We start from the raw sequence: 142,451 nt of genomic DNA on the forward strand, positions 1-142,451 counted from the left end.
TGGCAGACATCCGTGCAACTTCTAGAACACGATGGGAGATGTTTTCTGTGCTGGCACAGTTTTTCCTAGCCAGACATAGTGGAAAAGCGTTTTGCTAAGATGTAGACTACAAAAGACGCGAAAGACGAAGGTAGGATGCTCTCCGGAGGTAAGAGCCGCTGCCGGGCGTCTTTCGGCAGAAGCCGCGCTAAGGAGAGCACTGTGAGCGGCACAATCGTCTTTGCGCGAAGAAGCCGCTTCTTGGGCTCCGGCAGCCGGCGAGAGCGGCAGCTTCGGGAAGGTGAAGAAGCAAGCTGTACAACACTGGGATTGTGTGCGCACCTTGCCAACTGATAGAAAACAGTACCTTTGCACTCTCCTGACTTTTCCAATCACAGGAACATTCGATTGGAAGCTGTTTTGGACAACTTTTCTTTTCTTCCTGCCAAACACTTGGCAGACATCCGTGCAACTTCTAGAACACGATGGGAGATGTTTTCTGTGCTGGCACAGTTTTTCCTAGCCAGACATAGTGGAAAAGCGTTTTGCTAAGATGTAGACTACAAAAGACGCGAAAGACGAAGGTAGGATGCTCTCCGGAGGTAAGAGCCGCTGCCGGGCGTCTTTCGGCAGAAGCCGCGCTAAGGAGAGCACTGTGAGCGGCACAATCGTCTTTGCGCGAAGAAGCCGCTTCTTCGGTTCCGGGAGCCGGCGAGAGCGGCAGCTTCGGGAAGGTGAAGAAGCAAGCTGTACAACACTGGGATTGTGTGCGCACCTTGCCAACTGATAGAAAACAGTACCTTTGCACTCTCCTGACTTTTCCAATCACAGGAACATTCGATTGGAAGCTGTTTTGGACAACTTTTCTTTTCTTCCTGCCAAACACTTGGCAGACATCCGTGCAACTTCTAGAACACGATGGGAGATGTTTTCTGTGCTGGCACAGTTTTTCCTAGCCAGACATAGTGGAAAAGCGTTTTGCTAAGATGTAGACTACAAAAGACGCGAAAGACGAAGGTAGGATGCTCTCCGGAGGTAAGAGCCGCTGCCGGGCGTCTTTCGGCAGAAGCCGCGCTAAGGAGAGCCCTGTGAGCGGCACAATCGTCTTTGCGCGAAGAAGCCGCTTCTTGGGCTCCGGCAGCCGGCGAGAGCGGCAGCTTCGGGAAGGTGAAGAAGCAAGCTGTACAACACTGGGATTGTGTGCGCACCTTGCCAACTGATAGAAAACAGTACCTTTGCACTCTCCTGACTTTTCCAATCACAGGAACATTCGATTGGAAGCTGTTTTGGACAACTTTTCTTTTCTTCCTGCCAAACACTTGGCAGACATCCGTGCAACTTCTAGAACACGATGGGAGATGTTTTCTGTGCTGGCACAGTTTTTCCTAGCCAGACATAGTGGAAAAGCGTTTTGCCGAGGTGTAGATGAGAAGAGGAGCTAAAGAGTGGATGTTAGCAAATGACACCCATCTTCAAAAAAGGCAATTAAGAGGACTCGCCATAGTACAAACCAGCCAGCCTCTTTTTTATCCCCAGGAAGTTGATGAAGCAGCTCTTCCTGGAAATCCTTGCCAGGCACATGACAGATGACCAAATAATGTAGTTAGCATGATTTTTCAGGGGAATTTCATGCTGAACATCACTTTAAACTCCTCTGATGAATCAACTTGACTGGTAGATGAAGGGAATATTATCTGCCTGGGCTTCAGGGAGGTTTTTGACATACCTCTACATGGCATCACACATACATATGGAAGCAATAGTGCAAAGGGGAGGGAATCAGTGTCTTTTCAGTGATGCTGAGGGAAAAGACAAGAGGCAGTGGGCACACACTGAAATACAGGAGATTGCCTTTGAACATCAGTAAATGTTTCTTTACTGTCAGGGTGACTGAACCACGGCACAGACTGCCCAGAAAGATTGTGGAGCCTGGATCTTCGAAGACATTAAAAGTACACCCAGATAGAATCCTGGGCAAGAGGCTCTAGGTATCCTGGTTTAGGCAGGGGGGTTGGGCCTGGTTAGCCCCACCAACCCCTTCCACTCTCTTTCATTCTGTGCTAGTGAATTCTCTTCAAGATGCATTTCAAAGCGCTGGCATGACAAAGTTCTGTGCAGACAGAGATCCAAATGGACATGGCATCTAAGTTCCTTAAGCAGTGTTCAAGAAGAATGTAAAACTCTGGCACAAGTGTCTCTTCCCTAACTGAATCCCTTTCATGGGAAAATTCCCAGCTCTAGAAAGATCTTCTGATACGCATGCTTAAGACTGACACTGGCTGAGCAAATTTCTCCCTATGTATATCTAAGACCAGTTAGGATCTTCACCCAAAGTGCAGTCAACATAGTCACAGAATGCCTATTGTTAAGAAGTGACAGCTTCCATCAGAATGGCAGCTATTGGTCCACAAAATGGATTAATGGATGGGAATTATCTACGTGGGTTAAAAACAAAAATAAAGAGTTGGTCTTTATTTATCAATTTCATGGCAATATTGATAAGGGAAGAAAAAGATCTAAGTCCTTGACTTTCTGGACTCGAGGAAAGATTTTAAAAATTCCTTGTAAAAATGTATGATCACAATCAGACTATTGAAACCATTTTAGTTGGGAACAAAGTTCCAAAATTGTCTAGATAGTGGCAAAGAAGCCAAGAAAATAGGAAAGAAACAAAAAGAGAGCAAAAGAGTCAGCTTCAGTGTACAAGCTCGTTCTAGAAGTAGTCTGCTGGGAAAAGGAACCCCCAGCTAAATTTCCAATGTATTCCTGCGCTTGATTCAGTAACTGGTCAATGTAAAAACCAATCCTTTTGTACAACTTCTTCCAGCAACAAAAACTCCAACAGGTTGACACTACCATCATGCCTGTTCCAGACATATTTAAAAGAGAAATGATGATTTTCTTGAAAACCTACTTACATAAAAGTTGCAAGATGGTGGAGGGATTCCCACATCCTCCTTCCTCCATCTGGCTTGAAAGTATATTTGATAAAATATGCAACAAAGCACATGATTTATAAGGGAGAGTCAAATGGATGATTTGGGAATCGATCTCTTGTTGATAGTAAACTTCATATCCACTCGGTGTGACCTTTTTAAAACAAAATGTGGAGCTGAGGCATGAATCTGCCACAACAATTGTAAAGCAAACATACACACTCCCCTTCATATGCCCCCCCCTCCACACACACCTAGGCACACACAGAGATCAGCATAGCAGATCATGAACACCTTGGAAAAGACTGAAATGCTAAATGCCTCTCTTGATGGGCAAAAGAGCTGGTGCAGTAATTCAAATGCCTGGTACAAAAATTCTGTTTAATATTTAGCTCCTATTTAAAACACAGCTTTTCATTTCATTCTATTTACAGAATATTTTCATTTCATTTGTTTCTTTAAAATTACTTAGTTCTCACCTGTTGTATGTCTAGGAATATTTTCTTCCAAAAATAGAAAAAAATAGATGATATCTTTTCAGCAGAAAACATTGGTTGATACAATTTTAAACCATCATGATATGGAAGAATTCTTCTGTCCCTCTCGAAGGTGGAAGAAGCATTTGGATCACAGATCATCTACAATGAAATACTTGACATGTTTAAGATGCTTTCAATCAATTTTGATCGTCAATTGCTTATTTGTTGTAAACAGTAATTTTTCAGTGAAGGGAAAGTGTGTGTGGTATATCTACATGATATGTTCAAAGGCAGTTCCTACTAATGGCCAGGCTGAATTCCAGTAAATAATGTCCCGAATGATATTTTGCCGCCTTCTTTGGCACTTCATGAAATCTTACCCCGATGAAGTGCTGAAACAAAGAGATTTTCTCTTAGAGAGTGTCTCATGTTGTAACCTATCCCATGGATTTTATGCTGTAATTCTTATCTCTTTTAAAATTTACTATCTTCTGTACAGTTTTCATGAAACTTTCTGTTACAGTAGTGAATAGCACAGATAAATGTCATTTTGTACAACTTTGAATTTACCCCAAGAGCTGAGAGAAAACTTGATCCTATACTTCAATCCGAGTTTCTTCTATAGTCCAACTTTGTTTCTCTACCATCAAGCTTCTCCTTTGTTGCTGCTCCAAGCCCCGTCCAAGGTGACCTTGAATACTTTCAGGGATGGGACACCCACAACTTCTCTGGGCAACCTGTTCCAGTGTTCCAGCACTCCCACAGTAAAAAAGGCCTTCCTTTCATCTAATATGTGTAGGAAATCATAAATCTAGGCATAGAAGCTTGGAGTGCAAATTTGAAATTCTTTGGATTTGAAGCACATTTTATATGAATACTGACTTACAGATGACTAAAAGATGTTGATGGGCATTTGAGCTGACAAGTTTTGAAAAAGTGCACGGAAATTAAAATTGAAACCACTAAAATTAAAAACTCCTTGCCATTTTCTTTTTCCTCTCCTATTCAAAATTGCATATGTCAGATATCAGTGCTTCATGCAAACCTCTCAGATGCTCTCAGAGAAAAAGCTTTTCTTTCAGACTAAGTTGCAGTTGACGTAGAACACTAGCAGGAGTGAAAGATTTTCTGGGCATTGGGGCAGCACGTTCTCCTTGGATTTGTGTGCAGAATGCATTTTATCCAAACTGGAAAATAGATCCCAGCTCTGTTCTATTCATCATTCTTACTTCATCAGGCCAGAAGATTCTGTGAAAAGTAGCCTGTGGACCTTGAAGACAGCGCATGTGAACCAGATGAGAGGTGATAGAGAAGTTGAGGGAGAGAAGAAAGAGCATATGGCTGAAACCAGAAAGTATTTCTCCACGTGATCATGGAAGATTGCAGGAGCCACTTGGTACTATCAAACCAGCCCGACTTGGCACTGGTGCCACTATGGGTCTGGGAGCCATGTTGCATATCGTGCATTTTAAGGAGCCAGCTGGCCACACACAGCCATATGCCCCCAAACACAAACCAAGCCCTTTTCTCTGGCAAACAAAACTCAGCTGCCCTGCTTCTGGATGGCAGATTGCAGGAGCCACTTGGTACTATCAAACCAGCCCAACTTGGCACTGGTGCCACCTTGGCTCTGGGAACCATCCTGCCTATTGTAGCTTTTCAGGAGCCAGCCGGTCACTCCCAGCCATAGGCCCCCAAACAGAAACCTCGGCCCGTTTCCCTGGCAAACAAAAGTAAGCTGCCCCGCTTCTGGATGGCAGATTGCAGGAGCTACTTAGTACTATCAAATCAGCCCGACTTGGCACAGGTGCCACCTTGGATCTGGGAACCATCCTGTGTATCGTGGATTTTCAGGGGCCAGCCGGCCACTCTCAGCCATATGCCCCCAAACACAAACCACGGACCTTTTCTCTGGCAAACAAAAATCAGCTGCCCCACTTCTGGATGGCAGATTGCAGGAGCCACTTGGGACTATCACACCAGCACAACATGGCACTGCTGCCACCTTGGATCTGGGAACAATCCTGCGTATCGTACATATTCAGGAACCAGCCGAACACTCCCAGCCACAGGACCCCAAACACAAACAACGGCCCATTTCCCTGGCAAACAAAACTCAGCTGCCCCGCTTCTGGTGTGGCAGTTTGCAGGAGCCACTTGGGACTATCAAAGCAGCCCGACTTGGTAATGGTACCATCTTGGATCTGGGAACCATCCGGCGTATCGTGGATTTTCAGGGGCCAGCCGGTCATTCCCAGCCATATGCTCCCAAACACAAACCTCGGCCCTTTTCTCTGGCAAACAAAACTCAACTGCCCCTCTTCTGGATGGCAAATTGCAGGACGCACTTGGTACTACAAAAAGAGCCCGACTTGGCAGTGGTGCCACCTTGGCTCTGGGAACCATCCTGCGTATCGAGCATTTTAAGGAGCCAGCCGGCAATTCCCAGCCGTATGCCCCAAAAAGAAACCACGGACCTTTTCTCTGGCAAAAAAATCTCAGCTGTCCCGCTTCTGGATGGCAGATTGCAGGAGTCACTTTGAACCATACAACCAGCCTTACTTGGCACTGGTGCCACCTTGTATCTGGGAACCATCCTGCCTATCGTTGATTTTCAGGGGCCAGCCTACCACTCTCGGCCATAGGCCCCCAAACACAAACCACAGCCCTTTTCTCTAGCAAACAAAATTTAGCTGCCCCGCTTCTGGATGGCAAATTGCAGGAGCCACTGGGTACTACAAAAACAGCCCGACTTGGCACAGGTGCCACCTTGCGTCTGGTTACCATGCGGCGTATCGTGCATTTTAAGGAGCCAGGTGGCCACTCCCAGCCATATGCCCCCAAACACAACCCACGGCCCTTTTCTCTGGCAAACAAAACTCAGCTGCCCCGCTTCTGGATGGCAGAGTGCAGGAGACACTTGGTACTATCAAACCAGCCCGACTTGGCACTGGTGCCACCTTTGGTCTGGGAACCATCCTGCGTATTGTGGATTGTCAGGAGACAGCCGACCACTCTCGGCCACAGACCCCAATCAAAAACAAAGGTCCGTTTCCCTGGCAAAAAAAACTCAGCTGCCCCGCTTCTGGATGGGAGATTGCAGGAGGCACTTGACACTGTCAAAAGAGCCCCACTTTGTACTGGTGCCACCTTGGGTCTGGGAACCATGCTGCGTATCGTGGATTTTCAGGAGCCAGCCGGCCACTGCCAGCCACAGGCCCCCAAACAAAAACCACAGCCTTTTTCTCTGGCAAACAAAACTCAGCTGCCCTGCTTCTGGATGGCAGATTGCAGGAGCCACTTGGTACTATCAAACCAGCCCGACTTGGCACTGGTGCCACCTTGGGTCTGGGAACCATCCTGCCTATCGTGGATTTTAAGGAGCCAGCCGGCTACTCCCAGCCACAGGCCCCCAACAAAAACCACGGCCCTTTTTTCTCGCAAACAAAACTTAGCTGCCTCACTTCTGGATGGCAGATTGCAGGAGTCACTTGGTGTAATCAAACCAGCCCGACTTGGCACTGGTGCCACCTTGGGTCTGGGAACCATCCTGCGTATCGTGGATTCTAAGGAGCCAGCCGGCCACTCCCAGCCACAGGCCCCCAAACAAAATCAACGGCGCTGTTCCCTGGAAAACAAAACACGCCTGCCAACTTTTTGATGGAGTTTGCAGGAGCCACTTGGTACTATCAAACCAGCCCAACTTGGCACTGGTGCCACCATGGGTCTGGTAAACATCCTGCGTATCGTGGATTCTTAGGAGCCAGCAGGCCACTCCTAGCCACAGGCCCCCAAACAAAAACCTAGGCCTATTTCTCTGGCAAACAATAGTAAGCTGCCCCGCTTCTGGATGGCAGATTGCAGGAGACACTTGGGACTATCAAACCAGCCCAACTTGGCACTGGTGCCACCTTGGATCTGGGAACCATGCTGTGTATCGTGGATTTTCAGGGGCCAGCCGGCCACTCTCAGCCATATGCCCCCAAACAGAAACCTCGGCCCGTTTCTCTGGCAAACAAAACTCAACTGCCCCTCTTCTGGATGGCAAATTGCAAGATGAACTTGATACTAAAACCGCAGGCCGACTTGGTAGTGGTGACACCTTGGGCCTGGGAACCATCATGCGTATCGAGCATTTTAAGGAGCCAGCCGGCCACTCCCAGCAATATGCCCCCAAAAACAATCCACGGAATTTTTCTCTGGCAAACAAAAGTAAGCTGCCCCGCTTCTGGATGGCAGATTGCAGGAACCACTTGGTAGTATCAAACCAGCCCGACTTGGCACTGGTGCCACCTTGGGTCTGGGAACCATCCTGCGTATCGTGGATTCTAAGGAGCCAGCCGGCCACTCCCAGCCACAGGCCCCCAAATACAAACAACGGCGCTTTTCCCTGGAAAACAAAACTCGCCTGCCAACTTTTTGATGGCAGATTGCAGGAGCAACTTGGTACTATCAAACCAGCCCAACTTGGCACTGGTGCCACCATGGGTCTGGTAAGCATCCTGCCTATTGTAGCTTTCCAGGAGCCAGCCGGTCACTCCCAGCCATAGGCCCCCAAACACAAACCTCGGCCCGTTTCCCTGGCAAACAAAAGTAAGCTGCCCCGCTTCTGGATGGCAGATTGCAGGAGCCACTTGGTACTATCAAACCAGCCCGACTTGACACTGGTGCCACCTTGGGTCTGGGAACCATGCTGCGTATCGCAGATTCTAAGGCGCCAGTCGGCCACTCCCAGCCACAGGCCCCAAAACACAAACAACGGCGCTTTTCTCTGGCAAACAAAACTCAACTGCCCCTCTTCTGGATGGCAAATTGCAGGACGCACTTGGTACTATCAAACCAGCACGACTTGGCACGGCTGCCACCTTGGGTCTGGGAATCATCCTGCGTATTGTGGATTGTCAGGAGGCAGCTGGACACTCTCGGCCACAGACCCCAATCAAAAACAACGGCCCGTTTCACAGGCAAACAAAACTCAGCTGCCCCGCTTCTGGATGGGAGATTGCAGGAGGCACTTGACACTGTGAAACCAGCCCCACTTGGCACTGGTGCCACCTTGGGTCTGGGAACCATGCTGCGTATCATGGATTTTCAGGAGCCAGCCGGCCACTCCCAGCCATAGGCCCCCAAACAAAAACCACAGCCTTTTTCTCTGGCAAACAAAATTCAGCTGCCCCGCTTCTGGATGGCAGATTGCAGGAGCCACTTGGGACTATCACACCAGCACAACATGGCACTGGTGCCACCTTGGATCTGGGAATCATCCTTCCTATCGTGGATTTTCAGGGGCCAGCCGGTCACTCTCAGCCATAGGCCCCAAACACAAACCACGGCCCTTTTCTCTGGAAAACAAAACTCAACTGCCCCTCTTCTGGATGGCAGATTGCAGGAGCCACTGGGTACTATGAAACCAGCCCTACTTGGCACTGGTGCCACCTTGGGTCTGGGAACCATGCTGCGTATCATGGATTTTCAGGAGCCAGCCGTCCACTGCCAGCCACAGGCCCCGAAACACAAACAACAGCTTTTTTCTCTGGCAAACAAAATTCAGCTGCCCCGCTTCTGGATGGCAGATTGCAGGAACAACTTGGTACTAACAAACCAGCCCGACTTGGCACTGGTGCCACCTTGGGTCTGGGAACCATCCTGTGTATCGTGGATTCTAAGGAGCCAGCTGGCCACTCCCAGCCACAGGCCCCAAAATACACACAACGGCGCTTTTCCCTGGAAAACAAAACTCGCCTGCCAACTTTTTGATGGCAGATTGCAGGAGCCACTTGGTACTATCAAACCAGCCCAACTTGGCACTGGTGCCACCATGGGTCTGGTCACCATCCTGCCTATCGTAGCTTTTCAGGAGCCAGCCGGTCACTCCCAGCCATAGGCCCCCAGAAAAAAACCTCGGTCCGTTTCCCTGGAAAACAAAAGTAAGCTGCCCCGCTTCTGGATGGCAGATTGCAGGAGCCACTTGGTGCTATCAAACCAGCCTGACTTGGCACTGGTGCCACCTTGGGTCTGGGAACCATCCTGCGTATCGTGGATTCTAAGGAGCCAGCTGGCCACTCCCAGCCACAGGCCCCAAAACATACACAACGGCGCTTTTCCCTGGAAAACAACCTCGCCTGCCAACTTTTTGATGGCAGATTGCAGGAGCCACTTGGTACTATCAAACCAGCCCAACTTGCCACTGGTGCCACCATGGGTCTGGTCACCATCCTGCCTATCGTAGCTTTTCAGGAGCCAGCCGGTCACTCCCAGCCATAGGCCCCCAGACACAAACCGCGGCCCGTTTCCCTGGCAAACAAAAGTAAGCTGCCCCGCTTCTGGATGGCAGATTGCAGGAGCCACTTGGTACTATCAAACCAGCCCGACTTGGCACTGGTGCCACCTTGGGTCTGGGAACCATCCAGCCTATCGTGGATTTTAAGGAGCCAGCCGGCTACTCCCAGCCACAGGCCCCCAACAAAAACCACGGCCCTTTTTTCTGGCAAACAAAACTTAGCTGCCTCACTTCTGGGTGGCAGATTGCAGGAGCCACTTGGTGTAATCAAACCAGCCCGACTTGGCACTGGTGCCACCTTGGGTCTGGGAACCATCCTGCGTATCGTGGATTCTAAGGAGCCAGCCGGCCACTCCCAGCCACAGGCCCCCAAACAAAATCAACGGCGCTGTTCCCTGGAAAACAAAACACGCCTGCCAACTTTTTGATGGAGTTTGCAGGAGCCACTTGGTACTATCAAACCAGCCCAACTTGGCACTGGTGCCACCATGGGTCTGGTAAACATCCTGCGTATCGTGGATTCTTAGGAGCCAGCAGGCCACTCCTAGCCACAGGCCCCCAAACAAAAACCTAGGCCTATTTCTCTGGCAAACAAAAGTAAGCTGCCCCGCTTCTGGATGGCAGATTGCAGGAGACACTTGGGACTATCAAACCAGCCCAACTTGGCACTGGTGCCACCTTGGATCTGGGAACCATGTTGTGTATCGTGGATTTTCAGGGGCCAGCCGGCCACTCTCAGCCATATGTCCCCAAACAGAAACCTCGGCCCGTTTCTCTGGCAAACAAAACTCAACTGCCCCTCTTCTGGATGGCAAATTGCAGGATGAACTTGATACTAAAACCGCAGGCCGACTTGGTAGTGGTGACACCTTGGGCCTGGGAACCATCATGCGTATCGAGCATTTTAAGGAGCCAGCCGGCCACTCCCAGCAATATGCCCCCAAAAACAATCCACGGAATTTTTCTCTGGCAAACAAAAATCAGCTGCCCCGCTTCTGGATGGCAGATTGCAGGAGCCACTTTGCACCATCAAACCAGCCCGACTTGGCACTGGTGCCACCTTGCATCTGGGAACCATGCTGCCTAGCGTGGATTTTCAGGGGCCAGCGGACCACTCTCAGCTATATGCCCCCAAACAAAACCCACGGCCCGTTTCCCTGGCAAACAAAAGTAAGCTGCCCTGCTTCTGGATGGCAGATTGCAGGAACCACTTGGTAGTATCAAACCAGCAAAATTTGGCACTGGTGCCACCTTGGGTCTGGGAACCATCCTGCGTATCGTGGATTCTAAGGAGCCAGCCGGCCACTCCCAGCCACAGGCCCCCAAACACAAACAACGGCGCTTTTCCCTGGAAAACAAAACTCGCCTGCCAACTTTTTGATGGCAGATTGCAGGAGCAACTTGGTACTATCAAACCAGCCCAACTTGGCACTGGTGCCACCATGGGTCTGGTCACCATCCTGCCTATTGTAGCTTTCCAGGAGCCAGCCGGTCACTCCCAGCCATAGGCCCCCAAACACAAACCTCGGCCCGTTTCCCTGGCAAACAAAAGTAAGCTGCCCCGCTTCTGGATGGCAGATTGCAGGAGCCACTTGGTACTATCAAACCAGCCCAACTTGGCACTGGTGCCACCTTGGGTCTGGGAACCATGCTGCGTATCGCAGATTCTAAGGCGCCAGTCGGCCACTCCCAGCCACAAGCCCCCAAACACAAACAACGGCGCTTTTCTCTGGCAAACAAAACTCAACTGCCCCTCTTCTGGATGGCAAATTGCAGGACGCACTTGGTATTATAAAAACAGCCCGACTTGGCACTGGTGCCACCTTGGGTCTGGGAACCATCCTGCGTATCGATCTTTTTAATGAGACAGCCGGCCACTCCCAGCCATATGCCCCCAAACACAACCCACTGCCCTTTCCTCTGGCAAACAAATCTCAGCTGCACCGCTTCTGGATGGCAGATTGCAGGAGCCACTTGGTACTATCAAACCAGCAAGACTTGGCACTGGTGCCACCTTGGGTCTGGGAACCATCCTGCGTATTGTGGATTGTCAGGAGCCAGCTGAACATTCTCGGCCACAGACCCCAATCAAAAACAACGGCCCGTTTCACAGGCAAACAAAACTCAGCTGCCCCGCTTCTGGATGGGAGATTGCAGGAGGCACTTGACACTGTGAAACCAGCCCCACTTGGCACTGGTGCCACCTTGGGTCTGGGAACCATGCTGCGTATCATGGATTTTCAGGAGCCAGCCGGCCACTCCCAGCCATAGGCCCCCAAACAAAAACCACAGCCTTTTTCTCTGGCAAACAAAATTCAGCTGCCCCACTTCTGGATGGCAGATTGCAGGAGCCACTTGGGACTATCACACCAGCACAACATGGCACTGCTGCCACCTTGGATCTGGGAACCATCCTTCCTTTCGTGGATTTTCAGGGGCCAGCCGGTCACTCTCAGCCATAGGCCCCAAACACAAACCACGGCCCTTTTCTCTGGAAAACAAAACTCAACTGCCCCTCTTCTGGATGGCAGATTGCAGGAGCCACTGGGTACTATGAAACTAGCCCTACTTGGCACTGGTGCCACCTTGGGTCTGGGAACCATGCTGCGTATCATGGATTTTCAGGAGCCAGCTGGCCACTCCCAGCCACAGGCCCCAAAATACACACAACGGCGCTTTTCCCTGGAAAACAAAACTCGCCTGACAACTTTTAGATGGCAGATTGCAGGAGCCAGTTGGTACCATCAAACCAGCCCAACTTGGCACTGGTGCCACCTTGGGTCTGGGAACCATCCTGCCTATTGTTGCTTTTCAGGAGCCAGCCGGTCACTTCTAGCCCTAGGCCCCCAGTCATAAACCTCGGCCCGTTTCCCTGGCACACAAATGTAAGCTACCCCGCTTCAGGATGGCAGATTGCAGGAGCCACTTTTCACCATCAAACCAGCCCGACTTGGCACTGGTGCCACCTTGGGTCTGGGAACCATCCTGCGTATCGTGTGTTCTAAGGAGCCAGCCGGCCACTCCCAGCCACAGTCCCCCAAACACAAACAACGGCGCTTTTCCCTGGAAAACAAAACTGGCCTGCCAACTTTTTGATGGCAGATTGCAGGAGCCACTTGGTACTATCAAACCAGCCCAACTTGGCACTGGTGCCACCATGGGTCTGGTCACCATCCTGCCTATCGTAGCTTTTCAGGAGCCAGGCGGTCACTCCCAGCCATAGGCCCCCAGACACAAACCTCGGCCCGTTTCCCTGGCAAACAAAAGTAAGCTGCCCCGCTTCTGCATGGCAGATTGCAGGTGCTATTTAGTACTATCAAACCAGCCCGACTTGGCACTGGTGCCACCTCTGGTCTGGGAACCATCCTGCCTATCGTGGATTTTCAAAGGGCCAGACGGCCACTATCAGCCATATGCCCCCAAAAACAAACCACGGGCTTTTCTCTGGTAAACAAAACTCAACTGCCCCTCTTCTGGATGGCAAATTTTAGGACGCACTTTGTACTACGAAAACCGCCCGACTTGGCACTGGTGCCACCTTGGGTCAGGGAACCATCCTGCCTATCGTAGCTTTTCAGGAGCCAGCCGGTCACTCCCAGCCATAGGTCCCCAGACAAATACCTCGGCCCGTTTCCCTGGCAAACAAAAGTAAGCTGCCCCGCTTCTGGATGGCAGATTGCAGGAGCCACTTGGTACTATCAAACCAGCCCAACTTGACACTGGTGCCACCTTGGCTCTGGGAACCATGCTGCGTAACCCGGATTCTAAGACGACAGGCAGCCACTGCCAGCCACAGGCCTCCAAACAAAATCAACGGCGCTTTTCCTGGAAAACAAAACTCGCCTGACAACTTTTAGATGGCAGATTGCAGGAGCCAGTTGGTACCATCAAACCAGCCCAACTTGGCACTGGTGCCACCTTGGGTCTGGGAACCATCCTGCCTATTGTTGCTTTTCAGGAGCCAGCCGGTCACTTCTAGCCCTAGGCCCCCAGTCATAAACCTCGGCCCGTTTCCCTGGCACACAAATGTAAGCTACCCCGCTTCAGGATGGCAGATTGCAGGAGCCACTTTTCACCATCAAACCAGCCCGACTTGGCACTGGTGCCACCTTGGGTCTGGGAACCATCCTGCGTATCGTGTGTTCTAAGGAGCCAGCCGGCCACTCCCAGCCACAGTCCTCCAAACACAAACAACGGCGCTTTTCCCTGGAAAACAAAACTGGCCTGCCAACTTTTTGATGGCAGATTGCAGGAGCCACTTGGTACTATCAAACCAGCCCAACTTGGCACTGGTGCCACCATGGGTCTGGTCACCATCCTGCCTATCGTAGCTTTTCAGGAGCCAGGCGGTCACTCCCAGCCATAGGCCCCCAGACACAAACCTCGGCCCGTTTCCCTGGCAAACAAAAGTAAGCTGCCCCGCTTCTGCATGGCAGATTGCAGGTGCTATTTAGTACTATCAAACCAGCCCGACTTGGCACTGGTGCCACCTCTGGTCTGGGAACCATCCTGCCTATCGTGGATTTTCAGGGGCCAGACGGCCACTATCAGCCATATGCCCCCAAAAACAAACCACGGGCTTTTCTCTGGTAAACAAAACTCAACTGCCCCTCTTCTGGATGGCAAATTTTAGGACGCACTTTGTACTACGAAAACCGCCCGACTTGGCACTGGTGCCACCTTGGGTCAGGGAACCATCCTGCCTATCGTAGCTTTTCAGGAGCCAGCCGGTCACTCCCAGCCATAGGTCCCCAGACAAATACCTCGGCCCGTTTCCCTGGCAAACAAAAGTAAGCTGCCCCGCTTCTGGATGGCAGATTGCAGGAGCCACTTGGTACTATCAAACCAGCCCAACTTGACACTGGTGCCACCTTGGCTCTGGGAACCATGCTGCGTAACCCGGATTCTAAGACGACAGGCAGCCACTGCCAGCCACAGGCCTCCAAACAAAATCAACGGCGCTTTTCCCTGGAAAACAAAACTCGCCTGACAACTTTTAGATGGCAGATTGCAGGAGCCAGTTGGTACCATCAAACCAGCCCAACTTGGCACTGGTGCCACCTTGGGTCTGGGAACCATCCTGCCTATTGTTGCTTTTCAGGAGCCAGCCGGTCACTTCTAGCCCTAGGCCCCCAGTCATAAACCTCGGCCCGTTTCCCTGGCACACAAATGTAAGCTACCCCGCTTCAGGATGGCAGATTGCAGGAGCCACTTTTCACCATCAAACCAGCCCGACGTGGCACTGGTGCCACCTTGGGTCTGGGAACCATCCTGCGTATCGTGTGTTCTAAGGAGCCAGCCGGCCACTCCCAGCCACAGTCCCCCAAACACAAACAACGGCGCTTTTCCCTGGAAAACAAAACTGGCCTGCCAACTTTTTGATGGCAGATTGCAGGAGCCACTTGGTACTATCAAACCAGCCCAACTTGGCACTGGTGCCACCATGGGTCTGGTAACCATCCTGCCTATCGTAGCTTTTCAGGAGCCAGCCGGTCACTCCCAGCCATAGGCCCCCAGACACAAACCTCGGCCCGTTTCCCTGGCAAACAAAAGTAAGCTGCCCCGCTTCTGCATGGCAGATTGCAGGTGCTATTTAGTACTATCAAACCAGACCGACTTGGCACTGGTGCCACCTCTGGTCTGGGAACCATCCTGCCTATCGTGGATTTTCAGGGGCCAGACGGCCACTATCAGCCATATGCCCCCAAAAAGAAACCACGGCCCTTTTCTCTGGTAAACAAAACTCAACTGCCCCTCTTCTGGATGGCAAATTTTAGGACGCACTTTGTACTACGAATACCGCCCGACTTGGCACTGGTGCCACCTTGGGTCAGGGAACCATCCTGCCTATCGTAGCTTTATAAGGAGCCAGCAGGCCACGCCCAGCCATATAGCCCCAAAAACAAACCACGGACCATTTCTCTTGGAAACAAAAATCCGCTGCCCCGCGTCAGGATGGCAGATTGCAGGAGCCACTTTGCACCATCAAACCACCCCGACTTGGCACTGGTGCCATCTTGGATCTGGGAACCATCCTGCCTATCGTAGCTTTTCAGGAGCCAGCCGGTTACTCCCAACCATAGCCCCCAGATAGAAAGCTCTGCCCGTTTCCCTGGCAAACAAAAGTAAGCTACCCCGCTTCTGGATGGCAGATTGCAGGAGCCACTTGGTACTATCAAACCAGCCCAACTTGGCACTGGTGCCACCATGGGTCTGGTCACCATCCTGCCTATCGTAGCTTTTCAGGAGCCAGGCGGTCACTCCCAGCCATAGGCCCCCAGACAAATACCTCGGCCCGTTTCCCTGGCAAACAAATGTAAGCTGCCCCGCTTCTGGATGGCAGATTGCAGGAGCCACATGGTACTATCAAACCAGGCCAACATGGCACTGGTGCCACCTTGGCTCTGGGAACCATCCTGCCTATCGTGGATTTTCAGGCGCCAGCCGGCCACTCTCAGCCATATGCCCCCAAACACAAACCACGGCCCTTTTCTCTGGTAAACAAAACTCAACTGCCCCTCTTCTGGATGGCAAATTGCAGGACGCACTTGGTACTACGAAAACAGCCCGACTTGGCAGTGATGCCACCTTGGGTCAGGGAACCATCCTGCGTATCGATGTTTTTAAGGAGTCAGCCGGCAACGTCCAGCCATATACCCCCAAAAAAAACCCACGGAACTTTTCTCCAGCAAGCAAAAATCCGCTGCCCCGCGTCTGGATGGCAGATTGCAGGAGCTATTTAGTATTATCAAACCAGCCCGACTTGGCACTGGTGCCACCATGGGTCTGGTCACCATCCTGCCTATCGTAGCTTTTCAGGAGCCAGCCGGTCACTCTCAGCCATAGGCCCCAAACACAAACCACGGCCCTTTTCTCTGGAAAACAAAACTCAACTGCCCCTCTTCTGGATGGCAGATTGCAGGAGCCACTGGGTACTATGAAACCAGCCCTACTTGGCACTGGTGCCACCTTGGGTCTGGGAACCATGCTGCGTATCATGGATTTTCAGGAGCCAGCCGTCCACTGCCAGCCACAGGCCCCGAAACACAAACAACAGCCTTTTTCTCTGGCAAACAAAATTCAGCTGCCCCGCTTCTGGATGGCAGATTGCAGGAACCACTTGGTACTAACAAACCAGCCCGACTTGGCACTGGTGCCACCTTGGGTCTGGGAACCATCCTGCGTATCGTGGATTCTAAGGAGCCAGCTGGCCACTCCCAGCCACAGGCCCCAAAACACACACAACGGCGCTTTTCCCTGGAAAACAAAACTCGCCTGCCAACTTTTTGATGGCAGATTGCAGGAGCCACTTGGTACTATCAAACCAGCCCAACTTGGCACTGGTGCCACCATGGGTCTGGTCACCATCCTGCCTATCGTAGCTTTTCAGGAGCCAGCCGGTCACTCCCAGCCATAGGCCCCCAGACACAAAGCTCGGCCTGTTTCCCTGGCACACAAAAATAAGCTACCGCACTTCTGGATGGCAGATTGCAGGAGCCACTTTGCACCATCAAATCAGCCCAACTTGGCACTGGTGCCACCTTGGCTCTGGGAACCATGCTGCGTAACCCGGATTCTAAGACGACAGGCAGCCACTGCCAGCCACAGGCCTCCAAACAAAATCAACGGCGCTTTTCCCTGGAAAACAAAACTCGCCTGACAACTTTTAGATGGCAGATTGCAGGAGCCAGTTGGTACCATCAAACCAGCCCAAATTGGCACTGGTGCCACCTTGGGTCTGGGAACCATCCTGCCTATTGTTGCTTTTCAGGAGCCAGCCGGTCACTCCTAGCCCTAGGCCCCCAGTCATAAACCTCGGCCCGTTTCCCTGGCACACAAAAGTAAGCTACCCCGCTTCAGGATGGCAGATTGCAGGAGCCACTTTTCACCATCAAACCAGCCCGACGTGGCACTGGTGCCACCTTGGGTCTGGGAACCATCCTGCATATCGTGTGTTCTAAGGAGCCAGCCGGCCACTCCCACCAACAGTCCCCCAAACACAAACAACGGCGCTTTTCCCTGGAAAACAAAACTCGCCTGACAACTTTTTGATGGCAGATTGCAGGAGCCACTTGGTACTATCAAACCAGCCCAACTTGGCACTGGTGCCACCATGGGTCTGGTAACCATCCTGCCTATCGTAGCTTTTCAGGAGCCAGGCGGTCACTCCCAGCCATAGGCCCCCAGACACAAACCTCGGCCCGTTTCCCTGGCAAACAAAAGTAAGCTGCCCCGCTTCTGCATGGCAGATTGCAGGTGCTATTTAGTACTATCAAACCAGCCCGACTTGGCACTGGTGCCACCTCTGGTCTGGTCACCATCCTGCCTATCGTGGATTTTCAGGGGCCAGACGGCCACTATCAGCCATATGCCCCCAAAAACAAACCACGGCCCTTTTCTCTGGTAAACAAAACTCAACTGCCCCTCTTCTGGATGGCAAATTTTAGGACGCACTTTGTACTACGAAAACCGCCCGACTTGGCACTGGTGCCACCTTGGGTCAGGGAACCATCCTACCTATCGTAGCTTTTTAAGGAGCCAGCAGGCCACGCCCAGCCATATAGCCCCAAAAACAAACCACGGACCATTTCTCTTGGAAACAAAAATCCGCTGCCCCTCGTCAGGATGGCAGATTGCAGGAGCCACGTTGCACCATCAAACCACCCCGACTTGGCACTGGTGCCATCTTGGATCTGGGAACCATCCTGCCTATCGTAGCTTTTCAGGAGCCAGCCGGTTACTCCCAACCATAGGCCCCCAGACAGAAAGCTTTGCCCGTTTCCCTGGCAAACAAAAGTAAGCTACCCCGCTTCTGGATGGCAGATTGCAGGAGCCACTTGGTACTATCAAACCAGCCCAACTTGACACTGGTGCCACTTTGGGTCTGGGAACCATGCTGCGTAACGTAGATTCTAAGGCGCCAGGCGGCCACTCCCAGCCACAGGCCCCCAAATACAAACAACGGCGCTTTTCCCTGGAAAACAAAACTCGCCTGCCAGCTTTTTGATGGCAGATTGCAGGAGCCACTTGGTACTATCAAATCATCCCAACTTGGCACTGGTGCCACTATGGGTCTGGGAACCATCCTGCCAATTGTACCATTTCAGGAGCCAGCCGGTCACTCCCAGCCATAGGCCCCCATCACAAACCTCGGCCCGTTTCCCTGGCAAACAAAATTAAGCTGCCCCGATTCTGGATGGCAGATTGCAGGAGCCACTTGGTAGTGTCAAAACAGCCCGACTTGGCACTGGTGCCACCTTGGGTCTGGGAACCATCCTGCGTATCGTGGATTCTAAGCAGCCACCCGGCCACTCCGTGCCACAGGCGCCCAAACACAAACAACGGCGCTTTTCCCTGGAAAACAAAACTCGCCTGCCAACATTTTGATGGCAGATTGCAGGAGCCACTTGGTACTATCAAACCAGCCCAACTTGGCACTGGTGCCACCATGGGTCTGGTCACCATCCTGCCTATCGTAGCTTTTCAGGAGCCAGGCGGTCACTCCCAGCCATAAACCCCCAGACACAAACCTCGGCCCGTTTCCCTGGAAAACAAAAGTAAGCACCCCCGATTCTGGATGGCAGATTGCAGGAGCCACTTGGTAGTATCAAATTAGCCCAACTTGGCACTGGTGCCATCATGGGTCTGGTAAACATCCTGCCTATCTTAGCTTTTCAGGAGCCGGCCGGTCACTCCCTGCCATAGGCCCCCAGAGAAATACCTCGGCCCGTTTCCCTGGCAAACAAAAGTAAGCTGCCCCTCTTCTGGATGGCAGATTGCAGGAACCACTTGCTACTATCAAACCAGCCCAACTTGGCACTGGTGCCACCTTGGCTCTGGGAACCATGCTGCGTAACGTAGATTCTAAGAGGACAGGCGGACACTCCCAGCCACAGGCCTCTAAACAAAAACAACGGCGCGTTACCCTGGAAAACAAAACTCGCCTGCCAACTTTTTGATGGCAGATTGCAGGAGCCACTTGGTACTATCAAACCAGCCCAACTTGGCACTGGTGCCACCATGGGTCTGGTCACCATCCTGCCTATCGTAGCTTTTCAGGAGCCAGCCGGTCACTCCCAGCCATAGGCCCCCAGACAAATACCTCGGCCCGTTTCCCTGGCAAACAAAAGTAAGCTGCCCCGCTTCTGGATGGCAGATTGCAGGAGCCACATGGTACTATCAAACCAGGCCAACATGGCACTGGTGCCACCTTGGCTCTGGGAACCATCCTGCCTATCGTGGATTTTCAGGCGCCAGCCGGCCACTCTCAGCCATATGCCCCAAAACACAAACCACGGCCCTTTTCTCTGGTAAACAAAACTCAACTGCCCCTCTTCTGGATGGCAAATTGCAGGAGCCACTTGGTACTACGAAAACAGCCCGACTTGGCAGTGATGCCACCTTGGGTCAGGGAACCATCCTGCGTATCGATGTTTTTAAGGAGTCAGCCGGCAACGTCCAGCCATATACCCCCAAAAAAAACCCACGGAACTTTTCTCCAGCAAGCAAAAATCCGCTGCCCCGCGTCTGGATGGCAGATTGCAGGAGCTATTTAGTATTATCAAACCAGCCCGACTTGGCACTGGTGCCACCATCGGTCTGGTCACCATCCTGCCTATCGTAGCGTTTCAGGAGCCAGCCGGTCACTCTCAGCCATAGGCCCCAAACACAAACCACGGCCCTTTTCTCTGGAAAACAAAATTCAACTGCCCCTCTTCTGGATGGCAGATTGCAGGAGCCACTGGGTACTATGAAACCAGCCCGACTTGGCACTGGTGCCACCTTGGGTCTGGGAACCATGCTGCGTATCATGGATTTTCAGGAGCCAGCCATCCACTGCCAGCCACAGGCCCCGAAACACAAACAACAGCCTTTTTCTCTGGCAAACAAAATTCAGCTGCCCCGCTTCTGGATGGCAGATTGCAGGAACCACTTGGTACTAACAAACCAGCCCGACTTGGCACTGGTGCCACCTTGGGTCTGGGAACCATCCTGCGTATCGTGGATTCTAAGGAGCCAGCTGGCCACTCCCAGCCACAGGCCCCAAAACACACACAACGGCGCTTTTCCCTGGAAAACAAAACTCGCCTGCCAACTTTTTGATGGCAGATTGCAGGAGCCACTTGGTACTATCAAACCAGCCCAACTTGGCACTGGTGCCACCATGGGTCTGGTCACCATCCTGCCTATCGTAGCTTTTCAGGAGCCAGCCGGTCACTCCCAGCCATAGGCCCCCAGACACAAAGCTCGGCCCGTTTCCCTGGCAAACAAAAGTAAGCTGCCCCGCTTCTGGATGGCAGATTGCAGGATCCACTTTTTATTATCAAACCAGCCCGACTTGGTACTGGTGCCACCTTGGGTCTGGGAACCATCCTGCGTATCGTGTGTTCTAAGGAGCCAGCCGGCCACTCCCAGCCACAGGCCCCCAAACAAATCAACGGCGATTTTCCCTGAAAACAAAACACGCCTGACAACTTTTTGATGGCAGATTGCAGGAACCACTTGGTACTATCAAACCAGCCCAACTTGGCACTGGTGCCACCTTGGGTCTGGGAACCATGCTGCGTATTGTGGATTCTAAGGAGCCAGCCGGCCACTCCAGCCACAGGCCCCCAAATACAAACAACGGCGCTTTTCCCTGGAAAACAAAACTCGCCTGCCAACATTTTGATGGCAGATTGCAGGAGCCACTTGGTACTATGAAATCAGCCGAACATGGCACTGGTGCCACCATGGGTCTGGTCACCATCCTGCCTATCGTAGCTTTTCAGGAGCCAGCCGGTCACTCCCAGCCATAGGCCCCCAGACACAAAGCTCGGCCCGTTTCCCTGGCAAACAAAAGTAAGCTGCCCCGCTTCTGGATGGTAGATTGCAGGAACCATTTGCTACAATCAAACCAGCCCAACTTGGCACTGGTGCCACCTCAGGTCTGGGAACCATCCTGCGTATTTTGGATTCTAAGGAGCCAGCCGGCCACTCCCAGCCACAGGCCCCCAAACACAAACAACGGCGCTTTTCCATAGAAAACAAAACTCGCCTGCCAACATTTTGATGGCAGATTGCAGGAGCCACTTGGTACTATCAAACCAGCCCAACTTGGCACTGGTGCCACCATGGGTCTGGTCACCATCCTGCCTATCGTAGTTTTTCAGGAGCCAGCCGGTCACTCCCTGCCATAGGCCCCCAGACAAAACCTCGGCCTGTTTCCCTGGCAAACAAAAGTAAGCTGCCCCGCTTCTGGATGGCAGATTGCAAGACGCACTTGGTAGTATCAAACCAGCCCAACTTGGCACTGGTGCCACCTCAGGTCTGGGAACCATGCTGCGTATCGTGGATTCTAATTAGCCATCCGTCCACTCCCAGCCACAGGCCCCCAAACAAAAACAACGGCGCTTTTCCCTGGATAACAAACTCGCCTGCCAACTTTTTGATGGCAGATTGCAGGAGCCACTTGGTACTATGAAAACAGCCCAACTTGGCACTGGTGCCACCATGGGTCTGGTCACCATCCTGCCTATCGTAGCTTTTCAGGAGACAGCCGGTCACTCCCAGCCATAGGCCCCCAGACAAAAACCTCGGCCCTTTTCCCTGGCAAACAAAAGTAAGTTAACCCGCTTCTGGATGGCAGATTGCAGGAGCCACTTTTCACCATCAAACTAGCCCGACTTGGCACTGGTGTCACCTCTGGTCTGGGAACCATCCTGCCTGTCGTGGATTCTAATTAGCCAGCCGGCCACTCCCAGCCACAGGCCCCCAAACACAAACAACGGCGCTTTTCCCTGGGAAACAAAACTTGCCTGCCAAGTTTTTGATGGCAGATTGCAGGAGCCACTTGGTACTATCAAACCAGCCCAACTTGGCACTGGTGCCACCATGGGTCTGGTCACCATCCTGCCTATCGTAGCCTTTCAGGAGCCAGCCGGTCACTCCCAGCCATAGGCCCCCAGACACAAACCTCGGCCCGTTTCCCTGGCAAACAAAAGTAAGCTGCCCCGCTTCTGGATGGCAGATTGCAGGAACCACTTGGTACTATCAAACCAGCCCAACTTGGGACTGGTGCCACCTTGGGTCTGGGAACCATCCTGCGTATCGTGGATTCTAAGGAGCCAGCCGGCCACTCCCAGCCACAGGCCCCCAAACACAAACAACGACGCTTTTCCCTGGAAAACAAAACTCGCCTGCCGACTTTTTGATGGCAGATTGCAGGAGCCACTTGGTACTATGAAATCAGCCGAACATGGCACTGGTGCCACCATGGGTCTGGTCACCATCCTGCTTATCGTAGCTTTTCAGGAGCCAGCCGGTCACTCCCAGCCATAGGCCCCCTGACACAAAGCTCGGCCCGTTTCCCAGGCAAACAAAAGTAAGCTGCCCCGCTTCTGGATGGCAGATTGCAGGACGCACTTGGTACTATAAAACCAGCCCGACTTGGCACTGGTGCCACCTTGGGTCTGGGAACCATCCTGCGTATCGTGGATTCTAAGGAGCCAGCTGGCCACTCCCAGCCACAGGCCCCCAAACACAAACAACGGCGCTTTTCCCTGGAAAACAAAACTCGCCTGCCAACTTTTTGATGGCAGATTGCAGGAGCCACTTGGTACTATCAAACCAGCCCAACTTGGCACTGGTGCCACCATGGGTCTGGTCACCATCCTGCCTATCGTAGCTTTTCAGGAGCCAGCCGGTCACTCCCAGCCATAGGCCCCGAGACACAAAGCTCGGACCGTTTCCCTGGCAAACAAAAGTAAGCTGCCCCGCTTCTGGATGGCAGATTGCAGGAGCCACTTTGCACCATCATACTAGCCCGACTTGGCACTGGTGCCACCTTGGGTCTGGGAACCATCCTGCGTATCGTGGATTCTAAGCAGCCAGCCGGCCACTCCCAGCCACAGGCCCCCAAACACAAACAACGGCGCTTTTCCCTGGAAAATAAAATCTCGCCTGCCAAATTTTGACGGCAGATTGCAGGAGCCACTTGGTACTATCAAATCAGCCCAACTTGGGACTGGTGCCACCATGGGTCTGGTCACCATCCTGCCTATCGTAGCTTTTCAGGAGCCAGCCGGTCACTCCCAGCCATAGGCCCCCAGACAAAAACCTCGGCCCGTTTCCCTGGCAAACAAAAGTAAGCTGCCCTGCTTCTGGATGGCAGATTGCAGGAACCACTTGGTACTATCAAACCAGCAAAACTTGGCACTGGTGCCACCTTGGGTCTGGATACCATGCTGCGTATCGTGGATTCTAAGGAGCCAGCCGGCCACTCCCAGCCACAGGACCCCAAACACAAACAACGGCGCTTTTCCCTGGAAAACAAAACTCTCCTGCCAACTTTTTGATGGCAGATTGCAGGAGCCACTTGGTTTTATCAAATCAGCCCAACTTGGCACTGGTGCCACCATGGGTCTGGTCACCATCCTGCCTATCTTATCTTTTCAGGAGCCAGCCGGTCACTCCCCGCCATAGGCCCCCAGAGAAAAACCTCGGCCCGTTTCCCTGGCAAACAAAAGTAAGCTACCCCGCTTCTGGATGGCAGATTGCAGGAGCCACTTTGCACCATCAAACTAGCCCGTCTTGGCACTGGTGCCACCTCTGGTCTGGGAACCATCCTGCGTATCGTGGATTCTAATTAGCCAGCCGGCCACTCCCTACCACAGGCCCCCAAACACAAACAACGGCGCTTTTCCCTGGAAAACAAAACTCGCCTACCAACTATTTGATGGCAGATTACAGGAGCCACTTGGTACTATCAAACCAGCCCAACTTGGCACTGGTGCCACCATGGGTCTGGTCACAATCCTGCCTATCGTAACTTTTCAGGAGCCAGCCGGTCACTCCCAGCCATAGGTCCCCAGTCACAAACCTCGGCCCGTTTCCCTGGCAAACAAAAGTAAGCTGCCCCGCTTCTGGATGGCAGATTGCAGGAGCCACTTGGTATTATCAAACCAGCCCGACTTGGCACTGGTGCCACCTCTGGTCTGGGACCCATCCTGCGTATCATGGATTCTAAGGAGCCAGTCGGCCACTCCCAGCCACAGGCCCCCAAACACAAACAACGGCCCGTTTCCGTGGCAAACAAAAGTAAGCTGCCCCTCTTCTGGATGGCAGATTGCAGGAACCACTTGGTAGTATCAAACCAGCACAACTTGGCACTGGTGGCACCTCTTGTCTGGTAACCATGCTGCGTATCGTGGTTTCTAAGGAGCCAGCCGGGCACTCCCAACCACAGGTCCCCAAACACAAACAATGGCGCTTTTCCCTGGAAAACAAAACTCGCCTGCCAACTTTTTGATGGCAGATTGCAGGAGCCACTTGGTACTATCAAACCAGCCCAACTTGGCACTGGTGCCACCATGGGTCTGGTCACCATCCTGCCTATCGTAGCTTTTCAGGAGCCAGCCGGTCACTCCCTGCCATAGGCCCCGAGACAGAAAGCCCGGCCCGTTTCCCTGGCAAACAAAAGTAAGCTTCCCCGCTTCTGGATGGCAGATTGCAGGAGCCACTTTGTACTATCAAACCAGCCCGACTTGGCACTGGTGCCACCTCTGGTCTGGGAACCATGCTGCGTATCGTGGATTTTAAGGAGCCAGTCGGCCACTCCCAGCCATACGCCTCCAAACACAAACAACGGTCCATTTCCCTGGCAAACAAAAGTAAGCTGCCCCGCTTCTGGATGTCAGATTGCAGGAACCACTTGTTGCCAAGTTGGGGTGGTTTCATAGTACCAAGTGGCTCCTGCAATCTGCCATCAAAAAGTTGGCAAGCGAGTTTTGTTTTCCAGGGAAAAGCGCCGTTGTTTGTGTTTGGGGGCCTGTGGCTGGGAGTGGCCAGCTGTCTCCTTAGAATCCACGATACGCAGGATGGTTCCCAGACCAGAGGTGGCACCAGTGCCAAGTCGGGCTGGTTTGATGGTGCAAAGTGACTCCTGCAATCTGCCATCCAGAAGCGGGGTAGCTTACTTTTGTTTGCCAGGGAAACGGGTAGAGCTTTGTGTCTGGGGGACTATGGCTGGGAGTGACCGGCTGGCTCCTGAAAAGCTACGATAGGCAGGATGGTGACCAGACCCATGGTGGCACCAGTGCCAAGTTGGGCTGGTTTGATAGTACCAAGTGGCTCCTGCAATCTGCCATCAAAAAGTTGGCAGGTGAGTTTTGTTTTCCAGGGAAAAGCACCGTTGTTTGTGTTTGGGGGCCTGTGGCTGGGAGTGGCCAGCTGGCTCCTTAGAATCCACGATACGCAGGATGGTTCCCAGACCAGAGGTGGCACCAGTGCCATGTTGGCCTGGTTTGATAGTACCATGTGGCTCCTGCAATCTGCCATCCAGAAGCGGGGCTGCTCACTTTTGTTTGCCAGGGAAACGGGCCGAGATATTTGTCTGGGGGCCTATGGCTGGGAGTGAGCGGCTGGCTCCTGAAAAGCTACGATAGGCAGGATGGTGACCAGACCCATGGTGGCACCAGTGCCAAGTTGGGCTGGTTTGATAGTACCAAGTGGCTCCTGCAATCTGCCATCAAAAAGTTGTCAGGCGACTTTTGTTTTCCAGGGAAAAGCGCCGTTGTTCTTGTTTAGAGGCCTGTGGCTGGGAGTGGCCGGCTGCCTCCTTTGAACCCAGGATACGCAGGATGGTTCCCAGAGCCAAGGTGGCACCAGTGCCAAGTTGGGCTGGTTTGATAGTACCAAGTGGCTCCTGCAATCTGCCATCCAGAAGCGGGTCAGCTTACTTTTGTTTCCCAGGGAAACGGGCCGAGGTTTGTGTCTGGGGGCCTATGGCTGGGAGTGACCGGCTGGCTACTGAAAAGCTACGATAGGCAGGATGGTTACCAGACTCATGGTGGCACCAGTGCCAAGTCGGGCTGGTTTGATAATACTAAATAGCTCCTGAAATCTGCCATTCAGACGCGGGGCAGCGGATTTTTGTTTGCTGGAGAAAAGTTCCGTGGTTTGTTTTTGGGGGTATATGGCTGGACGTGGCCGGCTGGCTCCTTAAAAAGATCGATACGCAGGATTGTTCCCTGACCCAAGGTGGCATCACTGCCAAGTCGGGCTGTTTTCGTAGTACCAAGTGCGTCCTGCAATTTGCCATCCAGAAGAGGGGCAGTTGAGTTTTGTTTGCCAGAGCAAAGGGCCGTGGTATGTGTTTGGGGGCATATGGCTGAGATTGGCCGGCTGGCCCCTGAAAATCCACGATAGGCAGGATGGTTCCCAGAGCCAAGGTGGCACCAGTGCCATGTTGGCCTGGTTTGATAGTACCATGTGGCTGCTGTAATCTGCCATCCAGAAGCGGGGCAGCTTACTTTTGTTTGCCAGGGAAACGGGCCGAGATATTTGTCTGGGGGCCTATGGGTGGGAGTGACCGGCTGGCTCCTGAAAAGCTACGATAGGCAGGATGGTTACCAGACCCATGGTGGCACCAGTACCAAGTTGGGCTGGTTTGATAGTACCAAGTGGCTCCTGCAATCTGCCATCAAAAATTTGGCAGGCGAGTTTTGTTTTCCAGGGAAAAGCGCCGTTGTTTTTGTTTAGAGGCCTGTGGCTGGGAATGGCCGCCTGTCCTCGTAGAATCTACGTTACGCAGCATGGTTCCCAGAGCCAAGGTTGCACGAGGGCCAAGTCGGGCAGGTTTGATAGTACCAAATGCATCCTGCAATCTGCCATCCAAAAGCGGGGCAGTTTACTTTTGTTTGCCAGGGAAACGGGCCGAGGTTTGTGTCTGGGGGCCTATGGCAGGGAGTGACCGGCTGGCTCCTGAAAAGCTGCGATAGGCAGGATGTTTACCAGACCCATGGTGGCACCAGTGCCAAGTTGGGCTGATTTGATAGTACCAAGTGGCTCCTGCAATCTGCCATCCAGAATCGGGGCAGACTACTTTTGTTTTCCAGGGAAACGGGCCGAGGTTTGTGTCTGGGGGTCTATGGCTGGGAGTGACCGGCTGGCTCCTGAAAAGCTACGATAGGCAGGATGGTGACCAGACCCATGGTGGCACAAGTGCCAAGTTGGGCTGGTTTGATAGCACCAAGTGGCTCCTGCAATCTGCCATCAAAATGTTGGCAAGCGAGTTTTGTTTTCCAGGGAAAAGCGCCGTTGTTTGTGTTTGGGCGCCTGTGGCTCAGAGTGGCCGGGTGGCTGCTTAGAATCCACGATACGCAGGATGGTTCCCAGACCCAAGGTGGCACCAGTGCCAAGTCGGGCTGGTTTGACACTACCATGTGGCTCCTGCAATCTGCCATCCAGAATCGGGGCAGCCAAATTTTGTTTGCCAGGGAAACGGTCCGAGGTTTGTGTCTGGGGGACTATGGCTGGGAGTGACCGGCTGGCTCCTGAAATGCTACACTAGGCAGGATGGTTCCCAGACCCATAGTGGCACCAGTGCCAAGTTGGGATGATTTGATAGTACCAAGTGGCTCCTGCAATCTGCCATCAAAAAGCTGGCAGGCGAGTTTTGTTTTCCAGGGAAAAGCGCCGTTGTTTGTGTTTGGGGGCCTGTGGCTGGGAGTGGCCGGCTGGCTCCTTAGAATCCACGATATGCAGGATTGTTCCCAGACCCAAGGTGGCACCAGTGCCAAGTCGGGCTGGTTTGATGGTGCAAAGTGGCTCCTGCAATCTGCCATCCAGACGCGGGGCAGCGGATTTTTGTTTCCATGAGAAATGGTCCGTGGTTTGTTTTTGGGGGTATATGGCTGGGCGTGGCCGGCTGGCCCCTTAAAAAGCTCGATATGCAGGATGGTTCCCTGACACAAGGTGGCACCAGTGCCACGTCGGGCGGTTTTCGTAGTACAAAGTGCGTCCTAAAATTTGCCATCCAGAAGAGGGGCAGTTGAGTTTTGTTTGCCAGAGAAAAGGTCCGTGGTTTGTTTTTGGGGGCATATGGCTGAGAGTGGCTGGGTGGCCCCTGAAAATCCACGATACGCAGGATGGTTCCCAGATCCAAGGTGGCACCTGTGCCAAGTCGGGCTGATTTGATAGTACTAAGTAGCTCCTGCAATCTGCCATCCAGAAGCGGGGCAGCTTACTTTTGTTTGCCAGGGAAACGGGCCGAGGTTTGTGTCTGGGGGCCTATGGCTGGGAGTGACCGACTGGCTCCTGAAAAGCTACGATAGGCAGGATGGTGACCAGACCCATGGTGGCACCAGTGCCAAGTTGGGCTGGTTTGATAGTACCAAGTGGCTCCGGCAATCTGCCATCAAAAAGTTGGCAGGCGAGTTTTGTTTTCCAGGGAAAAGCGCCGTTGTTTGTGTTTGGGGGCCTGTGGCTGGGAGTGGCCAGCTGGCTCCTTAGAACCCACGATACGCAGGATGGTTCCCAGACCAGAGGTGGCACCAGTGCCAAGTTGGGCTGGTTTGATGGTGCAAAGTGGCTCCTGCAATCTGCCATCCAGAAGCGGGGTAGCTTACTTTTGTTTGCCAGGGAAACGGGCCGAAATTTTTGTCTAGGGGCCTCTGGCTGGGGGTGGCTGGCTGGCACCTGAAAAGCTACGATAGGCAGGATGGTGACCAGACCCATGGTGGCACCAGTGCCAAGTTGGGCTGGTTTGATAGTACCAAGTGGCTCCTGCAATCTGCCATCAAATGTTTGGCAGGCGAGTTTTGTTTTCCAGGGAAAAGCACCGTTGTTTGTGTTTGGGGGCCTGTGGCTGGGAGTGGCCAGCTGGCTCCTTAGAATCAACGATACGCAGGATGGTTCCCAGACCCAAGGTGGCACCAGTGCCAAGTCGGGCTGGTTTGTTAGTACCAAGTGGTTCCTGCAATCTGCCATCCAGAAGCGGGGCAGCTGAATTTTGTTTGCCAGAGAAAAAGGCTGTTGTTTGTGTTTCGGGGCCTGTGGCTGGCAGTGGACGGCTGGCTCCTGAAAATCCATGATACGCAGCATGGTTCCCAGACCCAAGGTGGCACCAGTGCCAAGTCGGGCTGGTTTGATACTACCAAGTGCGTCCTGCAATCTGCCATCCAGAAGCGGGGCAGCTTAATTTTGTTTGCCAGGGAAACGGGCCGTGGGTTTTGTATGGGGGCCTATGGCTGAGAGTGGCCGGCTGGCTCCTGAAAATCCACGCTAGGCAGGATGGTTCCCAGATGCAAGGTGGCACCAGTGCCAAGTCGGGCTGGTTTGATGGTGCAAAGTGGCTCCTGCAATCTGCCATCCAGAAGCGGGGCAGCTGATTTGTGTTTGCCAGAGAAAAATTCCGTGGATTGTTTTTGGGGGCATATTGCTGGGAGTGGCCGGCTGGCTCCTTAAAATGCTCGATACGCATGATGGTTCCCAGGCCCAAGGTGTCACCACTACCAAGTCGGCCTGCGGTTTTAGTATCAAGTTCATCCTGCAATTTGTCATCCAGAAGAGGGGCAGTTGAGTTTTGTTTGCCAGAGAAACGGGCCGAGGTTTCTGTTTGGGGACATATGGCTGAGAGTGGCCGGCTGGCCCCTGAATATCCACGATACACAGCATGGTTCCCAGATCCAAGGTGGCACCAGTGCCAAGTTGGGCTGGTTTGATAGTCCCAAGTGGCTCCTGCAATCTGCCATCCAGAAGCGGGGCAGCTTACTTTTGTTTGCCAGAGAAATAGGCCTAGGTTTTTGTCTGGGGGCCTGTGGCTAGGAGTGGCCGGCTGGCTCCTTAGAATCCACGATACGCAGGATGTTTCCCAGACCCAAGGTGGCACCAGTGCCAAGTCGGGCTGGTTTGATAGTACCAAGTGGCTCCTGCAAACTCCATCAAAATGTTGGCAGACGTGTTTTGTTTTCCAGGGAACAGCGCCGTTGATTTTGTTTGGGGACCTGTGGCTGGGAGTGGCCGGCTGGCTCCTTAGAATCCACGATACGCAGGATGGTTCCCAGACCCAAGGTGGCACCAGTGCCAAGTCGGGCTGGTTTGATTACACCAAGTGGCTCCTGCAATCTGCCATCCAGAAGTGAGGCAGCTAAGTTTTGTTTGCCAGAAAAAAGGGCCGTGGTTTTTGTTGGGGGCCTGTGGCTGGGAGTAGCCGGCTGGCTCCTTAAAATCCACGATAGGCTGGATGGTTCCCAGACCCAAGGTGGCACCAGTGCCAAGTCGGGCTGGTTTGATAGTACCAAGTGGCTCCTGCAATCTGCCATCCAGAAGCGGTGCAGTTGAGTTTTGTTTGCCAGAGAAAAGGGCCGTGGGTTGTGTTTGGGGGCATATGGCTGGGAGTGGCCGGCTGTCTCATTAAAAAGATCGATACGCAGGATGGTTCCCAGACCCAAGGTGGCACCAGTGCCAAGTCGGGCTGTTTTTATAGTACCAAGTGCGTCCTGCAATTTGCCATCCAGAAGAGGGGCAGTGGAGTTTTGTTTGCCAGAGAATAGCGCCGTTGTTTGTGTTTGGGGGCTTGTGGCTGGGAGTGGCCGACTGGCGCCTTAGAATCTGTGTTACGCAGCATGGTTCCCAGACCAGAGGTGGCACCAGTGCCAAGTTGGGCTGGTTTGATAGTACCAAGTGGCTCCTGCAATCTGCCATCCAGAAGTGGGGCAGCTTACTTTTGTTTGCCAGGGAAACGGGCCGAGGTTTGTGACTGGGGACCTATGGCTGGGAGTGACCGGCTGGCTCCTGAAAAGCTACGATAGGCAGGATGGTGACCAGACCCATGGTGGCACCAGTGCCAAGTTGGGCTGGTTTGATAGTACCAAGTGGCTCCTGCAATCTGCCATCAAAAAGTTGTCAGGCGAGTTTTGTTTTCCAGGGAAAAGCGCCGTTGTTTGTATTTGGGGGCCTGTGGCTGGGAGTGGCCGGCTGGCTCCTTTGAACCCACAATACGCAGGATGGTTCCCAGACCCAAGGTGGCACCAGTGCCAAGTTGGACTGGTTTGATACTACCAAGTGCGTCCTGCAATCTGCCATCCAGAAGCGGGGCAGCTTAATTTTGTTTGCCAGGGAAACGGGCCGTGGGTTTTGTTTGGGGGCCTATGGCTGAGAGTGGCCGGCTGGCTCCTGAAAATCCACGCTAGGCAGCATGGTTCCCAGATGCAAGGTGGCACCAGTGCCAAGTCGGGCTGGTTTGATGGTGCAAAGTGGCTCCTGCAATCTGCCATCCAGAAGCGGGGCAGCTGATTTTTGTTTGCCAGAGAAAAATTCCGTGGATTGTTTTTGGGGGCATATTGCTGGGAGTGGCCGGCTGGCTCCTTAAAATGCTCGATACGCATGATGGTTCCCAGGTCCAAGGTGTCACCACTACCAAGTCGGCCTGCGGTTTTAGTATCAAGTTCATCCTGCAATTTGCCATCCAGAAGAGGGGCAGTTGAGTTTTGTTTGCCAGAGAAACGGGCCGAGGTTTCTGTTTGGGGACATATGGCTGAGAGTGGCCGGCTGGCCCCTGAATATCCACGATACACAGCATGGTTCCCAGATCCAAGGTGGCACCAGTGCCAAGTTGGGCTGGTTTGATAGTACCAAGTGTCTCCTGCAATCTGCCATCCAGAAGCGGGGCAGCTTACTTTTGTTTGCCAGAGAAATAGGCCTAGGTTTTTGTCTGGGGGCCTGTGGCTAGGAGTGGCCGGCTGGCTCCTAAGAATCCACGATACGCAGGATGTTTCCCAGACCCAAGGTGGCACCAGTGCCAAGTCGGGCTGGTTTGATAGTACCAAGTGGCTCCTGCAAACTCCATCAAAAAGTTGGCAGGCGTGTTTCGTTTTCCAGGGAACAGCGCCGTTGATTTTGTTTGGGGGCCTGTGGCTGGGAGTGGCCGGCTGGCTCCTTAGAATCCACGATACGCAGGATGGTTCCCAGACCCAAGGTGGCACCAGTGCCAAGTCGGGCTGGTTTGATTACACCAAGTGGCTCCTGCAATCTGCCATCCAGAAGTGAGGCAGCTAAGTTTTGTTTGCCAGAAAAAAGGGCCGTGGTTTTTGTTGGGGGCCTGTGGCTGGGAGTGGCCGGCTGGCTCCTTAGAATCCACCATACGCAGGATGGTTCCCAGACCCAAGGTGGCACCAGTGCCAAGTCGGGCTGGTTTGATAGTACCAAGTGGCTCCTGCAATCTGCCATCCAGAAGCGGTGCAGTTGAGTTTTGTTTGCCAGAGAAAAGGGCCGTGGGTTGTGTTTGGGGGCATATGGCTGGGAGTGGCCGGCTGTCTCATTAAAAAGATCGATACGCAGGATGGTTCCCAGACCCAAGGTGGCACCAGTGCCAAGTCGGGCTGTTTTTATAGTACCAAGTGCGTCCTGCAATTTGCCATCCAGAAGAGGGGCAGTGGAGTTTTGTTTGCCAGAGAATAGCGCCGTTGTTTGTGTTTGGGAGCTTGTGGCTGGGAGTGGCCGACTGGCGCCGTAGAATCTGTGTTACGCAGCATGGTTCCCAGACCAGAGGTGGCACCAGTGCCAAGTTGGGCTGGTTTGATAGTACCAAGTGGCTCCTGCAATCTGCCATCCAGAAGCGGGGCAGCTTACTTTTGTTTGCCAGGGAAATGGGCCGAGGTTTGTGACTGGGGACCTATGGCTGGGAGTGACCGGCTGGCTCCTGAAAATCTACGATAGGCAGGATGGTGACCAGACCCATGGTGGCACCAGTGCCAAATTGGGCTGGTTTGATAGTACCAAGTGGCTCCTGCAATCTGCCATCAAAAAGTTGTCAGGCGAGTTTTGTTTTCCAGGGAAAAGCGCCGTTGTTTGTATTTGGGGGCCTGTGGCTGGGAGTGGCCGGCTGGCTCCTTTGAACCCACAATACGCAGGATGGTTCCCAGACCCAAGGTGGCACCAGTGCCAAGTCGGGCTGGTTTGATACTACCAAGTGCGTCCTGCAATCTGCCATCCAGAAGCGGGGCAGCTTAATTTTGTTTGCCAGGGAAACGGGCCGTGGGTTTTGTTTGGGGGCCTATGGCTGAGAGTGGCCGGCTGGCTCCTGAAAATCCACGCTAGGCAGCATGGTTCCCAGATGCAAGGTGGCACCAGTGCCAAGTCGGGCTGGTTTGATGGTGCAAAGTGGCTCCTGCAATCTGCCATCCAGAAGCGGGGCAGCTGATTTTTGTTTGCCAGAGAAAAATTCCGTGGATTGTTTTTGGGGGCATATTGCTGGGAGTGGCCGGCTGGCTCCTTAAAATGCTCGATACGCATGATGGTTCCCAGGTCCAAGGTGTCACCACTACCAAGTCGGCCTGCGGTTTTAGTATCAAGTTCATCCTGCAATTTGCCATCCAGAAGAGGGGCAGTTGAGTTTTGTTTGCCAGAGAAACGGGCCGAGGTTTCTGTTTGGGGACATATGGCTGAGAGTGGCCGGCTGGCCCCTGAATATCCACGATACACAGCATGGTTCCCAGATCCAAGGTGGCACCAGTGCCAAGTTGGGCTGGTTTGATAGTACCAAGTGTCTCCTGCAATCTGCCATCCAGAAGCGGGGCAGCTTACTTTTGTTTGCCAGAGAAATAGGCCTAGGTTTTTGTCTGGGGGCCTGTGGCTAGGAGTGGCCGGCTGGCTCCTAAGAATCCACGATACGCAGGATGTTTCCCAGACCCAAGGTGGCACCAGTGCCAAGTCGGGCTGGTTTGATAGTACCAAGTGGCTCCTGCAAACTCCATCAAAAAGTTGGCAGGCGTGTTTTGTTTTCCAGGGAACAGCGCCGTTGATTTTGTTTGGGGGCCTGTGGCTGGGAGTGGCCGGCTGGCTCCTTAGAATCCACGATACGCAGGATGGTTCCCAGACCCAAGGTGGCACCAGTGCCAAGTCGGGCTGGTTTGATTACACCAAGTGGCTCCTGCAATCTGCCATCCAGAAGTGAGGCAGCTAAGTTTTGTTTGCCAGAAAAAAGGGCCGTGGTTTTTGTTGGGGGCCTGTGGCTGGGAGTGGCCGGCTGGCTCCTTAGAATCCACCATACGCAGGATGGTTCCCAGACCCAAGGTGGCACCAGTGCCAAGTCGGGCTGGTTTGATAGTCCCAAGTGGCTCCTGCAAACTGCCATCCAGAAGCGGGGCAGCTGAGTTTTGTTTGCCAGGGAAATGGGCCGTTGTTTGTGTTTGGGTGCCTGTGGCTGGGAGTGTTCGGCTGGTTCCTGAATATGTACGATACGCAGGATTGTTCCCAGACCCAAGGTGGCACCAGTGCCAAGTCGGGCTGGTTTGATGGTGCAAAGTGGCTCCTGCAATCTGCCATCCAGACGCGGGGCAGCGGATTTTTGTTTCCATGAGAAATGGTCCGTGGTTTGTTTTTGGGGGTATATGGCTGGGCCTGGCCGGCTGGCTCCTTAAAATGCTCGATATGCAGGATGGTTCCCTGACACAAGGTGGCACCAGTGCCACGTCGGGCGGTTTTCGTAGTACAAAGTGCGTCCTAAAATTTGCCATCCAGAAGAGGGGCAGTTGAGTTTTGTTTGCCAGAGAAAAGGTCCGTGGTTTGTTTTTGGGGGCATATGGCTGAGAGTGGCTGGGTGGCCCCTGAAAATCCACGATACACCGGATGGTTCCCAGATCCAAGGTGGCACCTGTGCCAAGTCGGGCTGATTTGATAGTACTAAGTAGCTCCTGCAATCTGCCATCCAGAAGCGGGGCAGCTTACTTTTGTTTGCCAGGGAAACGGGCCGAGGTTTGTGTTTGGGGGCCTATGGCTGAGAGTGACCGGCTGGCTCCTGAAAAGCTACAATAGGCAGGATGGTGACCAGACCCATGGTGGCACCAGTGCCAAGTTGGGCTGGTTTGATAGTACCAAGTGGTTCCTGCAATCTGCCATCCAGAAGCAGGGCAGCTGAGTTTTGTTTGCCAGAGAAAAGGGCCTTGGTTTGTGTTTGGGGGCATATGGCTGGGTGTGGCCAGCTGGCTCCTTAAAATGCACGATATGCAACATGGCTCCCAGACCCAAGGTGGCACCAGTGCCAAGTTGGGCTGGTTTGATAGTACCAAGTGGCTCCTGCAATCTTCCATGATCACGTGGAGAAATACTTTCTGGTTTCAGCCTCATGCTCTTTCTTCTCTCCCTCAACTTCTCTATCACCTCTCATCTGGTTCACATGCGCTGTCTTCAAGGTCCACAGGCTACTTTTCACAGAATCTTCTGGCCTGATGAAGTAAGAATGATGAATAGAACAGAGCTGGGATCTATTTTCCAGTTTGGATAAAATGCATTCTGCACACAAATCCAAGGAGAACGGGCTGCCCCGATGCCCAGAAAATCTTTCACTCCTGCTAGTGTTCTACGTCAACCGCAACTTAGTCTGAAAGAAAAGCTTTTTCTCTGAGAGCATCTGAGAGGTTTGCATGAAGCACTGATATCTGACATATGCAATTTTGAATAGGAGAGGAAAAAGAAAATGGCAAGGAGTTTTTAATTTTAGTGGTTTCAATTTTAATTTCCGTGCACTTTTTCAAAACTTGTCAGCTCAAATGCCCATCAACATCTTTTAGTCATCTGTAAGTCAGTATTCATATAAAATGTGCTTCAAATCCAAAGAATTTCAAATTTGCACTCCAAGCTTCTATGCCTAGATTTATGATTTCCTACACATATTAGATGAAAGGAAGGCCTTTTTTACTGTGGGAGTGCTGGAACACTGGAACAGGTTGCCCAGAGAAGTTGTGGGTGTCCCATCCCTGAAAGTATTCAAGGTCACCTTGGACGGGGCTTGGAGCAGCAACAAAGGAGAAGCTTGATGGTAGAGAAACAAAGTCGGACTATAGAAGAAACTCGGATTGAAGTATAGGATCAAGTTTTCTCTCAGCTCTTGGGGTAAATTCAAAGTTGTACAAAATGACATTTATCTGTGCTATTCACTACTGTAACAGAAAGTTTCATGAAAACTGTACAGAAGATAGTAAATTTTAAAAGAGATAAGAATTACAGCATAAAATCCATGGGATAGGTTACAACATGAGACACTCTCTAAGAGAAAATCTCTTTGTTTCAGCACTTCATCGGGGTAAGATTTCATGAAGTGCCAAAGAAGGCGGCAAAATATCATTCGGGACATTATTTACTGGAATTCAGCCTGGCCATTAGTAGGAACTGCCTTTGAACATATCATGTAGATATACCACACACACTTTCCCTTCACTGAAAAATTACTGTTTACAACAAATAAGCAATTGACGATCAAAATTGATTGAAAGCATCTTAAACATGTCAAGTATTTCATTGTAGATGATCTGTGATCCAAATGCTTCTTCCACCTTCGAGAGGGACAGAAGAATTCTTCCATATCATGATGGTTTAAAATTGTATCAACCAATGTTTTCTGCTGAAAAGATATCATCTATTTTTTTCTATTTTTGGAAGAAAATATTCCTAGACATACAACAGGTGAGAACTAAGTAATTTTAAAGAAACAAATGAAATGAAAATATTCTGTAAATAGAATGAAATGAAAAGCTGTGTTTTAAATAGGAGCTAAATATTAAACAGAATTTTTGTACCAGGCATTTGAATTACTGCACCAGCTCTTTTGCCCATCAAGAGAGGCATTTAGCATTTCAGTCTTTTCCAAGGTGTTCATGATCTGCTATGCTGATCTCTGTGTGTGCCTAGGTGTGTGTGGAGGGGGGGGCATATGAAGGGGAGTGTGTATGTTTGCTTTACAATTGTTGTGGCAGATTCATGCCTCAGCTCCACATTTTGTTTTAAAAAGGTCACACCGAGTGGATATGAAGTTTACTATCAACAAGAGATCGATTCCCAAATCATCCATTTGACTCTCCCTTATAAATCATGTGCTTTGTTGCATATTTTATCAAATATACTTTCAAGCCAGATGGAGGAAGGAGGATGTGGGAATCCCTCCACCATCTTGCAACTTTTATGTAAGTAGGTTTTCAAGAAAATCATCATTTCTCTTTTAAATATGTCTGGAACAGGCATGATGGTAGTGTCAACCTGTTGGAGTTTTTGTTGCTGGAAGAAGTTGTACAAAAGGATTGGTTTTTACATTGACCAGTTACTGAATCAAGCGCAGGAATACATTGGAAATTTAGCTGGGGGTTCCTTTTCCCAGCAGACTACTTCTAGAACGAGCTTGTACACTGAAGCTGACTCTTTTGCTCTCTTTTTGTTTCTTTCCTATTTTCTTGGCTTCTTTGCCACTATCTAGACAATTTTGGAACTTTGTTCCCAACTAAAATGGTTTCAATAGTCTGATTGTGATCATACATTTTTACAAGGAATTTTTAAAATCTTTCCTCGAGTCCAGAAAGTCAAGGACTTAGATCTTTTTCTTCCCTTATCAATATTGCCATGAAATTGATAAATAAAGACCAACTCTTTATTTTTGTTTTTAACCCACGTAGATAATTCCCATCCATTAATCCATTTTGTGGACCAATAGCTGCCATTCTGATGGAAGCTGTCACTTCTTAACAATAGGCATTCTGTGACTATGTTGACTGCACTTTGGGTGAAGATCCTAACTGGTCTTAGATATACATAGGGAGAAATTTGCTCAGCCAGTGTCAGTCTTAAGCATGCGTATCAGAAGATCTTTCTAGAGCTGGGAATTTTCCCATGAAAGGGATTCAGTTAGGGAAGAGACACTTGTGCCAGAGTTTTACATTCTTCTTGAACACTGCTTAAGGAACTTAGATGCCATGTCCATTTGGATCTCTGTCTGCACAGAACTTTGTCATGCCAGCGCTTTGAAATGCATCTTGAAGAGAATTCACTAGCACAGAATGAAAGAGAGTGGAAGGGGTTGGTGGGGCTAACCAGGCCCAACCCCCCTGCCTAAACCAGGATACCTAGAGCCTCTTGCCCAGGATTCTATCTGGGTGTACTTTTAATGTCTTCAAAGATCCAGGCTCCACAATCTTTCTGGGCAGTCTGTGCCGTGGTTCAGTCACCCTGACAGTAAAGAAACATTTACTGATGTTCAAAGGCAATCTCCTGTATTTCAGTGTGTGCCCACTGCCTCTTGTCTTTTCCCTCAGCATCACTGAAAAGACACTGATTCCCTCCCCTTTGCACTATTGCTTCCATATGTATGTGTGATGCCATGTAGAGGTATGTCAAAAACCTCCCTGAAGCCCAGGCAGAAAATATTCCCTTCATCTACCAGTCAAGTTGATTCATCAGAGGAGTTTAAAGTGATGTTCAGCATGAAATTCCCCTGAAAAATCATGCTAACTACATTATTTGGTCATCTGTCATGTGCCTGGCAAGGATTTCCAGGAAGAGCTGCTTCATCAACTTCCTGGGGATAAAAAAGAGGCTGGCTGGTTTGTACTATGGCGAGTCCTCTTAATTGCCTTTTTTGAAGATGGGTGTCATTTGCTAACATCCACTCTTTAGCTCCTCTTCTCATCTACACCTCGGCAAAAAGCTTTTCCACTATGTCTGGCTAGGAAAAACTGTGCCAGCACAGAAAACATCTCCCATCGTGTTCTAGAAGTTGCACGGATGTCTGCCAAGTGTTTGGCAGGAAGAAAAGAAAAGTTGTCCAAAACAGCTTCCAATCGAATGTTCCTGTGATTGGAAAAGTCAGGAGAGTGCAAAGGTACTGTTTTCTATCAGTTGGCAAGGTGCGCACACAATCCCAGTGTTGTACAGCTTGCTTCTTCACCTTCCCGAAGCTGCCGCTCTCGCCGGCTGCCGGAGCCCAAGAAGCGGCTTCTTCGCGCAAAGACGATTGTGCCGCTCACAGTGCTCTCCTTAGCGCGGCTTCTGCCGAAAGACGCCCGGCAGCGGCTCTTACCTCCGGAGAGCATCCTACCTTCGTCTTTAGCTCCTCTTCTCATCTACACCTCGGCAAAACGCTTTTCCACTATGTCTGGCTAGGAAAAACTGTGCCAGCACAGAAAACATCTCCCATCGTGTTTTAGAAGTTGCACGGATGTCTGCCAAGTGTTTGGCAGGAAGAAAAGAAAAGTTGTCCAAAACAGCTTCCAATCGAATGTTCATGTGATTGGAAAAGTCAGGAGAGTGCAAAGGTACTGTTTTCTATCAGTTGGCAAAGTGCGCACACAATCCCAGTGTTGTACAGCTTGCTTCTTCACCTTCCCGAAGCTGCCGCTCTCGCCGGCTGCCGGAGCCCAAGAAGCGGCTTCTTCGCGCAAAGACGATTGTGCCGCTCACAGGGCTCTCCTTAGCGCGGCTTCTGCCGAAAGACGCCCGGCAGCGGCTCTTACCTCCGGAGAGCATCCTACCTTCGTCTTTCGCGTCTTTTGTAGTCTACATCTTAGCAAAACGCTTTTCCACTATGTCTGGCTAGGAAAAACTGTGCCAGCACAGAAAACATCTCCCATCGTGTTCTAGAAGTTGCACGGATGTCTGCCAAGTGTTTGGCAGGAAGAAAAGAAAAGTTGTCCAAAACAGCTTCCAATCGAATGTTCCTGTGATTGGAAAAGTCAGGAGAGTGCAAAGGTACTGTTTTCTATCAGTTGGCAAGGTGCGCACACAATCCCAGTGTTGTACAGCTTGCTTCTTCACCTTCCCGAAGCTGCCGCTCTCGCCGGCTCCCGGAACCGAAGAAGCGGCTTCTTCGCGCAAAGACGATTGTGCCGCTCACAGTGCTCTCCTTAGCGCGGCTTCTGCCGAAAGACGCCCGGCAGCGGCTCTTACCTCCGGAGAGCATCCTACCTTCGTCTTTCGCGTCTTATGTAGTCTACACCTCGGCAAAAAGCTTTTCCACTATGTCTGGCTAGGAAAAACTGTGCCAGCACAGAAAACATCTCCCATCGTGTTCTAGAAGTTGCACGGATGTCTGCCAAGTGTTTGGCAGGAAGAAAAGAAAAGTTGTCCAAAACAGCTTCCAATCGAATGTTCCTGTGATTGGAAAAGTCAGGAGAGTGCAAAGGTACTGTTTTCTATCAGTTGGCAAGGTGCGCACACAATCCCAGTGTTGTACAGCTTGCTTCTTCACCTTCCCGAAGCTGCCGCTCTCGCCGGCTGCCGGAGCCCAAGAAGCGGCTTCTTCGCGCAAAGACGATTGTGCCGCTCACAGTGCTCTCCTTAGCGCGGCTTCTGCCGAAAGACGCCCGGCAGCGGCTCTTACCTCCGGAGAGCATCCTACCTTCGTCTTTCGCGTCTTTTGTAGTCTACATCTTAGCAAAACGCTTTTCCACTATGTCTGGCTAGGAAAAACTGTGCCAGCACAGAAAACATCTCCCATCGTGTTCTAGAAGTTGCACGGATGTCTGCCAAGTGTTTGGCAGGAAGAAAAGAAAAGTTGTCCAAAACAGCTTCCAATCGAATGTTCCTGTGATTGGAAAAGTCAGGAGAGTGCAAAGGTACTGTTTTCTATCAGTTGGCAAGGTGCGCACACAATCCCAGTGTTGTACAGCTTGCTTCTTCACCTTCCCGAAGCTGCCGCTCTCGCCGGCTGCCGGAGCCCAAGAAGCGGCTTCTTCGCGCAAAGACGATTGTGCCGCTCACAGGGCTCTCCTTAGCGCGGCTTCTGCCGAAAGACGCCCGGCAGCGGCTCTTACCTCCGGAGAGCATCCTACCTTCGTCTTTCGCGTCTTATGTAGTCTACACCTCGGCAAAAAGCTTTTCCACTATGTCTGGCTAGGAAAAACTGTGCCAGCACAGAAAACATCTCCCATCGTGTTCTAGAAGTTGCACGGATGTCTGCCAAGTGTTTGGCAGGAAGAAAAGAAAAGTTGTCCAAAACAGCTTCCAATCGAATGTTCCTGTGATTGGAAAAGTCAGGAGAGTGCAAAGGTACTGTTTTCTATCAGTTGGCAAGGTGCGCACACAATCCCAGTGTTGTACAGCTTGCTTCTTCACCTTCCCAAAGCTGCCGCTCTCGCCGGCTGCCGGAGCCCAAGAAGCGGCTTCTTCGCGCAAAGACGATTGTGCCGCTCACAGTGCTCTCCTTAGCGCGGCTTCTGCCGAAAGACGCCCGGCAGCGGCTCTTACCTCCGGAGAGCATCCTACCTTCGTCTTTCGCGTCTTTTGTAGTCTACATCTTAGCAAAACGCTTCTCCACTATGTCTGGCTAGGAAAAACTGTGCCAGCACAGAAAACATCTCCCATCGTGTTCTAGAAGTTGCACGGATGTCTGCCAAGTGTTTGGCAGGAAGAAAAGAAAAGTTGTCCAAAACAGCTTCCAATCGAATGTTCCTGTGATTGGAAAAGTCAGGAGAGTGCAAAGGTACTGTTTTCTATCAGTTGGCAAGGTGCGCACACAATCCCAGTGTTGTACAGCTTGCTTCTTCACCTTCCCGAAGCTGCCGCTCTCGCCGGCTGCCGGAGCCCAAGAAGCGGCTTCTTCGCGCAAAGACGATTGTGCCGCTCACAGTGCTCTCCTTAGCGCGGCTTCTGCCGAAAGACGCCCGGCAGCGGCTCTTACCTCCGGAGAGCATCCTACCTTCGTCTTTCGCGTCTTTTGTAGTCTACATCTTAGCAAAACGCTTTTCCACTATGTCTGGCTAGGAAAAACTGTGCCAGCACAGAAAACATCTCCCATCGTGTTCTAGAAGTTGCACGGATGTCTGCCAAGTGTTTGGCAGGAAGAAAAGAAAAGTTGTCCAAAACAGCTTCCAATCGAATGTTCCTGTGATTGGAAAAGTCAGGAGAGTGCAAAGGTACTGTTTTCTATCAGTTGGCAAGGTGCGCACACAATCCCAGTGTTGTACAGCTTGCTTCTTCACCTTCCCGAATCTGCCACTCTCAGGAGGTAAGAGCCGCTGCCGGGCGTCTTTCGGCAGAAGCCGCGCTAAGGGGAGCACTGTGAGCGGCACAATCGTCTTTGCGCGAAGAAGCCGCTTCTTGGGCTCCGGCAGCCGGCGAGAGCGGCAGCTTCGGGAAGGTGAAGAAGCAAGCTGTACAACACTGGGATTGTGTGCGCACCTTGCCAACTGATAGAAAACAGTACCTTTGCACTCTCCTGACTTTTCCAATCACAGGAACATTCGATTGGAAGCTGTTTTGGACAACTTTTCTTTTCTTCCTGCCAAACACTTGGCAGACATCCGTGCAACTTCTAGAACACGATGGGAGATGTTTTCTGTGCTGGCACAGTTTTTCCTAGCCAGACATAGTGGAAAAGCGTTTTGCTAAGATGTAGACTACAAAAGACGCGAAAGACGAAGGTAGGATGCTCTCCGGAGGTAAGAGCCGCTGCCGGGCGTCTTTCGGCAGAAGCCGCGCTAAGGAGAGCACTGTGAGCGGCACAATCGTCTTTGCGCGAAGAAGCCGCTTCTTGGGCTCCGGCAGCCGGCGAGAGCGGCAGCTTCGGGAAGGTGAAGAAGCAAGCTGTACAACACTGGGATTGTGTGCGCACCTTGCCAACTGATAGAAAACAGTACCTTTGCACTCTCCTGACTTTTCCAATCACAGGAACATTCGATTGGAAGCTGTTTTGGACAACTTTTCTTTTCTTCCTGCCAAACACTTGGCAGACATCCGTGCAACTTCTAGAACACGATGGGAGATGTTTTCTGTGCTGGCACAGTTTTTCCTAGCCAGACATAGTGGAAAAGCTTTTTGCCGAGGTGTAGACTACATAAGACGCGAAAGACGAAGGTAGGATGCTCTCCGGAGGTAAGAGCCGCTGCCGGGCGTCTTTCGGCAGAAGCCGCGCTAAGGAGAGCACTGTGAGCGGCACAATCGTCTTTGCGCGAAGAAGCCGCTTCTTGGGCTCCGGCAGCCGGCGAGAGCGGCAGCTTCGGGAAGGTGAAGAAGCAAGCTGTACAACACTGGGATTGTGTGCGCACCTTGCCAACTGATAGAAAACAGTACCTTTGCACTCTCCTGACTTTTCCAATCACAGGAACATTCGATTGGAAGCTGTTTTGGACAACTTTTCTTTTCTTCCTGCCAAACACTTGGCAGACATCCGTGCAACTTCTAGAACACGATGGGAGATGTTTTCTGTGCTGGCACAGTTTTTCCTAGCCAGACATAGTGGAAAAGCGTTTTGCTAAGATGTAGACTACAAAAGACGCGAAAGACGAAGGTAGGATGCTCTCCGGAGGTAAGAGCCGCTGCCGGGCGTCTTTCGGCAGAAGCCGCGCTAAGGAGAGCCCTGTGAGCGGCACAATCGTCTTTGCGCGAAGAAGCCGCTTCTTCGGTTCCGGGAGCCGGCGAGAGCGGCAGCTTCGGGAAGGTGAAGAAGCAAGCTGTACAACACTGGGATTGTGTGCGCACCTTGCCAACTGATAGAAAACAGTACCTTTGCACTCTCCTGACTTTTCCAATCACAGGAACATTCGATTGGAAGCTGTTTTGGACAACTTTTCTTTTCTTCCTGCCAAACACTTGGCAGACATCCGTGCAACTTCTAGAACACGATGGGAGATGTTTTCTGTGCTGGCACAGTTTTTCCTAGCCAGACATAGTGGAAAAGCGTTTTGCTAAGATGTAGACTACAAAAGACGCGAAAGACGAAGGTAGGATGCTCTCCGGAGGTAAGAGCCGCTGCCGGGCGTCTTTCGGCAGAAGCCGCGCTAAGGAGAGCCCTGTGAGCGGCACAATCGTCTTTGCGCGAAGAAGCCGCTTCTTGGGCTCCGGCAGCCGGCGAGAGCGGCAGCTTCGGGAAGGTGAAGAAGCAAGCTGTACAACACTGGGATTGTGTGCGCACTTTGCCAACTGATAGAAAACAGTACCTTTGCACTCTCCTGACTTTTCCAATCACAGGAACATTCGATTGGAAGCTGTTTTGGACAACTTTTCTTTTCTTCCTGCCAAACACTTGGCAGACATCCGTGCAACTTCGAGAACACGATGGGAGATGTTTTCTGTGCTGGCACAGTTTTTCCTAGCCAGACATAGTGGAAAAGCGTTTTGCCGAGGTGTAGATGAGAAGAGGAGCTAAAGACGAAGGTAGGATGCTCTCCGGAGGTAAGAGCCGCTGCCGGGCGTCTTTCGGCAGAAGCCGCGCTAAGGAGAGCACTGTGAGCGGCACAATCGTCTTTGCGCGAAGAAGCCGCTTCTTGGGCTCCGGCAGCCGGCGAGAGCGGCAGCTTCGGGAAGGTGAAGAAGCAAGCTGTACAACACTGGGATTGTGTGCGCACCTTGCCAACTGATAGAAAACAGTACCTTTGCACTCTCCTGACTTTTCCAATCACAGGAACATTCGATTGGAAGCTGTTTTGGACAACTTTTCTTTTCTTCCTGCCAAACACTTGGCAGACATCCGTGCAACTTCTAGAACACGATGGGAGATGTTTTCTGTGCTGGCACAGTTTTTCCTAGCCAGACATAGTGGAAAAGCTTTTTGCCGAGGTGTAGATGAGAAGAGGAGCTAAAGAGTGGATGTTAGCAAATGACACCCATCTTCAAAAAAGGCAATTAAGAGGACTCGCCATAGTACAAACCAGCCAGCCTCTTTTTTATCCCCAGGAAGTTGATGAAGCAGCTCTTCCTGGAAATCCTTGCCAGGCACATGACAGATGACCAAATAATGTAGTTAGCATGATTTTTCAGGGGAATTTCATGCTGAACATCACTTTAAACTCCTCTGATGAATCAACTTGACTGGTAGATGAAGGGAATATTATCTGCCTGGGCTTCAGGGAGGTTTTTGACATACCTCTACATGGCATCACACATACATATGGAAGCAATAGTGCAAAGGGGAGGGAATCAGTGTCTTTTCAGTGATGCTGAGGGAAAAGACAAGAGGCAGTGGGCACACACTGAAATACAGGAGATTGCCTTTGAACATCAGTAAATGTTTCTTTACTGTCAGGGTGACTGAACCACGGCACAGACTGCCCAGAAAGATTGTGGAGCCTGGATCTTTGAAGACATTAAAAGTACACCCAGATAGAATCCTGGGCAAGAGGCTCTAGGTATCCTGGTTTAGGCAGGGGGGTTGGGCCTGGTTAGCCCCACCAACCCCTTCCACTCTCTTTCATTCTGTGCTAGTGAATTCTCTTCAAGATGCATTTCAAAGCGCTGGCATGACAAAGTTCTGTGCAGACAGAGATCCAAATGGACATGGCATCTAAGTTCCTTAAGCAGTGTTCAAGAAGAATGTAAAACTCTGGCACAAGTGTCTCTTCCCTAACTGAATCCCTTTCATGGGAAAATTCCCAGCTCTAGAAAGATCTTCTGATACGCATGCTTAAGACTGACACTGGCTGAGCAAATTTCTCCCTATGTATATCTAAGACCAGTTAGGATCTTCACCCAAAGTGCAGTCAACATAGTCACAGAATGCCTATTGTTAAGAAGTGACAGCTTCCATCAGAATGGCAGCTATTGGTCCACAAAATGGATTAATGGATGGGAATTATCTACGTGGGTTAAAAACAAAAATAAAGAGTTGGTCTTTATTTATCAATTTCATGGCAATATTGATAAGGGAAGAAAAAGATCTAAGTCCTTGACTTTCTGGACTCGAGGAAAGATTTTAAAAATTCCTTGTAAAAATGTATGATCACAATCAGACTATTGAAACCATTTTAGTTGGGAACAAAGTTCCAAAATTGTCTAGATAGTGGCAAAGAAGCCAAGAAAATAGGAAAGAAACAAAAAGAGAGCAAAAGAGTCAGCTTCAGTGTACAAGCTCGTTCTAGAAGTAGTCTGCTGGGAAAAGGAACCCCCAGCTAAATTTCCAATGTATTCCTGCGCTTGATTCAGTAACTGGTCAATGTAAAAACCAATCCTTTTGTACAACTTCTTCCAGCAACAAAAACTCCAACAGGTTGACACTACCATCATGCCTGTTCCAGACATATTTAAAAGAGAAATGATGATTTTCTTGAAAACCTACTTACATAAAAGTTGCAAGATGGTGGAGGGATTCCCACATCCTCCTTCCTCCATCTGGCTTGAAAGTATATTTGATAAAATATGCAACAAAGCACATGATTTATAAGGGAGAGTCAAATGGATGATTTGGGAATCGATCTCTTGTTGATAGTAAACTTCATATCCACTCGGTGTGACCTTTTTAAAACAAAATGTGGAGCTGAGGCATGAATCTGCCACAACAATTGTAAAGCAAACATACACACTCCCCTTCATATGCCCCCCCCTCCACACACACCTAGGCACACACAGAGATCAGCATAGCAGATCATGAACACCTTGGAAAAGACTGAAATGCTAAATGCCTCTCTTGATGGGCAAAAGAGCTGGTGCAGTAATTCAAATGCCTGGTACAAAAATTCTGTTTAATATTTAGCTCCTATTTAAAACACAGCTTTTCATTTCATTCTATTTACAGAATATTTTCATTTCATTTGTTTCTTTAAAATTACTTAGTTCTCACCTGTTGTATGTCTAGGAATATTTTCTTCCAAAAATAGAAAAAAATAGATGATATCTTTTCAGCAGAAAACATTGGTTGATACAATTTTAAACCATCATGATATGGAAGAATTCTTCTGTCCCTCTCGAAGGTGGAAGAAGCATTTGGATCACAGATCATCTACAATGAAATACTTGACATGTTTAAGATGCTTTCAATCAATTTTGATCGTCAATTGCTTATTTGTTGTAAACAGTAATTTTTCAGTGAAGGGAAAGCGTGTGTGGTATATCTACATGATATGTTCAAAGGCAGTTCCTACTAATGGCCAGGCTGAATTCCAGTAAATAATGTCCCGAATGATATTTTGCCGCCTTCTTTGGCACTTCATGAAATCTTACCCCGATGAAGTGCTGAAACAAAGAGATTTTCTCTTAGAGAGTGTCTCATGTTGTAACCTATCCCATGGATTTTATGCTGTAATTCTTATCTCTTTTAAAATTTACTATCTTCTGTACAGTTTTCATGAAACTTTCTGTTACAGTAGTGAATAGCACAGATAAATGTCATTTTGTACAACTTTGAATTTACCCCAAGAGCTGAGAGAAAACTTGATCCTATACTTCAATCCGAGTTTCTTCTATAGTCCGACTTTGTTTCTCTACCATCAAGCTTCTCCTTTGTTGCTGCTCCAAGCCCCGTCCAAGGTGACCTTGAATACTTTCAGGGATGGGACACCCACAACTTCTCTGGGCAACCTGTTCCAGTGTTCCAGCACTCCCACAGTAAAAAAGGCCTTCCTTTCATCTAATATGTGTAGGAAATCATAAATCTAGGCATAGAAGCTTGGAGTGCAAATTTGAAATTCTTTGGATTTGAAGCACATTTTATATGAATACTGACTTACAGATGACTAAAAGATGTTGATGGGCATTTGAGCTGACAAGTTTTGAAAAAGTGCACGGAAATTAAAATTGAAACCACTAAAATTAAAAACTCCTTGCCATTTTCTTTTTCCTCTCCTATTCAAAATTGCATATGTCAGATATCAGTGCTTCATGCAAACCTCTCAGATGCTCTCAGAGAAAAAGCTTTTCTTTCAGACTAAGTTGCGGTTGACGTAGAACACTAGCAGGAGTGAAAGATTTTCTGGGCATCGGGGCAGCCCGTTCTCCTTGGATTTGTGTGCAGAATGCATTTTATCCAAACTGGAAAATAGATCCCAGCTCTGTTCTATTCATCATTCTTACTTCATCAGGCCAGAAGATTCTGTGAAAAGTAGCCTGTGGACCTTGAAGACAGCGCATGTGAACCAGATGAGAGGTGATAGAGAAGTTGAGGGAGAGAAGAAAGAGCATGAGGCTGAAACCAGAAAGTATTTCTCCACGTGATCATGGAAGATTGCAGGAGCCACTTGGTACTATCAAACCAGCCCAACTTGGCACTGGTGCCACCTTGGGTCTGGGAGCCATGTTGCATATCGTGCATTTTAAGGAGCCAGCTGGCCACACCCAGCCATATGCCCCCAAACACAAACCAAGGCCCTTTTCTCTGGCAAACAAAACTCAGCTGCCCTGCTTCTGGATGGCAGATTGCAGGAACCACTTGGTACTATCAAACCAGCCCAACTTGGCACTGGTGCCACCATGGGTCTGGTCACCATCCTGCCTATTGTAGCTTTTCAGGAGCCAGCCGGTCACTCTCAGCCATAGGCCCCCAAACACAAACCTCGGCCCGTTTCCCTGGCAAACAAAAGTAAGCTGCCCCGCTTCTGGATGGCAGATTGCAGGAGCTACTTAGTACTATCAAATCAGCCCGACTTGGCACAGGTGCCACCTTGGATCTGGGAACCATCCTGTGTATCGTGGATTTTCAGGGGCCACCCAGCCACTCTCAGCCATATGCCCCCAAAAACAAACCACGGACCTTTTCTCTGGCAAACAAAACTCAACTGCCCCTCTTCTGGATGGCAAATTTTAGGACGCACTTTGTACTACGAAAACCGCCCGACGTGGCACTGGTGCCACCTCGTGTCAGGGAACCATCCTGCATATCGAGCTTTTTAAGGAGCCAGCCGGCCAGGCCCAGCCATATACTCCCAAAAACAAACCACGGACCATTTCTCATGGAAACAAAAATCCGCTGCCCCGCGTCTGGATGGCAGATTGCAGGAGCCACTTTGCACCATCAAACCAGCCCGACTTGGCACTGGTGCCACCTTGGGTCTGGGAACAATCCTGCGTATCGTACATATTCAGGAACCAGCCGAACACTCCCAGCCACAGGCCCCCAAACACAAACAACGGCCCATTTCCCTGGCAAACAAAACTCAGCTGCCCCGCTTCTGGATGGCAGATTGCAGGAGCCACTTGGGACTATCAAACCAGCCCGACTTGGCACTGGTGCCACCTTGGGTCTGGGAACCATCCTGCGTATGGTGGATTCTAAGGAGCCAGCCGGCCACTCCCAGCCACAGGCCCCCAACAAAAACCACGGCCCTTTTTTCTGGCAAACAAAACTTAGCTGCCTCACTTCTGGATGGCAGATTGCAGGAGCCACTTGGTGTAATCAAACCAGCCCGACTTGGCACTGGTGCCACCTTGGGTCTGGGAACCATCCTGCGTATCGTGGATTCTAAGGAGCCAGCCGGCCACTCCCAGCCACAGGCCCCCAAACAAAATCAACGGCGCTGTTCCCTGGAAAACAAAACACGCCTGCCAACATTTTGATGGAGTTTGCAGGAGCCACTTGGTACTATCAAACCAGCCCGACTTGGCACTGGTGCCACCTTGGGTCTGGGAAACATCCTGCGTATCGTGGATTCTTAGGAGCCAGCCGGCCACTCCTAGCCACAGGCCCCCAGACAAAAACCTAGGCCTATTTCTCTGGCAAACAAAAGTAAGCTGCCCCGCTTCTGGATGGCAGATTGCAGGAGACACTTGGTACTATCAAACCAGCCCAACTTGGCACTGGTGCCACCTTGGATCTGGGAACCATGCTGTGTATCGTGGATATTCAGGGGCCAGCCGGCCACTCTCAGCCATATGTCCCCAAACAGAAACCTCGGCCCGTTTCTCTGGCAAACAAAACTCAACTGCCCCTCTTCTGGATGGCAAATTGCAGGATGAACTTGATACTAAAACCGCAGGCCGACTTGGTAGTGGTGACACCTTGGACCTGGGAACCATCATGCGTATCGAGCATTTTAAGGAGCCAGCCGGCCACTCCCAGCAATATGCCCCCAAAAACAATCCACGGAATTTTTCTCTGGCAAACAAAAATCAGCTGCCCCGCTTCTGGATGGCAGATTGCAGGAGCCACTTTGCACCAACAAACCAGCCCGACTTGGCACTGGTGCCACCTTGCATCTGGGAACCATGCTGCCTAGCGTGGATTTTCAGGAGCCAGCCGGCCACTCTCAGCCATAGGCCCCCAAACAAAACCCACGGCCCGTTTCCCTGGCAAACAAAATTAAGCTGCCCCGCTTCTGGATGGCAGATTGCAGGACGCACTTGGTAGTATCAAACCATCCCGACTTGGCACTGGTGCCACCTTGGGTCTGGGAACCATCCTGCGTATTGTGGGTTCAAAGGAGCCAGCCGGCCACTCCCAGCCACAGGCCCCCAAATACAAACAACGGCGCTTTTCCCTGGAAAACAAAACTCGCCTGACAACTTTTTGATGGCAGATTGCAGGAGCCACTTGGTACTATCAAACCAGCCCAACTTGGCACTGGTGCCACCATGGGTCTGGTCACCATCCTGCCTATCGTAGCTTTTCAGGAGCCAGCCGGTCACTCCCAGCCATAGGTCCCCAGTCACAAACCTCGGCCCGTTTCCCTGGCAAACAAAAGTAAGCTGCCCCGCTTCTGGATGGCAGATTGCAGGAGCCACTTGGTACTATCAAACCAGCCCAACTTGGCACTGGTGCCACCTCTGGTCTGGGAACCATGCTGCGTAACACAGATTCTACGGCGCCAGTCGGCCACTCCCAGCCACAAGCCCCCAAACACAAACCACGGCGCTATTCTCTGGCAAACAAAACTCCACTGCCCCTCTTCTGGATGGCAAATTGCAGGACGCACTTGGTACAATAAAAACAGCCCGACTTGGCACTGGTGCCACCTTGGGTCTGGGAACCATCCTGCGTATCGATCTTTTTAATGAGACAGCCGGCCACTCCCAGCCATATGCCCCCAAACACAACCCACGGCCCTTTTCTCTGGCAAACAAAACTCAACTGCACCGCTTCTGGATGGCAGATTGCAGGAGCCACTTGGTACTATCAAACCAGCCCGACTTGGCACTGGTGCCACCTTGGGTCTGGGAACCATCCTGCGTATGGTGGATTCTAAGGAGCCAGCCGGCCACTCCCAGCCACAGGCCCCCAACAAAAACCACGGCCCTTTTTTCTGGCAAACAAAACTTAGCTGCCTCACTTCTGGATGGCAGATTGCAGGAGCCACTTGGTGTAATCAAACCAGCCCGACTTGGCACTGGTGCCACCTTGGGTCTGGGAACCATCCTGCGTATCGTGGATTCTAAGGAGCCAGCCGGCCACTCCCAGCCACAGGCCCCCAAACAAAATCAACGGCGCTGTTCCCTGGAAAACAAAACACGCCTGCCAACTTTTTGATGGAGTTTGCAGGAGCCACTTGGTACTATCAAACCAGCCCGACTTGGCACTGGTGCCACCTTGGGTCTGGGAAACATCCTGCGTATCGTGGATTCTTAGGAGCCAGCCGGCCACTCCTAGCCACAGGCCCCCAGACAAAAACCTAGGCCTATTTCTCTGGCAAACAAAAGTAAGCTGCCCCGCTTCTGGATGGCAGATTGCAGGAGACACTTGGTACTATCAAACCAGCCCAACTTGGCACTGGTGCCACCTTGGATCTGGGAACCATGCTGTGTATCGTGGATATTCAGGGGCCAGCCGGCCACTCTCAGCCATATGTCCCCAAACAGAAACCTCGGCCCGTTTCTCTGGCAAACAAAACTCTACTGCCCCTCTTCTGGATGGCAAATTGCAGGATGAACTTGATACTAAAACCGCAGGCCGACTTGGTAGTGGTGACACCTTGGGCCTGGGAACCATCATGCGTATCGAGCATTTTAAGGAGCCAGCCGGCCACTCCCAGCAATATGCCCCCAAAAACAATCCACGGAATTTTTCTCTGGCAAACAAAAATCAGCTGCCCCGCTTCTGGATGGCAGATTGCAGGAGCCACTTTGCACCATCAAACCAGCCCGACTTGGCACTGGTGCCACCTTGCATCTGGGAACCATGCTGCCTAGCGTGGATTTTCAGGAGCCAGCCGGCCACTCTCAGCCATAGGCCCCCAAACAAAACCCACGGCCCGTTTCTCTGGCAAACAAAATTAAGCTGCCCCGCTTCTGGATGGCAGATTGCAGGACGCACTTGGTAGTATCAAACCAGCCCGACTTGGCACTGGTGCCACCTTGGGTCTGGGAACCATCCTGCGTATCGTGGGTTCAAAGGAGCCAGCCGACCACTCCCAGCCACAGGCCCCCAAATACAAACAACGGCGCTTTTCCCTGGAAAACAAAACTCGTCTGCCAACTTTTTGATGGCAGATTGCAGGAGCCACTTGGTACTATCAAACCAGCCCAACTTGGCACTGGTGCCACCTCTGGTCTGGGAACCATGCTGCGTAACACAGATTCTAAGGCGCCAGTCGGCCACTCCCAGCCACAAGCCCCCAAACACAAACAACGGCGCTATTCTCTGGCAAACAAAACTCCACTGCCCCTCTTCTGGATGGCAAATTGCAGGACGCACTTGGTACAATAAAAACAGCCCGACTTGGCACTGGTGCCACCTTGGGTCTGGGAACCATCCTGCGTATCGATCTTTTTAATGAGACAGCCGGCCACTCCCAGCCATATGCCCCCAAACACAACCCACGGCCCTTTTCTCTGGCAAACAAAACTCAACTGCACCGCTTCTGGATGGCAGATTGCAGGAGCCACTTGGTGCTATCAAACCAGCCCGACTTGGCACTGGTGCCACCTTGGGTCTGGGAACCATCCAGCCTATCGTGGATTTTAAGGAGCCAGCCGGCTACTCCCAGCCACAGGCCCCCAACAAAAACCACGGCCCTTTTTTCTGGCAAACAAAACTTAGCTGCCTCACTTCTGGATGGCAGATTGCAGGAGCCACTTGGTGTAATCAAACCAGCCCGACTTGGCACTGGTGCCACCTTGGGTCTGGGAACCATGCTGCGTATCATGGATTTTCAGGAGCCAGCCGTCCACTGCCAGCCACAGGCCCCGAAACACAAACAACAGCCTTTTTCTCTGGCAAACAAAATTCAGCTGCCCCGCTTCTGGATGGCAGATTGCAGGAACCACTTGGTACTAACAAACCAGCCCGACTTGGCACTGGTGCCACCTTGGGTCTGGGAACCATCCTGCGTATAGTGGATTCTAAGGAGCCAGCTGGCCACTCCCAGCCACAGGCCCCAAAACACACACAACGGTGCTTTTCCCTGGAAAACAAAACTCGCCTGCCAAACATTTGATGGCAGATTGCAGGAGCCACTTGGTACTATCAAACCAGCCCAACTTGGCACTGGTGCCACCATGGGTCTGGTCACCATCCTGCCTATCGTAGCTTTTCAGGTGCCAGCCAGCCACCCCCAGCCAGAGGCCCCTAGACAAATATTTCGGCCCGTTTCCCTGGCAAACAAAAGTAAGCTACCCCGCTTCTGGATGGCAGATTGCAGGAGCCACTTTGCACCATCAAACCAGCCCAACTTGGCACTGGTGCCACCTCTGGTCTGGGAACCATCCTGCGTATCGTGGGTTCTAAGGAGCCAGCTGGCCACTCCCAGCCACAGGCCCCCAAACACAAACAACGGCGCTTTTCCCTGGAAAACAAAACTCGCCTGCCAACTTTTTGATGGCAGATTGCCGGAGCCACTTGGTACTATCAAACCAGCCCAACTTGGCACTGGTGCCACCATGGGTCTGGTCACCATCCTGCCTATCGTAGCTTTTCAGGAGCCAGCCGGTCACTCCCAGCCATAGGCCCCCAGACACAAACCTCGGCCCGTTTCCCTGGCAAACAAAAGTAAGCTGCCCCGCTTCGGCATGGCAGATTGCAGGAGCTATTTAGTACTATCAAACCAGCCCGACTTGGCACTGGTGACACCTCTGGTCTGGGAACCATCCTGCCTATCGTGGATTTTCAGGGGCCAGCCGGCCACTCTCAGCCATATGCCCCCAAAAACAAACCACGGCCCTTTTCTCTGGCAAACAAAACTCAACTGCCCCTCTTCTGGATGGCAAATTTTAGGACGCACTTTGTACTACGAAAACCGCCCGACGTGGCACTGGTGCCACCTTGTGTCAGGGAACCATCCTGCATATCGAGCTTTTTAAGGAGCCAGCCGGCCACGCCCAGCCATATACCCCCAAAAACAAACCACGGACCATTTCTCATGGAAACAAAAATCCGCTGCCCCGCGTCTGGATGGCAGATTGCAGGAGCCACTTTGCACCATCAAACCGGCCCGACTTGGCACTGGTGCCACCTTGGGTCTGGGAACAATCCTGCATATCGTGGATTCTAAGGAGCCAGCCGGCCACTCCCAGCCACAGGCCCCCAAACACAAACAACGGCGCTTTTCCCTGGAAAACAAAACTCGCCTGCCAGCTTTTTGATGGCAGATTGCAGGAGCCACTTGGTACTATCAAATCATCCCAACTTGGCACTGGTGCCACTATGGGTCTGGGAACCATCCTGCCTATTGTAGCATTTCAGGAGCCAGCCGGTCACTCCCAGCCATAGGCCCCCAGACACAAACCTCGGACCGTTTCCCTGGCAAACAAAATTAAGCTGCCCCAATTCTGGATGGCAGATTGCAGGAGCCACTTGGTAGTGTCAAACCAGGCCAACATGGCACTGGTGCCACCTTGGCTCTGGGAACCATCCTGCCTATCGTGGATTTTCAGGGGCCAGCCGGCCACTCTCAGCCATATTCCCCCAAACACATACCACAACCCTTTGCTCTGGCAAACAAAACTCAACTGCCCCTCTTCTGGATGGCAAATTGCAGGAGCCACTTGGTACTACGAAAACAGCCCGACTTGGCAGTGATGCCACCTTGGGTCAGGGAACAATCCTGCGTATCGATCTTTTTAAGGAGCCAGCCGGCCACGTCCAGCCATATACCCCCAAAAAAAAACCACGGAACTTTTCTAAAGCAAACAAAAATCCGCTGCCCCGCGTCTGAATGGCAGATTTCAGGAGCTATTTAGTATTATCAAACCAGCCCGACTTGGCACTGGTGCCACCATGAGTCTGGTAACCATCCTGCCTATCGTGGATTTTCAGTAGCCAGCCGGTCACTCCCAGCCATAGGCCCCCAGACACAAACCTCGGCCCGTTTCCCTGGGAAACAAAAGTAAGCTGACCCGCTTCTGGATGGCAGATTGCAGGAGCCACTTGGTACTATCAAACCAGCCCAACTTGGCACTGGTGCCACCTTGGCTCTGGGAACCATCCTGCGTATCCTGGGTTCAAAGGAGGCAGCCGGCCACTCCCAGCCACATGCCTCTAAACAAGAACAACGGCGCTTTTCCCTGGAAAACAAAAGTCGCCTTCCAACTTTTTGATGGCAGATTGCAGGAGCCACTTGGTACTATCAAACCAGCCCAACTTGGCACTGGTGCCACCATGGGTCTGGTCACCATCCTGCCTATCGTAGCTTTTCAGGAGCCAGCCGCTCACTCCCAGCCATAGGCCCCCAGACAAATATCTCGGCCCGTTTCCCTGGCAAACAAAAGTAAGCAGCCCCGCTTCTGGATGGCAGATTGCAGGAGCCACATGGTACTATCAAACCAGGCCAACATGGCACTGGTGCCACCTCTGGTCTCGGACCCATCCTGCGTATCGTGGATTCTAAGGAGACAGCTGGCCACTCCCAGCCACAGGCCCCCAAACACAAACAACGGTGCTTTTCCCTGGAAAACAAAACTCACCTGCCAACTTTTTGATTGCAGATTGCAGGAGCCACTTGGTACTATCAAACCACCCCAACTTGGCAACAAGTGGTTCCTGCAATCTGACATCCAGAAGCGGGGCAGCTTACGTTTGTTTGCCAGGGAAATGGACCGTTGTTTGTGTTTGGAGGCGTATGGCTGGGAGTGGCCGACTGGCTCCTTAAAATCCACGATACGCAGCATGGTTCCCAGACCAGAGGTGGCACCAGTGCCAAGTCGGGCTGGTTTGATAGTACAAAGTGGCTCCTGCAATCTGCCATCCAGAAGCGGGGCAGCTTACTTTTGTTTGCCAGGGAAACGGGCCGGGCTTTCTGTCTCGGGGCCTATGGCTGGGAGTGACCGGCTGGCTCCTGAAAAGCTACGATAGGCAGGATGGTGACCAGACCCATGGTGGCACCAGTGCCAAGTTGGGCTGGTTTGATAGTACCAAGTGGCTCCTGCAATCTGCCATCAAAAAGTTGGCAGGCGAGTTTTGTTTTCCAGGGAAAAGCGCCATTGTTTGTGTTTGGGGACCTGTGGTTGGGAGTGACCGGCTGGCTCCTTAGAAACCACGATACGCAGCATGGTTACCAGACAAGAGGTGCCACCAGTGCCAAGTTGTGCTGGTTTGATACTGCCAAGTGGTTCCTGCAATCTGCCATCCAGAAACGGGGCAGCTTACTTTTGTTTGCCACGGAAACGGGCCGTTGTTTGTGTTTGGGGGCCTGTGGCTGGGAGTGGCCGACTGGCTCCTTAGAATCCACGATACGCAGGATGGGTCCCAGACCAGAGGTGGCACCAGTGCCAAGTCGGGCTGGTTTGATAGTACCAAGTGGCTCCTGCAATCTGCCATCCAGAAGCGGGGCAGCTTACTTTTGTTTGCCAGGGAAACGGGCCGAGGTTTGTGACTGGGGACCTATGGCTGGGAGTGACCGGCTGGCTCCTGAAAAGTTACGATAGGCAGGATTGTGACCAGACCCATGGTGGCACCAGTGCCAAGTTGGGCTGGTTTGATAGTACCAAGTGGCTCCTGTAATCTGCCATCAAATAGTTGGTAGGCGAGTTTTGTTTTCCAGGGAAAAGCGCCGTTGTTTGTGTTTGGGGGCCTGTGGTAGGGAGTGGCCGGCTGGCTCCTTAGAATCCACGATACGCAGGATGGTTCCCAGACCCAAGGTGGCACCAGTCCCAAGTTGGGCTGGTTTGATAGTACCAAGTGTTTCCTGCAATCTGCCATCCAGAAGCGGGGCAGCTTACTTTTGTTTGCCAGGGAAACGGGCCGAGGTATTTGTCTGGGGGCCTATGGCTGGGAGTGACCGGCTGGCTCCTGAAAGGCTACGATAGGCAGGATTGTGACCAGACCCATGGTGGCACCAGTGCCAAGTTGGGCTGGTTTGATAGTACCAAGTGGCTCCTGCAATCTGCCATCAAAAACTTGGCAGGCGAGTTTTGTTTCCCAGGGAAAAGCGCCGTTGTTTGTGTTTGGGGGCCTGTGGCTGGGAGTGGCCGGCTGGCTAATTAGAATCCACGACAGGCAGGATGGTTCCCAGACCAGAGGTGACACCAGTGCCAAGTCGGGCTAGTTTGATGGTGAAAAGTGGCTCCTGCAATCTGCCATCCAGAAGCGGGTTAACTTACTTTTGTTTGCCAGGGAAAAGGGCCGAGGTTTTTGTCTGGGGGCCTATGGCTGGGAGTGACCGGCTGTCTCGTGAAAAGCTACGATAGGCAGGATGGTGACCAGACCCATGGTGGCACCAGTGGCAAGTTGGGCTGGTTTGATAGTACCAAGTGGCTCCTGCAATCTGCCATCAAAAAGTTGGCAGGCGAGTTTGTTATCCAGGGAAAAGCGCCGTTGTTTTTGTTTGGGGGCCTGTGGCTGGGAGTGGCCGGATGGCTAATTAGAATCCACGATACGCAGCATGGTTCCCAGACCTGAGGTGGCACCAGTGCCAAGTTGGGCTGGTTTGATACTACCAAGTGCGTCCTGCAATCTGCCATCCAGAAGCGGGGCAGCTTACTTTTGTTTGCCAGGGAAACGGGCCGAGGTTTTGTCTGGGGGCCTATGGCAGGGAGTGACCGGCTGGCTCCTGAGAAACTACGATAGGCAGGATGGTGACCAGACCCATGGTGGCACCAGTGCCAAGTTGGGCTGGTTTGATAGTACCAAGTGGCTCCTGCAATCTGCCATCAAAATGTTGGCAGGCGAGTTTTGTTTTCCAGGGAAAAGCGCCGTTGTTTGTGTTTGGGGGCCTGTGGCTGGGAGTGGCCGGCTGGCTCCTTAGAATCCAAAATACGCAGGATGGTTCCCAGACCTGAGGTGGCACCAGTGCCAAGTTGGGCTGGTTTGATTGTAGCAAATGGTTCCTGCAATCTACCATCCAGAAGCGGGGCAGCTTACTTTGGTTTGCCAGGGAAACGGGCCGAGCTTTGTGTCTGGGGGCCTATGGCTGGGAGTGACCGGCTGGCTCCTGAAAAGCTACGATAGGCAGGATGGTGACCAGACCCATGGTGGCACCAGTGCCATGTTCGGCTGATTTCATAGTACCAAGTGGCTCCTGCAATCTGCCATCAAAATGTTGGCAGGCGAGTTTTGTTTTCCAGGGAAAAGCGCCGTTGTTTTTGTCTGCGGGCCTGTGGCTGGAGTGGCCGGCTGGCTCCTTAGAATCCACAATACGCAGCATGGTTCCCAGACCCAAGGTGGCACCAGTGCCAAGTTGGGCTGGTTTGATAGTACCAAGTGGTTCCTGCAATCTGCCATCAAAAAGTTGTCAGGCGAGTTTTGTTTTCCAGGGAAAATCGCCGTTGTTTTTGTTTGGGGGCCTGTGGCTGGGAGTGGCCGGCTGGCTCCTTAGGATCCACGATACCCAGGATGGTACCCAGACCAGAGGTGGCACCAGTACCAAGTCGGGCTGGTTTGATAATAACAAGTGGATCCTGCAATCTGCCATCCAGAAGCGGGGCAGCTTACTTTTGTTTGCCAGGGAAACGGTCCGAGCTTTGTGTCTGGGGGCCTATGGCTGGGAGTGACCGGCTGGCTCCTGAAAAGCTACGATAGGCAGGATGGTGACCAGTCCCATGGTGGCACCAGTGCCAAGTTGGGCTGGTTTGATAGTACCAAGTGGCTCCTGCAATCTGCCATCAAAAAGTTGGCAGGCGAGTTTTGTTTTCCAGTGAAAAGCGCCGTTGTGTGTGTTTTGGGGCCTGTGGCTGGGAGTGGCCAGCTGGCTCCTTAGAATCCACGATACGCAGGATGGTTCCCAGACCCAAGGTGGCACCAGTGCCAAGTCGGGCTGGTTTGTTAGTACCAAGTGGTTCCTGCAATCTGCCATCCAGAAGCGGGGCAGCTGAATTTTGTTTGCCAGAGAAAAAGGCTGTTGTTTGTGTTTCGGGGCCTGTGGCTGGCAGTGGACGGCTGGCTCCTGAAAATCCATGATACGCAGCATGGTTCCCAGACCCAAGGTGGCACCAGTGCCAAGTCGGGCTGGTTTCATAGTACCCAGTGGCTCCTGCAATCTGCCATCCAGAAGAGGGGCAGTTGAATTTTGTTTTCCAGAGAAAAGGGCCGTGGTTTGTGTTTGGGGCCTATGGCTGAGAGTGACCGGCTGGCTCCTGAAAAGCTGCGATAGGCAGGATGGTGACCAGACCGATGGTGGCACCAGTGCCAAGTCGGGCTGGTTTGATAATACTAAATAGCTCCTGCAATCTGCCATCCAGACGCGGGGCAGCGGATTTTTGCTTGCTGGAGAAAAGTTCCGTGTGTTTTTTTTGGGGGTATATGGCTGGACGTTGCCGGCTGACTCCTTAAAAACATCGATACGCAGGATGGTTCCCTGACCCAAGGTGGCATCAGTGCCAAGTCGGGCTGTTTTCGTAGTACCAAGTGCGTCCTGCAATTTGCCATCCAGAAGAGGGGCAGTTGAGTTTTGTTTACCAGAGAAAAGGGCCGTGGTTTGTGTTTGGGGGCCTATGGCTGAGAGTGGCCGGCTGGCGCCTGAAAATCCACGATAGGCAGGATGGTTCCCAGAGCCAAGGTGGCACCAGTGCCATGTTGGCCTGGTTTGATAGTACCATGTGGCTCCTGCAATCTGCCATCCAGAAGCGGGGCAGCTTACTTTTGTTTGCCAGGGAAACGGGCCGAGGTATTTGTCTGGGGGCCTATGGCTGGGAGTGACCGGCTGGCTCCTGAAAAGCTACGATATGCAGGATGGTGACCAGACCCATGGTGGCACCAGTGTCAAGTTGGGCTGGTTTGATAGTACCAAGTGGCTCCTGCAATCTGCCATCAAAATGTTGGCAGGCGAGTTTTGTTTTCCAGGGTAACGCGCCGTTGTTTTTGTTTAGAGGCCTGTGGCTGGGAGTGTCCGCCTGTCCTCTTAGAATCTACGTTACGCAGCATGGTTCCCAGAGCCAAGGTGGCACCAGTGCCAAGTTGGGCTGGTTTGATAGTAGCAAGTGGTTCCTGCAATCTGCCATCCAGAAGAGGGGCAGCTTACTTTTGTTTGCCAGGGAAACGGGCCGAGGTATTTCTCTGGGGGCCTATGGCAGGGAGTGACCGGCCGGCTCCTGAAAAGCTAAGATAGGCAGGATGTTTACCAGACCCATGATGGCACCAGTGCCAAGTTGGGCTAATTTGATACTACCAAGTGGCTCCTGCAATCTGCCATCCAGAATCGGGGGTGCTTACTTTTGTTTTCCAGGGAAACGGGCCGAGGTTTGTGACTGGGGGTTTATGGCTGGGAGTGACCGGCTGGCTAGTGAAAAGCTACGATAGGCAGGATGGTGACCAGACCCATGGTGGCACCAGTGCCAAGTTGGGCTGGTTTGATAGTACCAAGTGGCTCCTGCAATCTGCCATCAAAATGTTGGCAGGCGAATTTTGTTTTCCAGGGAAAAGCGCCGTTGTTTGTGTTTGGGCGCCTGTGGCACGGAGTGGCCGGGTGGCTGCTTAGAATCCACGATACGCAGGATGGTTCCCAGACCCAAGGTGGCACCAGTGCCAAGTCGGGCTGTTTTGACACTACCAAGTGGCTCCTGCAATCTGCCATCCAGAATCGGGGCAGCTTAATTTTGTTTGCCAGGGAAACGGTCCGAGGTTTGTGATGGGGGCCTATGGCTGGGAGTGACCGGCTGGCTCCTGAAATGGTACAATTGGCAGGATGGTTCCCAGACCCATAGTGGCACCAGTGCCAAGTTGGGATGATTTGATAGTACCAAGTGGCTCCTGCAATCTGCCATCAAAAAGCTGGCAGGCGAGTTTTGTTTTCCAGGGAAAAGCGCCGTTGTTTGTATTTGGGGGCCTGTGGCTGGGAGTGGCCGCCTGGCGCCTTAGAATCTACGCTACGCAGCATGGTTCCCAGACCCAAAGTGGCACCAGTGTCAAGTTGGGCTGGTTTGATAGTACCAAGTGGCTCCTGCAATCTGCCATCCAGAAGCGGGGTAGCTTACTTTTGTTTGCCAGGGAAACGGGCAGAGCTTTCTGTCTGGGGGCCTATGGTTGGGAGTAACCGGCTGGCTCCTGAAAAGCTACGATAGGCAGGATGGTTCCCAGATCCAAGATGGCACCAGTGCCAAGTCGGGGTGGTTTGATGGTGCAAAGTGGCTCCTGCAATCTGCCATCCTGACGCGGGGCAGCGGATTTTTGTTTCCAAGAGAAATGGTCCGTGGTTTGTTTTTGGGGCTATATGGCTGGGCGTGGCCTGCTGGCTCCTTGAAAAGCTACGATAGGCAGGATGGTTCCCTGACCCAAGGTGGCACCAGTGCCAAGTCGGGCGGTATTCGTAGTACAAAGTGCGTCCTAAAATTTGCCATCCAGAAGAGGGGCAGTTGAGTTTTGTTTACCAGAGAAAAGGGCCGTGGTTTGTTTTTGGGGGCATATGGCTGATAGTGGCCGTCTGGCGCCTGAAAATCCACGATAGGCAGGATGGTTCCCAGACCAGAGGTGGCACCAGTGCCAAGTCGGGCTGGTTTGATAGTACTAAATAGCACCTGCAATCTGCCATGCAGAAGCGGGGCAGCTTACTTTTGTTTGCCAGGGAAACGGGCCGAGGTTTGTGTCTGGGGGCCTATGGCTGGGAGTGACCGGCTGGCTCCTGAAAAGCTACGATAGGCAGGATGGTTACCAGACCCATGGTGGCACCAGTGCCAAGTTGGGCTGGTTTGATAGTACCAAGTGGCTCCTGCAATCTGCCATCAAAAAGTTGGCAGGCCAGTTTTGTTTTCCAGGGAAAAGCGCCGTTGTTTGTGTTTGGGGGACTGTGGCTGGCAGTGGCCGGCTGGCTCCTTAGAACACACGATACGCAGGATGGTTCCCAGACCCAAGGTGGCACCAGTGCCACGTCGGGCTGGTTTGATGGTGAAAAGTGGCTCCTGCAATCTGCCATCCTGAAGCGGGGTAGCTTACATTTGTGTGCCAGGGAAACGGGCCGAGGTTTATGACTGGGGGCCTAGGGCTAGAAGTGACCGGCTGGCTCCTGAAGAGCAACAATAGGCAGGATGGTTCCCAGACCCAAGGTGGCACCAGTGCCAAGTTGGGCTGGTTTGATGGTACCAAGTGGCTCCTGCAATCTGCCATCTAAAAGTTGTCAGGCGAGTTTTGTTTTCCAGGGAAAAGCGCCGTTGATTTTGTTTGGAGGCCTGTGGCTGGCAGTGGCTGCCTGTCGTCTTAGAATCCGGGTTACGCAGCATGGTTCCCAGAGCCAAGGTGGCACCAGTGTCAAGTTGGGCTGGTTTGATAGTACCAAGTGGCTCCTGCAATCTGCCATCCAGAAACGGGGCAGCTTACTTTTGTTTGCCAGGGAAACGGGCCGAGGTATTTGTCTGGGGACCTATGGCTGGGAGTGACTGGCTGGCTCCTGAAAAGCTACGATAGGCAGGATGGTTCCCTGACCCAAGGTGGCACCAGTGCCAAGTCGGGCGGTTTTCGTAGTACAAAGTGCGTCCTAAAATTTGCCATCCAGAAGAGGGGCAGTTGAGTTTTGTTTACCAGAGAAAAGGGCCGTGGTTTGTTTTTGGGGGCATATGGCTGATAGTGGCCGTCTGGCCCCTGAAAATCCACGATAGGCAGGATGGTTCCCAGACCAGAGGTGGGACCAGTGCCAAGTCGGGCTGGTTTGATAGTACTAAATAGCACCTGCAATCTGCCATGCAGAAGCGGGGCAGCTTATTTTGTTTGCCAGGGAAACGGGCCGAGGTTTGTGTCTGGGGGCCTATGGCTGGGAGTGACCGCCTGGCTCCTGAAAAGCTACGATAGGCAGGATGGTTACCAGACCCATGGTGGCACCAGTGCCAAGTTGGGCTGGTTTGATAGTACCAAGTGGCTCCTGCAATCTGCCATCAAAAAGTTGGCAGGCCAGTTTTGTTTTCCAGGGAAAAGCGCCGTTGTTTGTGTTTGGGGGACTGTGGCTGGGAGTGGCCGGCTGGCTCCTTAGAACACACGATACGCAGGATGGTTCCCAGACCCAAGGTGGCACCAGTGCCACGTCGGGCTGATTTGATGGTGAAAAGTGGCTCCTGCAATCTGCCATCCTGAAGCGGGGTAGCTTACATTTGTGTGCCAGGGAAACGGGCCGAGGTTTATGACTGGGGGCCTAGGGCTAGAAGTGACCGGCTGGCTCCTGAAAAGCAACAATAGGCAGGATGGTTCCCAGACCCAAGGTGGCACCAGTGCCAAGTTGGGCTGGTTTGATGGTACCAACTGGCTCCTGCAATCTGCCATCTAAAAGTTGTCAGGCGAGTTTTGTTTTCCAGGGAAAAGCGCCGTCGATTTTGTTTGGAGGCCTGTGGCTGGCAGTGGCTGCCTGTCGTCTTAGAATCCGGGTTACGCAGCATGGTTCCCAGAGCCAAGGTGGCACCAGTGTCAAGTTGGGCTGGTTTGATTGTACCAAGTGGCTCCTGCAATCTGCCATCCAGAAGCGGGGCAGCTTACATTTGTTTGCCAGGGAAACGGGCCGAGGTATTTTTCTGGGGACCTATGGCTGGGAATGACCGGCTGGCTCCTGAAAAGCTACGATAGGCAGGATGGTGACCAGACCCATGGTGGCACCAGTGCCAAGTTGGGCTGGTTTGATAGTACCAAGTGGCTCCTGCAATCTGCCATCAAAAAGTTGGCAGGTCAGTTTTGTTTTCCAGGGAAAAGCGCCGTTGTTTCTGTTTGGGGGACTGTGGCTGGGAGTGGCCGGCTGGCTCCTTAGAACACAGGATACGCAGGATGGTTCCCAGACCCAAGGTGGCACCAGTGCCAAGTCGGGCTGGTTTGATAGCACCAAGTGGCTCCTGCAATCTGCCATCCAGAAGCGGGGCAGCTTACTTTTGTTTTCCAGGGAAACGGACCGAGGTTTTTTTCTGGGGGCCTATGGCTGGGAGTGACCGGCTGGCTCCTGAAAAGCTACGATAGGCAGGATGGTGACCAGACCCATGGTGGCACCAGTGCCAAGTTGGGCTGGTTTGATAGTACCAAGTGCCTCCTGCAATCTGCCATCAAAAAGTTGGCAGGCGAGTTTTGTTTTCCAGGGAAAAGCGCCGTTGTGTGTATTTTGGGGCCTGTGGCTGGGAGTGGCCAGCTGGCTCCTTAGAATCCACGATACGCAGGATGGTTCCCAGACCCAAGGTGGCACCAGTGCCAAGTCGGGCTGGTTTGTTAGTACTAAGTGGTTCCTGCAATCTGCCATCCAGAAGCGGGGCAGCTGAATTTTGTTTGCCAGAGAAAAAGGCTGTTGTTTGTGTTTCGGGGCCTGTGGCTGGCAGTGGACGGCTGGCTCCTGAAAATCCATGATACGCAGCATGGTTCCCAGACCCAAGGTGGCACCAGTGCCAAGTAGGGCTAGTTTCATAGTACCCAGTGGCTCCTGCAATCTGCCATCCAGAAGAGGGGCAGTTGAGTTTTGTTTTCCAGAGAAAAGGGCCGTGGTTTGTGTTTGGGGCCTATGGCTGAGAGTGACCGGCTGGCCCCTGAAAATCCACGATAGGAAGGATGGTTCCCAGATCCAAGGTGGCAGCAGTGCCAAGTTGTGCTGGTGTGATAGTCCCAAGTGGCTCCTGCAATCTGCCATCCAGAAGTGGGGCAGCTGAATTTTGTTTGCCAGAGAAAAAGGCTGTGGTTTTTGTTTGGGGGCCTATGGCTGGGAGTGGCCGGCTGGCTCCTGAAAATCCACTCTAGGCAGCATGGTTCCCAGACCCAAGGTGGCACCAGTGCCAAGTGGGGCTGGTTTCACAGTGTCAAGTGCCTCCTGCAATCTCCCATCCAGAAGCGGGGCAGCTGAGTTTTGTTTGCCTGTGAAACGGGCCGTTGTTTTTGATTGGGGTCTGTGGCCGAGAATGTTCAGCTGGCTCCTGACAATCCACAATATGCAGGATGGTTCCCAGACCCAAGGTGGCACCAGTGCCAAGTCTTGCTGGTTTGATAGTACCAAGTGGCTCCTGCAATCTGCCATCCAGAAGTGGTGCAGCTGAGTTTTGTTTGCCAGAGGAAAGGGCCGTGGGTTGTGTTTGGGGGCATATGGCTGGGAGTGGCCGGCTGTCTCATTAAAAAGATCGATACGCAGGATGGTTCCCAGACCCAAGGTGGCACCAGTGCCAAGTCGGGCTGTTTTTATAGTACCAAGTGCGTCCTGCAATTTGCCATCCAGAAGAGGGGCAGTTGAGTTTTGTTTGCCAGAGAAAGCGCCGTTGTTTGTGTTTGGGGGCTTGTGGCTGTGAGTGGCCGACTGGCGCCTTAGAATCTGCGATACGCAGCATGGTTCCCAGACCCAAGGTGGCACCATTTCCAAGTTGGGCTGGTTTGATAGTACCAAGTGGCTCCTGCAATCTGCCATCCAGAAGCGGGGCAGCTTACTTTTGTTTGCCAGGGAAACGGGCCGAGGTTTGTGTCTGGGGGCCTATGGCTGGGAGTGACCGGCTGGCTCCTGGAAAGCTACAATAGGCAGGATGGTGACCAGACCCATGGTGGCACCAGTGCCAAGTTGGGCTGGTTTGATAGTACCAAGTTGCTCCTGCAATCTGCCATCAAAAAGTTGGCAGGCGAGTTTTGTTTTCCAGGGAAAAGCGCCGTTGTTTGTGTTTGGGGGCCTGTGGCTGGGAGTGGCCGGCTGGCTCCTTAGAATCCACGATACGCAGGATGGTTCCCAGACCCAAGGTGGCACCAGTGCCAAGTCGGGCTGGTTTGATACTACCAAGTGGTTCCTGCAATCTGCCATCCAGAAGCAGGGCAGCTTACTTTTGTTTGCCAGGGAAACGGGCCGTGGGTTTTGTTTGGGGGCATATAGCTGAGAGTGGCCCGCTGGCCCCTGAAAATCCACGCTAGGCAGCATGGTTCCCAGATGCAAGGTGGCACCAGTGCCAAGTCGGGCTGGTTTGATGGTGCAAAGTGGCTCCTGCAATCTGCCATCCAGAAGCGGGGCAGCTGATTTTTGTTTGCCAGAGAAAAATTCCGTGGATTGTTTTTGGGGGCATATTGCTGGGAGTGGCCGGCTGGCTCCTTAAAATGCTCGATACGCATGATGGTTCCCAGGCCCAAGGTGTCACCACTACCAAGTCGGCCTGCGGTTTTAGTATCAAGTTCATCCTGCAATTTGCCATCCAGAAGAGGGGCAGTTGAGTTTTGTTTGCCAGAGAAACGGGCCGAGGTTTCTGTTTGGGGACATATGGCTGAGAGTGGCCGGCTGGCCCCTGAAAATCCACGATACACAACATGGTACCCAGATCCAAGGTGGCACCAGTGCCAAGTTGGGCTGGTTTGATAGTCCCAAGTGTCTCCTGCAATCTGCCATCCAGAAGCGGGGCAGCTTACTTTTGTTTGCCAGAGAAATAGGCCTAGGTTTTTGTTTGGGGGCCTGTGGCTAGGAGTGGCCTGCTGGCGCCTAAGAATCCAAGATACGCAGGATGTTTACCAGACCCATGGTGGCACCAGTGCCAAGTTGGGCTGGTTTGATAGTACCAAGTGGCTCCTGCAAACTCCATCAAAAAGTTGGCAGGCGTGTTTTGTTTTCCAGGGAACAGCGCCGTTGATTTTGTTTGGGGGCCTGTGGCTGGGAGTGGCCGGCTGGCTCCTTAGAATCCACGATACGCAGGATGGTTCCCAGACCCAAGGTGACACCAGTGCCAAGTCGGGCTGGTTTGATTACACCAAGTGGCTCCTGCAATCTGCCATCCATAAGTGAGGCAGCTAAGTTTTGTTTGCCAGAAAAAAGGGCCGTGGTTTTTGTTGGGGGCCTGTGGCTGGGAGTAGCCGGCTGGCTCCTTAAAATCCACGATAGGCAGGATGGTTCCCAGACCCAAGGTGGTACCAGTGCCAAGTCGGGCTGGTTTGATGGTGCAAAGTGGCTCCTGCAATCTGCCATCCAGAAGCGGGGCAGCTTACTTTTGTTTGCCAGGGAAACGGGCCGAGCTTTGTGTCTCGGGGCCTATGGCAGGGAGTGACCGGCTGGCTCCTGAAAAGCTACGATAGGCAGGATGGTGACCAGACCCATGGTGGCACCACTGGCAAGTTGGGCTGGTTTGATAGTACCAAGTGGCTCCTGCAATCTGCAATCAAAAAGTTGGCAGGCGAGTTTTGTTTTCCAGGGAAAAGCGCCGTTGTGTGTGTTTTGGGGCCTGTGGCTGGGAGTGGCCAGCTGGCTCCTTAGAATCCACGATACGCAGGATGGTTCCCAGACCCAAGGTGGCACCAGTGCCAAGTCGGGCTGGTTTGTTAGTACCAAGTGGTTCCTGCAATCTGCCATCCAGAAGCGGGGCAGCTGAATTTTGTTTGCCAGAGAAAAAGGCTGTTGTTTGTGTTTCGGGGCCTGTGGCTGGCAGTGGACGGCTGGCTCCTGAAAATCCATGATACGCAGCATGGTTCCCAGACCCAAGGTGGCACCAGTGCCAAGTAGGGCTGGTTTCATAGTACCCAGTGGCTTCTGCAATCTGCCATCCAGAAGAGGGGCAGTTGAGTTTTGTTTTCCAGAGAAAAGGGCCGTGGTTTGTGTTTGGGGCCTATGGCTGAGAGTGACCGGCTGGCCCCTGAAAATCCACGATAGGAAGGATGATTCCCAGATCCAAGGTGGCACCAGTGCCATGTTGTGCTGGTGTGATAGTCCCAAGTGGCTCCTGCAATCTGCCATCCAGAAGCGGGGCAGCTGAATTTTGTTTGCCAGAGAAAAAGGCTGTGGTTTTTGTTTGGGGGCCTATGGCTGGGAGTGGCCGGCTGGCTCCTGAAAATCCATGATACGCAGCATGGTTCCCAGACCCAAGGTGGCACCAGTGCCAAGTGGGGCTGGTTTCACAGTGTCAAGTGCCTCCTGCAATCTCCCATCCAGAAGCGGGGCAGCTGAGTTTTGTTTGCCTGTGAAACGGGCCGTTTTTTTTGATTGGGGTCTGTGGCCGAGAGTGTCCAGCTGGCTCCTGACAATCCACAATACGCAAGATGGTTCCCAGACCCAAGGTGGCACCAGTGCCAAGTCGTGCTGGTTTGATAGTACCAAGTGCGTCCTGCAATTTGCCATCCAGAAGAGGGGCAGTTGAGTTTTGTTTGCCAGAGAAAAGCGCCGTTGTTTGTGTTTGTGGTCTTGTGGCTGGGAGTGGCCGACTGGCGCCTTAGAATCTGCGATACGCAGCATGGTTCCCAGACCCAAGGTGGTACCAGTGCCAAGTCGGGCTGGTTTGATAGTACCAAGTGGCTCCTGCAATCTGCCATCCAGAAGCGGGGCAGCTTACTTTTGTTTGCCAGGGAAACGGGCCGAGGTTTGTGACTGGGGGCCTATGGCTGGGAGTGACCGGCTGGCTCCTGAAAAGCTACAATAGGCAGGATGGTTACCAGACCCATGGTGGCACCAGTGCCAAGTTGGGCTGGTTTGATAGTACCAAGTTGCTCCTGCAATCTGCCATCAAAAAGTTGGCAGGCGAGTTTTGTTTTCCAGGGAAAAGCGCCGTTGTTTGTATTTGGGGGCCTGTGGCTGGGAGTGGCCGGCTGGCTCCTTAGAATCCACGATACGCAGGATGGTTCCCAGACCCAAGGTGGCACCAGTGCCAAGTCGGGCTGGTTTGATACTACCAAGTGGTTCCTGCAATCTGCCATCCAGAAGCGGGGCAGCTTACTTTTGTTTGCCAGGGAAATGGGCCGTGGGTTTTGTTTGGGGGCATATTGCTGAGAGTGGCCGGCTGGCCCCTGAAAATCCACGCTAGGCAGCATGGTTCCAGGATGCAAGGTGGCACCAGTGCCAAGTCGGGCTGGTTTGATGGGTCAAAGTGGCTCCTGCAATCTGCCATCCAGAAGCGGGGCAGCTGATTTTTGTTTGCCAGAGAAAAATTCCGTGGATTGTTTTTGGGGGCATATTGCTGGGAGTGGCCGGCTGGCTCCTTAAAATGCTCGATACGCATGATGGTTCCCAGGCCCAAGGTGTCACCACTACCAAGTCGGCCTGCGGTTTTAGTATCAAGTTCATCTTGCAATTTGCCATCCAGAAGAGGGGCAGTTGAGTTTTGTTTGCCAGAGAAACGGGCCGAGGTTTCTGTTTGGGGGCATATGGCTGAGAGTGGCCGGCTGGCCCCTGAAAATCCACGATACACAGCATGGTTCCCAGATCCAAGGTGGCACCAGTGCCAAGTTGGGCTGGTTTGATAGTCCCAAGTGTCTCCTGCAATCTGCCATCCAGAAGCGGGGCAGCTTACTTTTGTTTGCCAGAGAAATAGGCCTAGGTTTTTGTTTGGGGGCCTGTGGCTAGGAGTGGCCGGCTGGCTCCTAAGAATCCACGATACGCAGGATGTTTACCAGACCCATGGTGGCACCAGTGCCAAGTTGGGCTGGTTTGATAGTACCAAGTGGCTCCTGCAAACTCCATCAAAAAGTTGGCAGGCGTGTTTTGTTTTCCAGGGAACAGCGCCGTTGATTTTGTTTGGGGGCCTGTGGCTGGGAGTGGCCGGCTGGCTCCTTAGAATCCACGATACGCAGGATGGTTCCCAGACCCAAGGTGGCACCAGTGCCAAGTCGGGCTGGTTTGATTACACCAAGTGACTCCTGCAATCTGCCATCCAGAAGTGAGGCAGCTAAGTTTTGTTTGCGAGAAAAAAGGGCCGTGGTTTTTGTTGGGGGCCTGTGGCTGGGAGTAGCCGGCTGGCTCCTTAAAATCCACGATAGGCAGGATGGTTCCCAGACCCAAGGTGGCACCAGTGCCAAGTCGGGCTGGTTTGATAGTACCAAGTGGCTCCTGCAATCTGCCATCCAGAAGCGGGGCAGCTGAGTTTTTATTGCCAGAGAAAAAGGCTGTGGTTTTTGTTTGGGGGCCTGTGGCTGGCAGTGGCCGGCTGGCTCCTGAAAATCCACGATACGCAGCATGGTTCCCAGACCCAAGGTGGCACCAGTACAAAGTGGGGCTCGTTTGACAGTGTCAAGTGCCTCCTGCAATCTCCCATCCAGAAGCGGGGCAGCTGAGTTTTTTTTGCCAGGGAAACGGACCTTTGTTTTTGATTGGGGTCTGTGGCCGAGAGTGGTCGGCTGTCTCCTGACAATCCACAATACGCAGGATGGTTCCCAGACCAAAGGTGGCACCAGTGCCAAGTCGGGCTGGTTTGATAGTACCAAGTGTCTCCTGCGATCTGCCATCCAGAAGCGGGGCAGCTGAGTTTTGTTTGCCAGAGAAAAGGGCCGTGGGTTGTGTTTGGGGGCATATGGCTGGGAGTGGCCACCTGGCTCCTTAAAATGCACGATACGCCGCATGGTAACCAGACGCAAGGTGGCACCAGTGCCAAGTCGGGCTGTTTTTGTAGTACCCAGTGGCTCCTGCAATTTGCCATCCAGAAGCGGGGCAGCTAAATTTTGTTTGCTAGAGAAAAGGGCTGTGGTTTGTGTTTGGGGGCCTATGGCCGAGAGTGGTAGGCTGGCCCCTGAAAATCAACGATAGGCAGGATGGTTCCCAGATACAAGGTGGCACCAGTGCCAAGTAAGGCTGGTTGTATGGTTCAAAGTGACTCCTGCAATCTGCCATCCAGAAGCGGGACAGCTGAGTTTTTTTTGCCAGAGAAAAGGTCCGTGGTTTCTTTTTGGGGCATACGACTGGGAATTGCCGGCTGGCTCCTTAAAATGTTCGATACGCAGGATGGTTCCCAGAGCCAAGGTGGCACCACTGCCAAGTCGGGCTCTTTTTGTAGTACCAAGTGCGTCCTGCAATTTGCCATCCAGAAGAGGGGCAGTTGAGTTTTGTTTGCCAGAGAAAAGGGCCGAGGTTTGTGTTTGGGAGCATATGGCTGGGAATGACCGGCTGGCCCCTGAAAATCCACGATACGCCGGATGGTTCCCAGATCCAAGATGGTACCATTACCAAGTCGGGCTGCTTTGATAGTCCCAAGTGGCTCCTGCAAACTGCCACACCAGAAGCGGGGCAGCTGAGTTTTGTTTGCCAGGGAAATGAGCCGTTGTTTGTGTTTGGGGGCCTGTGGCTGGGAGTGTTCGGCTGGTTCCTGAATATGTACGATACGCAGGATTGTTCCCAGATCCAAGGTGGCAGCAGTGCCATGTTGGGCTGGTGTGATAGTCCCAAGTGGCTCCTGCAATCTGCCATCCAGAAGTGGGGCAGCTGATTTTTGTTTGCCAGAGAAAAGGTCCGTGGTTTGTGTTTGGGGGCATATGGCTGAGAGTGGCCGGCTGGCCCCTGAAAATCCACGATACACAGGATGGTTCCCAGATCCAAGGTGGCACCTGTGCCAAGTCGGGCTGATTTGATAGTACTAAGTAGCTCCTGCAATCTGCCATCCAGAAGCGGGGCAGCTTACTTTTGTTTGCCAGGGAAACGGGCCGAGGTTTCTGTTTGGGGGCCTATGGCTGGGAGTGACCGGCTGGCTCCTGAAAAGCTACAATAGGCAGGATGGTTCCCAGAGCCAAGGTGGCACCAGTGCCAAGTTGGGCTGGTTTGATAGTACCAAGTGGCTCCTGCAATCTGCCATCCAGAAGCGGGGCAGCTTACTTTTGTTTGCCAGAGAAATAGGCCTAGGTTTTTGTCTGGGGGCCTGTGGCTAGGAGTGGCCGGCTGGCTCCTAAGAATCCACGATACGCAGGATGTTTCCCAGACCCAAGGTGACACCAGTGCCAAGTTGGGCTGGTTTGATAGTACCAAGTGGCTCCTGCAAACTCCATCAAAAAGTTGGCAGGCGTGTTTTGTTTTCCAGGGAACAGCGCCGTTGATTTTGTTTGGGGGCCTGTGGCTGGGAGTGGCCGGCTGGCTCCTTAGAATCCACCATACGCAGGATGGTTCCCAGACCCAAGGTGGCACCAGTGCCAAGTCGGGCTGGTTTGATAGTCCCAAGTGGCTCCTGCAAACTGCCATCCAGAAGCGGGGCAGCTGAGTTTTGTTTGCCAGGGAAATGGGCCGTTTTTTGTGTTTGGGGGCCTGTGGCTGGGAGTGGTCGGCTGGTTCCTGAATATGTACGATACGCAGGATTGTTCCCAGACCCAAGGTGGCACCAGTGCCAAGTCGGGCTGGTTTGATGGTGCAAAGTGGCTCCTGCAATCTGCCATCCAGACGCGGGGCAGCGGATTTTTGTTTCCATGAGAAATGGTCCGTGGTTTGTTTTTGGGGGTATATGGCTGGGCCTGGCCGGCTGGCTCCTTAAAAAGCTCGATATGCAGGATGGTTCCCTGACACAAGGTGGCACCAGTGCCACGTCGGGCGGTTTTCGTAGTACAAAGTGCGTCCTAAAATTTGCCATCCAGAAGAGGGGCAGTTGAGTTTTGTTTGCCAGAGAAAAGGTCCGTGGTTTGTTTTTGGGGGCATATGGCTGAGAGTGGCTGGGTGGCCCCTGAAAATCCACGATACACAGGATGGTTCCCAGATCCAAGGTGGCACCTGTGCCAAGTCGGGCTGATTTGATAGTACTAAGTAGCTCCTGCAATGTGCCATCCAGAAGCGGGGCAGCTTACTTTTGTTTGCCAGGGAAACGGGCCGAGGTTTGTGTTTGGGGGCCTATGGCTGAGAGTGACCGGCTGGCTCCTGAAAAGCTACAATAGGCAGGATGGTGACCAGACCCATGGTGGCACCAGTGCCAAGTTGGGCTGGTTTGATAGTACCAAGTGGTTCCTGCAATCTGCCATCCAGAAGCAGGGCAGCTGAGTTTTGTTTGCCAGAGAAAAGGGCCTTGGTTTGTGTTTGGGGGCATATGGCTGGGTGTGGCCAGCTGGCTCCTTAAAATGCACGATATGCAACATGGCTCCCAGACCCAAGGTGGCACCAGTGCCAAGTTGGGCTGGTTTGATAGTACCAAGTGGCTCCTGCAATCTTCCATGATCACGTGGAGAAATACTTTCTGGTTTCAGCCTCATGCTCTTTCTTCTCTCCCTCAACTTCTCTATCACCTCTCATCTGGTTCACATGCGCTGTCTTCAAGGTCCACAGGCTACTTTTCACAGAATCTTCTGGCCTGATGAAGTAAGAATGATGAATAGAACAGAGCTGGGATCTATTTTCCAGTTTGGATAAAATGCATTCTGCACACAAATCCAAGGAGAACGGGCTGCCCCGATGCCCAGAAAATCTTTCACTCCTGCTAGTGTTCTACGTCAACCGCAACTTAGTCTGAAAGAAAAGCTTTTTCTCTGAGAGCATCTGAGAGGTTTGCATGAAGCACTGATATCTGACATATGCAATTTTGAATAGGAGAGGAAAAAGAAAATGGCAAGGAGTTTTTAATTTTAGTGGTTTCAATTTTAATTTCCATGCACTTTTTCAAAACTTGTCAGCTCAAATGCCCATCAACATCTTTTAGTCATCTGTAAGTCAGTATTCATATAAAATGTGCTTCAAATCCAAAGAATTTCAAATTTGCACTCCAAGCTTCTATGCCTAGATTTATGATTTCCTACACATATTAGATGAAAGGAAGGCCTTTTTTACTGTGGGAGTGCTGGAACACTGGAACAGGTTGCCCAGAGAAGTTGTGGGTGTCCCATCCCTGAAAGTATTCAAGGTCACCTTGGACGGGGCTTGGAGCAGCAACAAAGGAGAAGCTTGATGGTAGAGAAACAAAGTCGGACTATAGAAGAAACTCGGATTGAAGTATAGGATCAAGTTTTCTCTCAGCTCTTGGGGTAAATTCAAAGTTGTACAAAATGACATTTATCTGTGCTATTCACTACTGTAACAGAAAGTTTCATGAAAACTGTACAGAAGATAGTAAATTTTAAAAGAGATAAGAATTACAGCATAAAATCCATGGGATAGGTTACAACATGAGACACTCTCTAAGAGAAAATCTCTTTGTTTCAGCACTTCATCGGGGTAAGATTTCATGAAGTGCCAAAGAAGGCGGCAAAATATCATTCGGGACATTATTTACTGGAATTCAGCCTGGCCATTAGTAGGAACTGCCTTTGAACATATCATGTAGATATACCACACACACTTTCCCTTCACTGAAAAATTACTGTTTACAACAAATAAGCAATTGACGATCAAAATTGATTGAAAGCATCTTAAACATGTCAAGTATTTCATTGTAGATGATCTGTGATCCAAATGCTTCTTCCACCTTCGAGAGGGACAGAAGAATTCTTCCATATCATGATGGTTTAAAATTGTATCAACCAATGTTTTCTGCTGAAAAGATATCATCTATTTTTTTCTATTTTTGGAAGAAAATATTCCTAGACATACAACAGGTGAGAACTAAGTAATTTTAAAGAAACAAATGAAATGAAAATATTCTGTAAATAGAATGAAATGAAAAGCTGTGTTTTAAATAGGAGCTAAATATTAAACAGAATTTTTGTACCAGGCATTTGAATTACTGCACCAGCTCTTTTGCCCATCAAGAGAGGCATTTAGCATTTCAGTCTTTTCCAAGGTGTTCATGATCTGCTATGCTGATCTCTGTGTGTGCCTAGGTGTGTGTGGAGGGGGGGCATATGAAGGGGAGTGTGTATGTTTGCTTTACAATTGTTGTGGCAGATTCATGCCTCAGCTCCACATTTTGTTTTAAAAAGGTCACACCGAGTGGATATGAAGTTTACTATCAACAAGAGATCGATTCCCAAATCATCCATTTGACTCTCCCTTATAAATCATGTGCTTTGTTGCATATTTTATCAAATATACTTTCAAGCCAGATGGAGGAAGGAGGATGTGGGAATCCCTCCACCATCTTGCAACTTTTATGTAAGTAGGTTTTCAAGAAAATCATCATTTCTCTTTTAAATATGTCTGGAACAGGCATGATGGTAGTGTCAACCTGTTGGAGTTTTTGTTGCTGGAAGAAGTTGTACAAAAGGATTGGTTTTTACATTGACCAGTTACTGAATCAAGCGCAGGAATACATTGGAAATTTAGCTGGGGGTTCCTTTTCCCAGCAGACTACTTCTAGAACGAGCTTGTACACTGAAGCTGACTCTTTTGCTCTCTTTTTGTTTCTTTCCTATTTTCTTGGCTTCTTTGCCACTATCTAGACAATTTTGGAACTTTGTTCCCAACTAAAATGGTTTCAATAGTCTGATTGTGATCATACATTTTTACAAGGAATTTTTAAAATCTTTCCTCGAGTCCAGAAAGTCAAGGACTTAGATCTTTTTCTTCCCTTATCAATATTGCCATGAAATTGATAAATAAAGACCAACTCTTTATTTTTGTTTTTAACCCACGTAGATAATTCCCATCCATTAATCCATTTTGTGGACCAATAGCTGCCATTCTGATGGAAGCTGTCACTTCTTAACAATAGGCATTCTGTGACTATGTTGACTGCACTTTGGGTGAAGATCCTAACTGGTCTTAGATATACATAGGGAGAAATTTGCTCAGCCAGTGTCAGTCTTAAGCATGCGTATCAGAAGATCTTTCTAGAGCTGGGAATTTTCCCATGAAAGGGATTCAGTTAGGGAAGAGACACTTGTGCCAGAGTTTTACATTCTTCTTGAACACTGCTTAAGGAACTTAGATGCCATGTCCATTTGGATCTCTGTCTGCACAGAACTTTGTCATGCCAGCGCTTTGAAATGCATCTTGAAGAGAATTCACTAGCACAGAATGAAAGAGAGTGGAAGGGGTTGGTGGGGCTAACCAGGCCCAACCCCCCTGCCTAAACCAGGATACCTAGAGCCTCTTGCCCAGGATTCTATCTGGGTGTACTTTTAATGTCTTCAAAGATCCAGGCTCCACAATCTTTCTGGGCAGTCTGTGCCGTGGTTCAGTCACCCTGACAGTAAAGAAACATTTACTGATGTTCAAAGGCAATCTCCTGTATTTCAGTGTGTGCCCACTGCCTCTTGTCTTTTCCCTCAGCATCACTGAAAAGACACTGATTCCCTCCCCTTTGCACTATTGCTTCCATATGTATGTGTGATGCCATGTAGAGGTATGTCAAAAACCTCCCTGAAGCCCAGGCAGATAATATTCCCTTCATCTACCAGTCAAGTTGATTCATCAGAGGAGTTTAAAGTGATGTTCAGCATGAAATTCCCCTGAAAAATCATGCTAACTACATTATTTGGTCATCTGTCATGTGCCTGGCAAGGATTTCCAGGAAGAGCTGCTTCATCAACTTCCTGGGGATAAAAAAGAGGCTGGCTGGTTTGTACTATGGCGAGTCCTCTTAATTGCCTTTTTTGAAGATGGGTGTCATTTGCTAACATCCACTCTTTAGCCTCTGTTGTCGTCTACATCTTAGCAAAACGCTTTTCCACTATGTCTGGCTAGGAAAAACTGTGCCAGCACAGAAAACATCTCCCATCGTGTTCTAGAAGTTGCACGGATGTCTGCCAAGTGTTTGGCAGGAAGAAAAGAAAAGTTGTCCAAAACAGCTTCCAATCGAATGTTCCTGTGATTGGAAAAGTCAGGAGAGTGCAAAGGTACTGTTTTCTATCAGTTGGCAAGGTGCGCACACAATCCCAGTGTTGTACAGCTTGCTTCTTCACCTTCCCGAAGCTGCCGCTCTCGCCGGCTGCCGGAGCCCAAGAAGCGGCTTCTTCGCGCAAAGACGATTGTGCCGCTCACAGGGCTCTCCTTAGCGCGGCTTCTGCCGAAAGACGCCCGGCAGCGGCTCTTACCTCCGGAGAGCATCCTACCTTCGTCTTTAGCTCCTCTTCTCATCTACACCTCGGCAAAACGCTTTTCCACTATGTCTGGCTAGGAAAAACTGTGCCAGCACAGAAAACATCTCCCATCGTGTTCTAGAAGTTGCACGGATGTCTGCCAAGTGTTTGGCAGGAAGAAAAGAAAAGTTGTCCAAAACAGCTTCCAATCGAATGTTCCTGTGATTGGAAAAGTCAGGAGAGTGCAAAGGTACTGTTTTCTATCAGTTGGCAAGGTGCGCACACAATCCCAGTGTTGTACAGCTTGCTTCTTCACCTTCCCGAAGCTGCCGCTCTCGCCGGCTCCCGGAGCCCAAGAAGCGGCTTCTTCGCGCAAAGACGATTGTGCCGCTCACAGTGCTCTCCTTAGCGCGGCTTCTGCCGAAAGACGCCCGGCAGCGGCTCTTACCTCCGGAGAGCATCCTACCTTCGTCTTTCGCGTCTTTTGTAGTCTACATCTTAGCAAAACGCTTTTCCACTATGTCTGGCTAGGAAAAACTGTGCCAGCACAGAAAACATCTCCCATCGTGTTCTAGAAGTTGCACGGATGTCTGCCAAGTGTTTGGCAGGAAGAAAAGAAAAGTTGTCCAAAACAGCTTCCAATCGAATGTTCCTGTGATTGGAAAAGTCAGGAGAGTGCAAAGGTACTGTTTTCTATCAGTTGGCAAGGTGCGCACACAATCCCAGTGTTGTACAGCTTGCTTCTTCACCTTCCCGAAGCTGCCGCTCTCGCCGGCTCCCGGAGCCCAAGAAGCGGCTTCTTCGCGCAAAGACGATTGTGCCGCTCACAGTGCTCTCCTTAGCGCGGCTTCTGCCGAAAGACGCCCGGCAGCGGCTCTTACCTCCGGAGAGCATCCTACCTTCGTCTTTCGCGTCTTTTGTAGTCTACATCTTAGCAAAACGCTTTTCCACTATGTCTGGCTAGGAAAAACTGTGCCAGCACAGAAAACATCTCCCATCGTGTTCTAGAAGTTGCACGGATGTCTGCCAAGTGTTTGGCAGGAAGAAAAGAAAAGTTGTCCAAAACAGCTTCCAATCGAATGTTCCTGTGATTGGAAAAGTCAGGAGAGTGCAAAGGTACTGTTTTCTATCAGTTGGCAAGGTGCGCACACAATCCCAGTGTTGTACAGCTTGCTTCTTCACCTTCCCGAAGCTGCCGCTCTCGCCGGCTGCCGGAGCCCAAGAAGCGGCTTCTTCGCGCAAAGACGATTGTGCCGCTCACAGTGCTCTCCTTAGCGCGGCTTCTGCCGAAAGACGCCCGGCAGCGGCTCTTACCTCCGGAGAGCATCCTACCTTCGTCTTTCGCGTCTTTTGTAGTCTACATCTTAGCAAAACGCTTTTCCACTATGTCTGGCTAGGAAAAACTGTGCCAGCACAGAAAACATCTCCCATCGTGTTCTAGAAGTTGCACGGATGTCTGCCAAGTGTTTGGCAGGAAGAAAAGAAAAGTTGTTCAAAACAGCTTCCAATCGAATGTTCATGTGATTGGAAAAGTCAGGAGAGTGCAAAGGTACTGTTTTCTATCAGTTGGCAAGGTGCGCACACAATCCCAGTGTTGTACAGCTTGCTTCTTCACCTTCCCGAAGCTGCCGCTCTCGCCGGCTCCCGGAACCGAAGAAGCGGCTTCTTCGCGCAAAGACGATTGTGCCGCTCACAGGGCTCTCCTTAGCGCGGCTTCTGCCGAAAGACGCCCGGCAGCGGCTCTTAACTCCGGAGAGCATCCTACCTTCGTCTTTCGCGTCTTATGTAGTCTACATCTTAGCAAAACGCTTTTCCACTATGTCTGGCTAGGAAAAACCGTGCCAGCCCAGAAAACATCTCCCATCGTTTTCTAGAAGTTGCAGATATGTCTGCCAAGTGTTTGGCAGGAAGAAAAGAAAAGTTGTCCAAAACAGCTTCCAATCGAATGTTCCTGTGATTGGAAAAGTCAGGAGAGTGCAAAGGTACTGTTTTCTATCAGTTGGCAAGGTGCGCACACAATCCCAGTGTTGTACAGCTTGCTTCTTCACCTTCCCGAAGCTGCCACTCTCAGGAGGTAAGAGCCGCTGCCGGGCGTCTTTCGGCAGAAGCCGCGCTAAGGGGAGCACTGTGAGCGGCACAATCGTCTTTGCGCGAAGAACCCGCTTCTTGGGCTCCGGCAGCCGGCGAGAGCGGCAGCTTCGGGAAGGTGAAGAAGCAAGCTGTACAACACTGGGATTGTGTGCGCACCTTGCCAACTGATAGAAAACAGTACCTTTGCACTCTCCTGACTTTTCCAATCACAGGAACATTCGATTGGAAGCTGTTTTGGACAACTTTTCTTTTCTTCCTGCCAAACACTTGGCAGACATCCGTGCAACTTCTAGAACACGATGGGAGATGTTTTCTGTGCTGGCACAGTTTTTCCTAGCCAGACATAGTGGAAAAGCGTTTTGCTAAGATGTAGACTACAAAAGACGCGAAAGACGAAGGTAGGATGCTCTCCGGAGGTAAGAGCCGCTGCCGGGCGTCTTTCGGCAGAAGCCGCGCTAAGGAGAGCACTGTGAGCGGCACAATCGTCTTTGCGCGAAGAAGCCGCTTCTTGGGCTCCGGGAGCCGGCGAGAGCGGCAGCTTCGGGAAGGTGAAGAAGCAAGCTGTACAACACTGGGATTGTGTGCGCACCTTGCCAACTGATAGAAAACAGTACCTTTGCACTCTCCTGACTTTTCCAATCACAGGAACATTCGATTGGAAGCTGTTTTGGACAACTTTTCTTTTCTTCCTGCCAAACACTTGGCAGACATCCGTGCAACTTCTAGAACACGATGGGAGATGTTTTCTGTGCTGGCACAGTTTTTCCTAGCCAGACATAGTGGAAAAGCTTTTTGCCGAGGTGTAGACTACATAAGACGCGAAAGACGAAGGTAGGATGCTCTCCGGAGGTAAGAGCCGCTGCCGGGCGTCTTTCGGCAGAAGCCGCGCTAAGGAGAGCACTGTGAGCGGCACAATCGTCTTTGCGCGAAGAAGCCGCTTCTTGGGCTCCGGCAGCCGGCGAGAGCGGCAGCTTTGGGAAGGTGAAGAAGCAAGCTGTACAACACTGGGATTGTGTGCGCACCTTGCCAACTGATAGAAAACAGTACCTTTGCACTCTCCTGACTTTTCCAATCACAGGAACATTCGATTGGAAGCTGTTTTGGACAACTTTTCTTTTCTTCCTGCCAAACACTTGGCAGACATCCGTGCAACTTCTAGAACACGATGGGAGATGTTTTCTGTGCTGGCACAGTTTTTCCTAGCCAGACATAGTGGAAAAGCTTGTTGCCGAGGTGTAGATGAGAAGAGGAGCTAAAGACGAAGGTAGGATGCTCTCCGGAGGTAAGAGCCGCTGCCGGGCGTCTTTCGGCAGAAGCCGCGCTAAGGAGAGCACTGTGAGCGGCACAATCGTCTTTGCGCGAAGAAGCCGCTTCTTGGGCTCCGGCAGCCGGCGAGAGCGGCAGCTTCGGGAAGGTGAAGAAGCAAGCTGTACAACACTGGGATTGTGTGCGCACCTTGCCAACTGATAGAAAACAGTACCTTTGCACTCTCCTGACTTTTCCAATCACAGGAACATTCGATTGGAAGCTGTTTTGGACAACTTTTCTTTTCTTCCTGCCAAACACTTGGCAGACATCCGTGCAACTTCTAGAACACGATGGGAGATGTTTTCTGTGCTGGCACAGTTTTTCCTAGCCAGACATAGTGGAAAAGCTTTTTGCCGAGGTGTAGATGAGAAGAGGAGCAAAAGAGTGGATGTTAGCAAATGACACCCATCTTCAAAAAAGGCAATTAAGAGGACTCGCCATAGTACAAACCAGCCAGCCTCTTTTTTATCCCCAGGAAGTTGATGAAGCAGCTCTTCCTGGAAATCCTTGCCAGGCACATGACAGATGACCAAATAATGTAGTTAGCATGATTTTTCAGGGGAATTTCATGCTGAACATCACTTTAAACTCCTCTGATGAATCAACTTGACTGGTAGATGAAGGGAATATTATCTGCCTGGGCTTCAGGGAGGTTTTTGACATACCTCTACATGGCATCACACATACATATGGAAGCAATAGTGCAAAGGGGAGGGAATCAGTGTCTTTTCAGTGATGCTGAGGGAAAAGACAAGAGGCAGTGGGCACACACTGAAATACAGGAGATTGCCTTTGAACATCAGTAAATGTTTCTTTACTGTCAGGGTGACTGAACCACGGCACAGACTGCCCAGAAAGATTGTGGAGCCTGGATCTTCGAAGACATTAAAAGTACACCCAGATAGAATCCTGGGCAAGAGGCTCTAGGTATCCTGGTTTAGGCAGGGGGGTTGGGCCTGGTTAGCCCCACCAACCCCTTCCACTCTCTTTCATTCTGTGCTAGTGAATTCTCTTCAAGATGCATTTCAAAGCGCTGGCATGACAAAGTTCTGTGCAGACAGAGATCCAAATGGACATGGCATCTAAGTTCCTTAAGCAGTGTTCAAGAAGAATGTAAAACTCTGGCACAAGTGTCTCTTCCCTAACTGAATCCCTTTCATGGGAAAATTCCCAGCTCTAGAAAGATCTTCTGATACGCATGCTTAAGACTGACACTGGCTGAGCAAATTTCTCCCTATGTATATCTAAGACCAGTTAGGATCTTCACCCAAAGTGCAGTCAACATAGTCACAGAATGCCTATTGTTAAGAAGTGACAGCTTCCATCAGAATGGCAGCTATTGGTCCACAAAATGGATTAATGGATGGGAATTATCTACGTGGGTTAAAAACAAAAATAAAGAGTTGGTCTTTATTTATCAATTTCATGGCAATATTGATAAGGGAAGAAAAAGATCTAAGTCCTTGACTTTCTGGACTCGAGGAAAGATTTTAAAAATTCCTTGTAAAAATGTATGATCACAATCAGACTATTGAAACCATTTTAGTTGGGAACAAAGTTCCAAAATTGTCTAGATAGTGGCAAAGAAGCCAAGAAAATAGGAAAGAAACAAAAAGAGAGCAAAAGAGTCAGCTTCAGTGTACAAGCTCGTTCTAGAAGTAGTCTGCTGGGAAAAGGAACCCCCAGCTAAATTTCCAATGTATTCCTGCGCTTGATTCAGTAACTGGTCAATGTAAAAACCAATCCTTTTGTACAACTTCTTCCAGCAACAAAAACTCCAACAGGTTGACACTACCATCATGCCTGTTCCAGACATATTTAAAAGAGAAATGATGATTTTCTTGAAAACCTACTTACATAAAAGTTGCAAGATGGTGGAGGGATTCCCACATCCTCCTTCCTCCATCTGGCTTGAAAGTATATTTGATAAAATATGCAACAAAGCACATGATTTATAAGGGAGAGTCAAATGGATGATTTGGGAATCGATCTCTTGTTGATAGTAAACTTCATATCCACTCGGTGTGACCTTTTTAAAACAAAATGTGGAGCTGAGGCATGAATCTGCCACAACAATTGTAAAGCAAACATACACACTCCCCTTCATATGCCCCCCCCTCCACACACACCTAGGCACACACAGAGATCAGCATAGCAGATCATGAACACCTTGGAAAAGACTGAAATGCTAAATGCCTCTCTTGATGGGCAAAAGAGCTGGTGCAGTAATTCAAATGCCTGGTACAAAAATTCTGTTTAATATTTAGCTCCTATTTAAAACACAGCTTTTCATTTCATTCTATTTACAGAATATTTTCATTTCATTTGTTTCTTTAAAATTACTTAGTTCTCACCTGTTGTATGTCTAGGAATATTTTCTTCCAAAAATAGAAAAAAATAGATGATATCTTTTCAGCAGAAAACATTGGTTGATACAATTTTAAACCATCATGATATGGAAGAATTCTTCTGTCCCTCTCGAAGGTGGAAGAAGCATTTGGATCACAGATCATCTACAATGAAATACTTGACATGTTTAAGATGCTTTCAATCAATTTTGATCGTCAATTGCTTATTTGTTGTAAACAGTAATTTTTCAGTGAAGGGAAAGTGTGTGTGGTATATCTACATGATATGTTCAAAGGCAGTTCCTACTAATGGCCAGGCTGAATTCCAGTAAATAATGTCCCGAATGATATTTTGCCGCCTTCTTTGGCACTTCATGAAATCTTACCCCGATGAAATGCTGAAACAAAGAGATTTTCTCTTAGAGAGTGTCTCATGTTGTAACCTATCCCATGGATTTTATGCTGTAATTCTTATCTCTTTTAAAATTTACTATCTTCTGTACAGTTTTCATGAAACTTTCTGTTACAGTAGTGAATAGCACAGATAAATGTCATTTTGTACAACTTTGAATTTACCCCAAGAGCTGAGAGAAAACTTGATCCTATACTTCAATCCGAGTTTCTTCTATAGTCCGACTTTGTTTCTCTACCATCAAGCTTCTCCTTTGTTGCTGCTCCAAGCCCCGTCCAAGGTGACCTTGAATACTTTCAGGGATGGGACACCCACAACTTCTCTGGGCAACCTGTTCCAGTGTTCCAGCACTCCCACAGTAAAAAAGGCCTTCCTTTCATCTAATATGTGTAGGAAATCATAAATCTAGGCATAGAAGCTTGGAGTGCAAATTTGAAATTCTTTGGATTTGAAGCACATTTTATATGAATACTGACTTACAGATGACTAAAAGATGTTGATGGGCATTTGAGCTGACAAGTTTTGAAAAAGTGCACGGAAATTAAAATTGAAACCACTAAAATTAAAAACTCCTTGCCATTTTCTTTTTCCTCTCCTATTCAAAATTGCATATGTCAGATATCAGTGCTTCATGCAAACCTCTCAGATGCTCTCAGAGAAAAAGCTTTTCTTTCAGACTAAGTTGCGGTTGACGTAGAACACTAGCAGGAGTGAAAGATTTTCTGGGCATCGGGGCAGCCCGTTCTCCTTGGATTTGTGTGCAGAATGCATTTTATCCAAACTGGAAAATAGATCCCAGCTCTGTTCTATTCATCATTCTTACTTCATCAGGCCAGAAGATTCTGTGAAAAGTAGCCTGTGGACCTTGAAGACAGCGCATGTGAACCAGATGAGAGGTGATAGAGAAGTTGAGGGAGAGAAGAAAGAGCATGAGGCTGAAACCAGAAAGTATTTCTCCACGTGATCATGGAAGATTGCAGGAGCCACTTGGTACTATCAAACCAGCCCGACTTGGCACTGGTGCCACTATGGGTCTGGGAGCCATGTTGCATATCGTGCATTTTAAGGAGCCAGCTGGCCACACACAGCCATATGCCCCCAAACACAAACCAAGCCCTTTTCTCTGGCAAACAAAACTCAGCTGCCCTGCTTCTGGATGGCAGATTGCAGGAGCCACTTGGTACTATCAAACCAGCCCAACTTGGCACTGGTGCCACCTTGGCTCTGGGAACCATCCTGCCTATTGTAGCTTTTCAGGAGCCAGCCGGTCACTCCCAGCCATAGGCCCCCAAACAGAAACCTCGGCCCGTTTCCCTGGCAAACAAAAGTAAGCTGCCCCGCTTCTGGATGGCAGATTGCAGGAGCTACTTAGTACTATCAAATCAGCCCGACTTGGCACAGGTGCCACCTTGGATCTGGGAACCATCCTGTGTATCGTGGATTTTCAGGGGCCACCCAGCCACTCTCAGCCATATGCCCCCAAAAACAAACCACGGACCTTTTCTCTGGCAAACAAAACTCAACTGCCCCTCTTCTGGATGGCAAATTTTAGGACGCACTTTGTACTACGAAAACCGCCCGACGTGGCACTGGTGCCACCTTGTGTCAGGGAACCATCCTGCATATCGAGCTTTTTAAGGAGCCAGCCGGCCAGGCCCAGCCATATACCCCCAAAAACAAACCACGGACCATTTCTCATGGAAACAAAAATCCGCTGCCCCGCGTCTGGATGGCAGATTGCAGGAGCCACTTTGCACCATCAAACCAGCCCGACTTGGCACTGGTGCCACCTTGGGTCTGGGAACAATCCTGCGTATCGTACATATTCAGGAACCAGCCGAACACTCCCAGCCACAGGCCCCCAAACACAAACAACGGCCCATTTCCCTGGCAAACAAAACTCAGCTGCCCCGCTTCTGGATGGCAGTTTGCAGGAGCCACTTGGGACTATCAAACCAGCCCGACTTGGCACTGGTGCCACCTTGGGTCTGGGAACCATCCTGCGTATGGTGGATTCTAAGGAGCCAGCCGGCCACTCCCAGCCACAGGCCCCCAACAAAAACCACGGCCCTTTTTTCTGGCAAACAAAACTTAGCTGCCTCACTTCTGGATGGCAGATTGCAGGAGCCACTTGGTGTAATCAAACCAGCCCGACTTGGCACTGGTGCCACCTTGGGTCTGGGAACCATCCTGCGTATCGTGGATTCTAAGGAGCCAGCCGGCCACTCCCAGCCACAGGCCCCCAAACAAAATCAACGGCGCTGTTCCCTGGAAAACAAAACACGCCTGCCAACTTTTTGATGGAGTTTGCAGGAGCCACTTGATACTATCAAACCAGCCCGACTTGGCACTGGTGCCACCTTGGGTCTGGGAAACATCCTGCGTATCGTGGATTCTTAGGAGCCAGCCGGCCACTCCTAGCCACAGGCCCCCAGACAAAAACCTAGGCCTATTTCTCTGGCAAACAAAAGTAAGCTGCCCCGCTTCTGGATGGCAGATTGCAGGAGACACTTGGTACTATCAAACCAGCCCAACTTGGCACTGGTGCCACCTTGGATCTGGGAACCATGCTGTGTATCGTGGATATTCAGGGGCCAGACGGCCACTCTCAGCCATATGTCCCCAAACAGAAACCTCGGCCCGTTTCTCTGGCAAACAAAACTCAACTGCCCCTCTTCTGGATGGCAAATTGCAGGATGAACTTGATACTAAAACCGCAGGCCGACTTGGTAGTGGTGACACCTTGGACCTGGGAACCATCATGCGTATCGAGCATTTTAAGGAGCCAGCCGGCCACTCCCAGCAATATGCCCCCAAAAACAATCCACGGAATTTTTCTCTGGCAAACAAAAATCAGCTGCCCCGCTTCTGGATGGCAGATTGCAGGAGCCACTTTGCACCATCAAACCAGCCCGACTTGGCACTGGTGCCACCTTGCATCTGGGAACCATGCTGCCTAGCGTGGATTTTCAGGAGCCAGCCGGCCACTCTCAGCCATAGGCCCCCAAACAAAACCCACGGCCCATTTCCCTGGCAAACAAAATTAAGCTGCCCCGCTTCTGGATGGCAGATTGCAGGACGCACTTGGTAGTATCAAACCAGCCCGACTTGGCACTGGTGCCACCTTGGGTCTGGGAACCATCCTGCGTATTGTGGGTTCAAAGGAGCCAGCCGGCCACTGCCAGCCACAGGCCCCCAAATACAAACAACGGCGCTTTTCCCTGGAAAACAAAACTCGCCTGACAACTTTTTGATGGCAGATTGCAGGAGCCACTTGGTACTATCAAACCAGCCCAACTTGGCACTGGTGCCACCATGGGTCTGGTCACCATCCTGCCTATCGTAGCTTTTCAGGAGCCAGCCGGTCACTCCCAGCCATAGGTCCCCAGACACAAACCTCGGCCTGTTTCCCTGGCAAACAAAAGTAAGCTGCCCCACTTCTGGATGGCAGATTCCAGGAGCCACTTTGCACCATCAAACCAGCCCAACTTGGCACTGGTGCCACCTCTGGTCTGGGAACCATCCTGCGTATCGTGGGTTCTAAGGAGCCAGCTGGCCACTCCCAGCCACAGGCCCCCAAACACAAACAACGGCGCTTTTCCCTGGAAAACAAAACTCGCCTGCCAACTTTTTGATGGCAGATTGCCGGAGCCACTTGGTACTATCAAACCAGCCCAACGTGGCACTGGTGCCACAATGGGTCTGGTCACCATCCTGCCTATCGTAGCTTTTCAGGAGCCAGTTGGTCACTCCCAGCAATAGGCCCCCAGACACAAACCTCGGCCCGTTTCCCTGGCAAACAAAAGTAAGCTGCCCCGCTTCTGCATGGCAGATTGCAGGAGCTATTTAGTACTATCAAACCAGCCCGACTTGGCACTGGTGACACCTCTGGTCTGGGAACCATCCTGCCTATCGTGGATTTTCAGGGGCCAGCCGGCCACTCTAAGCCATATGCCCCCAAAAACAAACCACGGCCCTTTTCTCTGGCAAACAAAACTCAACTGCCCCTCTTCTGGATGGCAAATTTTAGGACGCACTTTGTACTACGAAAACCGCCCGACGTGGCACTGGTGCCACCTTGTGTCAGGGAACCATCCTGCATATCGAGCTTTTTAAGGGGCCAGCCGGCCACGCCCAGCCATATACCCCCAAAAACAAACCACGGATCATTTCTCATGGAAACAAAAATCCGCTGCCCCGCGTCTGGATGGCAGATTGCAGGAGCCACTTTGCACCATCAAACCAGCCCGACTTGGCACTGGTGCCACCATGGGTCTGGGAACAATCCTGCATATCGTGGATTCTAAGGAGCCAGCCGGCCACTCCCAGCCACAGGCCCCCAAACAAAAACAACGGCGCTTTTCCCTGGAAAACAAAACTCGCCTGCCAACATTTTGATGGCAGATTGCAGGAGCCACTTGGTGCTATCAAACCAGCCCAACTTGGCACTGGTGCCACCATGGGTCTGGTCACCATCCTGCCTATCGTAGCTTTTCAGGAGCCAGCCGGTCACTCCCAGCCATAGACCCCCAGACACAAACCTCGGCCCGTTTCCTTGGAAAACAAAAGTAAGCTGCCCCGATTCTGGATGGCAGATTGCAGGAGCCACTTGGTACTATCAAATCAGCCCAACTTGGCACTGGTGCCACCATGGGTCTGGTAAACATCCTGCCTATCGTAGCTTTTCAGGAGCCAGCCGGTCACTCCCTGCCATAGGCCCCCAGACACAAACCTCGGCCCGTTTCCCTGGCAAACCAAAGTAAACTGCCCCGCTTTTGGATGGCAGATTGCAGGATGCATTTGGTACTATCAAACCTGCCCGACTTGGCCCTCGTGCAACCTTGGCTCTGGGAACCATGCTGCGTAACGTAGATTCTACGAGGACAGGCGGCCACTCCCAGCCACAGGCCTCTAAACAAAAACAACGGCGCTTTTCCCTGGAAAACAAAACTCGCCTGCCAAATTTTTGATGGCAGATTGCAGGAGCCACTTGGTACTATCAAACCAGCCCAACTTGGTACTGGTGCCACCATGGGTCTGGTAACCATCCTGCCTATCGTAGCTTTTCAGGAGCCAGCCGGTCACTCCCAGCCATAGGCCCCCAGACAAATATCTCGGCCCGTTTCCCTGGCAAACAAAAGTAAGCTGCCCCGCTTCTGGATGGCAGATTACAGCAGCCACATGGTACTATCAAACCAGGCCAACATGGCACTGGTGCCACCTTGGCTCTGGGAACCATCCTGCCTATCGTGGATTTTCAGGCGCCAGCCGGCCACTCTCAGCCATATGCCCCCAAACACATACCACGGCCCTTTGCTCTGGCAAACAAAACTCAACTGCCCCTCTTCTGGATGGCAAATTGCAGGACGCACTTGGTACTACGAAAACAGCCCGACTTGGCAGTGATGCCACCTTGGGTCAGGGAACAATCCTGCGTATCGATCTTTTTAAGGAGCCAGCCGGCCACGTCCAGCCATATACCCCCAAAAACAAACCACGGAACTTTTCTCCAGCAAACAAAAATCCGCTGCCCCGCGTCTAAATGGCAGATTTCAGGAGCTATTTAGTATTATCAAACCAGCCCGACTTGGCACTGGTGCCACCATGAGTCTGGTAACCATCCTGCCTATCGTAGCTTTTCAGTAGCCAGCCGGTCACTCCCAGCCATAGGCCCCCAGACACAAACCTCGGCCCGTTTCCCTGGGAAACAAAAGTAAGCTGACCCGCTTCTGGATGGCAGATTGCAGGAGCCACTTGGTACTATCAAACCAGCCCAACTTGGCACTGGTGCCACCTTGGCTCTGGGAACCATCCTGCGTATCCTGGGTTCAAAGGAGGCAGCCGGCCACTCCCAGCCATAGGCCTCTAAACAAGAACAACGGCGCTTTTCCCTGGAAAACAAAAGTCGCCTGACAACTTTTTGATGGCAGATTGCAGGAGCCACTTGGTACTATCAAACCAGCCCAACTTGGCACTGGTGCCACCATGGGTCTGGTCACCATCCTGCCTATCGTAGCTTTTCAGGAGCCAGCTGCTCACTCCCAGCCATAGGCCCCCAGACAAATATCTCGGCCCGTTTCCCTGGGAAACAAAAGTAAGTTACCCCGCTTCTGGATGGCAGATTGCAGGAGTCACTTTGCACCATCAAACCAGCCCGACTTGGCACTGGTGCCACCTCTGGTCTGGGACCCATCCTGCGTATCGTGGATTCTAAGGAGACAGCTGGCCACTCCCAGCCACAGGCCCCCAAACACAAACAACGGCGCTTTTCCCTGGAAAACAAAACTCGCTTGCCAACTTTTTGATGGCAGATTGCAGGAGCCACTTGGTACTATCAAACCACCCCAACTTGGCAACAAGTGGTTCCTGCAATCTGACATCCAGAAGCGGGGCAGCTTACTTTTGTTTGCCAGGGAAATGGACCGTTGTTTGTGTTTGGAGGCGTATGGCTGGGAGTGGCCGACTGGCTCCTTAAAATCCACAATACGCAGCATGGTTCCCAGACCAGAGGTGGCACCAGTGCCAAGTCGGGCTGGTTTGATAGTACCAAGTGGCTCCTGCAATCTGCTATCCAGAAGCGGGGCATCTTACTTTTGTTTGCCAGGGAAACGGGCCGGGCTTTCTGTCTCGGGGCCTATGGCAGGGAGTGACCGGCTGGCTCCTGAAAAGCTACGATAGCCAGGATGGTGACCAGACCCATGGTGGCACCAGTGCCAAGTTGGGCTGGTTTGATAGTACCAAGTGGCTCCTGCAATCTGCCATCAAAAAGTTGGCAGGCGAGTTTTGTTTTCCAGGGAAAAGCGCCATTGTTTGTGTTTGGGGGCCTGTGGCTGGGAGTGGCCGACTGGCTCCTTAGAATCCATTATACGCAGGATGGGTCCCAGACCAGAGGTGGCACCAGTGCCAAGTCGGGCTGGTTTGATAGTACCAAGTGGCTCCTGCAATCTGCCATCCAGAAGCGGGGCAGCTTACTTTTGTTTGCCAGGGAAACGGGCCGAGGTTTGTGACTGGGGACCTATGGCTGGGAGTGACCGGCTGGCTCCTGAAAAGTTACGATAGGCAGGATTGTGACCAGACCCATGGTGGCACCAGTGCCAAGTTGGGCTGGTTTGATAGTACCAAGTGGCTCCTGTAATCTGCCATCAAATAGTTGTCAGGCGAGTTTTGTTTTCCAGGGAAAAGCGCCGTTGTTTGTGTTTGGGGGCCTGTGGTAGGGAGTGGCCGGCTGGCTAATTAGAATCCACGATACGCAGGATGGTTCCCAGACCAGAGGTGGCACCAGTGCCAAGACGGGCTAGTTTGATGGTGCAAAGTGGCTCCTGCAATCTGCCATCCAGAAGCGGGGTAGCTTACTTTTGTTTGCCAGGGAAACGGGCCGAGGTTTTTCTCTGGGGGCCTATGGCGGGGAGTGACCGGCTGGCTCCTGAAAAGATAAGATAGGCAGGATGGTGACCAGACCCATGGTGGCACCAGTGCCAAGTTGGGCTGATTTGATAAAACCAAGTGGCTCCTGCAATCTGCCATCAAAAAGTTGGCAGGAGAGTTTTGTTTTCCAGGGAAAAGCGCCGTTGTTTGTGTTTGGGGGCGTGTGGCTGGGAGTGGCCGGCTGGCTCCTTAGAATCCACGATACGCAGCATGGTATCCAGACCCAAGGTGGCACCAGTGCCAAGTTTTGCTGGTTTGATAGTACCAAGTGGTTCCTGCAATCTGCCATCCAGAAGCAGGGCAGCTTACTTTTGTTTGCCAGGGAAACGGGCCGAGGTTTTTGTCTGGGGGCCTATGGCTGGGAGTGACCGGCTGGCTCCTGAAAAGCTACGATAGGCAGGATGGTGACCAGACCCATGGTGGCACCAGTCCCAAGTTGGGCTGATTTGATAGTACCAAGTGGCTCCTGCAATCTGCCGTCAAAATTTGGCAGGCGAGTTTTTCTTTTCCAGGGAAAAGCGCCGTTGTTTGTGTTTGGGGGACTGTGGCTGGGAGTGGCCGGCTGGCTGCTTAGAATCCACGATACGCAGGATGGTTCCCAGACCCAAGGTGGCACCAGTGCCAAGTCGGGCTAGTATGATGGTGCAAAGTGGCTCCTGCAATCTGCCATCCAGAAGCGGGGCAGCTGACTTTTGTTTGCCAGGGAAACGGTCCGAGTTTTGTGTCTCGGGGCCTATGGCTGGGAGTGACCGGCTGGCTCCTGAAAAGCTACGATAGGCAGGATGGTGACCAGACCCATGGTGGCACCAGTGCCAAGTTGGGCTGGTTTGATAGTACCAAGTGGCTCCTGCAATCTGCCATCAAAATGTCGACAGGCGAGTTTTGTTTTCCGGGGAAAAGCGCCGTTGTTTGTGTTTGGGGGCCTGTGGCTGGGAGTGGCCGGCTGGCTCCTTAGAATCCACGATACGCAGGATGGTTCCCAGACCTGAGGTGGCACCAGTGCCAAGTCGGGCTGGTTTTATAGTACCAAGTGCGTCCTGCAATCTGCCATCCAGAAGCGGGGCAGCTTACTTTTGTTTGCCAGGGAAACGGGCCGAGCTTTGTGTCAGGGGGCCTATGGCTGGGAGTGACCGGCTGGCTCTTGAAAAGCTACGATAGGCAGGATGGTGACCAGACCCATGGTGGCACCAGTGCCATGTTCGGCTGATTTCATAGTACCAAGTGGCTCCTGCAATCTGCCATCAAAAAGTCGGCAGGCGAGTTTTGTTTTCCAGGGAAAAGCGCCGTTGTTTGTGTCTGCGGGCCTGTGGCTGGAGTGACCGGCTGGCTCCTTAGAATCCACGATACGCAGCATGGTTCCCAGACCCAAGGTGGCACCAGTGCCAAGTCGGGCTGGTTTGATAGTACCAAGTGGTTCCTGCAATCTGCCATCAAAAAGTTGGCAGGCGAGTTTTGTTTTCCAGGGAAAAGCGTCGTTGTTTGTGTTTGGGGGCCTGTGGCTGGGAGTGGCCGGCTGGCTCCTTAGAATCCACGATACGCAGCATGGTTCCCAGACCAGAGGTGGCACCAGTGCCAAGTCGGGCTGGTTTGATAGTACCAAGTGGCTCCTGCAATCTGCAATCCAGAAGCGGGGCAGCTTACTTTTGTTTGCCAGGGAAACGGGCCGGGCTTTCTGTCTCGGGGCCTATGGCAGGGAGTGACCGGCTGGCTCCTGAAAAGCTACGATAGGCAGGATGGTGACCAGACCCATGGTGGCACCAGTGCCAAGTTGGGCTGGTTTGATAGTAACAAGTGGCTCCTGCAATCTGCCATCAAAAAGTTGGCAGGCGAGTTTTGTTTTCCAGGGAAAAGCGCCATTGTTTGTGTTTGGGGACCTGTGGTTGGGAGTGCCCGGCTGGCTCCTTAGAAACCACGATACGCAGCATGGTTACCAGACAAGAGGTGCCACCAGTGCCAAGTTGTGCTGGTTTGATACTACCAAGTGGTTCCTGCAATCTGCCATCCAGAAGCGGGGCAGCTTACTTTTGTTTGCCACGGAAACGGGCCATTGTTTGTGTTTGGGGGCCTGTGGCTGGGAGTGGCCGACTGGCTCCTTAGAATCCATTATACGCAGGATGGGTCCCAGACCAGAGGTGGCACCAGTGCCAAGTCGGGCTGGTTTGATAGTACCAAGTGGCTCCTGCAATCTGCCATCCAGAAGCGGGGCAGCTTACTTTTGTTTGCCAGGGAAACGGGCCGAGGTTTGTGACTGGGGACCTATGGCTGGGAGTGACCGGCTGGCTCCTGAAAGGCTACGATAGGCAGGATTGTGACCAGACCCATGGTGGCACCAGTGCCAAGTTGGGCTGGTTTGATAGTACCAAGTGGCTCCTGTAATCTGCCATCAAATAGTTGGTAGGCGAGTTTTGTTTTCCAGGGAAAAGCGCCGTTGTTTGTGTTTGGGGGCCTGAGGTAGGGAGTGGCCGGCTGGCTAATTAGAATCCACGATACGCAGGATGGTTCCCAGACCAGAGGTGGCACCAGTGCCAAGACGGGCTAGTTTGATGGTGCAAAGTGGCTCCTGCAATCTGCCATCCAGAAGCGGGGTAGCTTACTTTTGTTTGCCAGGGAAACGGGCCGAGGTTTTTCTCTGGGGGCCGATGGCGGGGAGTGACCGGCTGGCTCCTGAAAAGATAAGATAGGCAGGATGGTGACCAGACCCATGGTGGCACCAGTGCCAAGTTGGGCTGATTTGATAAAACCAAGTGGCTCCTGCAATCTGCCATCAAAAAGTTGGCAGGAGAGTTTTGTTTTCCAGGGAAAAGCGCCGTTGTTTGTGTTTGGGGGCGTGTGGCTGGGAGTGGCCGGCTGGCTCCTTAGAATCCACGATACGCAGCATGGTATCCAGACCCAAGGTGGCACCAGTGCCAAGTTTTGCTGGTTTGATAGTACCAAGTGGTTCCTGCAATCTGCCATCCAGAAGCAGGGCAGCTTACTTTTGTTTGCCAGGGAAACGGGCCGAGGTTTTTGTCTGGGGGCCTATGGCTGGGAGTGACCGGCTGGCTCCTGAAAAGCTACGATAGGCAGGATGGTGACCAGACCCATGGTGGCACCAGTCCCAAGTTGGGCTGATTTGATAGTACCAAGTGGCTCCTGCAATCTGCCGTCAAAATTTGGCAGGCGAGTTTTTATTTTCCAGGGAAAAGCGCCGTTGTTTGTGTTTGGGGGACTGTGGCTGGGAGTGGCCGGCTGGCTGCTTAGAATCCACGATACGCAGGATGGTTCCCAGACCCAAGGTGGCACCAGTGCCAAGTCGGGCTAGTATGATGGTGCAAAGTGGCTCCTGCAATCTGCCATCCAGAAACGGGGCAGCTGACTTTTGTTTGCCAGGGAAACGGTCCGAGCTTTGTGTCTCGGGGCCTATGGCTGGGAGTGACCGGCTGGCTCCTGAAAAGCTACGATAGGCAGGATGGTGACCAGACCCATGGTGGCACCAGTGCCAAGTTGGGCTGGTTTGATAGTACCAAGTGGCTCCTGCAATCTGCCATCAAAATGTCGACAGGCGAGTTTTGTTTTCCGGGGAAAAGCGCCGTTGTTTGTGTTTGGGGGCCTGTGGCTGGGAGTGGCCGGCTGGCTCCTTAGAATCCACGATACGCAGGATGGTTCCCAGACCCAAGGTGGCACCAGTGCCAAGTCGGGCTGGTTTTATAGTACCAAGTGCGTCCTGAAATCTGCCATCCAGAAGCGGGGCAGCTTACTTTTGTTTGCCAGGGAAACGGGCCGAGCTTTGTGTCAGGGGGCCTATGGCTGGGAGTGACCGGCTGGCTCCTGAAAAGCTATGATAGGCAGGATGGTGACCAGACCCATGGTGGCACCAGTGCCATGTTCGGCTGATTTCATAGTACCAAGTGGCTCCTGCAATCTGCCATCAAAAAGTCGGCAGGCGAGTTTTGTTTTCCAGGGAAAAGCGCCGTTGTTTTTGTCTGCGGGCCTGTGGCTGGAGTGACCGGCTGGCTCCTTAGAATCCACGATACGCAGCATGGTTCCCAGACCCAAGGTGGCACCAGTGCCAAGTCGGGCTGGTTTGATAGTACCAAGTGGTTCCTGCAATCTGCCATCAAAAAGTTGGCAGGCGAGTTTTGTTTTCCAGGGAAAAGCGTCGTTGTTTGTGTTTGGGGGCCTGTGGCTGGGAGTGGCCGGCTGGCTTCTTAGAATCCACGATACGCAGGATGGTTCCCAGACCCAAGGTGGCACCAGTGCCATGTTGGGCTGGTTTGATTGTACCAAGTGGTTCCTGCAATCTGCCATCCAGAAGCGGGGCAGCTTACTTTTGTTTGCCAGGGAAACGGGCCGAGGTTTGTGTCTGGGGGCCTATGGCTGGGAGTGACCGGCTGGCTCCTGAAAGGCTACGATAGGCAGGATGGTGACCAGACCCATGGTGGCACCAGTGCCAAGTTGGGCTGGTTTGATAGTACCAAGTGGCTCCTGCAATCTGCCATCAAAAACTTGGCAGGCAAGTTTTGTTTCCCAGGGAAAAGCGCCGTTGTTTGTGTTTGGGGGCCTGTGGCTGGGAGTGGCCGGCTGGCTAATTAGAATCCACGACAGGCAGGATGGTTCCCAGACCAGAGGTGACACCAGTGCCAAGTCGGGCTAGTTTGATGGTGAAAAGTGGCTCCTGCAATCTGCCATCCAGAAGCGGGTTAACTTACTTTTGTTTGCCAGGGAAACGGGCCGAGGTTTTTGTCTGGGGGCCTATGGCTGGGAGTGACCGGCTGTCTCCTGAAAAGCTACGATAGGCAGGATGGTGACCAGACCCATGGTGGCACCAGTGCCAAGTTGGGCTGGTTTGATAGTACCAAGTGGCTCCTGCAATCTGCCATCAAAAAGTTGGCAGGCGAGTTTGTTATCCAGGGAAAAGCGCCGTTGTTTTTGTTTGGGGGCCTGTGGCTGGGAGTGGCCGGATGGCTAATTAGAATCCACGATACGCAGCATGGTTCCCAGACCTGAGGTGGCACCAGTGCCAAGTTGGGCTGGTTTGATACTACCAAGTGCGTCCTGCAATCTGCCATCCAGAAGCGGGGCAGCTTACTTTTGTTTGCCAGGGAAACGGGCCGAGGTTTTGTCTGGGGGCCTATGGCAGGGAGTGACCGGCTGGCTCCTGAAAAACTACGATAGGCAGGATGGTGACCAGACCCATGGTGGCACCAGTGCCAAGTTGGGCTGGTTTGATAGTACCAAGTGGCTCCTGCAATCTGCCATCAAAATGTTGGCAGGCGAGTTTTGTTTTCCATGGAAAAGCGCCGTTGTTTGTGTTTGGGGGCCTGTGGCTGGGAGTGGCCGGCTGGCTCCTTAGAATCCAAAATACGCAGGATGGTTCCCAGACCTGAGGTGGCACCAGTGCCAAGTTGGGCTGGTTTGATTGTAGCAAATGTTTCCTGCAATCTACCATCCAGAAGCGGGGTAGCTTACTTTTGTTTGCCAGGGAAACGGGCCGAGCTTTGTGTCTGGGGGCCTATGGCTGGGAGTGACCGGCTGGCTCCTGAAAAGCTATGATAGGCAGGATGGTGACCAGACCCATGGTGGCACCAGTGCCATGTTCGGCTGATTTCATAGTACCAAGTGGCTCCTGCAATCTGCCATCAAAAAGTCGGCAGGCGAGTTTTGTTTTCCAGGGAAAAGCGCCGTTGTTTTTGTCTGCGGGCCTGTGGCTGGAGTGACCGGCTGGCTCCTTAGAATCCACGATACGCAGCATGGTTCCCAGACCCAAGGTGGCACCAGTGCCAAGTCGGGCTGGTTTGATAGTACCAAGTGGTTCCTGCAATCTGCCATCAAAAAGTTGGCAGGCGAGTTTTGTTTTCCAGGGAAAAGCGTCGTTGTTTGTGTTTGGGGGCCTGTGGCTGGGAGTGGCCGGCTGGCTTCTTAGAATCCACGATACGCAGGATGGTTCCCAGACCCAAGGTGGCACCAGTGCCATGTTGGGCTGGTTTGATTGTACCAAGTGGTTCCTGCAATCTGCCATCCAGAAGCGGGGCAGCTTACTTTTGTTTGCCAGGGAAACGGGCCGAGGTTTGTGTCTGGGGGCCTATGGCTGGGAGTGACCGGCTGGCTCCTGAAAGGCTACGATAGGCAGGATGGTGACCAGACCCATGGTGGCACCAGTGCCAAGTTGGGCTGGTTTGATAGTACCAAGTGGCTCCTGCAATCTGCCATCAAAAACTTGGCAGGCAAGTTTTGTTTCCCAGGGAAAAGCGCCGTTGTTTGTGTTTGGGGGCCTGTGGCTGGGAGTGGCCGGCTGGCTAATTAGAATCCACGACAGGCAGGATGGTTCCCAGACCAGAGGTGACACCAGTGCCAAGTCGGGCTAGTTTGATGGTGAAAAGTGGCTCCTGCAATCTGCCATCCAGAAGCGGGTTAACTTACTTTTGTTTGCCAGGGAAACGGGCCGAGGTTTTTGTCTGGGGGCCTATGGCTGGGAGTGACCGGCTGTCTCCTGAAAAGCTACGATAGGCAGGATGGTGACCAGACCCATGGTGGCACCAGTGCCAAGTTGGGCTGGTTTGATAGTACCAAGTGGCTCCTGCAATCTGCCATCAAAAAGTTGGCAGGCGAGTTTGTTATCCAGGGAAAAGCGCCGTTGTTTTTGTTTGGGGGCCTGTGGCTGGGAGTGGCCGGATGGCTAATTAGAATCCACGATACGCAGCATGGTTCCCAGACCTGAGGTGGCACCAGTGCCAAGTTGGGCTGGTTTGATACTACCAAGTGCGTCCTGCAATCTGCCATCCAGAAGCGGGGCAGCTTACTTTTGTTTGCCAGGGAAACGGGCCGAGGTTTTGTCTGGGGGCCTATGGCAGGGAGTGACCGGCTGGCTCCTGAAAAACTACGATAGGCAGGATGGTGACCAGACCCATGGTGGCACCAGTGCCAAGTTGGGCTGGTTTGATAGTACCAAGTGGCTCCTGCAATCTGCCATCAAAATGTTGGCAGGCGAGTTTTGTTTTCCATGGAAAAGCGCCGTTGTTTGTGTTTGGGGGCCTGTGGCTGGGAGTGGCCGGCTGGCTCCTTAGAATCCAAAATACGCAGGATGGTTCCCAGACCTGAGGTGGCACCAGTGCCAAGTTGGGCTGGTTTGATTGTAGCAAATGTTTCCTGCAATCTACCATCCAGAAGCGGGGTAGCTTACTTTTGTTTGCCAGGGAAACGGGCCGAGCTTTGTGTCTGGGGGCCTATGGCTGGGAGTGACCGGCTGGCTCCTGAAAAGCTACGATAGGCAGGATGGTGACCAGACCCATGGTGGCACCAGTGCCATGTTCGGCTGATTTCATAGTACCAAGTGGCTCCTGCAATCTGCCATCAAAATGTTGGCAGGCGAGTTTTGTTTTCCAGGGATAAGCGCCGTTGTTTGTGTCTGCGGGCCTGTGGCTGGAGTGGCCGGCTGGCTCCTTAGAATCCACAATACGCAGCATGGTTCCCAGACCCAAGGTGGCACCAGTGCCAAGTTGGGCTGGTTTGATAGTACCAAGTGGTTCCTGCAATCTGCCATCAAAAAGTTGTCAGGCGAGTTTTGTTTTCCAGGGAAAATCGCCGTTGTTTTTGTTTGAGGGCCTGTGGCTGGGAGTGGCCGGCTGGCTCCTTAGGATCCACGATACCCAGGATGGTTCCCAGACCAGAGGTGGCACCAGTACCATGTCGGGCTGGTTTGATAATAACAAGTGGATCCTGCAATCTGCCATCCAGAAGCGGGGCAGCTTACTTTTGTTTGCCAGGGAAACGGGCCGAGCTTTGTGTCTGGGGGCCTATGGCTGGGAGTGACCGGCTGGCTCCTGAAAAGCTACGATAGGCAGGATGGTGACCAGACCCATGGTGGCACCAGTGCCAAGTTGGGCTGGTTTGATAGTACCAAGTGGCTCCTGCAATCTGCCATCAAAAAGTTGGCAGGCGAGTTTTGTTTTCCAGGGAAAAGCGCCGTTGTTTGTGTTTTGGGGCCTGTGGCTGGGAGTGGCCAGCTGGCTCCTTAGAATCCACGATACGCAGGATGGTTCCCAGACCCAAGGTGGCACCAGTGCCAAGTCGGGCTGGTTTGTTAGTACCAAGTGGTTCCTGCAATCTGCCATCCAGAAGCGGGGCAGCTGAATTTTGTTTGCCAGAGAAAAAGGCTGTTGTTTGTGTTTCGGGGCCTGTGGCTGGCAGTGGATGGCTGGCTCCTGAAAATCCATGATACGCAGCATGGTTCCCAGACCCAAGGTGGCACCAGTGCCAAGTCGGGCTGGTTTCATAGTACCCAGTGGCTCCTGCAATCTGCCATCCAGAAGAGGGGCAGTTGAATTTTGTTTTCCAGAGAAAAGGGCCGTGGTTTGTGTTTGGGGCCTATGGCTGAGAGTGACCGGCTGGCTCCTGAAAAGCTACGATAGGCAGGATGGTGACCAGACCGATGGTGGCACCAGTGCCAAGTCGGGCTGGTTTGATAATACTAAATAGCTCCTGCAATCTGCCATCCAGACGCGGGGCAGCGGATTTTTGCTTGCTGGAGAAAAGTTCCGTGGGTTTTTTTTGGGGGTATATGGCTGGACGTTGCCGGCTGACTCCTTAAAAACATCGATACGCAGGATGGTTCCCTGACCCAAGGTGGCATCACTGCCAAGTCGGGCTGTTTTCGTAGTACCAAGTGCGTCCTGCAATTTGCCATCCAGAAGAGGGGCAGTTGAGTTTTGTTTACCAGAGAAAAGGGCCGTGGTTTGTGTTTTGGGGCATATGGCTGAGAGTGGCCGGCTGGCGCCTGAAAATCCACGATAGGCAGGATGGTTCCCAGAGCCAAGGTGGCACCAGTGCCATGTTGGCCTGGTTTGATAGTACCATGTGGCTCCTGCAATCTGCCATCCAGAAGCGGGGCAGCTTACTTTTGTTTGCCAGGGAAACGGGCCGAGGTATTTGTCTGGGGGCCTATGGCTGGGAGTGACCGGCTGGCTCCTGAAAAGCTACGATAGGCAGGATGGTGACCAGACCCATGGTGGCACCAGTGCCAAGTTGGGCTGGTTTGATAGTACCAAGTGGCTCCTGCAATCTGCCATCAAAAAGTTGGCAGGCGAGTTTTGTTTTCCAGGGTAACGCGCTGTTGTTTTTGTTTAGAGGCCTGTGGCTGGGAGTGTCCGCCTGTCCTCTTAGAATCTACGTTACGCAGCATGGTTCCCAGAGCCAAGGTGGCACCAGTGCCAAGTTGGGCTGGTTTGATAGTAGCAAGTGGTTCCTGCAATCTGCCATCCAGAAGAGGGGCAGCTTACTTTTGTTTGCCAGGGAAACGGGCCGAGGTATTTCTCTGGGGGCCTATGGCAGGGAGTGACCGGCCGGCTCCTGAAAAGCTAAGATAGGCAGGATGTTTACCAGACCCATGATGGCACCAGTGCCAAGTTGGGCTAATTTGATACTACCAAGTGGCTCCTGCAATCTGCCATCCAGAATCGGGGGTGCTTACTTTTGTTTTCCAGGGAAACGGGCCGAGGTTTGTGTCTGGGGGTTTATGGCTGGGAGTGACCGGCTGGCTAGTGAAAAGCTACGATAGGCAGGATGGTGACCAGACCCATGGTGGCACCAGTGCCAAGTTGGGCTGGTTTGATAGTACCAAGTGGCTCCTGCAATCTGCCATCAAAATGTTGGCAGGCGAATTTTGTTTTCCAGGGAAAAGCGCCGTTGTTTGTGTTTGGGCGCCTGTGGCACGGAGTGGCCGGGTGGCTGCTTAGAATCCACGATACGCAGGATGGTTCCCAGACCCAAGGTGGCACCAGTGCCAAGTCGGGCTGTTTTGACACTACCAAGTGGCTCCTGCAATCTGCCATCCAGAATCGGGGCAGCTTAATTTTGTTTGCCAGGGAAACGGTCCGAGGTTTGTGATGGGGGCCTATGGCTGGGAGTGACCGGCTGGCTCCTGAAATGGTACAATTGGCAGGATGGTTCCCAGACCCATAGTGGCACCAGTGCCAAGTTGGGATGATTTGATAGTACCAAGTGGCTCCTGCAATCTGCCATCAAAAAGCTGGCAGGCGAGTTTTGTTTTCCAGGGAAAAGCGCCGTTGTTTGTATTTGGGGGCCTGTGGCTGGGAGTGGCCGCCTGGCGCCTTAGAATCTACGTTACGCAGCATGGTTCCCAGACTCAAAGTGGCACCAGTGTCAAGTTGGGCTGGTTTGATAGTACCAAGTGGCTCCTGCAATCTGCCATCCAGAAGCGGGGTAGCTTACTTTTGTTTGCCAGGGAAACGGGCAGAGCTTTCTGTCTGGGGGCCTATGGTTGGGAGTAACCGGCTGGCTCCTGAAAAGCTACGATATGCAGGATGGTTCCCAGATCCAAGATGGCACCAGTGCCAAGTCGGGGTGGTTTGATGGTGCAACGTGGCTCCTGCAATCTGCCATCCTGACGCGGGGCAGCGGATTTTTGTTTCCAAGAGAAATGGTCCGTGGTTTGTTTTTGGGGCTATATGGCTGGGCGTGGCCTGCTGGCTCCTTAAAAAGCTACGATAGGCAGGATGGTTCCCTGACCCAAGGTGGCACCAGTGCCAAGTCGGGCGGTTTTCGTAGTACAAAGTGCGTCCTAAAATTTGCCATCCAGAAGAGGGGCAGTTGAGTTTTGTTTACCAGAGAAAAGGGCCGTGGTTTGTTTTTGGGGGCATATGGCTGATAGTGGCCGTCTGGCGCCTGAAAATCCACGATAGGCAGGATGGTTCCCAGACCAGAGGTGGCACCAGTGCCAAGTCGGGCTGGTTTGATAGTACTAAATAGCACCTGCAATCTGCCATGCAGAAGCGGGGCAGCTTACTTTTGTTTGCCAGGGAAACGGGCCGAGGTTTGTGTCTGGGGGCCTATGGCTGGGAGTGACCGGCTGGCTCCTGAAAAGCTACGATAGGCAGGATGGTGACCAGACCCATGGTGGCACCAGTGCCAAGTTGGGCTGGTTTGATAGTACCAAGTGGCTCCTGCAATCTGCCATCAAAAAGTTGTCAGGCGAGTTTTGTTTTCCAGGGAAAAGCGCCGTTGTTTGTGTTTGGGGGACTGTTGGTGGGAGTGGCCGGCTGGCTCCTTAGAACACACGATACGCAGGATGGTTCCCAGACCCACGGTGGCACCAGTGCCACGTCGGGCTGGTTTGATGGTGAAAAGTGGCTCCTGCAATCTGCCATCCTGAAGCGGGGTAGCTTACTTTTGTGTGCCAGGGAAACGGGCCGAGGTTTATGACTGGGGGCCTAGGGCTAGGAGTGACCGGCTGGCTCCTGAAAAGCAACAATAGGCAGGATGGTTCCCAGACCCAAGGTGGCACCAGTGCCAATTTGGGCTGGTTTGATGGTACCAACTGGCTCCTGCAATCTGCCATCTAAAAGTTGTCAGGCGAGTTTTGTTTTCCAGGGAAAAGCGCCGTTGATTTTGTTTGGAGGCCTGTGGCTGGCAGTGGCTGCCTGTCGTCTTAGAATCCGGGTTACGCAGCATGGTTCCCAGAGCCAAGGTGGCACCAGTGCCAAGTTGGGCTGATTTGATGGTGCAAAGTGGCTCCTGCAATCTGCCATCCAGAAGTGCGGTAGCTTACTTTTGTGTGCCAGGGAAACAGGCCGAGCTTTGTGTCTGGGGGCCTATGGCTGGGAGTGACCGGCTGGCTCCTGAAAAGCTACGATAGGCAGGATGGTGACCAGACCCATGGTGGCACCAGTGCCAAGTTGGGCTGGTTTGATAGTACCAAGTGGCTCCTGCAATCTGCCATCAAAAAGTTGGCAGGCGAGTTTTGTTTTCCAGGGAAAAGCGCCGTTGTGTGTGTTTTGGGGCCTGTGGCTGGGAGTGGCCAGCTGGCTCCTTAGAATCCACGATACGCAGGATGGTTCCCAGACCCAAGGTGGCACCAGTGCCAAGTTGGGCTGGTTTGTTAGTACCAAGTGGTTCCTGCAATCTGCCATCCAGAAGCGGGGCAGCTGAATTTTGTTTGCCAGAGAAAAAGGCTGTTGTTTGTGTTTCGGGGCCTGTGGCTGGCAGTGGACGGCTGGCTCCTGAAAATCCATGATACGCAGCATGGTTCCCAGACCCAAGGTGGCACCAGTGCCAAGTAGGGCTGGTTTCATAGTACCCAGTGGCTCCTGCAATCTGCCATCCAGAAGAGGGGCAGTTGAGTTTTGTTTTCCAGAGAAAAGGGCCGTGGTTTGTGTTTGGGGCCTATGGCTGAGAGTGACCGGCTGGCTCCTGAAAAGCTACGATAGGCAGGATGGTGACCAGACCGATGGTGGCACCAGTGCCAAGTCGGGCTGGTTTGATAATACTAAATAGCTCCTGCAATCTGCCATCCAGACGCGGGGCAGCGGATTTTTGCTTGCTGGAGAAAGGTTCCGTGGGTTTTTTTTGGGGGTATATGGCTGGACGTTGCCGGCTGACTCCTTAAAAACATCGATACGCAGGATGGTTCCCTGACCCAAGGTGGCATCACTGCCAAGTCGGGCTGTTTTCGTAGTACCAAGTGCGTCCTGCAATTTGCCATCCAGAAGAGGGGCAGTTGAGTTTTGTTTACCAGAGAAAAGGGCCGTGGTTTGTGTTTGGGGGCATATGGCTGAGAGTGGCCGGCTGGCGCCTGAAAATCCACGATAGGCAGGATGGTTCCCAGAGCCAAGGTGGCACCAGTGCCATGTTGGCCTGGTTTGATAGTACCATGTGGCTCCTGCAATCTGCCATCCAGAAGCAGGGCAGCTTACATTTGTTTGCCAGGGAAACGGGCCGAGGTATTTGTCTGGGGGCCTATGGCTGGGAGTGACCGGCTGGCTCCTGAAAAGCTACGATAGGCAGGATGGTGACCAGACCCATGGTGGCACCAGTGCCAAGTTGGGCTGGTTTGATAGTACCAAGTGGCTCCTGCAATCTGCCATCCAGAAGCGGGGCAGCTTACTTTTGTTTGCCACGGAAACGGGCAGAGCTTTCTGTCTGGGGGCTATGGTTGGGAGTAACCGGCTGGCTCCTGAAAAGCTACGATAGGCAGGATGGTTCCCAGATCCAAGATGGCACCAGTGCCAAGTCGGGGTGGTTTGATGGTGCAAAGTGGCTCCTGCAATCTGCCATCCTGACGCGGGGCAGCGGATTTTTGTTTCCAAGAGAAATGGTCCGTGGTTTGTTTTTGGGGCTATATGGCTGGGCGTGGCCTGCTGGCTCCTTAAAAAGCTACGATAGGCAGGATGGTTCCCTGACCCAAGGTGGCACCAGTGCCAAGTCGGGCGGTATTCGTAGTACAAAGTGCGTCCTAAAATTTGCCATCCAGAAGAGGGGCAGTTGAGTTTTGTTTACCAGAGAAAAGGGCCGTGGTTTGTTTTTGGGGGCATATGGCTGATAGTGGCCGTCTGGCCCCTGAAAATCCACGATAGGCAGGATGGTTCCCAGACCAGAGGTGGCACCAGTGCCAAGTCGGGCTGGTTTGATAGTACTAAATAGCACCTGCAATCTGCCATGCAGAAGCGGGGCAGCTTACTTTTGTTTGCCAGGGAAACGGGCCGAGGTTTGTGTCTGGGGGCCTATGGCTGGGAGTGACCGCCTGGCTCCTGAAAAGCTACGATAGGCAGGATGGTGACCAGACCCATGGTGGCACCAGTGCCAAGTTGGGCTGGTTTGATAGTACCAAGTGGCTCCTGCAATCTGCCATCAAAAAGTTGGCAGGCCAGTTTTGTTTTCCAGGGAAAAGCGCCGTTGTTTGTGTTTGGGGGACTGTGGCTGGGAGTGGCCGGCTGGCTCCTTAGAACACACGATACGCAGGATGGTTCCCAGACCCAAGGTGGCACCAGTGCCAAGTCGGGCTGGTTTGATGGTGAAAAGTGGCTCCTGCAATCTGCCATCCTGAAGCGGGGTAGCTTACATTTGTGTGCCAGGGAAACGGGCCGAGGTTTATGACTGGGGGCCTAGGGCTAGAAGTGACCGGCTGGCTCCTGAAAAGCAACAGTAGGCAGGATGGTTCCCAGACCCAAGGTGGCACCAGTGCCAAGTTGGGCTGGTTTGATAGTACCAAGTGGCTCCTGCAATCTGCCATCAAAAAGTTGGCAGGCCAGTTTTGTTTTCCAGGGAAAAGCGCCGTTGTTTGTGTTTGGGGGACTGTGGCTGGGAGTGGCCAGCTGGCTCCTTAGAACACACGATACGCAGGATGGTTCCCAGACCCAAGGTGGCACCAGTGCCAAGTCGGGCTGGTTTGATGGTGAAAAGTGGCTCCTGCAATCTGCCATCCTGAAGCGGGGTAGCTTACATTTGTGTGCCAGGGAAACGGGCCGAGGTTTATGACTGGGGGCCTAGGGCTAGAAGTGACCGGCTGGCTCCTGAAAAGCAACAGTAGGCAGGATGGTTCCCAGACCCAAGGTGGCACCAGTGCCAAGTTGGGCTGGTTTGATGGTACCAACTGGCTCCTGCAATCTGCCATCTAAAAGTTGTCAGGCGAGTTTTGTTTTCCAGGGAAAAGCGCCGTTGATTTTGTTTGGAGGCCTGTGGCTGGCAGTGGCTGCCTGTCGTCTTAGAATCCGGGTTACGCAGCATGGTTCCCAGAGCCAAGGTGGCACCAGTGTCAAGTTGGGCTGGTTTGATAGTACCAAGTGGCTCCTGCAATCTGCCATCCAGAAGCGGGGCAGCTTACTTTTTTTTGCCAGGGAAACGGGCCGAGGTATTTGTCTGGGGACCTATGGCTGGGAGTGACCGGCTGGCTCCTGAAAAGCTACGATAGGCAGGATGGTTCCCTGACCCAAGGTGGCACCAGTGCCAAGTCGGGCGGTTTTCGTAGTACAAAGTGCGTCCTAAAATTTGCCATCCAGAAGAGGGGCAGTTGAGTTTTGTTTACCAGAGAAAAGGGCCGTGGTTTGTTTTTGGGGGCATATGGCTGATAGTGGCCGTCTGGCCCCTGAAAATCCACGATAGGCAGGATGGTTTCCAGACCAGAGGTGGCACCAGTGCCAAGTCGGGCTGGTTTGATAGTACTAAATAGCACCTGCAATCTGCCATGCAGAAGCGGGGCAGCTTACTTTTGTTTGCCAGGGAAACGGGCCGAGGTTTGTGTCTGGGGGCCTATGGCTGGGAGTGACCGCCTGGCTCCTCAAAAGCTACGATAGGCAGGATGGTTACCAGACCCATGGTGGCACCAGTGCCAAGTTGGGCTGGTTTGATAGTACCAAGTGGCTCCTGCAATCTGCCATCAAAAAGTTGGCAGGCCAGTTTTGTTTTCCAGGGAAAAGCGCCGTTGTTTGTGTTTGGGGGACTGTGGCTGGGAGTGGCCGGCTGGCTCCTTAGAACACACGATACGCAGGATGGTTCCCAGACCCAAGGTGGCACCAGTGCCAAGTCGGGCTGGTTTGATGGTGAAAAGTGGCTCCTGCAATCTGCCATCCTGAAGCGGGGTAGCTTACATTTGTGTGCCAGGGAAACGGGCCGAGGTTTATGACTGGGGGCCTAGGGCTAGAAGTGACCGGCTGGCTCCTGAAAAGCAACAATAGGCAGGATGGTTCCCAGACCCAAGGTGGCACCAGTGCCAAGTTGGGCTGGTTTGATGGTACCAACTGGCTCCTGCAATCTGCCATCTAAAAGTTGTCAGGCGAGTTTTGTTTTCCAGGGAAAAGCGCCGTTGATTTTGTTTGGAGGCCTGTGGCTGGCAGTGGCTGCCTGTCGTCTTAGAATCCGGGTTACGCAGCATGGTTCCCAGAGCCAAGGTGGCACCAGTGTCAAGTTGGACTGGTTTGATTGTACCAAGTGGCTCCTGCAATCTGCCATCCAGAAGCGGGGCAGCTTACTTTTGTTTGCCAGGGAAACGGGCCGAGGTATTTGTCTGGGGGCCTATGGCTGGGAGTGACCGGCTGGCTCCTGAAAAGCTACGATAGGCAGGATGGTGACCAGACCCATGGTGGCACCAGTGCCAAGTTGGGCTGGTTTGATAGTACCAAGTGGCTCCTGCAATCTGCCATCAAAAAGTTGGCAGGTCAGTTTTGTTTTCCAGGGAAAAGCGCCGTTGTTTGTGTTTGGGGGACTGTGGCGGGGAGTGGCCGGCTGGCTCCTTAGAACACAGGATACGCAGGATGGTTCCCAGACCCAAGGTGGCACCAGTGCCAAGTCGGGCTGGTTTGATAGCACCAAGTGGCTCCTGCAATCTGCCATCCAGAAGCGGGGCAGCTTACTTTTGTTTTCCAGGGAAACGGACCGAGCTTTGTGTCAGGGGGCCTATGGCTGGGAGTGACCGGCTGGCTCCTGAAAAGCTACGATAGGCAGGATGGTGACCAGACCCATGGTGGCACCAGTGCCAAGTTGGGCTGGTTTGATAGTACCAAGTGGCTCCTGCAATCTGCCATCAAAAAGTTGGCAGGCGAGTTTTGTTTTCCAGGGAAAAGCTCCGTTGTGTGTATTTTGGGGCCTGTGGCTGGGAGTGGCCAGCTGGCTCCTTAGAATCCACGATACGCAGGATGGTTCCCAGACCCAAGGTGGCACCAGTGCCAAGTAGGGCTAGTTTCATAGTACCCACTGGCTCCTGCAATCTGCCATCCAGAAGAGGGGCAGTTGAGTTTTGTTTTCCAGAGAAAAGGGCCGTGGTTTGTGTTTGGGGCCTATGGCTGAGAGTGACCGGCTGGCCCCTGAAAATCCACGATAGGAAGGATGGTTCCCAGATCCAAGGTGGCAGCAGTGCCATGTTGTGCTGGTGTGATAGTCCCAAGTGGCTCCTGCAATCTGCCATCCAGAAGTGGGGCAGCTGAATTTTGTTTGCCAGAGAAAAAGGCTATGGTTTTTGTTTGGGGGCCTATGGCTGGGAGTGGCCGGCTGGCTCCTGAAAATCCATGATACGCAGCATGGTTCCCAGACCCAAGGTGGCACCAGTGCCAAGTGGGGCTGGTTTCACAGTGTCAAGTGCCTCCTGCAATCTCCCATCCAGAAGCGGGGCAGCTGAGTTTTGTTTGCCTGTGAAACGGGCCGTTGTTTTTGATTGGGGTCTGTGGCCGAGAATGTTCAGCTGGCTCCTGACAATCCACAATACGCAGGATGGTTCCCAGACCCAAGGTGGCACCAGTGCCAAGTCTTGCTGGTTTGATAGTACCAAGTGGCTCCTGCAATCTGCCATCCAGAAGCGGTGCAGCTGAGTTTTGTTTGCCAGAGGAAAGGGCCGTGGGTTGTGTTTGGGGGCATATCGCTGGGAGTGGCCGGCTGTCTCATTAAAAATATCGATACGCAGGATGGTTCCCAGACCCAAGGTGGCACCAGTGCCAAGTCGGGCTGTTTTTATAGTACCAAGTGCGTCCTGCAATTTGCCATCCAGAAGAGGGGCAGTTGAGTTTTGTTTGCCAGAGAAAAGCGCCGTTGTTTGTGTTTGGGGGCTTGTGGCTGGGAGTGGCCGACTGGCGCCTTAGAATCTGCGATACGCAGCATGGTTCCCAGACCCAAGGTGGCACCAGTGCCAAGTTGGGCTGGTTTGATAGTACCAAGTGGCTCCTGCAATCTGCCATCCAGAAGCGGGGCAGCTTACTTTTGTTTGCCAGGGAAACGGGCCGAGGTTTGTGTTTGGGGGCCTATGGCTGGGAGTGACCGGCTGGCTCCTGGAAAGCTACAATAGGCAGGATGGTGACCAGACCCATGGTGGCACCAGTGCCAAGTTGGGCTGGTTTGATAGTACCAAGTGGCTCCTGCAATCTGCCATCAAAAAGTTGGCAGGCGAGTTTTGTTTTCCAGGGAAAAGCGCCGTTGTTTGTGTTTGGGGGCCTGTGGCTGGGAGTGGCCGGCTGGCTCCTTAGAATCCACGATACGCAGGATGGTTCCCAGACCCAAGGTGGCACCAGTGCCAAGTCGGGCTGGTTTGATACTACCAAGTGGTTCCTGCAATCTGCCATCCAGAAGCAGGGCAGCTTACTTTTGTTTGCCAGGGAAACGGGCCGTGGGTTTTGTTTGGGGGCATATAGCTGAGAGTGGCCCGCTGGCCCCTGAAAATCCACGCTAGGCAGCATGGTTCCCAGATGCAAGGTGGCACCAGTGCCAAGTCGGGCTGGTTTGATGGTGCAAAGTGGCTCCTGCAATCTGCCATCCAGAAGCGGGGCAGCTGATTTTTGTTTGCCAGAGAAAAATTCCGTGGATTGTTTTTGGGGGCATATTGCTGGGAGTGGCCGGCTGGCTCCTTAAAATGCTCGATACGCATGATGGTTCCCAGGCCCAAGGTGTCACCACTACCAAGTCGGCCTGTGGTTTTAGTATCAAGTTCATCCTGCAATTTGCCATCCAGAAGAGGGGCAGTTGAGTTTTGTTTGCCAGAGAAACGGGCCGAGGTTTCTGTTTGGGGACATATGGCTGAGAGTGGCCGGGTGGCCCCTGAAAATCCACGATACACAACCTGGTTCCCAGATCCAAGGTGGCACCAGTGCCAAGTTGGGCTGGTTTGATAGTCCCAAGTGTCTCCTGCAATCTGCCATCCAGAAGCGGGGCAGCTTACTTTTGTTTGCCAGAGAAATAGGCCTAGGTTTTTGTTTGGGGGCCTGTGGCTAGGAGTGGCCTGCTGGCTCCTAAGAATCCACGATACGCAGGATGTTTACCAGACCCATGGTGGCACCAGTCCCAAGTTGGGCTGATTTGATAGTACCAAGTGGGTCCTGCAATCTGCCGTCAAAATTTGGCAGGCGAGTTTTTATTTTCCAGGGAAAAGCGCCGTTGTTTGTGTTTGGGGGCCTGTGGCTGGGAGTGGCTGCCTGTCGTCTTAGAATCCGGGTTACGCAGCATGGTTCCCAGAGCCAAGGTGGCACCAGTGCCAAGTCGGGCTAGTTTGATGGTGCAAAGTGGCTCCTGCAATCTGCCATCCAGAAGCGGGGCAGCTTACTTTTGTTTGCAAGGGAAACGGGCCGGGCTTTCTGTCTCGGGGCCTATGGCTGGGAGTGACCGGCTGGCTCCTGAAAAGCTACGATAGGCAGGATGGTGACCAGACCCATGGTGGCACCAGTGCCAAGTTGGGCTGGTTTGATAGTACCAAGTGGCTCCTGCAATCTGCCATCAAAAAGTTGGCAGGCGAGTTTTGTTTTCCAGGGAAAAGCGCCATTGTTTTTGTTTGGGGACCTGTGGTTGGGAGTGCCCGGCTGGCTCCTTAGAAACCACGATACGCAGCATGGTTACCAGACAAGAGGTGCCACCAGTGCCAAGTTGTGCTGGTTTGATACTGCCAAGTGGTTCCTGCAATCTGCCATCCTGAAACGGGGCAGCTTACTTTTGTTTGCCACGGAAACGGGCCGTTGTTTGTGTTTGGGGGCCTGTGGCTGGGAGTGGCCGACTGGCTCCTTAGAATCCACGATACGCAGGATGGGTCCCAGACCAGAGGTGGCACCAGTGCCAAGTCGGGCTGGTTTGATAGTACCAAGTGGCTCCTGCAATCTGCCATCCAGAAGCGGGGCAGCTTACTTTTGTTTGCCAGGGAAACGGGCCGAGGTTTGTAACTGGGGACCTATGGCTGGGAGTGACCGGCTGGCTCCTGAAAAGTTACGATAGGCAGGATTGTGACCAGACCCATGGTGGCACAAGTGCCAAGTTGGGCTGGTTTGATAGTACCAAGTGGCTCCTGCAATCTGCCATCAAAAAGTTGGCAGGCCAGTTTTGTTTTCCAGGGAAAAGCGCCGTTGTTTGTGTTTGGGGGCCTGTGGTAGGGAGTGGCCGGCTGGATAATTAGAATCCACGATACGCAGGATGGTTCCCAGACCAGAGGTGGCACCAGTGCCAAGACGGGCTAGTTTGATGGTGCAAAGTGGCTCCTGCAATCTGCCATCCAGAAGCGGGGTAGCTTACTTTTGTTTGCCAGGGAAACGGGCCGAGCTTTTTGTCTGGGGGCCTATGGCTGGGAGTGACCGGCTGGCTCCTGAAAAGCTAAGATAGGCAGGATGGTGACCAGACCCATGGTGGCACCAGTGCCAAGTTGGGCTGATTTGATAAAACCAAGTGGCTCCTGCAATCTGCCGTCAAAATTTGGCTGGCGAGTTTTTATTTTCCAGGGGAAAGCGCCGTTGTTTGTGTTTGGGGGCCTGTGGCTGGGAGTGGCCGGCTGGCTGCTTAGAATCCACGATACGCAGGATGGTTCCCAGACCCAAGGTGGCACCAATGCCAAGTCGGGCTAGTATGATGGTGCAAAGTGGCTCCTGCAATCTGCCATCCAGAAGCGGGGCAGCTTACTTTTGTTTGCCAGGGAAACGGTCCGAGCTTTGTGTCTCGGGGCCTATGGCTGGGAGTGACCGGCTGGCTCCTGAAAAGCTACGATAGGCAGGATGGTTCCCAGACCCAAGGTGGCACCAGTGCCAAGTTAGGCTGGTTTGATAGTACCAAGTGGCTCCTGCAATCTGCCATCAAAAAGCTGGCAGGCGAGTTTTGTTTTCCAGGGAAAAGCGCCGTTGTTTGTGTTTGGGGGCCTGTGGCTGGGAGTGGCCGGCTGGCTCCTTAGAATCCACGATACGCAGGATGGTTCCCAGACCTGAGGTGGCACCAGTGCCAAGTCGGGCTGGTTTTATAGTACCAAGTGCGTCCTGCAATCTGCCATCCAGAAGCGGGGCAGCTTACTTTTGTTTGCCAGGGAAACGGGCCGAGCTTTGTGTCAGGGGGCCTATGGCTGGGAGTGACCGGCTGGCTCCTGAAAAGCTACGATAGGCAGGATGGTGACCAGACCCATGGTGGCACCAGTGCCATGTTCGGCTGATTTCATAGTACCAAGTGGCTCCTGCAATCTGCCATCAAAAAGTCGGCAGGCGAGTTTTGTTTTCCCGGGAAAAGCGCCGTTGTTTTTGTCTGCGGGCCTGTGGCTGGAGTGGCCGGCTGGCTCCTTAGAATCCACGATACGCAGCATGGTTCCCAGACCCAAGGTGGCACCAGTGCCAAGTTGGGCTGGTTTGATAGTACCAAGTGGTTCCTGCAATCTGCCATCAAAAAGTTGGCAGGCGAGTTTTGTTTTCCAGGGAAAAGCGTCGTTGTTTGTGTTTGGGGGCCTGTGGCTGGGAGTGGCCGGCTGGCTCCTTAGAATCCACGATACGCAGGATGGTTCCCAGACCCAAGGTGGCACCAGTCCCAAGTTGGGCTGGTTTGATAGTACCAAGTGTTTCCTGCAATCTGCCATCCAGAAGCGTGGCAGCTTACTTTTGTTTGCCAGGGAAACGGGCCGAGGTTTGTGTCTGGGGGCCTATGGCTGGGAGTGACCGGCTGGCTCCTGAAAGGCTACGATAGGCAGGATTGTGACCAGACCCATGGTGGCACCAGTGCCAAGTTGGGCTGGTTTGATAGTACCAAGTGGCTCCTGCAATCTGCCATCAAAAAGTTGGCAGGCGAGTTTTGTTTCCCAGGGAAAAGCGCCGTTGTTTGTGTTTGGGGGCCTGTGGCTGGGAGTGGCCGGCTGGCTGATTAGAATCCACGACAGGCAGGATGGTTCCCAGACCAGAGGTGACACCAGTGCCAAGTCGGGCTAGTTTGATGGTGAAAAGTGTCTCCTGCAATTTGCCATCCAGAAGCGGGTTAACTTACTTTTGTTTGCCAGGGAAAAGGGCCGAGGTTTTTGTCTGGGGGCCTATGGCTGGGAGTGACCGGCTGTCTCCTGAAAAGCTACGATAGGCAGGATGGTGACCAGACCGATGGTGGCACCAGTGCCAAGTTGGGCTGGTTTGATAGTACCAAGTGGCTCCTGCAAACTGCCATCAAAAAGTTGGCAGGCGAGTTTGTTATCCAGGTAAAAGCGCCGTTGTTTTTGTTTGGGGGCCTGTGGCTGGGAGTGGCCAGATGGCTAATTAGAATCCACGATACGCAGCATGGTTCCCAGACCTGAGGTGGCACCAGTGCCAAGTTGGGCTGGTTTGATACTACCAAGTGCGTCCTGCAATCTGCCATCCAGAAGCGGGGCAGCTTACTTTTGTTTGCCAGGGAAACGGGCCGAGGTTTTGTCTGGGGGCCTATGGAAGGGAGTGACCGGCTGGCTCCTGAGAAACTACGATAGGCAGGATGGTGACCAGACCCATGGTGGCACCAGTGCCAAGTTGGGCTGGTTTGATAGTACCAAGTGGCTCCTGCAATCTGCCATCAAAATGTTGGCAGGCGAGTTTTGTTTTCCAGGGAAAAGCGCCGTTGTTTGTGTTTGGGGGCCTGTGGCTGGGAGTGGCCGGCTGGCTCCTTAGAATCCAAAATACGCAGGATGGTACCCAGACCTGAGGTGGCACCAGTGCCAAGTTGGGCTGGTTTGATTGTAGCAAATGGTTCCTGCAATCTACCATCCAGAAGCGGGGCAGCTTACTTTTGTTTGCCAGGGAAACGGGCCGAGCTTTGTGATGGGGGCCTATGGCTGGGAGTGACCGGCTGGCTCCTGAAAAGCTACGATAGGCAGGATGGTGACCAGACCCATGGTGGCACCAGTGCCATGTTCGGCTGATTTCATAGTACCAAGTGGCTCCTGCAATCTGCCATCAAAAAGTCGGCAGGCGAGTTTTGTTTTCCCGGGAAAAGCGCCGTTGTTTTTGTCTGCGGGCCTGTGGCTGGAGTGGCCGGCTGGCTCCTTAGAATCCACGATACGCAGCATGGTTCCCAGACCCAAGGTGGCACCAGTGCCAAGTTGGGCTGGTTTGATAGTACCAAGTGGTTCCTGCAATCTGCCATCAAAAAGTTGGCAGGCGAGTTTTGTTTTCCAGGGAAAAGCGTCGTTGTTGGTGTTTGGGGGCCTGTGGCTGGGAGTGGCCGGCTGGCTCCTTAGAATCCACGATACGCAGGATGGTTCCCAGACCCAAGGTGGCACCAGTCCCAAGTTGGGCTGGTTTGATAGTACCAAGTGTTTCCTGCAATCTGCCATCCAGAAGCGTGGCAGCTTACTTTTGTTTGCCAGGGAAACGGGCCGAGGTTTGTGTCTGGGGGCCTATGGCTGGGAGTGACCGGCTGGCTCCTGAAAGGCTACGATAGGCAGGATTGTGACCAGACCCATGGTGGCACCAGTGCCAAGTTGGGCTGGTTTGATAGTACCAAGTGGCTCCTGCAATCTGCCATCAAAAAGTTGGCAGGCGAGTTTTGTTTCCCAGGGAAAAGCGCCGTTGTTTGTGTTTGGGGGCCTGTGGCTGGGAGTGGCCGGCTGGCTGATTAGAATCCACGACAGGCAGGATGGTTCCCAGACCAGAGGTGACACCAGTGCCAAGTCGGGCTAGTTTGATGGTGAAAAGTGTCTCCTGCAATTTGCCATCCAGAAGCGGGTTAACTTACTTTTGTTTGCCAGGGAAAAGGGCCGAGGTTTTTGTCTGGGGGCCTATGGCTGGGAGTGACCGGCTGTCTCCTGAAAAGCTACGATAGGCAGGATGGTGACCAGACCCATGGTGGCACCAGTGCCAAGTTGGGCTGGTTTGATAGTACCAAGTGGCTCCTGCAAACTGCCATCAAAAAGTTGGCAGGCGAGTTTGTTATCCAGGTAAAAGCGCCGTTGTTTTTGTTTGGGGGCCTGTGGCTGGGAGTGGCCAGATGGCTAATTAGAATCCACGATACGCAGCATGGTTCCCAGACCTGAGGTGGCACCAGTGCCAAGTTGGGCTGGTTTGATACTACCAAGTGCGTCCTGCAATCTGCCATCCAGAAGCGGGGCAGCTTACTTTTGTTTGCCAGGGAAACGGGCCGAGGTTTTGTCTGGGGGCCTATGGAAGGGAGTGACCGGCTGGCTCCTGAGAAACTACGATAGGCAGGATGGTGACCAGACCCATGGTGGCACCAGTGCCAAGTTGGGCTGGTTTGATAGTACCAAGTGGCTCCTGCAATCTGCCATCAAAAAGTTGTCAGGCGAGTTTTGTTTTCCAGGGAAAAGCGCCGTTGTTTGTGTTTGGGGGCCTGTGGCTGGGAGTGGCCGGCTGGCTCCTTAGAATCCAAAATACGCAGGATGGTACCCAGACCTGAGGTGGCACCAGTGCCAAGTTGGGCTGGTTTGATTGTAGCAAATGGTTCCTGCAATCTACCATCCAGAAGCGGGGCAGCTTACTTTTGTTTGCCAGGGAAACGGGCCGAGCTTTGTGTCTCGGGGCCTATGGGAGGGAGTGACCGGCTGGCTCCTGAAAAGCTACGATAGGCAGGATGGTGACCAGACCCATGGTGGCACCAGTGCCAAGTTGGGCTGATTTCATAGTACCAAGTGGCTCCTGCAATCTGCCATCAAAATGTTGGCAGGCGAGTTTTGTTTTCCAGGGAAAAGCGCCGTTGTTTGTGTCTGCGGGCCTGTGGCTGGAGTGGCCGGCTGGCTCCTTAGAATCCACGATACGCAGCATGGTTCCCAGACCCAAGGTGGCACCAGTGCCAAGTTGGGCTGGTTTGATAGTACCAAGTGGTTCCTGCAATCTGCCATCAAAAAGTTGTCAGGCGAGTTTTGTTTTCCAGGGAAAATCGCCGTTGTTTTTGTTTGGGGGCCTGTGGCTGGGAGTGGCCGGCTGGCTCCTTAGGATCCACGATACCCAGGATGGTACCCAGACCAGAGGTGGCACCAGTACCAAGTCGGGCTGGTTTGATAATAACAAGTGGATCCTGCAATCTGCCATCCAGAAGCGGGGCAGCTTACTTTTGTTTGCCAGGGAAACGGTCCGAGGTTTGTGTCTGGGGGCCTATGGCTGGGAGTGACCGGCTGGCTCCTGAAAAGCTACGATAGGCAGGATGGTGACCAGACCCATGGTGGCACCAGTGCCAAGTTGGGCTGGTTTGATAGTACCAAGTGGCTCCTGCAATCTGCCATCAAAAAGTTGGCAGGCGAGTTTTGTTTTCCAGTGAAAAGCGCCGTTGTGTGTGTTTTGGGGCCTGTGGCTGGGAGTGGCCAGCTGGCTCCTTAGAATCCACGATACGCAGGATGGTTCCCAGACCCAAGGTGGCACCAGTGCCAAGTCGGGCTGGTTTGTTAGTACCAAGTGGTTCCTGCAATCTGCCATCCAGAAGCGGGGCAGCTGAATTTTGTTTGCCAGAGAAAAAGGCTGTTGTTTGTGTTTCGGGGCCTGTGGCTGGCAGTGGACGGCTGGCTCCTGAAAATCCATGATACGCAGCATGGTTCCCAGACCCAAGGTGGCACCAGTGCCAAGTCGGGCTGGTTTCATAGTACCCAGTGGCTCCTGCAATCTGCCATCCAGAAGAGGGGCAGTTGAATTTTGTTTTCCAGAGAAAAGGGCCGTGGTTTGTGTTTGGGGCCTATGGCTGAGAGTGACCGGCTGGCTCCTGAAAAGCTACGATAGGCAGGATGGTGACCAGACCCATGGTGGCACCAGTGCCAAGTCGGGCTGGTTTGATAATACTAAATAGCTCCTGCAATCTGCCATCCAGACGCGGGGCAGCGGATTTTTGCTTGCTGGAGAAAAGTTCCGTGGGTTTTTTTTGGGGGTATATGGCTGGACGTTGCCGGCTGACTCCTTAAAAACATCGATACGCAGGATGGTTCCCTGACCCAAGGTGGCATCACTGCCAAGTCGGGCTGTTTTCGTAGTACCATGTGGCTCCTGCAATCTGCCATCCAGAAGCGGGGCAGCTTACATTTGTTGGCCAGGGAAACGGGCCGAGGTATTTGTCTGGGGGCCTATGGCTGGGAGTGACCGGCTGGCTCCTGAAAAGCTACGATAGGCAGGATGGTGACCAGACCCATGGTGGCACCAGTGCCAAGTTGGGCTGGTTTGATAGTACCAAGTGGCTCCTGCAATCTGCCATCAAAAAGTTGGCAGGCGAGTTTTGTTTTCCAGGGTAACGCGCCGTTGTTTTTGTTTAGAGGCCTGTGGCTGGGAGTGTCCGCCTGTCCTCTTAGAATCTACGTTACGCAGCATGGTTCCCAGAGCCAAGGTGGCACCAGTGCCAAGTTGGGCTGGTTTGACAGTAGCAAGTGGTTCCTGCAATCTGCCATCCAGAAGAGGGGCAGCTTACTTTTGTTTGCCAGGGAAACGGGCCGAGGTATTTCTCTGGGGGCCTATGGCAGGGAGTGACCGGCCGGCTCCTGAAAAGCTAAGATAGGCAGGATGTTTACCAGACCCATGATGGCACCAGTGCCAAGTTGGGCTAATTTGATACTACCAAGTGGCTCCTGCAATCTGCCATCCAGAATCGGGGGTGCTTACTTTTGTTTTCCAGGGAAACGGGCCGAGGTTTGTGTCTGGGGGTTTATGGCTGGGAGTGACCGGCTGGCTCCTGAAAAGCTACGATAGGCAGGATGGTGACCAGACCCATGGTGGCACCAGTGCCAAGTTGGGCTGGTTTGATAGTACCAAGTGGCTCCTGCAATCTGCCATCAAAATGTTGGCAGGCGAGTTTTGTTTTCCAGGGAAAAGCGCCGTTGTTTGTGTTTAGGCGCCTGTGGCACGGAGTGGCCGGGTGGCTGCTTAGAATCCACGATACGCAGCATGGTTCCCAGACCCAAGGTGGCACCAGTGCCAAGTCGGGCTGTTTTGACACTACCAAGTGGCTCCTGCAATCTGCCATCCAGAATCGGGGCAGCTTAATTTTGTTTGCCAGGGAAACGGGCCGAGCTTTGTGATGGGGGCCTATGGCTGGGAGTGACCGGCTGGCTCCTGAAAAGCTACGATAGGCAGGATGGTGACCAGACCCATGGTGGCACCAGTGCCAAGTTGGGATGATTTGATAGTACCAAGTGGCTCCTGCAATCTGCCATCAAAAAGCTGGCAGGCGAGTTTTGTTTTCCAGGGAAAAGCGCCGTTGTTTGTATTTGGGGGCCTGTGGCTGGGAGTGGCCGCCTGGCGCCTTAGAATCTACGTTACGCAGCATGGTTCCCAGACCCAAAGTGGCACCAGTGTCAAGTTGGGCTGGTTTGATAGTACCAAGTGGCTCCTGCAATCTGCCATCCAGAAGCGGGGTAGCTTACTTTTGTTTGCCAGGGAAACGGGCAGAGCTTTCTGTCTGGGGGCCTATGGCTGGGAGTAACCGGCTGGCTCCTGAAAAGCTACGATAGGCAGGATGGTTCCCAGATCCAAGATGGCACCAGTGCCAAGTCGGGGTGGTTTGATGGTGCAACGTGGCTCCTGCAATCTGCCATCCTGACGCGGGGCAGCGGATTTTTGTTTCCAAGAGAAATGGTCCGTGGATTGTTTTTGGGGCTATATGGCTGGGCGTGGCCTGCTGGCTCCTTAAAAAGCTACGATAGGCAGGATGGTTCCCTGACCCAAGGTGGCACCAGTGCCAAGTCGGGCGGTTTTCGTAGTACAAAGTGCCTCCTAAAATTTGCCATCCAGAAGAGGGGCAGTTGAGTTTTGTTTACCAGAGAAAAGGGCCGTGGTTTGTTTTTGGGGGCATATGGCTGATAGTGGCCGTCTGGCGCCTGAAAATCCACGATAGGCAGGATGGTTCCCAGACCAGAGGTGGCACCAGTGCCAAGTCGGGCTGGTTTGATAGTACTAAATAGTACCTGCAATCTGCCATGCAGAAGCGGGGCAGCTTACTTTTGTTTGCCAGGGAAACGGGCCGAGGTTTGTGTCTGGGGGCCTATGGCTGGGAGTGACCGCCTGGCTCCTGAAAAGCTACGATAGGCAGGATGGTGACCAGACCCATGGTGGCACCAGTGCCAAGTTGGGCTGGTTTGATAGTACCAAGTTGCTCCTGCAATCTGCCATCAAAAAGTTGTCAGGCGAGTTTTGTTTTCCAGGGAAAAGCGCCGTTGTTTGTGTTTGGGGGACTGTTGGTGGGAGTGGCCGGCTGGCTCCTTCGAACACACGATACGCAGGATGGTTCCCAGACCCAAGGTGGCACCAGTGCCACGTCGGGCTGGTTTGATGGTGAAAAGTGGCTCCTGCAATCTGCCATCCTGAAGCGGGGCAGCTTACTTTTGTGTGCCAGGGAAACGGGCCGAGGTTTATGACTGGGGGCCTAGGGCTAGGAGTGACCGGCTGGCTCCTGAAAAGCAACAATAGGCAGGATGGTTCCCAGACCCAAGGTGGCACCAGTGCCAAGTTGGGCTGGTTTGATGGTACCAACTGGCTCCTGCAATCTGCCATCTAAAAGTTGTCAGGCGAGTTTTGTTTTCCAGGGAAAAGCGCCGTTGATTTTGTTTGGAGGCCTGTGGCTGGCAGTGGCTGCCTGTCGTCTTAGAATCCGGGTTACGCAGCATGGTTCCCAGAGCCAAGGTGGCACCAGTGCCAAGTTGGGCTGGTTTGATGGTGCAAAGTGGCTCCTGCAATCTGCCATCCAGAAGTGCGGTAGCTTACTTTTGTGTGCCAGGGAAACAGGCCGAGGTTTGTGTCTGGGGGCCTATGGCTGGGAGTGACCGGCTGGCTCCTGAAAAGCTACGATAGGCAGGATGGTGACCAGACCCATGGTGGCACCAGTTCCAAGTTGGGCTGGTTTGATAGTACCAAGTGGCTCCGGCAATCTGCCATCAAAAAGTTGGCAGGCGAGTTTTGTTTTCCAGGGAAAAGCGCCGTTGTGTGTGTTTTGGGGCCTGTGGCTGGGAGTGGCCAGCTGGCTCCTTAGAATCCACGATACGCAGGATGGTTCCCAGACCCAAGGTGGCACCAGTGCCAAGTCGGGCTGGTTTGTTAGTACCAAGTGGTTCCTGCAATCTGCCATCAAGAAGCGGGGCAGCTGAATTTTGTTTGCCAGAGAAAAAGGCCGTGGTTTGTGTTTGGGGCCTATGGCTGAGAGTGACCGGCTGGCTCCTGAAAAGCTACGATAGGCAGGATGGTTCCCAGACCCAAGGTGGCACCAGTGCCAAGTTGGGCTGGTTTGATGGTACCAACTGGCTCCTGCAATCTGCCATCTAAAAGTTGTCAGGCGAGTTTTGTTTTCCATGGAAAAGCGCCGTTGATTTTGTTTGGAGGCCTGTGGCTGGCAGTGGCTGCCTGTCGTCTTAGAATCCGGGTTACGCAGCATGGTTCCCAGAGCCAAGGTGGCACCAGTGTCAAGTTGGGCTGGTTTGATAGTACCAAGTGGCTCCTGCAATCTGCCATCCAGAAGCGGGGCAGCTTACTTTTGTTTCCCAGGGAAACGGGCCGAGGTATTTGTCTGGGGACCTATGGCTGGGAGTGACCGGCTGGCTCCTGAAAAGCTACGATAGGCAGGATGGTTCCCTGACCCAAGGTGGCACCAGTGCCAAGTCGGGCGGTTTTCGTAGTACAAAGTGCGTCCTAAAATTTGCCATCCAGAAGAGGGGCAGTTGAGTTTTGTTTACCAGAGAAAAGGGCCGTGGTTTGTTTTTGGGGGCATATGGCTGATTGTGGCCGTCTGGCCCCTGAAAATCCACGATAGGCAGGATGGTTCCCAGACCAGAGGTGGCACCAGTGCCAAGTCGGGCTGGTTTGATAGTACTAAATAGCACCTGCAATCTGCCATGCAGAAGCGGGGCAGCTTACTTTTGTTTGCCAGGGAAACGGGCCGAGGTTTGTGTCTGGGGGCCTATGGCTGGGAGTGACCGCCTGGCTCCTGAAAAGCTACGATAGGCAGGATGGTGACCAGACCCATGGTGGCACCAGTGCCAAGTTGGGCTGGTTTGATAGTACCAAGTGGCTCCTGCAATCTGCCATCAAAAAGTTGGCAGGCCAGTTTTGTTTTCCAGGGAAAAGCGCCGTTGTTTGTGTTTGGGGGCCTGTGGCTGGGAGTGGCCGGCTGGCTCCTTAGAACACACGATACGCAGGATGGTTCCCAGACCCAAGGTGGCACCAGTGCCACGTCGGGCTGGTTTGATGGTGAAAAGTGGCTCCTGCAATCTGCCATCCTGAAGCGGGGTAGCTTACATTTGTGTGCCAGGGAAACGGGCCGAGGTTTATGACTGGGGGCCTAGGGCTAGAAGTGACCGGCTGGCTCCTGAAAAGCAACAATAGGCAGGATGGTTCCCAGACCCAAGGTGGCACCAGTGCCAAGTTGGGCTGGTTTGATGGTACCAACTGGCTCCTGCAATCTGCCATCTAAAAGTTGTCAGGCGAGTTTTGTTTTCCAGGAAAAGCGCCGTTGATTTTGTTTGGAGGCCTGTGGCTGGCAGTGGCTGCCTGTCGTCTTAGAATCCGGGTTACGCAGCATGGTTCCCAGAGCCAAGGTGGCACCAGTGTCAAGTTGGGCTGGTTTGATTGTACCAAGTGGCTCCTGCAATCTGCCATCCAGAAGCGGGGCAGCTTACTTTTGTTTGCCAGGGAAACGGGCCGAGGTATTTGTCTGGGGACCTATGGCTGGGAGTGACCGGCTGGCTCCTGAAAAGCTACGATAGGCAGGATGGTGACCAGACCCATGGTGGCACCAGTGCCAAGTTGGGCTGGTTTGATAGTACCAAGTGGCTCCTGCAATCTGCCATCAAAAAGTTGGCAGGTCAGTTTTGTTTTCCAGGGAAAAGCGCCGTTGTTTCTGTTTGGGGGACTGTGGCTGGGAGTGGCCGGCTGGCTCCTTAGAACACAGGATACGCAGGATGGTTCCCAGACCCAAGGTGGCACCAGTGCCAAGTCGGGCTGGTTTGATAGCACCAAGTGGCTCCTGCAATCTGCCATCCAGAAGCGGGGCAGCTTACTTTTGTTTTCCAGGGAAACGGACCGAGGTTTTTTTCTGGGGGCCTATGGCTGGGAGTGCCTGGCTGGCTCCTGAAAAGCTACGATAGGCAGGATGGTTACCAGACCCATGGTGGCACCAGTGCCAAGTTGGGCTGGTTTGATAGTACCAAGTGGCTCCTGCAATCTGCCATCAAAATGTTGGCAGGCGAGTTTTGTTTTCCAGGGAAAAGCGCCGTTGTGTGTATTTTGGGGCCTGTGGCTGGGAGTGGCCAGCTGGCTCCTTAGAATCCACGATACGCAGGATGGTTCCCAGACCCAAGGTGGCACCAGTGCCAAGTCGGGCTGGTTTGTTAGTACCAAGTGGTTCCTGCAATCTGCCATCCAGAAGCGGGGCAGCTGAATTTTGTTTGCCAGAGAAAAAGGCTGTTGTTTGTGTTTCGGGGCCTGTGGCTGGCAGTGGACGGCTGGCTCCTGAAAATCCACGTTAGGAAGGATGGTTCCCAGATCCAAGGTGGCAGCAGTGCCATGTTGTGCTGGTGTGATACTCCCAAGTGGCTCCTGCAATCTGCCATCCAGAAGTGGGGCAGCTGAATTTTGTTTGCCAGAGAAAAAGGCTGTGGTTTTTGTTTGGGGGCCTATGGCTGGGAGTGGCCGGCTGGCTCCTGAAAATCCATGATACGCAGCATGGTTCCCAGACCCAAGGTGGCACCAGTGCCAAGTGGGGCTGGTTTCACAGTGTCAAGTGCCTCCTGCAATCTCCCATCCAGAAGCGGGGCAGCTTACTTTTGTTTGCCTGTGAAACGGGCCGTTGTTTTTGATTGGGGTCTGTGGCCGAGAATGTTCAGCTGGCTCCTGACAATCCACAATATGCAGGATGGTTCCCAGACCCAAGGTGGCACCAGTGCCAAGTCTTGCTGGTTTGATAGTACCAAGTGCGTCCTGCAATTTGCCATCCAGAAGAGGGGCAGTTGAGTTTTGTTTGCCAGAGAAAAGCGCCGTTGTTTGTGTTTGGGGGCTTGTGGCTGGGAGTGGCCGACTGGCGCCTTAGAATCTGCGATACGCAGCATGGTTCCCAGACCCAAGGTGGCACCAGTTCCAAGTTGGGCTGGTTTGATAGTACCAAGTGGCTCCTGCAATCTGCCATCCAGAAGCGGGGCAGCTTACTTTTGTTTGCCAGGGAAACGGGCCGTGGGTTGTGTTTGGGGGCCTAAGGCTGGGAGTGACCGGCTGGTCCTGGAAAGCTACAATAGGCAGGATGGTGACCAGACCCATGGTGGCACCAGTGCCAAGTTGGGCTGGTTTGATAGTACCAAGTTGCTCCTGCAATCTGCCATCAAAAAGTTGGCAGGCGAGTTTTGTTTTCCAGGGAAAAGCGCCGTTGTTTGTGTTTGGGGGCCTGTGGCTGGGAGTGGCCGGCTGGCTCCTTAGAATCCACGATACGCAGGATGGTTCCCAGACCCAAGGTGGCACCAGTGCCAAGTCGGGCTGGTTTGATACTACCAAGTGGTTCCTGCAATCTGCCATCCAGAAGCAGGGCAGCTTACTTTTGTTTGCCAGGGAAACGGGCCGTGGGTTTTGTTTGGGGGCATATAGCTGAGAGTGGCCCGCTGGCCCCTGAAAATCCACGCTAGGCAGCATGGTTCCCAGATGCAAGGTGGCACCAGTGCCAAGTCGGGCTGGTTTGATGGTGCAAAGTGGCTCCTGCAATCTGCCATCCAGAAGCGGGGCAGCTGATTTTTGTTTGCCAGAGAAAAATTCCGTGGATTGTTTTTGGGGGCATATTGCTGGGAGTGGCCGGCTGGCTCCTTAAAATGCTCGATACGCATGATGGTTCCCAGGCCCAAGGTGTCACCACTACCAAGTCGGCCTGCGGTTTTAGTATCAAGTTCATCCTGCAATTTGCCATCCAGAAGAGGGGCAGTTGAGTTTTGTTTGCCAGAGAAACGGGCCGAGGTTTCTGTTTGGGGACATATGGCTGAGAGTGGCCGGCTGGCCTCTGAAAATCCACGATACACAACATGGTTCCCAGATCCAAGGTGGCACCAGTGCCAAGTTGGGCTGGTTTGATAGTCCCAAGTGTCTCCTGCAATCTGCCATCCAGAAGCGGGGCAGCTTACTTTTGTTTGCCAGAGAAATAGGCCTAGGTTTTTGTTTGGGGGCCTGTGGCTAGGAGTGGCCTGCTGGCTCCTAAGAATCCACGATACGCAGGATGTTTACCAGACCCATGGTGGCACCAGTGCCAAGTTGGGCTGGTTTGATAGTACCAAGTGGCTCCTGCAAACTCCATCAAAAAGTTGGCAGGCGTGTTTTGTTTTCCAGGGAACAGCGCCGTTGATTTTGTTTGGGGGCCTGTGGCTGGGAGTGGCCGGCTGGCTCCTTAGAATCCACGATACGCAGGATGGTTCCCAGACCCAAGGTGACACCAGTGCCAAGTCGGGCTGGTTTGATTACACCAAGTGGCTCCTGCAATCTGCCATCCATAAGTGAGGCAGCTAAGTTTTGTTTGCCAGAAAAAAGGGCCGTGGTTTTTGTTGGGGGCCTGTGGCGGGGAGTAGCCGGCTGGCTCCTTAAAATCCACGATAGGCAGGATGGTTCCCAGACCCAAGGTGGTACCAGTGCCAAGTCGGGCTGGTTTGATAGTACCAAGTGGCTCCTGCAATCTGCCATCCAGAAGCGGGGCAGCTTACTTTTGTTTGCCAGGGAAACGGGCCGAGCTTTGTGTCTCGGGGCCTATGGCAGGGAGTGACCGGCTGGCTCCTGAAAAGCTACGATAGGCAGGATGGTGACCAGACCCATGGTGGCACCCGTGGCAAGTTGGGCTGGTTTGATAGTACCAAGTGGCTCCTGCAATCTGCCATCAAAAAGTTGGCAGGCGAGTTTTGTTTTCCAGGGAAAAGCGCCGTTGTGTGTGTTTTGGGGCCTGTGGCTGGGAGTGGCCAGCTGGCTCCTTAGAATCCACGACACGCAGGATGGTTCCCAGACCCAAGGTGGCACCAGTGCCAAGTCGGGCTGGTTTGTTAGTACCAAGTGGTTCCTGCAATCTGCCATCCAGAAGCGGGGCAGCTGAATTTTGTTTGCCAGAGAAAAAGGCTGTTGTTTGTGTTTCGGGGCCTGTGGCTGGCAGTGGACGGCTGGCTCCTGAAAATCCATGATACGCAGCATGGTTCCCAGACCCAAGGTGGCACCAGTGCCAAGTAGGGCTGGTTTCATAGTACCCAGTGGCTCCTGCAATCTGCCATCCAGAAGAGGGGCAGTTGAGTTTTGTTTTCCAGAGAAAAGGGCCGTGGTTTGTGTTTGGGGCCTATGGCTGAGAGTGACCGGCTGGCCCCTGAAAATCCACGATAGGAAGGATGATTCCCAGATCCAAGGTGGCAGCAGTGCCATGTTATGCTGGTGTGATAGTCCCAAGTGGCTCCTGCAATCTGCCATCCAGAAGCGGGGCAGCTGAATTTTGTTTGCCAGAGAAAAAGGCTGTGGTTTTTGTTTGGGGGCCTATGGCTGGGAGTGGCCGGCTGGCTCCTGAAAATCCATGATACGCAGCATGGTTCCCAGACCCAAGGTGGCACCAGTGCCAAGTGGGGCTGGTTTCACAGTGTCAAGTGCCTCCTGCAATCTCCCATCCAGAAGCGGGGCAGCTGAGTTTTGTTTGCCTGTGAAACGGGCCGTTGTTTTTGATTGGGGTCTGTGGCCGAGAGTGTCCAGCTGGCTCCTGACAATCCACAATACGCAGGATGGTTCCCAGACCCAAGGTGGCACCAGTGCCAAGTCGTGCTGGTTTGATAGTACCAAGTGCGTCCTGCAATTTGCCATCCAGAAGAGGGGCAGTTGAGTTTTGTTTGCCAGAGAAAAGCGCCGTTGTTTGTGTTTGGGGTCTTGTGGCTGGGAGTGGCCGACTGGCGCCTTAGAATCTGCGATACGCAGCATGGTTCCCAGACCCAAGGTGGCACCAGTGCCAAGTCGGGCTGGTTTGATAGTACCAAGTGGCTCCTGCAATCTGCCATCCAGAAGCGGGGCAGCTTACTTTTGTTTGCCAGGGAAACGGGCCGAGGTTTGTGACTGGGGGCCTATGGCTGGGAGTGACCGGCTGGCTCCTGGAAAGCTACAATAGGCAGGATGGTTACCAGACCCATGGTGGCACCAGTGCCAAGTTGGGCTGGTTTGATAGTACCAAGTTGCTCCTGCAATCTGCCATCAAAAAGTCGGCAGGCGAGTTTTGTTTTCCAGGGAAAAGCGCCGTTGTTTGTATTTGGGGGCCTGTGGCTGGGAGTGGCCGGCTGGCTCCTTAGAATCCACGATACGCAGGATGGTTCCCAGACCCAAGGTGGCACCAGTGCCAAGTCGGGCTGGTTTGATACTACCAAGTGGTTCCTGCAATCTGCCATCCAGAAGCGGGGCAGCTTACTTTTGTTTGCCAGGGAAACGGGCCGTGGGTTTTGTTTGGGGGCATATAGCTGAGAGTGGCCGGCTGGCCCCTGAAAATCCACGCTAGGCAGCATGGTTCCAGGATGCAAGGTGGCACCAGTGCCAAGTCGGGCTGGTTTGATGGGTCAAAGTGGCTCCTGCAATCTGCCATCCAGAAGCGGGGCAGCTGATTTTTGTTTGCCAGAGAAAAATTCCGTGGATTGTTTTTGGGGGCATATTGCTGGGAGTGGCCGGCTGGCTCCTTAAAATGCTCGATACGCATGATGGTTCCCAGGCCCAAGGTGTCACCACTACCAAGTCGGCCTGCGGTTTTAGTATCAAGTTCATCTTGCAATTTGCCATCCAGAAGAGGGGCAGTTGAGTTTTGTTTGCCAGAGAAACGGGCCGAGGTTTCTGTTTGGGGGCATATGGCTGAGAGTGGCCGGCTGGCCCCTGAAAATCCACGATACACAGCATGGTTCCCAGATCCAAGGTGGCACCAGTGCCAAGTTGGGCTGGTTTGATAGTCCCAAGTGTCTCCTGCAATCTGCCATCCAGAAGCGGGGCAGCTTACTTTTGTTTGCCAGAGAAATAGGCCTAGGTTTTTGTTTGGGGGCCTGTGGCTAGGAGTGGCCGGCTGGCTCCTAAGAATCCACGATACGCAGGATGTTTACCAGACCCATGGTGGCACCAGTGCCAAGTTGGGCTGGTTTGATAGTACCAAGTGGCTCCTGCAAACTCCATCAAAAAGTTGGCAGGTGTGTTTTGTTTTCCAGGGAACAGCGCCGTTGATTTTGTTTGGGGGCCTGTGGCTGGGAGTGGCCGGCTGGCTCCTTAGAATCCACGATACGCAGGATGGTTCCCAGACCCAAGGTGGCACCAGTGCCAAGTCGGGCTGGTTTGATTACACCAAGTGACTCCTGCAATCTGCCATCCAGAAGTGAGGCAGCTAAGTTTTGTTTGCGAGAAAAAAGGGCCGTGGTTTTTGTTGGGGGCCTGTGGCTGGGAGTAGCCGGCTGGCTCCTTAAAATCCACGACAGGCAGGATGGTTCCCAGACCCAAGGTGGCACCAGTGCCAAGTCGGGCTGGTTTGATAGTACCAAGTGGCTCCTGCAATCTGCCATCCAGAAGCGGGGCAGCTGAGTTTTTATTGCCAGAGAAAAAGGCTGTGGTTTTTGTTTGGGGGCCTGTGGCTGGCAGTGGCCGGCTGGCTCCTGAAAATCCACGATACGCAGCATGGTTCCCAGACCCAAGGTGGCACCAGTACAAAGTGGGGCTCGTTTGACAGTGTCAAGTGCCTCCTGCAATCTCCCATCCAGAAGCGGGGCAGCTGAGTTTTTTTTGCCAGGGAAACGGACCTTTGTTTTTGATTGGGGTCTGTGGCCGAGAGTGGTCGGCTGTCTCCTGACAATCCACAATACGCAGGATGGTTCCCAGACCAAAGGTGGCACCAGTGCCAAGTCGGGCTGGTTTGATAGTACCAAGTGTCTCCTGCGATCTGCCATCCAGAAGCGGGGCAGCTGAGTTTTGTTTGCCAGAGAAAAGGGCCGTGGGTTGTGTTTGGGGGCATATGGCTGGGAGTGGCCACCTGGCTCCTTAAAATGCACGATACGCCGCATGGTAACCAGACGCAAGGTGGCACCAGTGCCAAGTCGGGCTGTTTTTGTAGTACCCAGTGGCTCCTGCAATTTGCCATCCAGAAGCGGGGCAGCTAAATTTTGTTTGCTAGAGAAAAGGGCTGTGGTTTGTGTTTGGGGGCCTATGGCCGAGAGTGGTAGGCTGGCCCCTGAAAATCAACGATAGGCAGGATGGTTCCCAGATACAAGGTGGCACCAGTGCCAAGTAAGGCTGGTTGTATGGTTCAAAGTGACTCCTGCAATCTGCCATCCAGAAGCGGGACAGCTGAGTTTTTTTTGCCAGAGAAAAGGTCCGTGGTTTCTTTTTGGGGCATACGGCTGGGAATTGCCGGCTGGCTCCTTAAAATGCTCGATACGCAGGATGGTTCCCAGAGCCAAGGTGGCACCACTGCCAAGTCGGGCTCTTTTTGTAGTACCAAGTGCGTCCTGCAATTTGCCATCCAGAAGAGGGGCAGTTGAGTTTTGTTTGCCAGAGAAAAGGGCCGAGGTTTGTGTTTGGGAGCATATGGCTGGGAATGACCGGCTGGCCCCTGAAAATCCACGATACGCCGGATGGTTCCCAGATCCAAGATGGTACCATTACCAAGTCGGGCTGCTTTGATAGTCCCAAGTGGCTCCTGAAAACTGCCACACCAGAAGCGGGGCAGCTGAGTATTGTTTGCCAGGGAAATGGGCCGTTGTTTGTGTTTGGGGGCCTGTGGCTGGGAGTGTTCGGCTGGTTCCTGAATATGTACGATACGCAGGATTGTTCCCAGATCCAAGGTGGCAGCAGTGCCATGTTGTGCTGGTGTGATAGTCCCAAGTGGCTCCTGCAATCTGCCATCCAGAAGTGGGGCAGCTGATTTTTGTTTCCCAGAGAAAAGGTCCGTGGTTTGTGTTTGGGGGCATATGGCTGAGAGTGGCCGGCTGGCCCCTGAAAATCCACGATACACAGGATGGTTCCCAGATCCAAGGTGGCACCTGTGCCAAGTCGGGCTGATTTGATAGTACTAAGTAGCTCCTGCAATCTGCCATCCAGAAGCGGGGCAGCTTACTTTTGTTTGCCAGGGAAACGGGCCGAGGTTTCTGTTTGGGGGCCTATGGCTGGGAGTGACCGGCTGGCTCCTGAAAAGCTACAATAGGCAGGATGGTTCCCAGAGCCAAGGTGGCACCAGTGCCAAGTTGGGCTGGTTTGATAGTACCAAGTGGCTCCTGCAATCTGCCATCCAGAAGCGGGGCAGCTGAGTTTTGTTTGCCAGGGAAATGGGCCGTTGTTTGTGTTTGGGGGCCTGTGGCTGGGAGTGTTCGGCTGGTTCCTGAATATGTACGATACGCAGGATTGTTCCCAGACCCAAGGTGGCACCAGTGCCAAGTCGGGCTGGTTTGATGGTGCAAAGTGGCTCCTGCAATCTGCCATCCAGACGCGGGGCAGCGGATTTTTGTTTCCATGAGAAATGGTCCGTGGTTTGTTTTTGGGGGTATATGGCTGGGCCTGGCCGGCTGGCTCCTTAAAAAGCTCGATATGCAGGATGGTTCCCTGACACAAGGTGGCACCAGTGCCACGTCGGGCGGTTTTCGTAGTACAAAGTGCGTCCTAAAATTTGCCATCCAGAAGAGGGGCAGTTGAGTTTTGTTTGCCAGAGAAAAGGTCCGTGGTTTGTTTTTGGGGGCATATGGCTGAGAGTGGCTGGCTGGCCCCTGAAAATCCACGATACACAGGATGGTTCCCAGATCCAAGGTGGCACCTGTGCCAAGTCGGGCTGATTTGATAGTACTAAGTAGCTCCTGCAATCTGCCATCCAGAAGCGGGGCAGCTTACTTTTGTTTGCCAGGGAAACGGGCCGAGGTTTGTGTTTGGGGGCCTATGGCTGAGAGTGACCGGCTGGCTCCTGAAAAGCTACAATAGGCAGGATGGTGACCAGACCCATGGTGGCACCAGTGCCAAGTTGGGCTGGTTTGATAGTACCAAGTGGCTCCTGCAATCTTCCATGATCACGTGGAGAAATACTTTCTGGTTTCAGCCATATGCTCTTTCTTCTCTCCCTCAACTTCTCTATCACCTCTCATCTGGTTCACATGCGCTGTCTTCAAGGTCCACAGGCTACTTTTCACAGAATCTTCTGGCCTGATGAAGTAAGAATGATGAATAGAACAGAGCTGGGATCTATTTTCCAGTTTGGATAAAATGCATTCTGCACACAAATCCAAGGAGAACGGGCTGCCCCGATGCCCAGAAAATCTTTCACTCCTGCTAGTGTTCTACGTCAACCGCAACTTAGTCTGAAAGAAAAGCTTTTTCTCTGAGAGCATCTGAGAGGTTTGCATGAAGCACTGATATCTGACATATGCAATTTTGAATAGGAGAGGAAAAAGAAAATGGCAAGGAGTTTTTAATTTTAGTGGTTTCAATTTTAATTTCCGTGCACTTTTTCAAAACTTGTCAGCTCAAATGCCCATCAACATCTTTTAGTCATCTGTAAGTCAGTATTCATATAAAATGTGCTTCAAATCCAAAGAATTTCAAATTTGCACTCCAAGCTTCTATGCCTAGATTTATGATTTCCTACACATATTAGATGAAAGGAAGGCCTTTTTTACTGTGGGAGTGCTGGAACACTGGAACAGGTTGCCCAGAGAAGTTGTGGGTGTCCCATCCCTGAAAGTATTCAAGGTCACCTTGGACGGGGCTTGGAGCAGCAACAAAGGAGAAGCTTGATGGTAGAGAAACAAAGTTGGACTATAGAAGAAACTCGGATTGAAGTATAGGATCAAGTTTTCTCTCAGCCCTTGGGGTAAATTCAAAGTTGTACAAAATGACATTTATCTGTGCTATTCACTACTGTAACAGAAAGTTTCATGAAAACTGTACAGAAGATAGTAAATTTTAAAAGAGATAAGAATTACAGCATAAAATCCATGGGATAGGTTACAACATGAGACACTCTCTAAGAGAAAATCTCTTTGTTTCAGCACTTCATCGGGGTAAGATTTCATGAAGTGCCAAAGAAGGCGGCAAAATATCATTCGGGACATTATTTACTGGAATTCAGCCTGGCCATTAGTAGGAACTGCCTTTGAACATATCATGTAGATATACCACACACGCTTTCCCTTCACTGAAAAATTACTGTTTACAACAAATAAGCAATTGACGATCAAAATTGATTGAAAGCATCTTAAACATGTCAAGTATTTCATTGTAGATGATCTGTGATCCAAATGCTTCTTCCACCTTCGAGAGGGACAGAAGAATTCTTCCATATCATGATGGTTTAAAATTGTATCAACCAATGTTTTCTGCTGAAAAGATATCATCTATTTTTTTCTATTTTTGGAAGAAAATATTCCTAGACATACAACAGGTGAGAACTAAGTAATTTTAAAGAAACAAATGAAATGAAAATATTCTGTAAATAGAATGAAATGAAAAGCTGTGTTTTAAATAGGAGCTAAATATTAAACAGAATTTTTGTACCAGGCATTTGAATTACTGCACCAGCTCTTTTGCCCATCAAGAGAGGCATTTAGCATTTCAGTCTTTTCCAAGGTGTTCATGATCTGCTATGCTGATCTCTGTGTGTGCCTAGGTGTGTGTGGAGGGGGGGGCATATGAAGGGGAGTGTGTATGTTTGCTTTACAATTGTTGTGGCAGATTCATGCCTCAGCTCCACATTTTGTTTTAAAAAGGTCACACCGAGTGGATATGAAGTTTACTATCAACAAGAGATCGATTCCCAAATCATCCATTTGACTCTCCCTTATAAATCATGTGCTTTGTTGCATATTTTATCAAATATACTTTCAAGCCAGATGGAGGAAGGAGGATGTGGGAATCCCTCCACCATCTTGCAACTTTTATGTAAGTAGGTTTTCAAGAAAATCATCATTTCTCTTTTAAATATGTCTGGAACAGGCATGATGGTAGTGTCAACCTGTTGGAGTTTTTGTTGCTGGAAGAAGTTGTACAAAAGGATTGGTTTTTACATTGACCAGTTACTGAATCAAGCGCAGGAATACATTGGAAATTTAGCTGGGGGTTCCTTTTCCCAGCAGACTACTTCTAGAACGAGCTTGTACACTGAAGCTGACTCTTTTGCTCTCTTTTTGTTTCTTTCCTATTTTCTTGGCTTCTTTGCCACTATCTAGACAATTTTGGAACTTTGTTCCCAACTAAAATGGTTTCAATAGTCTGATTGTGATCATACATTTTTACAAGGAATTTTTAAAATCTTTCCTCGAGTCCAGAAAGTCAAGGACTTAGATCTTTTTCTTCCCTTATCAATATTGCCATGAAATTGATAAATAAAGACCAACTCTTTATTTTTGTTTTTAACCCACGTAGATAATTCCCATCCATTAATCCATTTTGTGGACCAATAGCTGCCATTCTGATGGAAGCTGTCACTTCTTAACAATAGGCATTCTGTGACTATGTTGACTGCACTTTGGGTGAAGATCCTAACTGGTCTTAGATATACATAGGGAGAAATTTGCTCAGCCAGTGTCAGTCTTAAGCATGCGTATCAGAAGATCTTTCTAGAGCTGGGAATTTTCCCATGAAAGGGATTCAGTTAGGGAAGAGACACTTGTGCCAGAGTTTTACATTCTTCTTGAACACTGCTTAAGGAACTTAGATGCCATGTCCATTTGGATCTCTGTCTGCACAGAACTTTGTCATGCCAGCGCTTTGAAATGCATCTTGAAGAGAATTCACTAGCACAGAATGAAAGAGAGTGGAAGGGGTTGGTGGGGCTAACCAGGCCCAACCCCCCTGCCTAAACCAGGATACCTAGAGCCTCTTGCCCAGGATTCTATCTGGGTGTACTTTTAATGTCTTCAAAGATCCAGGCTCCACAATCTTTCTGGGCAGTCTGTGCCGTGGTTCAGTCACCCTGACAGTAAAGAAACATTTACTGATGTTCAAAGGCAATCTCCTGTATTTCAGTGTGTGCCCACTGCCTCTTGTCTTTTCCCTCAGCATCACTGAAAAGACACTGATTCCCTCCCCTTTGCACTATTGCTTCCATATGTATGTGTGATGCCATGTAGAGGTATGTCAAAAACCTCCCTGAAGCCCAGGCAGATAATATTCCCTTCATCTACCAGTCAAGTTGATTCATCAGAGGAGTTTAAAGTGATGTTCAGCATGAAATTCCCCTGAAAAATCATGCTAACTACATTATTTGGTCATCTGTCATGTGCCTGGCAAGGATTTCCAGGAAGAGCTGCTTCATCAACTTCCTGGGGATAAAAAAGAGGCTGGCTGGTTTGTACTATGGCGAGTCCTCTTAATTGCCTTTTTTGAAGATGGGTGTCATTTGCTAACATCCACTCTTTAGCCTCTGTTGTCGTCTACATCTTAGCAAAACGCTTTTCCACTATGTCTGGCTAGGAAAAACTGTGCCAGCACAGAAAACATCTCCCATCTTGTTCTAGAAGTTGCACGGATGTCTGCCAAGTGTTTGGCAGGAAGAAAAGAAAAGTTGTCCAAAACAGCTTCCAATCGAATGTTCCTGTGATTGGAAAAGTCAGGAGAGTGCAAAGGTACTGTTTTCTATCAGTTGGCAAGGTGCGCACACAATCCCAGTGTTGTACAGCTTGCTTCTTCACCTTCCCGAAGCTGCCGCTCTCGCCGGCTGCCGGAGCCCAAGAAGCGGCTTCTTCGCGCAAAGACGATTGTGCCGCTCACAGGGCTCTCCTTAGCGCGGCTTCTGCCGAAAGACGCCCGGCAGCGGCTCTTACCTCCGGAGAGCATCCTACCTTCGTCTTTAGCTCCTCTTCTCATCTACACCTCGGCAAAACGCTTTTCCACTATGTCTGGCTAGGAAAAACTGTGCCAGCACAGAAAACATCTCCCATCGTGTTCTCGAAGTTGCACGGATGTCTGCCAAGTGTTTGGCAGGAAGAAAAGAAAAGTTGTCCAAAACAGCTTCCAATCGAATGTTCCTGTGATTGGAAAAGTCAGGAGAGTGCAAAGGTACTGTTTTCTATCAGTTGGCAAGGTGCGCACACAATCCCAGTGTTGTACAGCTTGCTTCTTCACCTTCCCGAAGCTGCCGCTCTCGCCGGCTGCCGGAGCCCAAGAAGCGGCTTCTTCGCGCAAAGACGATTGTGCCGCTCACAGTGCTCTCCTTAGCGCGGCTTCTGCCGAAAGACGCCCGGCAGCGGCTCTTACCTCCGGAGAGCATCCTACCTTCGTCTTTCGCGTCTTTTGTAGTCTACATCTTAGCAAAACGCTTTTCCACTATGTCTGGCTAGGAAAAACTGTGCCAGCACAGAAAACATCTCCCATCGTGTTCTAGAAGTTGCACGGATGTCTGCCAAGTGTTTGGCAGGAAGAAAAGAAAAGTTGTCCAAAACAGCTTCCAATCGAATGTTCCTGTGATTGGAAAAGTCAGGAGAGTGCAAAGGTACTGTTTTCTATCAGTTGGCAAGGTGCGCACACAATCCCAGTGTTGTACAGCTTGCTTCTTCACCTTCCCGAAGCTGCCGCTCTCGCCGGCTGCCGGAGCCCAAGAAGCGGCTTCTTCGCGCAAAGACGATTGTGCCGCTCACAGTGCTCTCCTTAGCGCGGCTTCTGCCGAAAGACGCCCGGCAGCGGCTCTTACCTCCGGAGAGCATCCTACCTTCGTCTTTCGCGTCTTTTGTAGTCTACATCTTAGCAAAACGCTTTTCCACTATGTCTGGCTAGGAAAAACTGTGCCAGCACAGAAAACATCTCCCATCGTGTTCTAGAAGTTGCACGGATGTCTGCCAAGTGTTTGGCAGGAAGAAAAGAAAAGTTGTCCAAAACAGCTTCCAATCGAATGTTCCTGTGATTGGAAAAGTCAGGAGAGTGCAAAGGTACTGTTTTCTATCAGTTGGCAAGGTGCGCACACAATCCCAGTGTTGTACAGCTTGCTTCTTCACCTTCCCGAAGCTGCCGCTCTCGCCGGCTGCCGGAGCCCAAGAAGCGGCTTCTTCGCGCAAAGACGATTGTGCCGCTCACAGTGCTCTCCTTAGCGCGGCTTCTGCCGAAAGACGCCCGGCAGCGGCTCTTACCTCCGGAGAGCATCCTACCTTCGTCTTTCGCGTCTTATGTAGTCTACATCTTAGCAAAACGCTTTTCCACTATGTCTGGCTAGGAAAAACCGTGCCAGCCCAGAAAACATCTCCCATCGTTTTCTAGAAGTTGCAGATATGTCTGCCAAGTGTTTGGCAGGAAGAAAAGAAAAGTTGTCCAAAACAGCTTCCAATCGAATGTTCCTGTGATTGGAAAAGTCAGGAGAGTGCAAAGGTACTGTTTTCTATCAGTTGGCAAGGTGCGCACACAATCCCAGTGTTGTACAGCTTGCTTCTTCACCTTCCCGAAGCTGCCACTCTCAGGAGGTAAGAGCCGCTGCCGGGCGTCTTTCGGCAGAAGCCGCGCTAAGGAGGGCACTGTGAGCGGCACAATCGTCTTTGCGCGAAGAAGCCGCTTCTTGGGCTCCGGCAGCCGGCGAGAGCGGCAGCTTCGGGAAGGTGAAGAAGCAAGCTGTACAACACTGGGATTGTGTGCGCACCTTGCCAACTGATAGAAAACAGTACCTTTGCACTCTCCTGACTTTTCCAATCACAGGAACATTCGATTGGAAGCTGTTTTGGACAACTATTCTTTTCTTCCTGCCAAACACTTGGCAGACATCCGTGCAACTTCTAGAACACGATGGGAGATGTTTTCTGTGCTGGCACAGTTTTTCCTAGCCAGACATAGTGGAAAAGCGTTTTGCCAAGGTGTAGACTACAAAAGACGCGAAAGACGAAGGTAGGATGCTCTCCGGAGGTAAGAGCCGCTGCCGGGCGTCTTTCGGCAGAAGCCGCGCTAAGGAGAGCACTGTGAGCGGCACAATCGTCTTTGCGCGAAGAAGCCGCTTCTTCGGTTCCGGGAGCCGGCGAGAGCGGCAGCTTCGGGAAGGTGAAGAAGCAAGCTGTACAACACTGGGATTGTGTGCGCACCTTGCCAACTGATAGAAAACAGTACCTTTGCACTCTCCTGACTTTTCCAATCACAGGAACATTCGATTGGAAGCTGTTTTGGACAACTTTTCTTTTCTTCCTGCCAAACACTTGGCAGACATCCGTGCAACTTCTAGAACACGATGGGAGATGTTTTCTGTGCTGGCACAGTTTTTCCTAGCCAGACATAGTGGAAAAGCTTTTTGCCGAGGTGTAGACTACATAAGACGCGAAAGACGAAGGTAGGATGCTCTCCGGAGGTAAGAGCCGCTGCCGGGCGTCTTTCGGCAGAAGCCGCGCTAAGGAGAGCACTGTGAGCGGCACAATCGTCTTTGCGCGAAGAAGCCGCTTCTTGGGCTCCGGCAGCCGGCGAGAGCGGCAGCTTCGGGAAGGTGAAGAAGCAAGCTGTACAACACTGGGATTGTGTGCGCACCTTGCCAACTGATAGAAAACAGTACCTTTGCACTCTCCTGACTTTTCCAATCACAGGAACATTCGATTGGAAGCTGTTTTGGACAACTTTTCTTTTCTTCCTGCCAAACACTTGGCAGACATCCGTGCAACTTCTAGAACACGATGGGAGATGTTTTCTGTGCTGGCACAGTTTTTCCTAGCCAGACATAGTGGAAAAGCGTTTTGCTAAGATGTAGACTACAAAAGACGCGAAAGACGAAGGTAGGATGCTCTCCGGAGGTAAGAGCCGCTGCCGGGCGTCTTTCGGCAGAAGCCGCGCTAAGGAGAGCACTGTGAGCGGCACAATCGTCTTTGCGCGAAGAAGCCGCTTCTTGGGCTCCGGCAGCCGGCGAGAGCGGCAGCTTCGGGAAGGTGAAGAAGCAAGCTGTACAACACTGGGATTGTGTGCGCACCTTGCCAACTGATAGAAAACAGTACCTTTGCACTCTCCTGACTTTTCCAATCACAGGAACATTCGATTGGAAGCTGTTTTGGACAACTTTTCTTTTCTTCCTGCCAAACACTTGGCAGACATCCGTGCAACTTCTAGAACACGATGGGAGATGTTTTCTGTGCTGGCACAGTTTTTCCTAGCCAGACATAGTGGAAAAGCGTTTTGCTAAGATGTAGACTACAAAAGACGCGAAAGACGAAGGTAGGATGCTCTCCGGAGGTAAGAGCCGCTGCCGGGCGTCTTTCGGCAGAAGCCGCGCTAAGGAGAGCACTGTGAGCGGCACAATCGTCTTTGCGCGAAGAAGCCGCTTCTTCGGTTCCGGGAGCCGGCGAGAGCGGCAGCTTCGGGAAGGTGAAGAAGCAAGCTGTACAACACTGGGATTGTGTGCGCACCTTGCCAACTGATAGAAAACAGTACCTTTGCACTCTCCTGACTTTTCCAATCACAGGAACATTCGATTGGAAGCTGTTTTGGACAACTTTTCTTTTCTTCCTGCCAAACACTTGGCAGACATCCGTGCAACTTCTAGAACACGATGGGAGATGTTTTCTGTGCTGGCACAGTTTTTCCTAGCCAGACATAGTGGAAAAGCGTTTTGCTAAGATGTAGACTACAAAAGACGCGAAAGACGAAGGTAGGATGCTCTCCGGAGGTAAGAGCCGCTGCCGGGCGTCTTTCGGCAGAAGCCGCGCTAAGGAGAGCACTGTGAGCGGCACAATCGTCTTTGCGCGAAGAAGCCGCTTCTTCGGTTCCGGGAGCCGGCGAGAGCGGCAGCTTCGGGAAGGTGAAGAAGCAAGCTGTACAACACTGGGATTGTGTGCGCACCTTGCCAACTGATAGAAAACAGTACCTTTGCACTCTCCTGACTTTTCCAATCACATGAACATTCGATTGGAAGCTGTTTTGGACAACTTTTCTTTTCTTCCTGCCAAACACTTGGCAGACATCCGTGCAACTTCTAGAACACGATGGGAGATGTTTTCTGTGCTGGCACAGTTTTTCCTAGCCAGACATAGTGGAAAAGCGTTTTGCCGAGGTGTAGATGAGAAGAGGAGCTAAAGACGAAGGTAGGATGCTCTCCGGAGGTAAGAGCCGCTGCCGGGCGTCTTTCGGCAGAAGCCGCGCTAAGGAGAGCACTGTGAGCGGCACAATCGTCTTTGCGCGAAGAAGCCGCTTCTTGGGCTCCGGCAGCCGGCGAGAGCGGCAGCTTTGGGAAGGTGAAGAAGCAAGCTGTACAACACTGGGATTGTGTGCGCACCTTGCCAACTGATAGAAAACAGTACCTTTGCACTCTCCTGACTTTTCCAATCACAGGAACATTCGATTGGAAGCTGTTTTGGACAACTTTTCTTTTCTTCCTGCCAAACACTTGGCAGACATCCGTGCAACTTCTAGAACACGATGGGAGATGTTTTCTGTGCTGGCACAGTTTTTCCTAGCCAGACATAGTGGAAAAGCTTTTTGCCGAGGTGTAGACTACATAAGACGCGAAAGACGAAGGTAGGATGCTCTCCGGAGGTAAGAGCCGCTGCCGGGCGTCTTTCGGCAGAAGCCGCGCTAAGGAGAGCACTGTGAGCAGCACAATCGTCTTTGCGCGAAGAAGCCGCTTCTTGGGCTCCGGGAGCCGGCGAGAGCGGCAGCTTCGGGAAGGTGAAGAAGCAAGCTGTACAACACTGGGATTGTGTGCGCACCTTGCCAACTGATAGAAAACAGTACCTTTGCACTCTCCTGACTTTTCCAATCACAGGAACATTCGATTGGAAGCTGTTTTGGACAACTTTTCTTTTCTTCCTGCCAAACACTTGGCAGACATCCGTGCAACTTCTAGAACACGATGGGAGATGTTTTCTGTGCTGGCACAGTTTTTCCTAGCCAGACATAGTGGAAAAGCATTTTGCTAAGATGTAGACTACAAAAGACGCGAAAGACGAAGGTAGGATGCTCTCCGGAGGTAAGAGCCGCTGCCGGGCGTCTTTCGGCAGAAGCCGCGCTAAGGAGAGCACTGTGAGCGGCACAATCGTCTTTGCGCGAAGAAGCCGCTTCTTGGGCTCCGGCAGCCGGCGAGAGCGGCAGCTTCGGGAAGGTGAAGAAGCAAGCTGTACAACACTGGGATTGTGTGCGCACCTTGCCAACTGATAGAAAACAGTACCTTTGCACTCTCCTGACTTTTCCAATCACAGGAACATTCGATTGGAAGCTGTTTTGGACAACTTTTCTTTTCTTCCTGCCAAACACTTGGCAGACATCCGTGCAACTTCTAGAACACGATGGGAGATGTTTTCTGTGCTGGCACAGTTTTTCCTAGCCAGACATAGTGGAAAAGCGTTTTGCTAAGATGTAGACTACAAAAGACGCGAAAGACGAAGGTAGGATGCTCTCCGGAGGTAAGAGCCGCTGCCGGGCGTCTTTCGGCAGAAGCCGCGCTAAGGAGAGCACTGTGAGCGGCACAATCGTCTTTGCGCGAAGAAGCCGCTTCTTCGGTTCCGGGAGCCGGCGAGAGCGGCAGCTTCGGGAAGGTGAAGAAGCAAGCTGTACAACACTGGGATTGTGTGCGCACCTTGCCAACTGATAGAAAACAGTACCTTTGCACTCTCCTGACTTTTCCAATCACATGAACATTCGATTGGAAGCTGTTTTGGACAACTTTTCTTTTCTTCCTGCCAAACACTTGGCAGACATCCGTGCAACTTCTAGAACACGATGGGAGATGTTTTCTGTGCTGGCACAGTTTTTCCTAGCCAGACATAGTGGAAAAGCGTTTTGCCGAGGTGTAGATGAGAAGAGGAGCTAAAGACGAAGGTAGGATGCTCTCCGGAGGTAAGAGCCGCTGCCGGGCGTCTTTCGGCAGAAGCCGCGCTAAGGAGAGCACTGTGAGCGGCACAATCGTCTTTGCGCGAAGAAGCCGCTTCTTGGGCTCCGGCAGCCGGCGAGAGCGGCAGCTTCGGGAAGGTGAAGAAGCAAGCTGTACAACACTGGGATTGTGTGCGCACCTTGCCAACTGATAGAAAACAGTACCTTTGCACTCTCCTGACTTTTCCAATCACAGGAACATTCGATTGGAAGCTGTTTTGGACAACTTTTCTTTTCTTCCTGCCAAACACTTGGCAGACATCCGTGCAACTTCTAGAACACGATGGGAGATGTTTTCTGTGCTGGCACAGTTTTTCCTAGCCAGACATAGTGGAAAAGCGTTTTGCTAAGATGTAGACTACAAAAGACGCGAAAGACGAAGGTAGGATGCTCTCCGGAGGTAAGAGCCGCTGCCGGGCGTCTTTCGGCAGAAGCCGCGCTAAGGAGAGCACTGTGAGCGGCACAATCGTCTTTGCGCGAAGAAGCCGCTTCTTCGGTTCCGGGAGCCGGCGAGAGCGGCAGCTTCGGGAAGGTGAAGAAGCAAGCTGTACAACACTGGGATTGTGTGCGCACCTTGCCAACTGATAGAAAATAGTACCTTTGCACTCTCCTGACTTTTCCAATCACAGGAACATTCGATTGGAAGCTGTTTTGGACAACTATTCTTTTCTTCCTGCCAAACACTTGGCAGACATCCGTGCAACTTCTAGAACACGATGGGAGATGTTTTCTGTGCTGGCACAGTTTTTCCTAGCCATAGTGGAAAAGCGTTTTGCTAAGATGTAGACTACATAAGACGCGAAAGACGAAGGTAGGATGCTCTCCGGAGGTAAGAGCCGCTGCCGGGCGTCTTTCGGCAGAAGCCGCGCTAAGGAGAGCACTGTGAGCGGCACAATCGTCTTTGCGCGAAGAAGCCGCTTCTTCGGTTCCGGGAGCCGGCGAGAGCGGCAGCTTCGGGAAGGTGAAGAAGCAAGCTGTACAACACTGGGATTGTGTGCGCACCTTGCCAACTGATAGAAAACAGTACCTTTGCACTCTCCTGACTTTTCCAATCACAGGAACATTCGATTGGAAGCTGTTTTGGACAACTTTTCTTTTCTTCCTGCCAAACACTTGGCAGACATCCGTGCAACTTCTAGAACACGATGGGAGATGTTTTCTGTGCTGGCACAGTTTTTCCTAGCCAGACATAGTGGAAAAGCTTTTTGCCGAGGTGTAGACTACATAAGACGCGAAAGACGAAGGTAGGATGCTCTCCGGAGGTAAGAGCCGCTGCCGGGCGTCTTTCGGCAGAAGCCGCGCTAAGGAGAGCACTGTGAGCGGCACAATCGTCTTTGCGCGAAGAAGCCGCTTCTTGGGCTCCGGCAGCCGGCGAGAGCGGCAGCTTCGGGAAGGTGAAGAAGCAAGCTGTACAACACTGGGATTGTGTGCGCACCTTGCCAACTGATAGAAAACAGTACCTTTGCACTCTCCTGACTTTTCCAATCACAGGAACATTCGATTGGAAGCTGTTTTGGACAACTTTTCTTTTCTTCCTGCCAAACACTTGGCAGACATCCGTGCAACTTCTAGAACACGATGGGAGATGTTTTCTGTGCTGGCACAGTTTTTCCTAGCCAGACATAGTGGAAAAGCGTTTTGCTAAGATGTAGACTACAAAAGACGCGAAAGACGAAGGTAGGATGCTCTCCGGAGGTAAGAGCCGCTGCCGGGCGTCTTTCGGCAGAAGCCGCGCTAAGGAGAGCACTGTGAGCGGCACAATCGTCTTTGCGCGAAGAAGCCGCTTCTTGGGCTCCGGCAGCCGGCGAGAGCGGCAGCTTCGGGAAGGTGAAGAAGCAAGCTGTACAACACTGGGATTGTGTGCGCACCTTGCCAACTGATAGAAAACAGTACCTTTGCACTCTCCTGACTTTTCCAATCACAGGAACATTCGATTGGAAGCTGTTTTGGACAACTTTTCTTTTCTTCCTGCCAAACACTTGGCAGACATCCGTGCAACTTCTAGAACACGATGGGAGATGTTTTCTGTGCTGGCACAGTTTTTCCTAGCCAGACATAGTGGAAAAGCATTTTGCTAAGATGTAGACTACAAAAGACGCGAAAGACGAAGGTAGGATGCTCTCCGGAGGTAAGAGCCGCTGCCGGGCGTCTTTCGGCAGAAGCCGCGCTAAGGAGAGCACTGTGAGCGGCACAATCGTCTTTGCGCGAAGAAGCCGCTTCTTGGGCTCCGGCAGCCGGCGAGAGCGGCAGCTTCGGGAAGGTGAAGAAGCAAGCTGTACAACACTGGGATTGTGTGCGCACCTTGCCAACTGATAGAAAACAGTACCTTTGCACTCTCCTGACTTTTCCAATCACAGGAACATTCGATTGGAAGCTGTTTTGGACAACTTTTCTTTTCTTCCTGCCAAACACTTGGCAGACATCCGTGCAACTTCTAGAACACGATGGGAGATGTTTTCTGTGCTGGCACAGTTTTTCCTAGCCAGACATAGTGGAAAAGCGTTTTGCTAAGATGTAGACTACAAAAGACGCGAAAGACGAAGGTAGGATGCTCTCCGGAGGTAAGAGCCGCTGCCGGGCGTCTTTCGGCAGAAGCCGCGCTAAGGAGAGCACTGTGAGCGGCACAATCGTCTTTGCGCGAAGAAGCCGCTTCTTCGGTTCCGGGAGCCGGCGAGAGCGGCAGCTTCGGGAAGGTGAAGAAGCAAGCTGTACAACACTGGGATTGTGTGCGCACCTTGCCAACTGATAGAAAACAGTACCTTTGCACTCTCCTGACTTTTCCAATCACAGGAACATTCGATTGGAAGCTGTTTTGGACAACTTTTCTTTTCTTCCTGCCAAACACTTGGCAGACATCCGTGCAACTTCTAGAACACGATGGGAGATGTTTTCTGTGCTGGCACAGTTTTTCCTAGCCAGACATAGTGGAAAAGCGTTTTGCTAAGATGTAGACTACAAAAGACGCGAAAGACGAAGGTAGGATGCTCTCCGGAGGTAAGAGCCGCTGCCGGGCGTCTTTCGGCAGAAGCCGCGCTAAGGAGAGCACTGTGAGCGGCACAATCGTCTTTGCGCGAAGAAGCCGCTTCTTCGGTTCCGGGAGCCGGCGAGAGCGGCAGCTTCGGGAAGGTGAAGAAGCAAGCTGTACAACACTGGGATTGTGTGCGCACCTTGCCAACTGATAGAAAACAGTACCTTTGCACTCTCCTGACTTTTCCAATCACATGAACATTCGATTGGAAGCTGTTTTGGACAACTTTTCTTCCTGCCAAACACTTGGCAGACATCCGTGCAACTTCTAGAACACGATGGGAGATGTTTTCTGTGCTGGCACAGTTTTTCCTAGCCAGACATAGTGGAAAAGCGTTTTGCCGAGGTGTAGATGAGAAGAGGAGCTAAAGACGAAGGTAGGATGCTCTCCGGAGGTAAGAGCCGCTGCCGGGCGTCTTTCGGCAGAAGCCGCGCTAAGGAGAGCACTGTGAGCGGCACAATCGTCTTTGCGCGAAGAAGCCGCTTCTTGGGCTCCGGCAGCCGGCGAGAGCGGCAGCTTCGGGAAGGTGAAGAAGCAAGCTGTACAACACTGGGATTGTGTGCGCACCTTGCCAACTGATAGAAAACAGTACCTTTGCACTCTCCTGACTTTTCCAATCACAGGAACATTCGATTGGAAGCTGTTTTGGACAACTTTTCTTTTCTTCCTGCCAAACACTTGGCAGACATCCGTGCAACTTCTAGAACACGATGGGAGATGTTTTCTGTGCTGGCACAGTTTTTCCTAGCCAGACATAGTGGAAAAGCGTTTTGCTAAGATGTAGACTACAAAAGACGCGAAAGACGAAGGTAGGATGCTCTCCGGAGGTAAGAGCCGCTGCCGGGCGTCTTTCGGCAGAAGCCGCGCTAAGGAGAGCACTGTGAGCGGCACAATCGTCTTTGCGCGAAGAAGCCGCTTCTTCGGTTCCGGGAGCCGGCGAGAGCGGCAGCTTCGGGAAGGTGAAGAAGCAAGCTGTACAACACTGGGATTGTGTGCGCACCTTG

Source organism: Melospiza melodia, chromosome 4 (genome assembly GCF_035770615.1).
Source record: "Melospiza melodia melodia isolate bMelMel2 chromosome 4, bMelMel2.pri, whole genome shotgun sequence".
Lineage (NCBI taxonomy): Eukaryota > Metazoa > Chordata > Aves > Passeriformes > Passerellidae > Melospiza > Melospiza melodia.